The sequence below is a fragment of the Cynocephalus volans genome, chromosome 4, assembly GCF_027409185.1.
Source record: "Cynocephalus volans isolate mCynVol1 chromosome 4, mCynVol1.pri, whole genome shotgun sequence".
Taxonomy (NCBI): Eukaryota; Metazoa; Chordata; class Mammalia; order Dermoptera; family Cynocephalidae; genus Cynocephalus; species Cynocephalus volans.
This window is the reverse complement of record NC_084463.1, coordinates 53,064,825-53,209,003: the sequence shown is the minus strand read 5'-3', so window position 1 is coordinate 53,209,003 and position 144,179 is coordinate 53,064,825. Positions and strand designations below refer to the sequence as shown.

Below are 144,179 nucleotides of genomic sequence, written 5' to 3'. Positions count from 1 at the left end.
TCCCTCTTTCCTCACCTGTAAAATTAAGCCTACCAACTTCACAGGAGGTAGATGATGCCTAATTACAATCCCCTTGAACCTATTTGCAACAGAGGAGCCTGGTAGCCCTCATACCCATGATTTTTACCTCATACCACTTTCTTGTTTAAGTTCTTGGGATGGGGCCAGCTGTGGAGGTGCAGCACCATGGCCAGAGAGCAGAGCCCGGTGGGACCAAGCCCCTCCTGTCACACCGCAGGGTTTCCCCCACCTCTGACTTCTGGAGTCTGCCTGCTGCTGGGCCTGGATGCTATATCAGCATCTCTCAAACTCTCTGAGGTTAAGGACCCCTTTGAAAGCTAGAAAACAAAGTTAAAAAGATGTGTAAATTACATTAGAGTCAGCAGGCATGAACTCTGTGTGATGGCTGTGACAGCTCCATCTCTCTGCTCCTTGTGGGAGCCAACAGCAGGTGCACCGAGGCCAAAGGCAACTCCACGGAGCCTGTGCTGTGGCTTCAGCACTAGCTCCAGGCCCAGCCTGGCTGGCTCTGGTGGCCACCCTGGGGTCTGGCCCCACTTTTCTGGAGCTCAGGGAGACTCCTGGGAACCCAGGGCCCATGTCATGGCAGACCATGCTGTGGTGGTGGCTGTCCTTGCCATTGCAGTCAATCAGTGCAGCTCCCCCATGGGGAGGAGCATCCGTGGGGCATCACAAATCCCCCAACCCTGGCACTGGGACTCTCATCCCTGCAGGAGTTCTCAGCATCTGTGGCTCATGCACCACTGGACTGAGAGAAACAGAGACAGGGGCTATGTGCTGTTCCAGGGGTGGGGAGACCCAAAGCCAGACAGGAACAAATGAGGCAGGGACCCCATGTCTTTGGCTGGTCTAGGAGGCCATGCTAGTCCCAGCTTCCCAGCTCCTCACATCCTTCTAGTCATCGGGCTCCAAACGCTGGAGCCAGATTCCTGGAAAGGGCATGGCTGCCAGGGATCTGGAGACGTGGAGATGGGTCCTGTGGGGCTGGAGCTGCCTGTGGCTGAGAGTGTCTATGGGGCTCCTCGGAGCCAGGGGATGGGCCTTATGAGGTCCTGGAAATAGCAGACCAGGATCCACAGGCCTGGAGGCACTTGTCTGGCCCTCTGGATTGAGACCCATGATAAGGCAAAAAGGCAGAGAGGATTCTATTCTGCCTTCCATTGCTGACAGAGCCTCTAGGTCTCAGCAGGGGTCTGCAGAGGTGGCACTTGGGAAGCCCAAGAGCATCCACTCTTCAGGGCCAGGAGGGAGGCCAGGCTAGGTTTATGGGTCATTGAGGACAGGCAGGGAGGATTCTGGGGTTCAGGGGCAGTGGGGAGCAGCCAAGAAGAGCAGGGTGTCAGTGAGATCCAGGGCCGGAGCCCTATGCTTGACAGAGGGAAGCAACCATGTCCCCTGGACAAGTGGAGCCTGGGTTTCAGAGATTCTAGGGCCACAGTAACAAAGGGCCAGAAAACAGGGGGCTTAAAGCAATAGAAGTTTATTGTCTCACACCTATGGAGACCAGAAGTCCAAACTCAAGTGTCTGCAGGGCCACACTGCCTCTGGAGACTTTCAGGAGGATTTTTCCTGCCTCTCCCTGCTCCTCACAGCCTCAGGTGTCTCTTGGCCATAGCATTTTCACTCCAGTCTCTGCCTCATCTGCACATAGCCACCATCTCTCCATGCATCTCGTCTTCACCAGACGTCCTCTTCTGTGTGCATGTCTGTCCAAATTTCCTTCTTCTCATGAGGACATCAGTAACATTGGATTAGGGGCCCAATCTACTCCAGTCTGACCTCACCTTAACTAGTTACATATCTGCAAAGACCCTATTTCCAAATAGGGTCAGGCTTGAGGTGCCAGGGTTTAGGGCTTCTGAAAGGAATAAAATTCAGTACCAGTTAAAGGATGAGACACAAACGCAAGGCAGCTCACCGGAGAAGGTTTTTTATTCAGCGGGCACATCTGCTTTTATAGGGTTAGAACAGAGCTGATAGGTTTGCCGAGGACACGGGGCGTTCAGGGATTGGATGGATTGCGTTGCTAAGGGGTCAGGAGCAGGGAGCCTGGGCTGATTGGCGTGTGATTTGTGCCGGCGGGAAGGAGAAGGCGGAAGAGAAGAGTAGCCAGCGCCATGATGGGGCATGGCCGAAAGTGTTCTCATATGACCTAATATTCCTCCCTTTTTGTTTTGTTAGAAAAAGGGCGACGTTTCTCTTTCTGGCTACTTCCTGCTGCTAGGGCATGTCATTTGGGAAGGGGTTGGAGTGTCAGGGAGGAATATGGTCAGGAGACCCCATAATATGGTCGAATATAAAAGCACCTCCTGGGGGGTGAAATGGATGAAAGTTCCCTGCAGCCATAAGTCAATAATCTGTTGAGTCCATTCCTGATGTGTAAAAACTGGGTGTAGTAGCCAGGCATGGAGGAAAGTGCATCTAGGAAGGCATCCATCACGTCCTGTATGTTTCATCAGCATGTGGTGAGGAGTTTCCGAGAAGAGGCGGAGGGTTCATCAGTAGCTGGGAGCTGGCAGTTTCTAAGTCAAAGCTGGTTAAAAGTCTCGTTAGAAATTTTGCCCACTTGGGTTTGTAAAAACTTGAGTATACAAGGTAAAAAAAAGGCATACCAGAAGGATCACAGAGAGGGAGCCGAGGATGGGCCAAACCCAGGTTAGGAGAGGGTTGGACATTAGAGAGGAGAATGGGCTGGAGTCGGGTGGGGCACGCAGGCTGGTAGCTAATCCAGTGAGTTTAATGATGTTATTTTCTACCACACCCGATTCGTTAATATAATAACAACATTCTTCTCTTAGGAAGAGGCAGGTGCCACATTTTTCTGCTGTGAGCAGATCAAGGGCTCTCCTGTTCTGGAGGGTCACTTGGGCCAAAGAAGTTATTTGTTTTTGTAGGGAGGTTAGAGATTCTGCCATGGATGTGAGGGCCCTTTCTAACCTGGATTTAATATCTTCGACAGCCCACAGAGAGTGGCATAGGGTTCCCCCCGAGAGGCCGGCACTGGTGACGGAAATGGTTAAAGACATACCAACCAAGATAGGGAGGAAAACCACTCTTTTCTGTCGGTCTGGGGGATTAAGAAGGTGAAACATTTCTGAACTGGTGTATAGGGTGAGCTGGGGAACAACAGTTATGAGAAGGCAAGAAGTTATGTTGGGGAGGAAAGTGGTGATAAGGGTTCCATTGCACCAAAAAAAGGTTCCAGGCGATGCATGAGTGGTATTTGTGAGGTTCAGACTGTATTGGCAAAAGGGGTCATTGAAAGATTTGGAAATAGTGGGGCCACAAAGGCATGTTCTAGGGAGGAGGGTGTGGTTGCCATCCTCAGGCTCCCACAAAGGAACATTGGGTAGGGGTGAAGAGGGCAGTGGGGCCTGGGAAGGGTTTGGACGAAGGAGTGAGTCAGTGTTGTTGACTGGAACAGCGGCAAGCAGGGGGTGAGCCAAGGAGGTGCACAAAAAGCAATTTCTGGGTGAAATGGATGGAACAGTCTGGTATAAAAAGGACAGGGTATCGGAGATGTTCTGTAACCAAGTATACATAGGGGAGCCCAGGGCATGAAGGGAAGGGGCATTTTCTAAAGAGGATATGATGTTCTGTTCATGATGTTTTATGTCTGTAGAGACAAGAGATATAGGGTCGTGAAGAGGAACATACTCATGGGATATTTCAAAAGTTCCGCAGGGGTGTGAAGCACAGCCATTACAGTAAACAGAAGCAAGGACGCTGGTAGCCCATCGGCTCTCCCATGGGTCCTGGATGGTTAAAGAACACTGTCATTTGCTGTCACACTGAAAAAGTCTCCTACCAGTAGGCTGTCCCATATACCCTAACCCCCAGTGGATCTTACATGACCAATACAGACAGCCGCCATAGGTGTCAGGCCACCAGCGGCAGTAATCGCGGGTCTGATCAAAGAGGAAGCAAAGGTGAGGGCGGTTGGCTTGTTTAACTAACTTGGAATTGGAAAGAGTGATAGTGACAGCCTCGGAGCAACCTTTGATGGAGCAGTCCGCAGTAGCGGCCAAATGGGTGACTTTGGTGTTTGCTGTGTGTGTGTGACTCTCTCACCTTAAATCTCCATACGTAAGACGGAGAAGAAGAGGAACTTGAAGAAGTATAAAGAGAAAGAGGAGGAGGATATAGAAAGTGTTAAGAATACTAAGAGGGAGCATCCTTTTGGTTGAGGAGAGGAAGGGCAGGAATGTGGGAAAATCGCAATTTCAGGGGATTAGATGGGTCCGGAGTCCAAGAATAAGAGGGAGAAGGAGTAGATGGAGGGGAGCCTCGGGACTCTTCTGAGATATCCTGGACGCCGGTGGGGATGAGGTTCTGGGTGTCTGGTTTTAATCTAGAAATGTGAATCCAGGGAGCAAAACGGTTACCAGGTAGAGAGTTTGGCAGCTGTAGGGGTGCAAAGAGTCACTGGGTGGGGGCCCTCCCACTTGGGCATGAGAGGTCCTTTTTCTTCCGGGGAGCTGTAATATACTAGTTGTCCAGGGTGGAGAGGCAAGAAGTTTTGAGAGGAAGCAGGGTCAGGAAGAAGCCAATCTTGAAATTTCCAAAGTTCAGAGCGGAGATGGAAAAGGAGAGGTAAACTGAGGTCTGGCGGTATTGGACCCTGGGAGGGAGTGAGCCCTGGAGGTAAGAGGGGACGCCCGTACATTACTTCAAAAGGAGACAACAGAGAGGGATTTTCGGGAAGAGCCCTTATCCTGAGTAAGGCCAATGGGAGTAGCTGAACCCAGTCCAGGTGTAGTTCTAAGGATAATTTTGTTAAAATATTTTTAAGAGTTCTGTTGGATCTCTCTACCTTTCCGGAAGCCTGGGGACGATAGGGACAGTGTAAGTGCCACTGAAAAGAGAGAGCTTGGGAAACTTTCTGGGTAATCTGAGAGATAAACTCAGGACCATTGTCTGACTGTAATGAAGTGGGCATTCCAAACCTAAGGATAATCTGACAGAGAAGGATGGATGCCACTGTAATAGCCCTTTTATTAGATGTGGGGAAGGCCTCTACCCATCCAGAGAAGGTATCTACGAACACTAGGAGATGTCTGGTGCATTGTACAGGCGGCATGTTCGTGACATCCACCTGCCAATCAGCTGCAGGTGTGTGACCTCTGGCCTGGTGGGAAGGGAAAGGTCTAGGTTTTAAAGGAGTGTTGGGGTTAGAGCGCTAGCAGACTTTACAAGCAAAGGAAATTTCCTGTAGGAGGGCTTTATCTAAAGGGATGAGCGTAAAGAGAGTTTGTAAAAAGATGGTCAAAGTTTGGGGGCTAGTGTGGAAGAGAGCACGTAGAAGCTGGAGCAGGGCCGTGTTGTCCGCGGGGGGTAAGTCAGTGAGGGCGGCTGAAAGGTGAGCAGGTTTATGTTCGGGATTCATGGCTGCTGTTTGTGCAGCTGCGTGGGCCCTGGAATTGCCCTGTGTGACAGGGGAGTTGTCTTTCTGATGAGACTTGCAGTGAACTACCCCAAGCCGGACGGGCAGACGAGAGGCCTCTATGAGTTTGGTGATAAGGGATGAATTAGTGATTGAGTTTCCTTTTGTGGTGAGTGGGCCCTGTTCCCTCCACACAGCAGCATGGGACAACAGGATGTGGAAAACATATTTGGAGTCAGTGTAAAGCATGAGGGATTTACCTTGGGCTAAAATACAGGCTCTTGTAGCTGCTATAAGCTCAGCCTGTTGGTTGGTAGTGCCTGAGGGTAGGGGTTTGGCGTCTAGGATTTTGGTGAGAGAGGTGATGGCATATCCTGCATAATGGGCAGAGTCCTGTTGAAAGAACTACCGTCCGTAAACCAAATGTCATCGGGATGAGAGAGAGGTCCTTCTGGAATAGAGGAGTGACAGGGCTGGAAGTTTTATAGGGCCTCCAGGCAATCATGGGAAGGGATGCCTATACCTGAAGGACAAGGTATGGGAAGTAATGTGGCAGAATTTAAGGGTGGGCATGGAAGAATAGTGATGTCAGGGTTTTCGAGGAAGGAGGTGAGAAGGGACAAAACCCTGGACGGAGGGAGGGATTGAAGTCCCTTGTATGTCAGGAGATCCTTTAGGTGGTGGGGGGAAAGGATAGTTAATGGTGCCCCGAAAGTTAATTTGTATGCCTCCTTTTGTAAGAGCTGTCCGGTGGCTAGGGCCCTTATGCAGGGCGCCCATCCATGGACGGTGGGATCTAACTGCTTAGAAAGGGATGCTACGGGAGCAAAGGTGGGTCCATAATTCTGTCCCAACACCCCGAGTGCCTGTCTGCCCTTCTCATGGACGTACAAGAAGAAAGGTTTAGAGAGATCAGGGAGATGAAGTGCCGGCGCCTGTACAAGGGTCTGTCACAATTTTAAAAAGGGATGGCGGGGGGAGGAGAGTAGGGGTTCATCAGGGGGACCCTTAGTTAGGTTATACAGAGGTCTGGCCAGGAGGGAATAATTTGGGACCCAGGCTCTGAAGTATCCAGCTAATCCCCAAAATGACAATATTTCAGCCTTTGTTTGGGGAATGGGAAGGTCCATGAGAAGTTGTTTTCTGTTAAGTGTAATTGACTTTTTCCCTGGGGAAAGGAGAAGGCCGAGGTAGGTTACCATTGACTGGGAAATTTGGGCTTTATGTGGGGAGACCCGATATCCTTTATTAGCTCAGTGATTTAATAGGTGAGCGGCATCTGCTTGAGATTGCTCCCAGGAGGGGCTGCATAAGAGAATGTCATCTACATACTGAAGAAGCATGGAGTTGGGGTGGTTGGCATAAAAATCAGTGAGATCCTGGGCTAAAACCTGGCCAAAGATGTGAGGACTGTCCCAAAATCCCTGTGGGAGAACAGTCCAGGTAAATAGTCAGGAGTGTCGGGTGAGAGGATCAGTCCAAGTGAAAGCAAAAATATCTTGAGAGCTTGGTGCTAGAGGTATAGAGAAGAAATCATCCTTTAAATCCAAAACCGAAAAATGGGTTGTGGTGGCTGGGATGAGAGAAAGGAGGGTATAGACATTGGGCACTAAGGGATGGATAGGGATGACTGAGGAGTTAATGAGGCGCAAATCCTGCACCAAGCGATAGGTCAAGTTAGGGTTTTTTACAGCTAGTATAGGGGTGATGAAAGGCGAGTGAGTGGGCCAGAGATGGCCCCTTTTTTGTAAATCCTGAATGATGGGGCAAAGGCCAAGAAGGGCTGCGGTGGTCAGGGGATACTGGGCCTGGCATATAAATTTAGTGGGGTCCTTAAGCCTAATGTGTATTGGAGGACACTTTGCAGTGGAGGGGCTTGACGTGTCCCAGACAACTGTGTTGACAGGCCCAGTTAATGTTGGAAAAGGAGGCCGTGAGTCCGAGTTGTTGGCCAGGAGTGCTATAAAAAACTGTGTGGTAGGCGAGGCATGGGAGGTGATGCTGATAGTAGCCCTGAGAAGGGAGAGAATATCTCTTCCCAGTAGAGGGATGGGACATTGGGGCATGACAAGGAAGGAGTGTGAGAAGGGTGTGGAAACATCTTGCATGGTGCATGTTAATAGGGGGGTTTTATGAGGGAAAATCTGTTTACCTCCTACCCCAACAATAGGAGAGGTGGAAGGTGTAGTTGGGCCCCAGAACTCCCTCAGTACCGAAAAAGTGGCTCCGGTGTCTAAAAGGAAGGAAATGGGGCGCCCATCCACCACAACCTGCACCCTGGGTTTCTGTGTCGTGATGGTCATGGTCGGGAACAGAGACCCAAGGCCCCATCAATCTTCTCCTGCTAGTCCCAACAGGTTGGGCTTAGATTGTGGGGTGATTGGCCCCTCTCCCCTTCGGGTGGCAGGGCAATCAGATCCCCAATGGCCCCTTTTGTGGCATTTGGGACAGGGAGTGGTTGGAGGCCGAGGAGAAGGGGCAGGCTTTTGCCCAATGTCCCTCTTTTCCACATTTAAAGTAGGTTCCAGGGGGCAGCTTATGGGTTTGTGGGCACCTGGGTTGCGGCTGTCCTTGGGTTATTTGTGCAAGCATCTGAAAATTTGCCTGATCAGCTCTCTGCTTGTGGCGTTCCTTTTCCTCCTCTCTATTATGAAAAACCTTAAAAGCCACTGTAAGAATTTCAGTCTGAGGAGTAATGGGCCAGTGCTCTAGCTTTTTTAATTTAGCCCTAATGTCGGGGTAGCTCTGGGCTAGGAAATAGGTCATTAAAACATGACAACCATCTGGGGTTTCTGGGTCTAGATTGGTATATTGTTGAAGGGCCTTGGTTAACCTGTCTAAAAATTTGGAAGGGGTTTCTTCCTTTTTCTGTATTACTTCCTGCACCTTTTGGAAATTTACAACTTTTCGAGCAGCCCGTTTGAGGCCAGCTACAAGGCAGGAAACAAAAGAATCATGGGAATTTATGACAATAGGGGTGTTATAATCCCATTGGGGATCCTGTTCTGGAACTGCATTGGGACCTGTAGGGTGGTTAGGATTAGTCCTGTGTGTTTCGTCTGCATGGGCTCGGGCCAATTCCCATACATGCCTTTGCTCCTCAGGACGGAGAGTGTTAGCTATCAACATGTATATGTCATGGTGTGTGAGACTGTAAGCCTGCAGGATCCACTGAAACTCCCTAACACAGGTGGTGGGGTCAGTGGTAAAGGAGCCCAGTTTCTTCTCTAATTGTGTGAGATCAGAGATGGAAAAAAGTACATGAACTCTGATTATCCCTTCTGGGCCAGCCACCTCTCGAAGCAGTGCAATAGTGGGAGGGACAGGAGTGAGCCCCTGTGATCTAGTCCATGGAGGACTAAAAGGTTTTGTGGGAGGAGGGAAAACGGGGGGCAGCTGTGGAATTGGAGTGGAAGGGGAAGCTGAAATGGAAGATGGCGGAGAGGAAACTGAGGTGGAGGGGGAAGTGGGAGCGGAGGGAGGTGGGCGGTATGCAGGTGGTTCATAAGCAGGATCGAAAGTAGGAGGGTCAAGAAGGGGGGGGGAGACTTACAGGCCCGGAGGACTTGGGAGGGAGAGCATGAAGAACAAAGATGGGGATTTTGTCTGAGGAGGCGAAAGGCCTCCACATAGGGGATCTCCTTCCACTTTTTGAGGCGCTGGCAATAGTTAAAAAGGTCACAAAGGAGGTCTGGGTCTAGGGATCCCTCAAAAGGCCAATGGTTTTGGTTGTCCAGGGGGTACTGGGGCCAATCTTGAGTCCAAAATCTGATCAAGAGCTTTGACTTAATATCTGGTGTAAGGGAGAGTACAGTAAGGTTTCTGAGTAAGCATTTGAGGGGCGAGGTTTCCGGAAGGGATGAGGAGGATCTCATTGTGTAGTGGACAGAGATAAGGAAATCAAGAGGAAGAGAAAAAGAGAAAAGGAGGAAATGAATTGCCAGGCCAGAAGTGGGTCAGCAAAATTCAGGAGGCGTCCCCCGAGGAGTTTGTGAGCCACGGAGGTTCTATAGGAACCGGATTAGGAGGAGAGTGAGGGTCATCACCCACACTTCAAGCTCCCAAGAGGCACAGTGCTGGAGGCCACGAGGAACCTAGTACTAGGATTTTTGGAACCCGTTTTAGCATCCAGAGAGAGAGAGAGAGAAAGAGAAGCAGAAAGGAGCCTTCACCCTGAATCCTCACGCTCAAAAGCTCCTGGAGAGAAGGGAGTGGATAGCTGGAGGGTCCGTCATGACCATAAAGGTCTTAATGGGGTGTAACTTTACACCTCTTAAGGGCATCGGAGTCTAGTTGGTTGATAACTGCTCCGCTGTAGCCCAGAGGAGGGTGGCAGCCTTATAAGGGAGACTTACCTAAGGGTGGAAGCGCTGGTGAGTGCAAAGAGCCAGTGCCCGAAAAGGTGGACGAGGGCAAGCTGCCTTGGTTGAGATGGAGACAGGGTCCACAGTGGACAATCCCGTCCCGGGTTTCAGCACCAATGAAAGGAATAAAATTCAGCACCAGTTAAAGGATGAGACACAAATGCAAGGCAGCTCACCAGAGAAGGTTTTTTATTCAGCGGGCACATCTGCTTTTAGGGTTAGAAGAGAGCTGATAGGTTTGGTGAGGACATGGGGCATTCGGGGATTGGATGGATTGCATTGCTAAGGGGCCAGGAGCAGGGAGCCTGTGCTGATTGGCGTGTGATTCATGCCTGGGGGACACACTCACCCACACCCGGGAGGATCTCCCCAGATTACCTGAGGGGAGCTGGACATTCAGGGCTTCCGAATGCCTGCTGAGCAGTGCTGGGTGAGTTTCCTCCTGGAGAGGATCTAAAGTGGTCTGGGGCTCCCTGCGGGTGGGCTCCTAGAATAATATATCTGTTTTACTCTTGTTTTAGTGGCAAATGTTTCACCCCTCCAAGAAGGTCCCTTATCTGCCACGATGGAGTGTCTGAAATGCAAAGCCTCTTGGCACCTCTCATTTCTTATCTTGTGCCGACAAGAGTGGGAAGATTTTCAAGGCATGTTGGAAGATTTGTGACATTTGCAGGTCTGGGAGGTGAGAATTAGTTAAGTTCAACTTACAAAACCTAGATTGTCAGCTGGAGCTGTGCAGAACAGTGATTCTTCACCTTTTAGAAGAGAATTTATAAAATTGCCTTAGGACTGCAAAAGTGTGTCCTGGGAAATACTAGAGATGTTTTTAAGGTTTCTTCATGTCACATGTTCACTGTTAATGTTATTCAGAATTGTCTTTTCATGGAAAGAGATTAATGAGATTATGTGTGAGATTTAGCCAAAGAAACTTTGTTGAACATTAGGCAGAGGAAAAAATAAAGCAGGCTTTTAACAAAAGATGAGACAAAAACATCAACTTGGAGTTGAGCAGAGTCAGCCTGGCGGTTTGACCTTGGGGAGCCCAGCATTGATCTTTCTGGACCCCGGTTTGCTAATCTGTCAAATGGACATCATGACAGTGCAGCTTCATAGAGCTCTTGTGGTGGTTTAAGAAGAAATGCAAGAAAGAGGAATAAAAGCATTCAGAACTGTCACCTGAACTGCAGACTTTAGGGACACAGCCAGAGTCATGGCTGCCTGGTGGGGAAAGAGAAAATAGAAGCAGGGAGCCACAGAAATGGGGCTTCCACATTTTCAGTAATTTTTTTTCTTTTATGTGAAAAACACTAGAAGAGATGTTGGAACAAAGATACGAATTTCAGTTAGACAGGAGGAATAGGTTCAGGAGATCTGTTGTACCACAAAGTGACAGTAGTTGGTAACAGTGTATTATATACTTGAAAATTGCTGAGAGTAGAATTTTAAATGTTCTCAGCACAAAAACAATATGTGTGTGAGGTAATGAATATGTTAATTAGCTTGATTTAGCCCTTCCAAATGTATATGTATATCAAAACATCATATACACCATAAATACATACAATTTTCATTTGTCAGTTAAAAATACCAGAAGAGAATGTGACAGACTTTAAAAAATAGCTTTATTGAGATATAATTCACCTGCAAAAAGTTCACCTATTTGAAGTGTACAATTCCATGGTTTTTAGTGTATTCATAGATGTATGCAGATATTGCCACAACTTTAGAACATTTTCCTCATCTCGAAAAGAAACCGTGAACCATTTAGCTGTGCTGTCCATCTCCCTGCCCCCACCTCGTCTACTTTCTGTTTCTCCTGAGTTCCCTGTTCTGGATGTTTCAGATGAATGGACTCAGACAATATGGGATCTCCTGTGGGGTTCGTACATGGTGCAGCACGTATCAGCATTTCTTCTCATGGCTGTGTAATATCCCACTGTGTGACAGCACATTTTGTTTATCAATTTGTCAATTGATGGACAGTCGGGCTGTTTCCACTTTTTGGTTGCAATAATGCTGCTGTATACTGAGTAATGCTGCTACCAACATTCACATACACTTTTTTGTGTGGAAATACGTTTTTGGTTCTCTTGGGTATATTTCTAGAAGTGGAATTGCTGGGTCACATGGTGACTGTTTAACAATTTGATGATCTGTCAGGCTGTTTTCCAAGAGGCTGGACCATTTGCATTCCTACCAACAATTAAAAAGTTTCTAATTTCTCCACACCCTCAGCAGTACTTTCCGTTACCTGCTGTCTTGATTACAGTTCGACTAGGGGTGTGAAGCAGGATCTTGCCGTGGTTACGATTTGCAGTTCCCTGATACCTAAGGATGTTGAACATAAACTCGTAACATTTGAAATCTGAGTGATGGGAATAGGAGTGTTTGAAATACTATCCTTGTCTTAGTCTGTTTTGTGTTGCTCTAACAGAATACACGATACTAGATGATTTATAAAGAAAACAAAATTTATTGCTTAGTTTCTGGGGCTGGGAAGTCCGAAGTCCATCTGATGGTGGCAACGGTGACCAAGGGTCTCACATTGCAAGATGGTAGAAGCAGAGAGAGCAGAGAGAGAGCACAAGACAGACTCTCCCCTTTTTAAAAAGCCCTCAGAACCACACCTTGACCACCATTTTTAATCCATCCACTACTGCAGAGTCCTACACTCCAATCACCTCGTCAAGGCTCCACCTTTCAGTTACCATAATAGGATTTCTCACCCTCTTAATAGTCACAGTGGGGGCTAAGTTTCTAATACATAAAACTTGGGGGACACAATTCAAGCTTCAGGGAGTTTGGGGGGGACATAATTCAATCCACTACATTCCACCTCTGGCCCTCCGCAGCTCGTGTCCTTTTCACATGCAAATACATTCATTTCATCCCCAAAGTCTTAACTTGTTTCAACTCGAGTCCAAAGTTCAAAGTCCGTCTGTGAAATCAATACAACTTATCTACTTCCAAGATACCATAGTGGGACAAGCATAGGGTACATATTCCCATTCCAAAAGGGAGAAACAGGCCAAAAGAAAGGGGTAGCATGTCCCAAACAAGTCCAAAACCCAGCAGGGCAGGCATTGAATCTCAAAGCCTGTGACTCCAGTACCTTGACTCCCTCTTCGACCTCCTCTGCTAGCTGGTGTGGGGGTTGGGTCCCCAAGTCCTCAGGCAGCTCCTCTTCTATAGCTTTTGTGGTTTCAGGTGATGCTTTAGCTCTCCCATGGTGGTGTTGCACATTGGTAGTTCCACAGGTCTGGGGTCTCTGTGGCAGTCCTGCTCCCATGGCTCCACAAGACATGGCACTGATGGGGCTTCTCAGCTGCAACTCTGACCCCGCATTTCCACCTGGCATTGCTCTAGTGGAATGTATTTGTATGTGAAAGGCTGTCTGTGGTGACTCTGTCCCTTTGACAGATCTCTTTCTGGGTCCCCAGACTTTTCCACACATCTTCTGAGATCAGGGTGGAGGCTCCCAAGCCTCCACAGCTCTAGCATAGTACAAGCATGTAGACCGAACACCACATGGATGCTGCCAAGGCTTCCAGCTTGTATTTTCCAAAGCTGCATGTCCAGCCACACCTGTGGTCAATTTAGCCATGGTTGGAGCAGCCAAAGCAGCTGGGGTTCTGGTGCTGGCACAGCTTCCTGAGGAGGTTCTGGGCAGTGAGCCTGTGGAGGGCTCCTCAAACCTGTTCCCCAAGATAACTCAGTCTACCTAGGTCTTTGGGCCAGAAATGGAAGAGTCAGCCCCAGAGGCTTCAGTAATGACTTCAGGGCCCTTTTCTCCTTCTCTTGATAATCCCTTTCCTTTGTACTTATCTCCTTATATAATGGTTACTGGGGTGCACCATTGCATGCTCTGTGTTCTCTACTACATGCCTAGGCTGCAGATTTTCCAAATCTTTATGCACTTCTTCCCTTTTAATTTCTGGCTTTATGTCATGACTTTGCTGCCATGACTCAGTGTAGTCTCTTGCAAGTAGCCATGCAGCTTCCTGAATGTTTTGCTGCTTAGAAATTTCTTCCACCAACTGCTTTTCTTCACAACTGTTAAGTTCCAACCTTCACAAAGTACCAGGGCATGGACACAATGCAGACAAGTTCCTTGCCAGTTCACAGCAAGGGTGATCTTTGCCCCAGTTTCTGATGAACTCCTTATTTCTGAGGCCTCGTTAGAATGGTCTTTACTGTCCATATTTCTATCAGCATTCTGCTCTCCACCATGTAACCAGTCTCTAAGACATCCCCAAAATTCCCTTGTCTCTTTGTCTTCTTTTGAGTACTCCAAACTCCTCCAACCTTTGCTTAACACCGAGTTCCAAAGCTATTCCCTATTTTCAAGTATCTGTTATAAGCAACATCCCACTCCTTCTGTCTTAGCCCTCCCAGGACAGTGTCATTCACTCATGGGCCTTGTCTCAATGACCCAGAAGTCCACTAGAGCCCTCTCAAACATAATAATGATTGGAGAAGATTTTAAAATGCCCTGAGAATGTGTGCCAGACACATCTCTGCCCTTCCCACCCCTGGATCCCCACAGTCTGCCCAATGACAGAATCATAAGGAGAAAGAAGACTCCTTGATGGTCAGCATCAGGAGGGGGCCATGTGATGGTCTTCAGCAAGGCCCACCCTCCTGGGCAACCCCTCCTTGTGCTCCCAACAATGTCAGGCCACCCCTGGCTCCTCAGAGTTCTTGTCTAGCCTGACCCTGTGTCTGGATTTCTCTGGCCTTCCCCTCTTTCCTAATGGAGGCTTGTCTGGAGCTGAGTCTGCTGAGGGACTGTCATGCTTGTGCATTATCATGCACTGTGCCTCTCCTAAGACTGAATGTTTACAGCCCCCAGAACCCACACACTGAAATCCTAACCCCAAAGAGGATGGTATTAGCAGGTTGGCCACTGAGAGGTGACTAGGGAAGAGGGTGTAGCCATCATGAATGAGATCACATGAGGCCAACTCTGGCCAAGTGAGGCCCCCACAGAGTGAAGGTGCTGTCTAGGAACCAGAAATTGGGCCCTCACTAGACACCGAATCAGTCCACACCCAGACCTTGGACTTCCCAGCCTCCAGAACTGTGAGAAGTCAATGTCTGTTGTTTAAGACATGCAGTCTGTGGTATTTTGTTGTAGCAGCTGGGCCAACTGAGACCTTGCATATCACGTGTGCAGCCTGGGCTGGGTCCTCCCATGGATGTTGTGCAACCTCCTAATGACAGCCTAAGGGAGCACAGCTCTCACCACCCCCTTTAACAGATGAGGAAACTGAAGAAGCTTGAGGGAAATCCAAGAGCATCCCTCTATGTTCTTTGAGAAATCGTGGGATGTGCTCAAGACCAGGCTGAAAGGGTCAGAGAAGAGAGCCCACTACTACTGGGGGCTGAGCCACAGTCATACTTGGGGCTGTGTGACCACAAATCCCAGGTCGTTAGACCCCATACGCTGTTTCCTGTACAGCAGTGCTGATGCCTGACAACACACTTTTAAAAACGTTTCTTGTTCCTTTTTATTATCTTTCTCTATTTCAAAGAATATAAGGAACACCCTTGGCTCCCACCCACTTTCACCATGAGACACTTCACCTGAGGTGCCTGGTGGGGGATAGGGGATGCAGGCCAAGAGATGGCAGGTGCACTGGGGGCCCCTAAGACACATGCCTGCAGGGGAGTTCCCCTGCTCCATGTCCCTCTGAGTGGGATTTCCACATTAGCCCATGAGGAGTCATCTGTGGACTTCTGGGGAGCAGAGTGAGAAGATTTACCCAGTGCTTTTTCAATCACGTGCAAGTTGACATTTTAATTTTGTGTTGGATTCCACATTAGTCAGGCCCAATAGAAAGAGTTCTCCATCACTCCTGTCTCTCCCAAGCTACCCCCACAACCGGGCATGTGGGAGCTGCTGACCATGACCCCCTCCTGCAGGGGCAGGCTAGACACTGGGCAGCCATAGCAGCAGTGCAAAATCCTGCCCCCAGACCCTGGCTCTTTATTTACTTTGAACAAAGAGCATCAAAGCATCATTGTGTGGATCAAACTGGGCTAAGTGTGAACATTCCGCAGTATTGTTGGCAACTTCCCACTCAGCAGAGGGTCCTGGGTGAGAAAGCAGGATTGTTCTGGGAGCAGGTGTCCCAGCAATAACAGACGTGTTTACAGATTGGCTTTTTCTGCATCTCTGGTCTGCATGTTCCTTAGATGAATGGCAGGAGCCACAGTGAATGTTCTCATTCATGTCTGTGGTGCTAACAAGTTCTTCCCTGTAGAAAATTCCTCCCTACGCCCTCAACCTTGGCATGTTGATCGCTTAAAAATGTGTGCTGTCTTTTCCTGTCCCGGCCTGCGGGACAGATAAGAACGCGGGCTCGAGGAGGACTACCTGTAGCTGGTGAAAAGAGGGAGGGACAGGAGACACGCAGAATGGAGGCAAGACAAGATTCTGATCAAGCCTCAAAATTTTATTGCTAGGCGATTGCTTATATGCATAGTGAAGAAGGGGTGGGCTGTCACAGAGTGTGGCAGCTTATGATAGGCGGAAAGGCAGGGGGGTGATAGTGGCGTGGTATGAGAAGAGGAGGTGGGGAGGAGTGTTGGCTTGTTATGATAGGCGGAAAGGCAGGGGGGTGATAGTGGCGTGGTATGAGAAGAGGAGGTGGGGAGGAGTGTTGGCTTGGCGAGCGCGGGGCTTTTCTGAGGAGGAGGAGAAAGCCTTACATAAAATGGCTGTTATTTGTTAAAAATGGCGGCTACTGTTAGATATGGCTCCCGACATTTTCCCATGTTTAATTGTCTCCTTTGAAAGTGGCTGCTAGATTTCCTTTCTGCACAGATTGGTTCCCAGGCAGGGACAAGGCCCATGCTTTGCCCAGCTCATGGTGTTGACAGCTCAAACAAGTGGCCTTTGAAATGCTTTGTCTTTCTTCCCCTTGACCTGGGCAGAGATTGCTCCTCCTGAACCTGAACTACATTGTCAGGAGTGACAAACAGTGGCCTGGCATTTTCTAAGTGACTTAGGGGAGGCTGTGCCTCAGGCCTGCAGATCAAAGGCTTGCACGGCTGCTGTCTGTCTGCACAGGCTTTCTTTCTTCCTTCACTGCAAGAATCTGTCCTCGTCAGGAGGATAAACACTCCCAAACGTGATCCATTCATATTCAGCATACCCTACCAGATTGAGCTAATTCTTTTTACTCCCAAAGGCAAGAAAATCCACCAGAATTGCCTTTTCCATCCCTTGTGAAAGACCCAATTTGACCCAATCATAGATGTTTCCATCTGAAGTGAGCCCAGGGATTGCAAAGTGCCTCCCATTAGGTGAAGAAGGAAACTGAGGATCAAAGAGAAAACTTCACAGCTCAAGGTCACAGGCCAGTTAGTGGGAAGTCCTAGTCTGGAACAAGCTTCTTCCTGGTGGCTCATTCACCACTCCCCACTTCAGCCAACAGTCACCTAACAGTTAATGGTTTGAATGATCTCATTTCATCCTGGCAATGCCCCTCATCGGTAAGTGGTGGATTTTGTCCCAATGTTCTGCCAGTTTTGCAGTTGGAATCAAACCCAGCAAGATTTACCTCTCAAATTTTACCCTTTTCTCCATGATTCTGGCCTCTGCTCTAAGACCTGCAGGCTCTCGTGACAAATGGACTAATTTTTCCCATTTTCTGTTCTCTTTTTAAAAATCTTGATTGTTGTTTCTAAATATAAAAGTAATGCATACCAGTTGTAGGAAAGTGGGACATAGTAAGAAATATATTCTTGGTCTCTGCCCTCAGTTCCTGACACAGATCTCCTGAACCCTTACAGTTTCCTGAGTGATGGGGTGACAGGTGCATCTTGTGTTATAGTATTCGGCCTTAGTCCTCAGTTCCTGACACAAGAGCTTCTAAGATCTTTGGAATTTCCAGAGTGATAAAAGTGTCTTTTGCATGCTAATGAGATGACTGGGGACAGAGCCCCAGATGGATTCAGGATGGGTGCTGGTCACCAGAAAGACCAGGGCATGACCAACACCCAGTGGGGGAGAGGGGCTGTATATAGTCTTGATCGCCTGTAGCCATTGATCTAATTAGTTGTACCTATGCAATGAAGCCTCCAAGAAACCAATAAATGAAGGGGTTCAGAGAGCTGCCAGGCTAGCCAGCACATCGAAGGTCTGGGAGGGGTGCACCCGGAAACAGCATGGAAGCTCCGCACTCCCACCCCAATTCCTTGCACTGTGCATCTCTATCTGGCTGTTCCTGAGTTATCTCCTTTATAATAAACTGATATTGGCAAGTAAAAGTGTTTCTTTGAGTTCTGTGAGCCATTAGAGTGTTAAATAAAGGTTGTCATTGTCCATTGTTTTGAACTAAGTGCCTGCACTAGGCTGTAACAGACCAGATTAAAAACCAGAATGGAGCCACCCATTCCAGGTCACTTAGGTTGTGATCTGTCTTTCCAAGAAGTCAGGAGAAAGAGGTAACAACCACTTTCCCCATCAGGCCAGTTTAAATCCTCAATAGGTACAATAATGAAGTTTCCTCTGCTTTTATCCTGACACTGGAGAGATGTCCTGAAGTCACCTCATGCTAACCAGTCAGTTACTTTCCTATTTTTCTGTCTCCCTGTCCCCACCCTGCAAGGAAAGTAACTTTGAAATGACCAATCCATGTTTTCTCCTTTGTTTCTGCTTTCTTCAGTCTTTTCTATACAAAGCTTTTGTTTTTTGTAATAAGCTTCGGAGCATTTCTCTGACTCTGCTGGATGGTGTTTCCCAGGTTGTTCCTCACATTTGGCTTTCAATAAACTTTGAAAAATTATTTCTGTCTCAACAGCTTTAATTTCAGTCAATAATAGCGAATTATCAAACGTGAGGAGGGGGTTGTGGGAGCCTCTGATCTGTCACCATGCAGGACAGAAGAGTGGGGATCCTGGGTGCCCACTCTGCAGCTGGCATCTGAAGTGGGACGGTCTTGTGAGCCTGAGCTCTTTAACGTGTGGGGTCTGTGCCAAATCCAGGAAGATAGTGTCAGAATTGAATGGCATGTGGGACACCAGCTCGTGTCCACACAGAACGGGAGCATCGTTTCGAGTGGAGAACCCATGCATCCTGTGTCAGAAGTGTTGTGTGAGTGCAGAGGATTTTTTTCCATTTAGAAATACAGGAGAGTGCCAAGTAAAACCCACTGCCACATACCACCAGAGACACCCGCATCACAGTGTGACTCCCGCCTGTTCACGCAGCATCCTGTGCATGGGATGTCTTCTCCACAGCACTGGCAGCTGCTTCACCACGTCCCACTGCACATGTGTGAACACGCCCTTTAGACCTACATTCTCCACAACTCGTGCTCCATGGAACAGAGTAAGATGCGCTTCAGGGGCTTTGTTAAGACACAGATTCTCAGATGCACAATGGGGACTGTCCCGGGATCCTATCCTCCCTTTTGTAACATTGTTCTAATAAAGTTTTATGTCCTAGCATAACAGAAACTCATATGGAAACCTATCTGCAAGTTGGAGGCTGTTTTGCTCACTATAGAAGACTGCTTATTTCAGCCATGTGACCATTACTCAAAACAGGTTCAGGAATTAGCCTGGAAGCCCAAAGTGACATCCTCAATGGAGGAAAGTCTTTGCACTCTTGCAGGTAGATTTATTCAGTCTTTGGAATCAGCCAATTCAGAACCAGGACTGGTGAACAAGAACAGTGACCGGGTTGTGGAATGCTGTTTTGGGACAAGACTCAAAAGCAAGGGGCTCCTTGTGTGGCTTGTAAATGGGTCCAAGTAGCAATTCTCAAAAAGGTTCCCAGAGGAGAGGACCACATGTCCTTCCCTCCCTCTGTATACTGTGACCCCCTGATCATTGTTCAAGTCTCCACAAACACATCCCCTCCTCTACGAGGACTTCACTGATATTCTGATGGTTGTTCTCTCCTCTGGACCCCTCCCTGTACTATGTTATTTTTATTCTGTGACTGTCCTCCTCATCCTTTTATTTATGTATTTCTGGCACCCCGCATAGTGCCCAGCAAGGGAAGGAGGCTCATTCTTTGCAGCTGAAGTCCAGCTGCCTGCCCCCTTTCAAAAACAAACATCTCAGAAGTCAAGTGTTGGTGAAAATGGAAGTCAGCTCTTATTCAGAAATACTGGTGACCTGAGCAGAGATGTTGGGCTGACTCATCTCTCCAGGAAAACTGAAGGAGACTGGCCAGGCTAATCCCATCTCCAAGACTCAGATCTACTGAGGGGTTTTTAAAGAGGGGATTGAGAGAATTCAACATGGGAAATGAAAAGCAGGAGGGCCCTGAGGCATGGAGTCAGGGACCAGATCCCCTCCCACAACCAGGCACACCACCAGCACCATAGGGCCTGCCTGGAGCCCTGAGGCATGCATCTAGGGACCAGACCCTCTGCCCACAACCAGGCACACTGACAACACCACCATCAGCTAGGTAAGGAGCATGCCAAAAACCACCTCCATGTGGGTGGACAACCACAGACACTACAATAACCACTGCTACCACAAAAGCAGCTAGACACCACACCACCATGCAGAGGGCCTGCCAGCCACTGAAGTGCATTGACATAAGGAGAGTCACCAGCAGAGACCAAAGAAAAGAAGAGGATGTCTCTCTCCACAAAGCCCATTCCAGAGTGACAGAAGAAGCATCTGCTCTATGATAATATTGGGGGACCTGAACACACCTCTCAGCATTGGACAGATCATCTAGGCAACAAATCAACAGAGTAACCATTATTCTTACAGAAGAAGAGAAGAAATCTAGGGTGATTAGAGGGGGGGGAGGGAATGGGGGAAGGGGAGAGGGTGGACAAGGGGTATAAAGAATAATTATGATTTGTAACAATATATATGCTAGTAATATTGATTTGATCTACATATGTCAATGCTGAACTGAAAAAAACATGTATAATCAATTATGTTTCAATAAAAAATTTTTTCAAAGAAAGAAAGTAAAGCAGGAGGGAGGGGACGTACAAGGGGCAAGGTGCAAAGTCTCGTCAAGTCCCCGTCTGGCTTCTGCTCCCATCCTTGCTGTTATCTCAGGGTCTGGGTAGTATGTGCAAGTCTCCAGCTCTAGGCCGGCTGCAAAACAACTTTACATTTATGTGAATAATGTCATCTTGTCCCATAACCAAGATTCAAAACATCAAATAACCATGGGAATAGATAGAATTCAGAGAAATGGATGCCGAGAAGAAAACTGTCTTTTAAAAATCTTTTAGAACCCATGCAGTTTTAAGTCCCAACATGGCTTCAGTCCCGGTCATTCCAACAGAGGCATGAGGAAGGAAGCTTGGCCAGGTGCCTTCAGGTTCACATTAAACTAGAACCAACAAATCAGATGTGGGGGCATGGCTTTCCATGGGCGAGTGTCTAAACAGTGAGATATAAGGCTGAAAGAAAAACAATCAGCAAGTGAAGGGAGCATTTACCTAGAAAGGAAAACCCAGACAGTAAAAAATACAGAGAGAGGAGATGGTTTGTGTTGGAGACAAGGAATCCAGCTGGCATGTGGGCTCAGGATGCCCTGCTCTCAGCTGTGTGGAGACCTGAACGTTGCTGTGATGAGGGTAAATGGCCTGTATCACGATGAAGACGCAACTGAAACCCAACCTGTTTTTTTAAAAAATGTCTTCTGCATTTAAGTCGTCAAAATCATCCTTCCTTTTCTGTTATCTACTTTTTCTGCATTTAATGATAGAAACAAAAAAAAATGATGGATTATCTCAGCCTGAAACTAAAGCTACAGGACACATATACATTGAAGATCATGCTACAAGATACACTGGAGATCATGCTACAAGCAGCTTTCCTTTAAGACAAAATGAAGAATCTCATGTTACAAGGTCTTTGGGAGGCCTTCCAGTGGGATCTTCTGCTGCAGCAGAATCTGGCTCGTGCACTTGAAACCCCAAAGTGGGAAGTTTTACATATGCTACACAGCTTGCTTCAACACTCCTGAACACACTTCCAGTTGAAGCTTTGAACACAGAAGAAAATATGATTGCAAACCAGGACTGCTGTCATTTTGAATTTTTGTAAAAACGGAATGGAGCCCTCAAAAAATAGGAAGTTGATTCCAGTTCAAGAAAAGATTACAGAACAGTCCATGCCAACAGACCGTTCAGCCACCTCACTCCTTCTAAAAGGCCTGCCACAGGGTGGCTATTTACAAACCAGGTGGGCAGGGCTGTGGGCTGGTAAAGCCACAGAAACTGACCACACTGTGGAAGGGGCCACTGATGGCAGTGTGGCCCCCACAGACCTGTGCAGACCCGCCCCTTTGGAAATGTTGACCTCTCAAACCTCAGGGTTGAGAACCCATGAGATGTTGAGTAGATTTTCTCTAAATCAGCAAGCAACTGTTCACAGGCTTTTAGCTGGGGATATAAAGTCCGAGTCTTCACACTGACTTGGGTTCTTGGTTGGCCTCCATTGATCACCTTGTGGAGAAGGGGCCTTTTTCCAAGTCTAAGAAGCTACTCACCAGGAAGTGAGCAGAAACCAAATAAATAGAAGTTGTCTTACAGATCCAGAACCCTTCCAACCCCTGAGAATTCTACACTGAAAACTGATGGAAAGACCAAACTCAAGTGTGTGACATTTATTTAATATCTTTTGTTTGGATCACTTATTCTAGAATGGCAGTTTTGTGTGGGAGATTTCTATAACAGCAGTTCTCAAAGAGTGGTCCCAGACTCCTTGGGGTTCCTGAGACTGCTTGACAAGGTCTGCAGTGAAGACCTGAAGCTCCCAGGTCCTGGAGCTCTGCATCAGTACCCCACAGACTCTTGGCATGCATATCTAAGTATATTAGTCTGCTAGGACTACCATGGTAACATACCATGGACTGTGGGGTTTGAACTACAGATATTTTCTCACAGTTCTGGGGGTTGGAAGTTCAAGATCAATGTGCCGACAGGGTTGGTTTCTGGTGAGGGTTCTCTCCTTGGCTTGCAGGTGGCTACTTTCTTTCTGTGTCCTCACATGGCCTTTTCTTTGTCGTGAGCCTGCCTAGAGTCTCTTCCTCTTTTATTAGGACACCAGTCCTATTGGACTAGTGCCTCACCCTATGACTTCACTGAACTTTAATTACCTCTTAAAAGCTCTGTCTCCAAATACAGTCACATAACAGGTTAGGACATCAGCACATAAATTTTGGGGGGAGGCGGGGAGGATGGTAGGGACACAAATCAGCTCATAACAGTAAGTGAAAAATGAAGGAGGAGTCTGAAAATTAAAAGTTACTTGTTAAAGTATTCCTCAGTCTGGAACGTGAATTGAGTTTTTCACTTCCTATTGAATATTCCCTATTATTATCTTTATTTCATTCACTGGGTTTTGTTAGGCAGAGCTGAAGAGAATGCTCCAACAATACCCTACATCAAGGTGAGGTCCCTCCATTGCAGGCTCATTATATCAACCTCTCTGGGCCTCTCACTGCTCGGGAGAAATGGGCTTTGAGTAATCCTTTGCATCTCCTCAGCCTGGGAGAGGTGAAAAATGGTACCCTGTGTGAGGCAGTTTGTCCCTCGGGGCCACTACGTAATAAAGGATTTGTACTTTGATAAGGGGATTTGGACCTGCCTAGTCCAGTAAGTTTAACTGGTAAAGAAGTTATTTTCCATACTGGATTCCAATCTTCTTTTGCAATTACAGTAACATCAGCCCCCAAATCTACCAATCCTGTAATTGACTTTTGTTCAACAGATAATGTTAACGGTGGCTGAGCATTATTTACTTTTTGTATCCCAAAAGCATCAGGAGAAGGAGGAGATTGAGGTTCAGATTTTATTTCAGGGAACAAAGAAGATAAGAAAACAAGTTGAGCTATTTGAGTCCCTTTAGGAATTACATGATATCCTAAACTAGTTATCATAACATGTGTTGGTCCCAGACTATTAGGTGGAATTAGCTCTGAAATAATTTGGATACCAATCATAGAGTATTTTGGATTGCCCAGTATAAAACCAAGGGCGTTGAAAGGTAATGGACTGGAGAAATTTGTTGTCCCTAACTTTACCTGTCCTGCTTCATCTAAAATACCATCTTCTGTTAAGGTCAAATTGACAATTGTCTGATCATTTATTCGAAGTCTGGGGGAGGAAAATCGTCCTGGGGAGGAATCCAGGTCTGAGCCTGAGCATTGAGAATTTGACTCCCCTTGTTTATTGGGGCACAGGAGTTGGAGCCCCCTGGCCCATTTCCCCAAATGAGATTGCCTTCTATATCAAATTTAGATCAGCAGTCATTTGACCAATGAAATCTTCTTTTACATTTAGGACATTTTTGTTTTGGTCTAGTTTGTTTTATTTTTTCTTGTCTGCAGTCCTTTTGAAAAAGACCTTCCTTTCCACATTTAAAACATTTTTTGGGTTGGAGAGCTGCAGTGAGAACTTGGGCTTTATGGGTTTCAGTTTCCACATTTTGGGAGGTTCTGACCATATCAGCAAGAGTGGAATTTTTATTTTGTATTGGAAGAAGGACTTTTTGACAGTCTTCATTAGCATTGTCAAAAGCCGATTGTAGTGAAAGTACATGGGCTGCCTGAGCATTGTCAATTTGTCTAGTTATGGTGTCTTGTAGGTGATTAATAAAATGTATATAAGCCTTTATGGCTCCATGAGCTGTTTGGTCAAGCACTTGTTGAGGAAATAAAGCTTGTGCCTGAAGTGTTATAAAATCTCCTTCTCAAAACAACATGTTCATGTCAATTTGAACATTGTTCTGCATATTTTCTAAAACAGTAGCACATAAAGCTTCCTGATATTCTTGTAGCCATACAGTATATTGAGCAAGAGTTAAAACAGTTTTTCCAAGTGCTTTCCAATCCCAAGGGGTCATATTATACCCATTAGCAATTGATTCTAGGTACCCCTTAGTAAAAGTACTATGTAAGCCATTTCCTGTTATGCTCTTTTTAAATCTTTCAAACAAGGAAAATGGGAGGTTTTCATGTCTGGACTGAGTCCCGGTTCTTACAACAGGAAAGACATGACAAGTATCAATTAGCATGTTATGTCCTTTAAGACAGCGCTCCATCAAGGGAGCAAATGAATTGTTTGCCTCTAAAGGTGGGGGTGGGGAGGGGAGGAGGTGAGGATTGTTTTTCCTCCTCTTTAGTGACATAAACATGTTTTTGTTCTTTTTAGGGTCCTGAATAGATCTTAAAGCAAATCAACATAAGTTCCAAACCATTAAGTGAGAAGCCTTAACAGGACCTATTGCATTTTTTAAACAGTGACCAATTCATTCCCAATCCTCAATATCAAGACTTCCTTTCTTGGGATACCAAGGACATTGTTGTCTAATAACTACTAACAGTTTTACAAGTTGCCGGCCAGTTACTTTAAAGCTGGCTGCTATAAGGAGACATTGGAGTTGTAATTTATGTTGGGTCTCCTCTTTAGATAAGGGACTTCCCATATTTTAAAAGTGAAAGAAAGAGAAAAAAAACCTTTGGGCTGAAAAGACCTAACTTGACCTGCTGCAGACATGATTAACAATATGAGTGAGATAACCCCAAATTCACAGAGAAATAATTGTGAAGTGTGTGCAGACTGTCACTCTGTGGCAGTTGGATTTGTAAGATTTCTTGGTGTCTCTTCAGCAAGTGAAATTTCTGGTCCCCACTGCACTACATAACATGCCTAGCGCTCCTGGTTTGAGTTTACAGAAGTTTATACAAGACCTAGCTTCTAGGATCAGTGACTAGGAGGGAGGTTGGGTTACTGGATGAGTGTCTGGTTTTCTTTTGAGTAAAGTAGGTGTTGCAAAGTTTGAAGGAGGGTGTCCATAAATAGGAATCCCAACTGAAAGAACACCCCTTTGAACTGATCCCTCTCAGTTGTGCTTTGCGGCAGAGACAAGAGTCCAAGGATATTAACAGTCCTAGCTTTGCACACCCTCGGCAGTTATTGATCCTAGTACCTAGAGTGCAAAAAGGTTGGTTAATTGAATGAGGTATTCGTTCAATAGCTATCAGAGAATGGGTGGTATTGGAAGGTTTGGATCAATTTTCAGAAAGGTGAGTTAACTGAGAAGAATAGGCAATGGCCTCAGAAAAGTTACTATTTGGAGGGGGCTTGAAGGTGTGGTCTGGGGTGGATGGAGAACCTGTTGTACCTGGAGATCTGTCTGCAGTGCTCTCTGAACACACTCCCATTTCTACAATCTGCCCTTATTGTTTCCAGTGTCTGAGCTCTCTCAAACCTAGCTGATGATGAAATTTGGCATCTAGAGAAATGCTGACACTCCTGCTATCCTGATAGTTTTTCCTGGTAGTTCAGGAAGGGTTTGCCAATGTATTTCTACCTTTCAAGAAAGATGAAAAAAATTGAATTTGAGGGGATGTGATTTGCCCAGGGTTACATGATTTGTAGATGTTAGACATTCAGACTTTTTTGGCGAGTGTTCTCCATTTTGCCACACTTAGGTCAAAACAAATGTTTGTTCACTTTTGAGATTATTTTTGTGATGCTGAAGTCAACTGAGAACTGACACTGCTTTAACATACATTGCTTTAGATATTCCTATCATTTTTATCTCCACCACTTTCTGTGGATTATGTGACCTCCGAGGGTAAATAATGCAGATATTTCCCATGTAACATTAATAACCTGTTCTTGAAAATCATGAATTCTGCAGGAATATAATAGGAGCCTATTTCACATTATTTGAAGTGGGAAAAGTAGACAGCATAACATCTACTTCAAAGTAATTTTTTAAAATGTAACTAAAATACAGTGCAATACTCACTTATAAGTAACAGACACTTTACTTATTCATTCATTCATTCATTCATTTTTGCAGCTTACTGGTACAGGGATTGGAACCTTTGACCTTGGTGTTATAACTTGGTGCTCTAACCAACTGAGCTAACTGGCCAGCTGTTTTATGCATTTTAAACACTTTTATAATGTAAGGAAAACATTACAATATATTTTACTGATGTGCAAACCATTGCTTTTTATGATTCACATGGCCTCTACTAGTGCCAGAAACCTCTCTGATGTTCACTTGGTTGACATTCATTGTGATTTTTAAAACTTCTATTTGTGGTTTTGAAATTGGATTAATTGTATTTGACATGTAATTTCAGACTTTCTCCTCCACAAAATTTTGTTAAAAGCATATTTAGTTCAGGGGGCGTATATGTATCACTTAGCATTCCCACGTAAGAAATCAACCAAAACTCAATGGCTAAAAAAACAAACAAACAAGCATTTTATTTGCTTGGAGTTCTGTGGGTCCACATTTTGGGGTGCATTCAATGGGGGCAGTTCTCATGCTGACATTGCCTAGATTACAAATGAGGCTTTAGTCACCTGGTGCTTTGATGGAGGCTGGTTGGTTCAAGATGGCTTCACGCACATGTCCTGTGGTTTGTGCTGACTCTTGGCTGGATGCTGTGTCTCTAACAGGATAGCCCAAGGCTTCTTCACAGTATGACTGTGTTTAACAAGGCAAGCACTAGTGGCAAGTCCTTTTAATACCTATGTTCATCTCACACTTTCTAATGTGCCATCAGGCAAAGCAAGTTAAATGTCCTGTTCATTGATACAACAGGAGGGCTTGGATGCAGGGAGACCTGCCAGTGGGAAACATTACTGGACTAGTGTATCACAAGAAATATATATTATGTACATTTTTTAACCTATATAATCATGTGACAATGATGTTTGATTGCAGGTTTCATACTTTCCAGATGTTTAGGTACATAAAAGCAAGATGTGTTGTAGTGGAAACACTCATATGGAGACCTGTGTGAACTCTATGTATTAATAGAAAAATAGTTAATACAGCCTAAGTATATTCCTATGACATTAATTTTAGTGAAGATATACTGTTTTCTTATTTGGTTTAAATTATTAAATTACATCTTTAGGTAACTTTAATTCTTGCTTCATCAGTAGGTCATGTATGTTTTCATTAACTCAAAAATTAATTGTATGTCTAATGTATACCAATTAATGTACTTGCCAAGGAGCAGGGTAGGGGGTCAGTGGATGAAAAATTAATACAATGGGTCATCACAGGTGAAAGGATTCTGGTTAAACCAGCCTAACAGGATTCTTGCTAGACAGGCCAGGGTGATCAGACATCACCTGGGAGGTGTGGGGGGGTAGGGGATGAGGAGCCCATCAGATATAGAGGGTGGTCAGATATGGAGGGTGGGGACTTCTTGCTAAACTGACTTTTAAAAGGTTCTTCCAAAATCTGGATTTTACAAGGAAGTGTTTACATGGGCCTAGGAGAAGGTTCAGGAAGCTGACCGAAGTTTGGCAGGCAAAGAATCTCTGTCACTTCACAGGTGCCACATGCTTGAGGATGGGTCTATTGGTCTTAGTCATCCCTACTGGAGACCCACTGCTCACCAAAGCCCTTGGAAAATGCTTTGTCATTTCCTGGAGCACCTTCTGGGAAGGGCAGCCTGGGGGCTTGGGGAACTGAGGAACTGGGATGAGGCAGAACATGGCACAGAACCAGGATCTGGCCTGGATCCAGGGACAAGACCATCCCTTTTGGAGCTGTGAGCTCATCTGTGAGTGGGGCTAGAGAAATTGCCCTGGCTGTGGGGAGGAGGCCCTGCGAGACACCTGGGCACTCCAAGGCCAGTGGAGGAATAGAGGGGAGCATGGAAGGCTTCTGAGGTCCCTCTCATCATCCTTGGAGTCTGCAGGTCTGCCCTTTGCCCCCATTGGCTGAAAGCCCCACTGCATTGAGGACATCCAAAGGTGATAGTTTGGCGGGGGGGGGGGGGGGGGGGGGGGGGGGGGGGTTCTTCACAGGGGCTGCAGAGCTAGCGCTGACCACCAGGGGGCGGCAGTGTACGCTGTGCTTAATGGAGCAATTGGAGCCAAGAAGAGCCGATAGTCATTCTGGTGCCCTGTGTCCAATCCCCCATCTCCTCCTATAATTATCACCCATCCCACAGTGTGAGCTGTTCAGAAGCAGAGACTGGGCTCCAAGATCCTCTCATTGATTCATTCAGCAGCTGTGCCCGAACACTTGCCCTGGGCAGGGTCCATGTGAGGCCTGGGTGTGGCTCTCCTGGGTGTCCCTGCCCCCAAGAGCTCACCGTCCACAGGGGAGATGGACAGAAATTAGAAAATGAATCCACATGGAGGACAGTGGTCACATCACAGTTCCTCATTACAGCCTGACAGCTTCCCCTTAGTACCCAGCATGGATGTCCCCACTTTTGACATCCCACCACCATAATGAGGAAAGCACAGTCCTAGGCCCCACCCCACGTGCCCACCCTGCCCTCATGGGGTCCCAGCAATGGAGCAGCGAGGACCTGGTCTATGTTCCTGTCTCAACTCCTGGGTAGGGGATGTCTGAGTCTCTAGTGGCCACTGCAGGAAGCTGGCAGGGTTAAAGGGTGGCCCTGGGACCCTGGCCCCAGATAAGACAGAGGTGGGAGTGTACTGAAGAGAGGCTGCAGCCCCTCAGTACTGTGAGCTGGGCCAGGGCATTGACAGCCTGGTTCTTCTATGTGCCCGCAGCGGCATGACCATTGATAGGTGCTTTTTCTCTCAGCCTCCACAGAAGTAACAGCCAAATGGCCAAAGAGCATTTTCACAGAGCATTTTCACAGCCCAGGTCGTGGCTGGCCTGGTGGCTGGGCAATCCCTGGGGGGTGCCATTGTTGTGAGGTTGTCACCCAGGAAAGGAATCAAACACTTAATTAAGAATTTTAACAGAGTCTTTATTAGCCAGCCAGCGACTGCCTCCCCTGGGTATTTTGGTGGGAGAGCAGCAGCTAGCCTTGGTCTGGGCAAAAGCCACATTCCATTGGTACACGGGTTTGTCCAGGTGCACAAAGCAAGCTAGGTAGCTAGGTCACAGAAGCCACAGTGCGCAGTTAAAGCAATCAAACATAAACATTTTCATTGTGTATGATTCTGGTTTCTATGTAATGGTTCACTGTGTATGGTTCCTGATTCTATGCAATGGTATTTGTTTCTATGAGGTCAATGGTTTCTCACGCAGAGGGGAGGTAGTCTGACAATGAGACCTAATATGGCATTGGGAATGTTCAGGGTTCTCTGCTACACCATTGGCCCCATCGTACTCACCAGCCCTGTGTCAACCTGTTTCCTCCTGGGCTGTGTTCTGTGCAGACACGTGGTCTGCCTGACGTGGAGCAGAAGGCCACGTGTGGACGTCCCCCTGCAGGGTCCTGACTCCTCCCACCTGGCTGCTGAGCACTCTTTGCAGAGCTCAGTGCAGGAGATGGGTAAGGACATGGTGTTGGGGACATATACTCCCTCTGGCATGCGAGGTGGGGAACAGCAGGCACCATGTTGTGACAGCCCAGGCCCTGAGATGGCAGATAGCCAGGGGCCAGAGGCTGCCCTTCCAGGACCTTCCTGCTGACAGTCCAGCACTCCCACTCCCACAGGAATCCAGGTTGTCCCACCCAGCACCCAGCCCCAGCCTGGCTGGGGTACTGCCACTTTTCCTGTATTTGTGGGACTCTCAGTGTCTTTGCACTCTCACCTGACATTAGGTCATGGACATCCTTGCATTTGCTACCGTTTTTCTTACTCCCACCTGCAGGGGACCCTGGCAGCTGTGGGCCTGACTCTCTTTCCACGTCTCACCACACACAGGGTTTTGGACACAGGAAGGGCAGGGGTTCATCCATGTGTCTTTGTGACTTACTATGTCATGGAATACATCACCTAGACCTTTTCGCATCAGAAACTGGATCCTGACACTACCGCATCCATCGTATTCCAGGAGTGAGACTGGTTACCATGGCGATGGATGGGTGGAATTCCATTCCTGAAAGCCTTACTTGTATCCTAGTATCCTGATCCCCATACCTGGAAGACTCCCCAGATAGGAGGGTGGGGCTGAGGGTATCACATTTAACTTTTTTTTTTTTTTTTGGTGGCTGTCCAGTACAAGGATCCAACCCTCTGACCGTGGTGTTAACAGCACCAGCTCTAACCAAGCTAATCAGCCAACCCATACTTTAACATCTGAAACTGCTGTCTACAGTCTCCACAGGGGCTGCTTCCCTGCATCCCACCTGGCCCTCGGGGATACCCTTCTCTTTATTGTTTGCGATCTGGTGTCAGGCTGGCAAATGAAATCTCACTGTTGCTCTGCTTTGGAGTCACCCCACTGGGCAGCCAGACCCCTTCAGTTGCTAACCAGCAAATGGCTGTGCTCGCCTGACTCTGCTGCTCAGATCCTTGGCCCTGTGGGGTTTTCTCCCACCTGGAACCTCCAGGAATTATCTGCTTCTTCGCTGCACTTGTGACCGCCTTAGCCTGAGGTTGTCAATACAACCTTTAAAGGGAAGATATGCGTCTGACTTTTGAGACCAAAAGGGTTCTCATGGGGTCTGTCTGTAAACTGTGACCAAACTGGGCATGAAAGAAGGTCCCCAGGTCCCTCCCCAAGACAGGAACAGCGGGAAGACCATGCAGGTCTAGTGTTGGAAGCTTTTGGGTCTGGCTTGAGCTGCCCCTTCACATCATGAAGCTGTGTCCCCATCTCTCCCACGGGGAAGTTCTGTGAGGACTCTCTGGGATGACGCTCTTAGACAGGGAGGTGCTATCATCACTCAGCCAACAAATGACTTGAAGGTACAAGTATCTTAAATTATTCTTCCACCTTAAATTCTACTTTCGACATGGAGAGCACTTCTCTGCTGGGGCACTAATGTCTCAAATCTGGCTACAGTTACTGAAGGATTGGTCTGAGCTCCAGCCCCAGCCCCCGGTGGTCCACGATGCTGCCCTGACCATGGGCTGCCCTATCCCACCCTACAGAGAAACCTGCTGCATGGGGATGGTCCAGGCAGACATGCTGGGGAAGCTGCTGGAGCACCAGGTGCCCCTGCCTGGACAGTGACCCCCCACACCCCACCTTCCTGTGCTCCTGCTGAGCCCTCGCCTCCACGCACCCGGGCTGGACCTAAGGCTGGGAGGGTGAGCACCGCCCCTCCACAGCACAAAGGTGACCCAGCACCAACTAGCTTGAGATTGTCACTGCACCTGGATGTTTGCTCTTCTGAAAAACGGGGTGTCAAAGGGGTCAAACCCAGAGAGAAAAGCCATGTAAAGTGCCTGCCCACTACGTGGCTCTGTGGAAAGGGCCACTGGAAGGGCTGTGGTCACTCATGCTGATTATTCCCCTCTCCCCTATGAAGCAGCCCTCACCTCAGTGCTCATTTGCCCCTGGGTTTGGGCAACACTGCTTCTGCGTCTGTAAGAGGTTTGATATTCCATGTAGTGTTCCTTGCGGGCTGGCAAAGGGACTCGGGCCCACTCAGGTATCTGGGGAGGTACTGGTTGGGGTTCATTCATTCAACATACATACATGAAGTGCCTACTGTTCAGTCACTTTTCTAGGCACTTAGCATAATCCATAAAACAGAATAAATTTCTGCCCTCCTGGGCTTTCCCTCTAGTGGAGGGTCAGCCAGTCCCAGTAGGGGTCACAGCAGGTCATGTCCAGAGCACAGATGTGACACCTCCTGCAGATATGGATGCAGCCTCCCCTGCTGTGATGGGGATGGTGGATCCCAGGACCAGCTGGAAATGTGAGCGGACTGTGGTTCAAGGACGAGAGTCCTGACCCCACACACCTTGTCATTCCCACTGGAGGGCTGAAGTCTGGGGCTCTCCCTGCAGGAGGAAAGGAGTCACAGAGCTGAGGATGGGGTTGTGGGTTTCTGGGGAGAGAGCCAGGCCCTGTGAGAATCTATCCCCACCCATTCCTGGATGTGAGGCCCAAGACAGGGTTGTGGTGAGCCACCTGCTCTCACAGCCATGCACCTCAATCTTGTCCTGCTGCACATGGGGTCAGGGTGGCTGTACCCACCAGTCCTGAGAATCACCTCAGTGGGAAGATAAAAATCCACAGAATAGGGAACACATCGGTGCTTCAGCTATAGGTTGAGAAGTCTTGGGGTCCCTGTGAAGGGTGGGGAGGGACAGACTCTGCTTGTTTTTTCCTTCAGGAAGTGACAAAGCACCTACTGTGCGCAGGCCAGCATAAGAAATTGAGCAGGTGCTGCCCCTCCCTGCCCAGGAGACAGGAGTGGCAGGCTTCCCTGAGGATGGAGAGTGGTGGTCACTGATGGAGTGCTCCCTTGATGGAGGCTGTCAGCCCCTGCTCAGTGGCCAGCCCTGCCACTGCCAGGACAGCCCACAGGCTAGGGTGTGGGGCTGGCCTGTGGATGAGTGAGGCAGGCTCAGCCCTTGCAGGGGTGTCATGGGGGGCGGTGGGAAAGGAGAGCCAAGGCCTCCCACTTTGCCTCCCACCCACCTCCCCGAGAACCATCTCCTCTGTCCTGAGTTTCTGGCTGAACAAGGACCTGGAAAATGTCTGTCTGTTCCCAGCTCCTCTGCCTCCAGATACAGGTCATCTACACCCGCTCAACATGCCCAGCAAAGACCTGCAGCACCATGCCCACCTCCTACTTGCCTTGCTGCAGCCCCGGGGCCATGGAGGCAGAGCCAGATGGGCAGGAGGGCTGGGTAAGGTGCCTGTGAGCATGTGATGAGGGGACGGGGCTGGGCCACAGAGAGGAGCCTCCAGAAGCAGGCAGACCATACCCTGTGGGCTCAGATGTCCAGGCTTTCACCTGAGAGGAGTTTAGAAGGGTCTAAGAAACAGGTCTCAACACTACCATCTATCTCCTGGTCCCTGACAGGTGTGCACAGGTCAAATGGACCAAAATGCTCCCATCTGAGCACCCTCTCAGTGGATCCAGAGTCTCCATCCTTGCTGGGCCTCACCCAAGATCAGGGATCCAGAAAATGGCCATGGGTGGCCAGGACCCCGTCAGGTCCTCACAGGAGGCAGTGTCCCTGGGGATATCCAGGCCATGAGGCTGAGCAGAGGCATGTCTCAGGTCACAGGGGTGAGGACCAGCTTCATTTCTGGATGGGTCCTGGAGCAGTGAGGCTGCCTTCTGACTGATCCCGCCAGGGTCCCCCGTCTTTCCATAGTGATAAAGGGATGCCATGAAGGCCTCCTCCTCCTCCTGCCACAGGAGCTCCTTTGACCTCAGCAAGAAAGTGCTGGGGGCTGGCTGGGTAGCACACTTGGTTAGAACGTGGTGGTATAACAAGGTCAAGGGCTCAAAACCAGTACAGGCCAGCCACTAAAAAATAAATAAAAATTAAACAAACAAACAAACAAATAAATAGAAAGAAAGAAAGCGCTGGTGTTCTCTCTCTGGATGTCGGGGTGCTCAATCACAGAAGCTAGCACCTCTGTGAAGGGGCTGACCTCCAAAGCAGCCTGTTGGGAGCCCCCTCCTGTCCTTACCCAGGATGAGGAGCCTCCCATCAGTGATGACCTTGAGGAAATGGTAAAATTCTTCAAATTGATCCCTGAGTACAAACCATGATGACCTGGACCATGAGGAGAGATGCCAATGAGCCACCAGGTGTTCACTGCCTGACAGGTTTCTGATGGCCAGGGACAGAGCCCAGGCTGTAAAGTGCCCCAACCACGGGTTACTCTTTGTGGACGAAGCTTCGAAGAACACTAAGACATAGGCACCAAGAGGTCAAATGATAACCAGTTGGGTCTGAGTCATGTAGCATGGAAGCCTCCCCCAGGACATGGTAACCTGGCACTGGTGACCTGCCTTGGCCCCAAACTGATGCCTTCACACACCCTCTGATGACCACCTGCAGCTCAGGCCTTACAGGCCACACCCTCCCTGAACTGCAGGCTGTCAGCTGGGAATTACCTCTGTCCCTGGTGATTTCCCTGCCCCCAACTCCCTGAGCCCTGGTGAGCCTCTCCCTTGCCCCTGCCTTCATCCCAGGCAGCCAACCCACCTGGCCGTGATGGTGCCAGCTGGGCACGGAGTCCCTCACCTGGTTGACTTCCTGCTGCACGGTGCAGAGCTCTTGCTTCAGGAAGTGCCACGTTGGCCAGGTTACAGCCACTGACTCAGTTATGGTTGACAGAGATGGTGTCATCCGGAAGGGACAGGGTGCAGGCTGTCCCAGGAGCCCACAGTGGGCACTGCCTCCTGCCCAATCTGCAAGCACCAACCAGGGCTTCACGTGCCAAGCCCACTGCCTTGGGTGGGTGATATGGGACACGATGTGGAACCCCTGCCCTCTCCCCCCTCCCGATGGCACCAGCTCAGCAGGGTAGAGGGTGCCAGGCTGGGGTCCTCACAATCCACAGCTGACTCAGAGCTTGTGGGCCTAGGGGAGGAACGCGGCAGGGAGTGACACAGAGGGACTGGGCCTCAGCAATGCTGCAGGAAGTGTCTTCCCATGCCCGCATCTCCCAGAGTGATGGTCGAGAGGGCAACACTGCCCTCCTTCAGCAGAGACAGGGGCTACAGGCCAGCAGGGGCCTGAATGGCCTCAGTTGTGTCACAGGTGGAATGTAGCCACCTCACCAGGTTGTGGACTGAACGGTACCACCTGCTGGGCATGAACACCATTTTGCAGACCTCAGGAGTGACCTTCAGCGGACTGACCTCCAGTGGTAGGCTGCCATGGAGGCATAGTAGGTGCAGGCCGGTGTCAAGGAGAATGGGGGAGGCCATGTCATAGGGCAGGCAACCACGGCAATCTTCCTCTTCCTCCTGTGGATGTTGATGAACCAGCTGAAGAAGTGAAAGATGTCGGTGTGGAATGGCCACTAGTGGAAAGAGCTCCTGGTTCCTGCTTGGCAGGGGCCAGTGTGGGCGCTGCTGCTTCTGAGTGGGCCGATCAAGCTCAGTACCCCACAGTCCTGAGTGAAGGAGGCCCTTACTCACATAGGACAAGCCCCTAGCTCCAGCAGTGCTGCCCAGCAGCCTCTTTATCTGATGACCTGTGCATGACAGCCTGGGGAGCGGCCACACCTCCCACCCCACCCAATTACCAGGCACCTGTGGGCCCCATGCAGACTGAGCAGTAGTCCTCCATTTCCAGGGCGTCCCAGAACACGTCCTCTGCTGAGGAGTCCCTGTGGAGTGACACGAGGCTACGGCAGGAGCGGCGGGAGCCACCTCCCTGCACCCCACCCTCACTGATGCCCCAGGTGAGATATCCAGCTTTGGAATGATGAAAATGTGGCCACTTTAAAACCCCAGTCCTTGCAGAGATACACGATGATGCAGCCCTTCACGGGATGCAAGCTGAGCCCCACCCAAATTGCTGATCACAGAATTGCAAGCAAACAAGATGGCTTTGGGGTAGCTTGTGACAGCATAGATGACACTTATGGGTGGTGGCACCCCTCACACTATCCCAGGGTTTGCTTCTGGCTGAGCTGGGGGCCTTAAAACATTGTCGGCATCATCCTGGCTTCAAACTGTGGGCCTCCTTTCTGGCTGCAGACCCAGCCATGAAGGCCGCCCCTTACCCTCTCACCCCTCGTTCTCCGCAGCTCCATTTCTACAACCCCACTAATGGGCACCCAAACACGGGAGCCTATTAAACCAGCCCCAGGGATGGCACAGCTCTGTCTTCCCTGGAAAAGCTTCTGGATTCAACCGCGTATAACTGCTGGTCAGAGACAACGACAGGGGAGAGCCCCAGGGGCAACAAGCCACTTGTTCCCCCACACACCGCGCCAATCCCTCTGCCTGGCAAGCCTTGTACAACCGGGAAACTTCTATTCGCCCGTCGAAACCCTGCCTTGTGGCTTCCACTGACTGCTCGACACCAGGCTCCTCTGTCCTTATTTTACAGGTTTGCCTGATAAAATACAGGACACCAGTCAAAATTCAAATTTCAAATAAAGGAGGAACAATTTTTTAATATAAGTATGTCCCATGCAATATTTGGAATATACTTACACCAAAAAAGCTGTTGTTACTAAAACCGAAATCCATAATAATAATAATAATAATTAATAAATTTAAAAAAGTAAAACCCAAATCCACAGTGCATGTCAGTGTTTGAGTCTCTGAGCATCTCTGCTAGTGGGACAGGAGGTCCCTGAGGACCAGGACCAGTGTCTGGTCATTCCTGACCCACCATCTACCAGAGCCAGTGATCTGTGCCAAACAAGCGGCAGTGTGAGGAAGATGAGTCGTGGTGCTGGTGCTAGGTGCTTCTCATGCCCCTGGACTGTTCGCGGGAACCTCAGGGGCCTGAATTCCATCTCCTACATTTTAGCTTTACTTTCCACACAGGTGAGAAAGGGACTGCACTGTTCACTCGTCCCCTCAGCACCCGCGCTGTGCCAACTGGTGGGTCTGACCGCGATGTTTCTGCTGTGAAAAGCTCACCCCTGGTGGGGAAACAGACAGAACACCGGAGAATCACCATGGAGAGGGGACACCGGACAGGAGGGGGCGGGTGTGCCTTCCAGGTGGGCATCATTGAGCTGGGTCTCTGGGGCAGGTGAATCTCCCGGGATCATGGGGTAGGTGAGGACAGACCGGGAGGGCTCTGGATGCCACGTTGAACACCTGAGATCTTAAACGTGAGGCGGGACACAGCCGTGCTCGGACGCTCATCTGGACGGCTGTAGAGACCTGGCAGGGGAGCAGGTGCTCCCGACCCCGCAGTCTGCAGCGGTCCCGGCACGGGAGGGTCAGGCGCGGCCTCTGCTGCGTCCTCCCCGCCGAGCTCCAGCAAACCTCCTGCAGACGGTCTCCAGGGGCCACTCCCACCCGACCCGCTCCGCAGCCCCTCTGCAGCCGCCCGGCCGGCGGCCTCACCTGCTTCCCGAGCAGCCCTGGGGGAGGCGCCGGAGCACACGGGGCGCGCGGGAACAGGTGGCCTTGGAAGAAGGCACCGGTGCGAGGCTGCGGCTCCTCCGTGAACGCCGCCCCGCCAACGCCGGGACGACCAGGCCGCGTCCTCTCTTCAAGCCGGAGCGGAAACGGCCGCGCACAGGCCCGGAACCAGGACCCGGAGGGCGCCGCGTTCCCGCCCGACCCGATTGTTAGCGCGCAGGCCCTGCACGCATGCGCGCTCAGTGCGCACCGCCCCTCTTCCTCCCTCCCCTCGGCGCCCGAGCGCTGGACGTGCCTGTGACCCCTCCGGGTGGCGTCTGGCGTCTGCGCTTCTTTCCCCGCGTCCGCGTCTAGCCGTCCCGTAGACTATCCGGCGCCTCGGGTGAGCAGCCGCTGTCGCCTGTGACCAGGTCTGTGTGCCCAGCCCTTCCCGCTGTGCTTTGGCACCGTTCGCCCGCCGAGGCCGAGGCGGGGATAAGCCGTCCCCTCTCCAAACCCCGGGGTCTGGGGACGAGGGTGGGACGAGGGTGGGCTGAGGAAGGGGCAGGAGGACCAGCGTGGGGTCCTTGGGGGACGGTGGGGTCTCTAAGGGCGGCTGGGAGCGGTGGGGTGTGGAGGGTATGGTGGGGGTGCCTAGAACTGTTGGTGGGAGGCATGTGGGGTTGATGAGTCCTAGAGGGGCTGGGGGCAGGCCTAGGGGAATGGCGGGGCTTGTGTGATAGAACAAAGCTTGGGTCCACTCACTCCACGAGCAGCAAAGTCCAAAACACTGACCCTGAGTTACAGCGAGAGAAATTAAGCTTTACTTACAAGACCGAGTAATGGCCGTCGGGTGGGGGATGCTCAGAGAAGCCCTGATCTCACTGAGGGCTGGCATGCAGGGGGTTAAAAGAAAAAGGTCGGGAGTTGGGAAGGGCCTGTGTGGGCAGCTGGTGGACAGTTCTGATGGACTGAGTCTCGAGGACAAAGAAGCAGGGGCCGTGGAACAAAGAAGCAACTTTTGGTTCTTACCCTCACTCTTCCCGCTCTACTTCTTCTGACCGTTTACCTCTGATCAGCACACTCCAAGGGCCGGGAAAGTTCTGGGCTTTATCCTTGTATGGCAGGAGCCCCAAATCCGACAGGGCACTCGCGTAGTGTTTCCATGTTCCAAAGAACTCACCCAGGCCAATAGTAGAGACATCGGTTTAGTAGACTTAGGGGAGGTCGCCGGCCAGCTGGAAATCCGCGCTGCCACTGGGTACATACAACAGTTATATAGTGAACAGATCAAAGAGGTGTAGATCATTTGCAAGTTTACGTGCCCCTCACCCAGCTCACATAACCCAAAGCAGGAGGAGATCTGGCTGAGCAGATTTGTTTACTCCCTACTCTCCTGGTGCCAGAGTACTTCACACCAGCTTGCTAATTTACTTAGCGTTCCTGCTTCCTCCAGGCTTCCATTTGTCTTAAAGAGGACGTTTGTCTTAAAGGAAATGTGCCTTTCCTTGGGTAACTACCTTGGCCAGGGGTAGTTTCCCAGGGGGAGGGCACTCTGGTATTCAGGGAGAGGGAGAATAGGTCTGTGTCTACCATTTACACTACAGTCTTGTAAAGACTTCTCACAGATGCATATTGAGACAGTGTCTCTTATCCTGACAACTTACTGTTTTATGGTTATTTTTACCACTTAGGTAACATCCCCTCCTGCTTGGCTGCCTCCCTTTACTGTCTTCAGTTGCTGATTTAAAATCCTAACACCCTATTGGATGGTCCTCTTCCCAGAGCCTAAATCAGTATCAGCTTGACTGATCAAGGCCGTGGCTCACTTTTAGAAAACTTTAGGGGGAGTTCATTTGAATGGAGTACACACTTGACTTCACTTAGTGGTGATAATGGGATTCCTGGAGGCTGGTGGGGCCTAGAGGAGATGGTAGAGGGATTTGGGGTATGGTAGGCTTTAGACTAGATGGTGTGGGCATACGTGTATGGTGAGGGTCATGGGGGATGGGGGGTACGGTGGTTGGTGGGACTTAGAGGAGACGGTGGGGGGCATAAGGTGATGGTGTCACCAAACCCCTTTGCCTGCTGCTCAAACAGGAAAAAAACAACTCAAAAGTGAAATTGTTGGTGGGATAGGAAGGCCGTTTTATTTAGCCAAAGGAAAATTTAGGGTATCCCATCTCAAAGACTTACTGAAGGGTTTTTAAAGATGGGTTGAGGAAATGGAATGTGGGAAATAAAAAGCAATAGAGAAAGGGACGTGAGCTTTGAGGGCTTTGTGCAAGGAACCAGGTACAAAACCTCACCATGCTTCATCGAGTTTCTGTTCTTATCCTTGCTGTTATCTTAGGGCCCTGCAGGACTTTGATTTGCTACGAAGTAGAATCAGCTTCTTTGCAAAGTTCCCTACAGCTTTGCAGGGCTCTGGCTGACTTGGCTGCTGCCCACGGTCAGCCTCCAGACATTTGGCATTGATTGTTTCTCCAAACTCTGCAAGTCTCAAAGAAGCACTGTTGGTTTTGCAAAGTACTGATTAGCTTTTCAACTGCCTTGTTTTTCTGTTCAACAAGATAAGAAGGTCAGGGGATGGGAAGAAAGAGAGGAGAAAAGAACTCCCTTTTAAAATCGCCCCCACACCCCTGCAGCCCAGGTGGTTTTAGGCCCAACATGGCTTCAGTTCCACTCGTTCCAACAGTGATGGGGGCATAAGGGGATGTTGGGGGGCCAAAGGGATGGTGAGACCTAGAAGGGATTGTGGGAGGTATATGGCGATGGTGGGCAGCCTAGGGGGTGGGTGAGGTCACATGATTTGCAGATGTCAAACATCAGGACTTTTTAACTAGTGTTATCTGCCACAATGAAATCAAAAGTTATGTTTGTTTCTAAGATAAATGTGAGGAACAATTGAAGCCAACCTAGAACAAACATTGTTTTAGAAAACTTGCCCTTGAACTGCCTACTCTTTTCCCCCAACATCATGTGGAGATTCTGTGAGCTCATGGGGTTGATGAAACAAGATTTTTTCCCACCTAATGTCAGTAATATGTTCTTATGAATCATAAATTTTATAGCAAATTAATAGGAGCCTGTTTCTGTTCCTTAAAATGGAAAAATTAGGGCTGGCTGGTTAGCTCACTTGGTTAGAGCATGGTTTTGATAACACCAAGGTCAAGGGTTAGGATCCCCACACCTGCCAGCTACCAAAAGAGAAAGCAAAAATAAATGAAATGAGAAAATTAGACTGAATCACACTTTTACTCATAAATAGTTTCTTAAAATATGAATAAAACATACTACCATGCCTACGTATATGTAGCAGAATCATAATGAAAACATAAAATGTAGTCTTAGGATCTCAAAACAAGTTTCTGTGTATAATTCACATGGACTCTCTCTCTGTCAGTGACCTTGTTGAGGTCCTTGTAATTGACATTTATTGTGCTTCTGGATGTTTCTATGTATGATTTGAAGTTCTATTCATTGTAATTGGCACGTAGTTAATTCTTTTCTTGTAATTGGCACGTAGTTAATTATTTTATAGTATGTTAAAAACATAATGAATTCTGGGAGATTAGAGATATCAACAAAAATTAGAGGAATCAACAAAAACTTCCTTGTTTAAAAAACACCATAATATTTGTTCATGATTCTGAGTCAGTCTTTCGGGCTGACCTATGGTCAAGGGCACAGATTCCCGAACCAGCCAGCAACCAAAAAAGAAAAAAAAAAAAAACAGGAAAATAGTTAACACCACTTAAGCATTTCTCTAAATCTGATTTTAGTGAGGGTATAATCTTTCATTTTTTTAATTGTGATTTACTGAAACAACCATCCTTAAAATTTTAAATTATTTCTTCACAGTGACATTGTTACTGGATCACTAGCAAATAAATGGTGTTATCAACCAAAGGATAAATCATGGGTTTAATCTCTACCAATGAATAGAATTGTGAGTGCTCCTTCAACAACATCTTTCCTGCCCATTCTCTTCTAAGGGACTACTGTCCCACAGGGAGGCTTGTTTTTTGTTGTTGTTTTGTTTTTTCCAGCTATTGTGTAGAGAGCTTTGCCCAGAAGAATCTAGGAGCAAGCCTCACCATCTCTCTCAGGACTGCCTCCATCCACCTTCTCTTCCAGCTGTAATTCCAGAGTCCTGCTTGTGTTTCCAAGAGTAAAGAAAATGAATACCTCTCTGGTAAGTTGTTTATTTATTCCTCAGCTTATTTATTACATTGTATTTTGGAGCTTTATAAGGGTTCATTAATTAAAGTGGAGAAATAAAAATAAACAAAATTCAGCATCAGATAAATATACATAAACAAGATAAAGTTGGCATGTTGATATAAGCACATTACAAGACCTTAGAGCCATCTAAGTTGAGTGCAAGTTGGTCTCTGGTCTTTCCGTCACTACAGCAAAAAGACACACTGTTACATGATTCGAAGTGACCCTAAGAGGAGAATGTGCTGCATTCTCATGGGATATGAAGTCTGAAGCAGTCTTTTCTGGTGACATGCATGGTGTAGTGGACAGCGTTTCACTACCGACCTGGAAATACACTCAGCATTCTGCAGTGGTAATGGTTACCTAGGATTAAATCACACATCAGTTTCTCTGGAGTTACTAAAATAGTGTGGTTCCAGACAGACTGAAAGTCCCCACTTAATGCATGGATACAGCCTGGGATGTGTGGAGGACAGAATCTACTGCAGGTTCTTACGTAACTCTCCACACCTTTCAGCTGGTCTGCATATGTGGGTTGTAGCACAATCTAAAGTTACACTTTCTGATGAACATTTTCATTGCTGATTTGCACTTTACCCCCCTCAATATAGTCTTAATTCAGTTCTTCAGAAGTTCACTAATATCTTAAATTATCTCCCAGTCCAAAGGCTTTTTATTTGCTTTACCTCACTTGAATCTTCTGCCGCATTTGGAACTCCTGTCCATGATCTTCCTCTGGAAATTCTTCTTTGTTAGTTTCTTACGTGACCTTGCTGATGGTTTCTTCTCTTTATCCACTGAATTCCATTTTCTTTTTATCCTTAACACAGCTCATCCACGTGTCCCGTCCTGTTCCCCATTCCTCCCACTCCGCAGCTCAGCTGTCTGTGGTTTGACACTCCTGACTGTATGTCTCTAGCTTGGAGCTCTTTCCCAGCCTTGAGATAATAGTTGAATTATTCTTTGTATCTTCCAAAAGCTACTTCAAGCTCAACAAATCCAAAACGAAAACCACATTCTCTATTCTTCCACTATAATGAGAGTTCTTCAAACATTCAGGGAAAGATTTGTATTGTCTTTTAGTTCTATTTTTCCACAAACTTTTTGAGGTCTGCTCATATATGGTATTACTACTACACAGCGGCCTAGACCAAACGACCCAAAGGGGATCTTTCCTGGACTCCTCCTTCTCTCTCAGTTCTAGTCTCCTCTGGTGTCATGTCCTGGTGATTTTGTTTCTTTGTTTTTAAATTTTTATTCTAATGCCTACATACGTTGCTTATAAAGGGGGAGGAACTGTTGATGCTCACAAACAAATACAGTAACTTTCTTTTTACATTGGAAATGTCACTCAGCAAACACTGAAGAGCATGTCTGCTCAGTGATGAGGTTTGATCCCTCCTGATCTGTGTGTGCTAGCAGCCAGCAGCTGTGGTGACAGTCACAGGAGTCAGTGGGAGAAACGTGCAGGAGTTAGTGGGATACATTTGAACAAGAGTCAAGAGAAAGATACAGAATAAAAACAGGGGGGGCCAGCCCGTGGCTCACTCGGGAGAGTGCGGTGCTGATAACACCAAGGCCATGGGTTTGGATCCCATATAGGGATGGCCGGTTAGCTCGATGGCTGAGCGTGGTGCTGACAACACCAAGTCGAGGGTTAAGATCCCCTTACCGGTCATCTTTTAAAAAAAAAAAAAGAATAAAAACCAGGAGCACAAGTTTTAATCATTTCTACCTTTTACTGATATTTATTACAGTGATTTTATCAATAGTTTATGCTAATAGAAAATGTTTCTAGCTCAGAAATGGCTTGTCATGTTTTCAGACACTTAAAGATTGTATTTAATTCTGTTATATCAGATAATCACTTAAAATTAGAGAAATATATGAGCATTAATCATATTTGTTGTTCTGTATTAAAACAGGTTTGTAGTTAGTTAAAAACAAACCTTTAAAAATATGACAAAGTATACATACAATTTGACACTGTAATCACTTTTAAGGTTATTGTTCAGGGACGTAAAGTATATTCTTATTATTTTGCACCCATCACCACTATCCATCTACAGAATATTTTTATCATCTCCAAATGAAACTCTGTACTCATGAAACACTAGATCTCTGGTCCCCTCTGACCTGGTACCCGGCCAGCATTCTGCTTTCTATCTATAAATTTGTCTACCCTAGGAACCTCATATAAGTGGAATCATACCATAGTTGTCTCCTTGTGATTGGCTTATTTCATGTAGCATAATGTCTCTGGTTCATCTATGTTATAGCATTTCCCAATTAAAAAAAATTTTAAAGCTCAGTGATATTTCATTACATGTGTAGATCACATTTGTTTACCATTCATCCTTCAGTTGATGCTTGAGTTGCTCCCTCCTTTTAGCTATTGTGAATAATGGTCTTGTGAAAATGCAGGTGCTCAGGTCTGTTTTAGTACCTGCTTTCACTTCTTTTGGTTTCATACCTAGAAGTGAAATTGATGGGTCATATAATTCTATGCTTATTAGACTTTTCAAGAATTTCTGTAACATCTTCCAGTTTACATTCCCCCCAGCAATGCATTAGGGTTGCAATTTCTCCATGTCCTTGCCAATGCCTGCTGGTTTGTTTGTTTTTTTAATAAGGGTGTGATGTGATATTTTATTTTGTTTTTGATATGCATTTCTCTAATAACTAGTGAAGTTGAGCATCTTTTCATGTGTTTTTCAGCAATTTGTATTCTTTTGTGCAATTTTTAATCTTGTTTTTGAGTTGTAGGATTTACACACACACACAGAGAGAGAGAAAGAGAGAAAGAGAGAGAGAGAGAGAGAGAGAGAGATTCTGGATGTTAATCTCTCATGAGATATGTGCTTTGCAAATATTTTCCCCAATTCAGTGGGTTATCTTTTCAGCCCGTTGATAGTGTCATTTAAATCAGGAAAGATTTGTGTGTTTTGGGGGTTGGGTGGTTTTGTTTATTTGTTTGTTTTCATACATTTGATAATATTTGTTGAGCATCTATATTGTTCAGGCTGTTGTGGATGCCTGGGATATAGCAGTAGGGAAAAAAAAACAGACAAAAATCCTCTCCCCCATAGAGCTCAGATCCAGGATTGCAACGTTTATCAGATTGCATTGTGTGTCTACACATAAAATAGAGTCACAGGTTCAGACTCGTAATTCAGAAGAGCAAGAATTGAATGACAGGATTGCCACCCTCTGGGTATGTGATGCTGAACAGCTTCATGTGATGTACAATATAGCAGGAGCAGTGGACAATTAGCAACAATTAGCAAAGATAGAAGGCCTGATAACATTGACCAACCTTAAATCAGGAAAGATTTGAATTTTATACAGTTCAGCTTATCTTTGTTGTTGTTTTTCTTGTTTATGCCTTTGGTGTCATATTAAATACTTTTGCCAACCCCAATGTTATATGGTTTCTCATTTATTTTTTCTTAGCTGAACATGTTAAATTCTCACTTATAGTTTTGTATCGTAACATAAAATATGAGATGATTGTTATTTATTTATTTATAAACTAATATTCAGTCTAAATCTCAACATTCCATGTTTCCAATTAATGTTCTGTCTTGGACCCTAATGAGTTTATTAGTGTTCCAAATCTGCCAGATTCTGTTGGTTAAGCAAGTTGCTAAGGCCAGCCTGCATTTGAGGGAATTCGTCTTCACAGGGGAGAGTGGGAAAGAATTTGTGGCTGCCTTTAATGTATCACAAATGTCATTGTTACAATACAATGATCAACATTTATTTTTTTGATCAACATTTTTTTCTATACTCTCAGATTATTTACAGAAGTATTATTAATTTTTTAAAAAACATTTCAGGCTCATAGATTTCTTTTTCTTCATTTCTCATTTAATTTTATTGTGGTCAGAGAACGTACATTACAAGATTTCAGTCTTGAGACTTGTTTTATCACTGAGCATATGTTCTGTTTGGGTGAGTGTCCACACAGTGCTTTATAAATGTCAGTCAGGATAGGAGAGTGTCATTCATGTTTATATTTTTTCTGATGTATCTGCTTGTCCCATCTATTCATTAATTGCCCAACTTTAATTGTGGATTTTTGAGTTTCTTTAGTTGTGTGGGTTTTGTTTTATGCCTTTTGGGGCACATACATATTTATAAATATTATAACACCCTGGTAGATGATTTATTTATTGTTGTGAAAGACGCTTTATCTCTCGTAATACATTCTGTGTTGCATTTTATTTTGTCTGGTGTAAGACCTCCACCTGAGCTTTTAATTACTAGAGTTTATGTACATCTTTTTTTATCATTTTACTTTCAGTCAGGGTCTTTGTATTCATAGTATGTCTCTGGATAGCATAGTGTTGAGTTTGTGTTTCTTTTTTTAAAAAAATGAGTCTGACAGTCTCTGCCTTTACACAAGTATTTATTCAGTTTACAATAAACTATTAATATACCTGAATTTAGAACACAAAGAGAAGCTCATGTTCAAAAACTTGGTGAATTCTACCAAACATTTGGAGATTTAGTATCAATTCTTCCCATACTCTCCAAAAAGTAGAAGCAGAAGGGACACTTCCAAACTCATTTTATGAGGTCAGTATTATCATAACAAAACCATACAAAGTCATCACAAGAAAAGAAACATTCTGACAAATATATCATGAATAAAAATATAACAATCCTCAACAAAATACAAGCAAACAAAATCCAGCAACATATAAAAATAATTATACTGTATGACCAAGTTGGATTCATCCCAGGAATACAAGGTTGGTCAACAGCCAAAAATAATTTAATGTATCATATCAATACAATAATAAAATCGCATGACCATCTCAATATGTACGAAAAAAATTTTTGACAAAATTCAACTTTCATGGTGAAAACATTCAACAAAGTAGGAATAGAAGGTAACAGGTTCAAGTAATAAAGAGCATACAAAAAACTCACAGCTAACATCATCCTTAATGGTGAAAACCTGTGTACTTATTTCCTGAGAATCAGTATCAAGATAAATAGATCCACTCTCACCACATCTGTTCATTATTGTACTAGAGGTGCTAGCCAGGACTACTCAGCCATAGAAATAAATAATAGGCATCTGCATTGAAAAGAAAAAAGTTCAATTATTTTTAGAGGCAAGATGGCTCTGGGAAGATCAAGGCTGAGTTCCCTGAATCTGCAGAATAATCACTGAGGGGCTGTTGTAGGATTAGAGAAGACACAGGAATTTGAACAAGGCAGGGCATACTTTAGGAAAAGAGAAAACCCAGGGATAGGTCTTGGTGAAGGGTCAAGCCTCTCCACCCACCCCCATCCACCCACCCCAAAACATAACATTTTTTTCACACACAAACCACATTCTACATTTGAGTTCAAATCAACCTGAATGACTCAAATGAGGCATTTTCCTTTTGGGGGGAGGAACAGTGGTGATAGTGGCAACTCTTAAAAGCCCCTATGCCTTGGGTTGGATGTGCCCCCAAAACTTAATCTCCATTGTAACTGTTGAGAGTTGGAAATTTTATTATGGTGACTGAAAGGTGGGGCTTTGAAGAAGTGATTAGATTGTAGGACCATGCCACAGTGAATGGATTAATAATGGTGGTCAGGGGCATTGTTCTGAGGGCTTTAAGAGGAGAGCACATGAGAGATTCTCTTTCTCCACCAGTTTCTGCCATGTGAGATCCCTGCATTGATGTAAAGCCATCATCAAAGAAGACCCTCACCAGATGCATTCCCTGGTCTTTGGACTTCCCAGCCTCCGAAACTGTAAGCAATAAATTCCAATTTCTTTTAAGTTTCTCAGTTCCAGGTATATTGTTGGAAGCAACAGAAATGGACTAATACAAAAAACTGCTTAAAACAAATACTTGAAAATGTCTAAACAGCTTTTGAACTGGTTGTTGAGGAGGGGCTGGAAGAATTTGAAGGAACAGGCTAGAAAAAGCCTAACTGCCAGTTGGAGTTTAGAAGACAAAACTGGGGAAGGTTTGAAATGTTTTAGAGACTGGTTAAATGGTGGTGACCTAAATGCTTTTGGAAATATGGACTATAAAGACCATTCTAAGGAGGTCTCAGATAGAAGTAAGAAGGTTTTTGTTGGAAACGGGGGCAAAGATCACCCTTGCTAGGAACTGACAAGGAATTTGGCTGCATTCTATTTATTCCCCAAAGTTTTATGGAATGTGGAACTTCAGTGTGCCGAACTAGGGTATTTGGCAGAAGAAATTTCTAAGCAGAAAAGTCTTAAGGAAGCTGCATGGCTACTTGTAACAGCCTACACTGAGTTATGGTGGCAAAGGCATGACCTAAAGCCAGAATTTAAAAGAGAAGCACAGCATAAAGGCTTGGAAAATTTGCAGCCTAGGCATGTGGTAGAGAAACAAAGAGCATTTTCAAGAAAACAGTGAAATGGTGTAGCCCAGTGACTGCTAAGGAGATGAGTAAAGCAGAAAGAGATTATCAAGAGAAGGAAAAAAAAAATACCTTGAAGACATTTCAGAGATCTCAGAGGCTGCATGTTCCATTATAGGCCCAGAGAACTAGGGAGACAGAATGGTATTGAGGAACAGGCCCAAGGTGCCCTCCATGGGCTCACTGCCCAGGGCCACCTTATTATGCTGCTCCCCACAGCAGCACCCTGGCTGCTTCTGCTGCTCCAGGCATGGCTAAATTGTCCCCAGGTGTGGCTGGACCCACAACTTTGTAAGATACGAGCCAGAAGCCACATGGTGTTAGGTCTTCAGGTTCTTGAAATGCCAGAGCTGTGAGGGCTTCCATCCTGATTTCCAAGGATGTATGGAAAAGCCTGGCGGACCAGGAAGAGATTTGTCACAGGTGCAGGGTCACAGCAAAGAGCCTTTGGTAGAGCTGTGTCAAAGGAAATGTGGGGTCACAGTTGTAACAGAAGAACCCCACAGAGGCTATGCCTACTGGAGCCATGGTCGTGGGACCACCATGGCGACCCCAGACTTGTGAAGCATTCAGTGTGCAACACCAGCCTATGCGAGCTGAAGCATGGCCACAGGCCAGGAATTTAATAGAAGAGGAGCTACCTGAGGACTTGAGGACCGACCCCTCACATCAGCATGCAGAGGACATTGAACATGGAGAAAAGATATGTGATTCATCAGCTTTAAGATTTAATGCCTGCCCTGCTGGGTTTTGGACTTGTTTAGGACCTGTTACACCTTTCTTCTGGCCTATTTCTCTCTTTTTGAATGGGAATGTGTACCCTATGCTTGTCCCACAATTGTATCGTGACATTAGATAACTTGTTTTGATTTCATAGATGGGACCTTGAGACTTTGGACTTCTGGGCTGAACAAGTTAAGACTTTGGGGCTATGGGGATGAAATGAAAATATTTATTTGTGAAAAGGACATGAGTTTTGGGGGCCAGGAGTGGAATGCCTTGGGTTGAGTGTCCCCCAAAACCTTAATCCCCACTGTAACTGTTGAGAGTGGAAAATTTGATTATGGTAATTGGAAGGTGGGGCATTGATGAGGTGGTTAGGTTGCAGGACCATGCTGTAGCGAATGGATTAATAATTGTGGTCAGGGGCATGGTTCTGAGGGCTTTAAAAGGAGAGCACTTTAGAGACTCTCTCTCTCTGCTCCACCATTTTCTGCTATGTGAGACCCCTGCATTGCCATAAAGCCACCACGAAAGATCTTCACAAAGAACAGAAACAAACTAATACACCCTTTGTGAAACTCCTCGCCTGGTTTGTGTCAGAAATTAGGGAAGAAAAGGCAAAGTTAATGTCTGTATTAGTCAGTTTCTGTTGCTTATAACATAATACTTGGAATTAGGTAATTTATAAGAAAATGAAATTTATTGCTTACAGGTTCGGAGGCTGTGAAGTCCAAAGTCCAGGGAACACATCTATTAAAGGTCTTGGTGGTGGCAACAGTGACCCAGGAGTCTCACATGGGAGAAAATGGTGGAGCGGAGAGAGACTAACCTCTCATGTGGTTTTAAAGCCTTCAGAACAATACCCCTGACCACTTATTAATCCATTTGCTGTGGCATGATCCTATAATCTAATCACACCTTCAAGGCCCCACCTTCAATTACCGTAATACAATTTCCCACCCTCAATGGTTACAGTGGAAATTAAGCTTCTAATATATGGACTCTGGGGAACTCAATTCAATCAATCCACAGTATTCCACACCTGGCCCCCAAAGTTCATGTACTTCTCACAGGTAAATACATTCATTCCATCCCCAAAGTTGTAACTTGTTTCAACTCAAAGTCCAAAGATCAAAGTCCCATCTATGAATTCAAAACAAGTTATCTATTTCAAGATACAATAGCGGAACAAACATAGGGTACATATTCCCATTCAAAAAAGGAGAAATAGACCTTTAAAAAAAAGTAATTATTGACCCCAAACAAGTCTGTAATCTTGCAGGGCAGGCATTAAATCTCAAAGCTGGTGAATAACGTACCTTCACTCCATGTTCGACATCCTCTGCATGCTGGTGGGGGGGTTGGGTCCCTAAGTCCTCATGCAGCTCTGTGTCTATGGCTTTCCTAGTCTGAGGCCATGCTTCAGCTTTCACAGGCTGATATTGCACACTGGTAGCTCCACAATTCTGGGGTCTCCATGGTGATCCCACTCATGGCTCCACTAGGCATGGCACTGATGGGGTTTCTCTGTTGCAATCCCATGTTTCCACTTTGCATTGCTCTAGCAAAGGGTCTATGCATTGACTCTGCCCCTGTGACAGATCTCTTCCTGGCTCCTCAGGCTTTTCCATGTATCCTTTGAAATCTGGGTGGAAGCTCCCAAACCTTCACAGGTCTGGCATTCTGCAAGCTTGCAGATTAACACCACATGGATGCCACAAATGCTTCTGGCTTGTGTTTTCCAAAGCTGCAGGTCCAGCAACTCCAGGGGCCAGTTTAGCCACAGCTGGAGCAGCCAAAGCAGCTGGAGTGCTGCTTCAGGGAGCAGCATTCTGAGGTGGCCCTGGGCAGTGAGCTCATTGAGGGCCCTAGGGCTTGTTCCCCAAAACCATTCTGTCTCTCTAGACCTTTAGGCCTGTAATGGAAGGGTTGGCTGCAGAGGCTTCTGCAGTGCCTTCAGGGACTTTTTCTCCTTCTCTTGATAACCCCTTTCTTCTGTACTCATCTCCTTAGCAAAGGACCCCTGGGCTATACACTAGCTTTTGTGCCCAGGCTGAAAGTTTTCCAACTTTTCACCCTCTGCTTTCTTTTGAATTATAAATTCTGGCTTTACCTTATGCCTTTTCTGCCATAACTCAGGGGGTAGGCAGTTACATGTAGCCATGCAGCTTCGTAAATGCTTTGCTGCTTAGAAATTTCTTCTGCCAAATACTCTAGCTCAAAACTCTTCAGTTCCAATTTCCACAAATTCCTAAGGTATAAACACAATCCAGCCAAGTTCCTCACCAGTTTATAGCAAGGGTGATCTTTACCCCAGTTTCCACTAAGTCCCTTCTTATTTACATCTGAGACTTCCTTAGAATGGTCTTTATAGTCCATATTTCCTTAAGCATTTTGGTCAACACCATTTAACCAGTCTCTGAAACATCCCACACTTTCCCTGGTTTTCTTGCCTTCTTCTAACTCCTCTAAACTCCTCCAACCTTTGCCCAATTCCTAGTTCCAAAGCTGCTTTCACATTTTCAAGTATTTGTTATAAGAAACACTCCATTTCTCTGTTACCAATTTTCTGTATCATTCCATTTCTGCTGCTTATAACAAAATACTTGGACTGGGTAATTTATACAAAAAAGAAATATATTGCTTACAGTTTTGTAGGCTTGGAAATTCAAAGTCCAGGAAACACATCTGTTGTGGGTCTTAGTGGTAGCAACAGTGACCAGGGGTTTCACATAGTAGAAAATGGTAAAGAAGAGAGTAACTTCTCATGTGCTCTTTTAAAGCCCTCGCAACAGTGCCCCTGACCACCATTATTAATCCATTCACTGTGTCATGGTCTTACAATCTAATCACCTCTTCAGAGCCCCACATTTCATTTACCATAATAGAATTTCCCACTTTCCACAGGTACTTTGGGAATTAAACTTTGAATATATGAACTCTGGAGGACACAGTTCAATCAGTCTGCAGCAATGTCTTATCTCACAAAAAACAAGTAAGGATTTGATAGGTAGATAGACGGATGAATGAATAGAACTTCGTACTTTGGGTAAATAGTTATTAGACACTGGCATGTAAATTAGAATAAAAATTACTGAGTGCACACACCATGTGCCCCTGCTATCTTATTCCAGTATACACTAGAGCACTTTCCCACTGAGTAATGTAATCCATTGAAGACTCACAAGTTAGTTTACTGGTGCAAACAAACATTTATTTAATAGATTTGAAGAGAGTTACTGTGTTTATTTATTTTTTATTTTGTGGATGGCCTGTATGGGGATCTGAACCCTTGACCTTGGTGTTATAACATAGTGCCCTAACTGAGTGAGCTAATTGGCCAGTCCCCATGTTAATTTCTTGACTGGTAACAAAGTAAAATAGAGACTTGATTGTTCATGCTTTAGAATATATCATAAAAAATGTATGTGAGTTCTATAACTACAATACTGTTAGTAAACTTAAAAAGTTAAAGCTAATTGTTAGTATCATCAACTGCATCGCCCACACTTGAATTTCCCCATTCATTCCAGATGTGTCAGCTCCTCAAACCAGGATTTAATAGAGAAGCAGACTGTCACACACTGTCACATGGGTAGGGGCCAGTACTGGCCATCAGATCATTGTCTACAGGCAGCAGGACTGACTCGCTTGAAACAAAGGAAACTTCCTCAGTTGGTTCCCAGTGGATTATGCAGAGGCTTGTGGGAAATGTAGGCTAGACCTCCAATGACATCATTTAGATCATGAAGAATTTTTCAGGTTCCTTCTGCATATGTGCCACTCCTCAGACTTCCTTCAGGTTCACCCAGAAATCTGGTCACTGCTGGCTCTGCTGATGCTGCTCCACAGATTCTGGGGTTGGATTCTGGGTCCTAATAGTAATGCGGGGGGAAGTGAGGAGACTTGGGGGGCAATGGAGGCAAGACAGGAGTCCCAGGACTTGGCAGGGCCTGATGTGAGACTCGGGCTGTGCTTTACATGGCTGCTCTGTCAGGAGATGGTGAACTTTCATGATGAAGCTCAGTCCCTACTGAGCTGTGCTTCTGGCCGTCATATGTGGGTTGGCCTTAGGAGTCCAGGGAGAAAGTATTTGGGAGTTAGTGGGGCACATTTGAATAAGAGTTAATAGATGCATGCAAAGAATAAAAACAGTAAAGATTTTCATAATTTGTACATTTTGCTTCTTTAAATTATGTCAGTGATTCTATCTCTATTTCTATTAATATGTAGTTGTACACAGTTTCAAAAGCCTGTCTGTCATGTGTTTAACTATTTTTTATTGAAATGTAATTGATTATATGTATTTGTGGGGTACACAGTTGAGTATCAATACTGTGTACAATATTGATTATCAATTCAGGAGAACTAGTATATCATTATTACAAGACATCATCATTCTTCATGACCCTTAACCAATTCTCACTGATCCCCTCCCCCTCTCCCATGCATTATTTCTCTTTCTGTGCCTGGCTTATTTCACTTAACATAGTTTTCTCCAAGCTCATTCATGTTGCTGTGAATGGCAAAATTTTATTCTTTTGTTATGGCTGAGTAGTATTCAATTGTGTATATATACCACATTTTCCTTATTCAGTTGTCCATATCTTGGCTATTGTAAATAGAGCTGTAATAAACATGGCAGTGCAGGAGTCCATTTAGCATGATGATTTTCATTCCTTTGGGTATATACCCAGTAGTGGGATTGCTGGATTGTATGACAGTTCTATCTGTAGTTGTTTGATGAACCTCCATACTTTTTCCATAATGGCCATACTAATTTACAGTCTCACCTATTACATAGAAGAGTTCCCCTTTCTCTGCATCCTTGCCAGCATTTTTATTTTCTTTCTTTCTTTCTTTTTTTTTTTTTTTTTTTTGTCTTTTTGTGACCGGTAAGGGGATCGCAATCCTTGGTGTGGTGTTTCCCGCACCACGCTCAGCCAGTGAGCGCACCGGCCATTCCTATATAGGATCCGAACCCGCGGCGGGAGTGTCGCTGCGCTCCCAAGCACTGCACTCTCCCGAGTGCGCCACGGGGCTGGCCCTATTTTCTTTCTTTTTAATAACAGCCATTCTAACTGGGGTGCTATGATATCTCAGTGTGGTTTTGATGTACATTTCCCTGATGGTTAGTGATGTTGAACATTTTTTCACATACACATTGGCTGTTTGTCTTCCTTTGAGAAATGTCTATTCAGCTCCTTTTTTCAACTGGGTTACCCTTTTTTTTTTGCTGTTAAGTTGTTTGAGTTCCTTGTATATTCTGGATATTAATCCCTGTCAGATGTATAGTTTGAAAATATTTTCTTCCAGTCTGTTGGTTCTCATTTCACTCTGTTGATTGTTTACTTTGCTTCACAGAAGCTTTTTAGTTTGGTCTAATCTCATTTGTTTATTTTTTTTTCTTTTGTTGCCTGTGCATTTGGAGTCATTCATAAAGTCTTTTTCCAGTCCTATGTTCTGAAGTGCTTCCCCTATGTTTTCTTCTAGGAGTGTTATGGTTTTAAGTCTTATACTTAAGACTTTAAAGCATTTTGATTTGATTTAGGTATATGGCAAAATGTACCATTCTACTTTCATTCTACGTGTGGATATCCAGTTTTCCCAGCACTGTTTGTTGAAGAGGCTGCCTTTTTCCAATGTGTGTTCTTGGTGCTCTTATCAAAGATTAGTTGGTTGCAAGTGCATGGATTGATTTCTGCATTCTCTATTCTATTATATTGGTCCATGTATCTGTTTTTATGCCAATACCATGCTGTTTTGGTTACTCTAGCTTTGTTGTATCATTTGGGTTTTTTTGTTTGTTTGTTTGTTTGTTTGGCAGGTGGCTGGTATGGAGATCCAAATTATTCAAATGCAGTATAATTTGAAACCAGGTAGTGTTATGCCTCCAGCTTTATTTTTTTTGCTCATGGTTCTTTTGGCTACTCTGGGTCTTTTGTTGTTCCATATGAATATAAGGGTTGTTTTTTTCTATTTCTGTGAAGAATATTATTGGTATTTTGATGGAGAATGCATTGAATCTGTAGATCACTTTGGGTAGTATGGACATTTTCATGGCATTAATTTTTCCAATCCATGAGCATGGAATGTCTTCCCTTTTTTTTTTTTTTTTTTTTTTTTTTTTTTTAATGTCCTCTTTAATTTCTTTTAGCAGTAATTTGTAGTTACTATTACGGAGGTCTTTCATTTCCTTGATTAAATTTATTCCTAGGTATTTTATTTTTTGGTGACTATCATAAATGGGCTTGCTTTCTTGATTTCTTTTTCTGCTATTTCATTGTTAGAGTATAAAAACACTACTGATTTTTGTATACTAATTTTGTATTCTGCAACTTTACTGAATTCATTTATCAGTTCTAACAGTTTTTTGGTAGATTCATTAGGATTTTATGTATGTAGGATCATGTCATCTGCAAATAAGAACAGCCTGACTTTGTCTTTTCTAATTTGTTTGCACTTTATTTCTTTCTCTTGCCTGATTGCTCTGGCTAATACTTCCAATAATCTTAACAGATTATTTAACAATAAGAGTGGTGAGGGCAGGCATCCATGTCTTGTTCTTGTGATTTGTCTATTTTGTTTATCTTCTCAAAAAAAACAACTTTTTGTTTCATTGATCTTTTTTATTTTTTTTTTAGCCTCTATTTAATTTATTTCTGCTCTTATCTTAATTATTTCTTTCCATCTACTAATTTTGGGATTTCATAGTATTTTTCTATTTCAGGTGCAATATTAGGTTGTTTACTTAAAGTCTTTCTATTCTTTTGATGTAAGCATTTACTGCCATAAACTTTCCTCTTAGTACTGCTTTTGCAGTATCTCACAGGTTTTGGTGTGATGTGTCTTTATTTTCATTAATTTCAAGAAATTTTTTGATTTCCTGTCTAATTTCTTCTTTGACTCCTAGGTGTTTCAGGAGCACGTTGTTTAATTTCCATGTTTTTGTATAGTTTCCACAGTTTTGCTTGTTACTCATTTCTCATTTTAATCCATTATGGTCTGAAAAGATACTAGAAATGATTTCAGTTTTTAAAAATTTGTTGAGACTTGATTTGTGATCTAACTTGTGGTCTGTCCTGGAGAATGTACCATGTGCTGAGAAGAAGAAAGTATATTCTATAGTTGTTGGATGAAATGTTCTGTAGATGTCTGACAAATCCAGTTGGTCTAAAGTGTAGTTTAAATCCTGTGTTTCTCTGTTGATTTGTTGCCTAGATGATCTGTCCAATGCTGAGAGAGGGATGCTGAGAGAGGTCCCCAATTTTTATAGTACTGGAGTCTATCTCTCCCTTTAGGTCTGATAGTGTTTACTTTATATATCTGGATGCTCCAATGTTGGGCACATATATATTTATGATTCTTATATCTTCTTGGTGGATGGGTCTCTTTATCATTATATAGGACTGTTTTCATCTTTTTTATGGTTTTTGGCTTAAATTCTATTTTGTTGGTATAAGAAAAGCTACTCCTGCTCATCTTTTGTTTCCATTTGCATGGTGTATCCTAGTCTATCTCTTCACTATTATTTTCTGTGAGCCTTTACAAGTGAGGTGAATTTCTTGTAGGCAGCATATAATTGGGTCTTGTTTTTTAATCCAGTCAGCCAATCTGTTTTTTGAGTGGGGAATTCAATCTATTTACATGTAGGATTATTACTGAAAGGTATTGTCTTATTTGTGTCATATTACTGATTTTTATTTAGTTGTTTTAAATATATTTTGTTCCTTTCTTTCTCTTTTATTGTTTGTCTTTGGCTGCCTTAAACTCTCTTAAAGATTATTATTTCTGGTATTTCAGGTAATCACTTAAAAATAAGTGCGGAAAAATGGATGTGTGTATCAGTTATAACTGTGCTAGGACAAGACCTGTAGTTAATAGTAGGTTAAGAACAAAAAATGCATCCTAATTAACTGAACACTTTACATTCAAAATTATAGTTTAATATCTAACATAACATGTGAAATGCTTTATTTATTTTAATTCTTTTTGACATCCTTCAAGCATATACGTTCACACAAACATACACATTCCATGTTTCAGATCAAGATACTACCTATGATTTCTAACAAATTTTTTGGTGTTACATTTGTCTGCTGTGTAAAAAAGTACCAAAAAATTTTGTGGCTTGAAACAAGAATATTTTCTTATTAAATGTCACAATCTTGTGGGTCAGTAAACTGAACAGGGCACTGTGGGTTGTCCATGGCATGATGTCTCTGGTCTCAGCTGGAAGGACACTAGTGGCTTGGGACACAGGGCCGGCATCCAGTCCTCTCTTGGTGGCTGGGTTGGACTTTTTCATAGTCTGGCAGTCTCAAGGTAGTGAGGTTTGTATGGTCTCTCCCAGAGACAGTGTACATGAGGCCAAGACAGAAGCTGTGAGGCTTCCTGTTATCTCTGCTGTCTTATTTTCTTAATGGCAAAAACAGGAGACTAGGTAGCACTTTCCACATTCTTCTCAGAAATCTCCTTAGGCAGACCCCTGAGATGGTGAGATACTCTTTCAGTTTTTTATGTTATGGCAGGCAGTTGTATGGCCCTACCAGCTGGCACAGACGGTCTCCTTGAGGCCCAGCTTCTGCTTGGTCTCACAGCCAATGGCACATGCTGTAGCTTTTAATCACCACAGCACCCCATTCCCAGGCACCAAATTCTGTTTCAGTTATCTGTTCTGCTTAAATATCCAACCTCTAAAGTCAGCAACTTAAAACAATTTATTATTCTGGCTCTCTGAGTGTCACTGGCTGGTGTATCTTCCACACAGGTGCAGTGAGGTAGCAGATGGGATGGATCATGTAAAAAGCACAGCTGGGCTGGTGTCCAAGAAGCCTCCCTGTTGGCTGGTAGTGGGTGCTGCTGGAGACTTGTGGGGGCTGTCACTGCACATTCCTGTTCATTGTATTTCCATGTGGTTCTCCACCAGGGTGGTCTCAGGGTGGTTGGATTTCCTTCCTACATGTTGACTAGCTTTCCCCAAAATTAGTTTTATAAGATATACCAGTGAAGCTGCATGATTTCCTCTGCCTTCAAAGTCCAAAATAACAGTTTTGACATGTTTTCATGTTTTCTTGATCAAAACAAGTTGGTAAGGCCAGGCAAAGTTCAAGAGGAATTCGTTTCCTCCACAGAGGAGTGAGTAGGAAAGACGGTGTGGCCACCTTTACTGTACCAGGAATGTCATTGCTACAGTATGTTTCTTTCAAATACATTTCAATTTTCCTTATGAACACTGTTTTGACTTACAGGTTATTTTGAAGTATATCATTCAATTTTCAAGTGCTTGAGGATTTTGTGTGTATCCTTTTGTTGTTTGCTAATTTAATTACATTATAGTCAAAGAACATACTTTATAAGATTTCAGTGTTGAGACTTGTTTTATAACTCAATGTGTGCCCTGTCTTGGCGACCCCTCCACATTGTGCTTTATAAATATCAAGTTTGTCAAGATTTTGTCATTTAGATTAGTATCTCTAGATTTATCTAGTTATTTCATCAGACAGAAGTATTAATTCTCTAACTGAAATTGTGGATTTGTCAATTTCCCATGTTTTGTTGTTTTTTTGTTGTAGGTGCAGTCTTGTGTCACTTAACAATGTTTCAGTCAACAACAGACCACATATATGGCAGTGGTTGGAGCAAAAATCCATGAAATACATCCTATGTGTGTAGTAGTCTATACCATCTTGGTTTTTATAGGTACACTCTATGATGTTTGCACTATAATAAAATTACCTAAGAATGCATTTCTCAGAACATGTTTCAGTTGTTGTACTTTGAGGCTCTCTGTTTAGGCACAGACACTTATAACTGTTATATCATCTTCATATAGCTCCTTTTGTTATTTTGTTATTTTGTTTATTTTTATTTTTATTTTTTTAAATTTTATTTTGTCAATATACAATGTGGTTGATTATTGTAGCCCATTACCGAAACCTCCCTCCTTCCACCCTCTCCCGCCTCTCACGCAACAATGTCCTTTCTGTTCGCTTGTCGTGTCAACTTCAAGGAATTGTAATTGTTATGTCTTCTCCCCCCCCGCCCCCTGGGTTTTGTGTGTGTGTGTGTGTGTGTGTGTGTGTGTGTGTGTGAATTTATTTATTTATTTATTTTTAGCTCCCACCAATAAGTGAGAACATGTGGTATTTCTCTTTCTTTGCCTGGCTTGTTTCACTTAATATAATTCTCTCTAGGTCCATCCATGTCATTGCAAATGGCAGTATTTCATTCTTTTTCATAGCTGAGTAGTATTCCATTGTGTAGGTATACCACATTTTCTGTATCCACTCATCCGATGATGGACATTTGGGCTGGTTCCAACTCTTGGCTATTGTAAAGAGTGCTGCGATGAACGTTGGGGAACAGGTATACCTTTGACATGATGATTTCCATTCCTCTGGATATATTCCCAGCACTGGGCTAGCTGGGTCATATGGTAGATCTATCTGCAATTGTTTGAGGAACCTCCATACCATTTTCCATAGAGGCTGCACCATTTTGCAGTCCCACCAACAATGTATGACAGTTCCTTTTTCTCCGCAACCTCGCCAGCATTTATAGTTCAGAGTCTTTTGGATTTTAGCCATCCTAACTGGGGTGAGATGGTATCTCAGTGTAGTTTTGATTTGCATTTCCCGAATGCTGAGTGATGATGAGCATTTTGTCATATGTCTGTTGGCCATTTGTATATCTTCCTTAGAGAAATGCCTACTTAGCTCTTTTGACCACTTTTTAATTGGGTTGCTTGTTTTTTCTTGTAAAGGTGTTTGAGTTCCTTGTATATTCTGGATAGTAATCCTTTGTTAGATATATATTTTGCAAATATTTTCTTCCACTCTGTTGTTTGTCTTTTAACTCTGTTAATTGTTTCTTTTGCTATGCAGAAGCTTTTTAGTTTGATATAATCCCATTTGTTTATTATTCCTTTGGTTGCCTGTGCTTTTGGGGTCATATTCATGAAGTCTGTGTCCAGCCCTACTTCCTGAAGTGTTTCTCCTATGTTTTCTTGAAGAAGTTTTATTGTTTCAGGGTGTGTATTTAATTCTTTAACCCATTTTGAGTTGACTTTAGTGTATGGTGACAGGTATGGGTCTAGTTTAATTCTCCTGCATATTGATAACCAGTTCTCCCAGCACCATTTGCTAAAGAGTCAGTCTCTTCCCCAGTGTGTAGGCTTGGTGCCTTTGTCAAAGATCAGATGGCTGTAGGTGTGTGGGTTGATTTCTGGATTCTCTATTTTATTCCATTGATCAGTGTGTCTGTTTTTAAGCCAGTACCATACTGTTTTGGTTATTATAGCTTTGTAATGTAGTTTAAAGTCAGGTAGTGTTATGCCTCCAGCTTTATTTTCTTTGCTCAGTGTTGCTTTGGCTATGCGTGGTGTTTTGTTATTCCATATCAATATCTGGATAGTTATTTCCATTTCTGACAAAAATGTCATTGGAATTTTGATGGGGATTGCGTTGAATTTGTATATCACTTTGGGTAGTATGGACATTTTCACTATGTTGATTCATCCAATCCAAGAGCATGGGATATCTTTCCATGTTCTTGTGTCCTCTCTAATTTCTCTCAGCAGTGGTTTGTAGTTCTTGTTATAGAGTTTTTTCACATCCTTGGTTAACTCAATTCCTAAATATTTTATTTTTTTGGTGACTATTGTAAATGGGCAAGCTTTCTTGATTTCCCTCTCTGCATATTCACTATTGGAGAATAGAAATGCTACTGATTTTTGTGTGTTGATTTTGTATCCTGCTACTGTGCTGAAATCATTTGTCAACTTCAAGAGTTTTTTTGTAGAGGCTTTAGGCTGTTCGATATATAGGATCATGTCATCTGCAAACAGGGACAGTTTGACTTCATCTTTTCCAATCTGGATGCCCTTTATTTCCTTCTCTTCTCTGATTGCTCTGGCTAGTACTTCCAACGCTATGTTGAATAGGAGTGGTGAGAGTGGGCATCCTTGTCTAGTTCCTGTTCTTAAAGGAAAAGCTTTCAGCTTCTCCCGATTCAAGATGATATTGGCAGTGGGTTTATCATATATGGCTTTAGTTATGTTGAGATACTTTCCATCTATACTTAACTTATAGAAGATCTTTGTCATGAATGAATGTTGGATTTTATCAAATGCTTTTTCAGCATCTATAGAGATGATCATATGGCCTTTGTGTTTGAGTTTATTAATATGCTGTATCACATTTATTGATTTGCATATGTTGAACAAACTTTGCATCCCTGGGATGAATCCCACTTGATCATGGTGAGTAATTTTACATATGAGTTGTTGTATTCTGTTTGCTAGCATTTTAGTGAGGATTTTTGCATCTATATTCATCAAGGATATCGGCCTGTAGTTTTCTTTTTTGGTTATATCATTACGTGGTTTTGGTATCAGGATGATGTTTGCTTCATAGAATGAGTCTGGGAGATTTGCGTCTGTTTCAGTCTTTTGGAATAGTTTGTAGAGAATCAGTGTAAATTCCTCTTTGAATTTTGGTAAAATTCTGCTGTGAATCCATCTGGTCCTGGGCTTTTCTTTGTTGGGAGCCTTCTGATAACAGCTTCAATCTCCTTTATTGTTATTGGTCTGTTCAGATTTTCTACATCTTCATGGCTCAGTTTCAGGAGCTTGTGTGTGTCCAGAAATTTATTCATTTCCTCCAGATTTTCAAATTTGTTGGTGTATTGTTGTTTATAGTAGTCTCGAATGATTCCTTGTATTTCAGATGAATCAGTTGTAATATCACCTTTTTCATTTCTAATTTTTCTTATTTGAATCTTCTTTTTTTTGTTAGCCATGCTAATGGTTTGTCAATCTTATTTATCTTTTCAAAAAACCAACTTTTTGATTCATTGATCTTTGGTATTGTTTTTTTGGGTTTCAATTTCATTAAGTTCTGCTCTGATCTTAATGCTTTCTTTCCACATGCTAACTTGAGGTTTGGATTGTTCTTGTTTTTCTAGTTCTTTAAGGTGAAGTGTTAGGTAGTTCACTTGCCATCTTTCCATTCTTCTGAGGTTTTCCCCTTAATACTGCTTTTGCATTATCCCACAGGTTTTGGTATGATGTATCATTATTTTCATTAGTTTCAATAAATTTTTTGATTTCCTGCTTGATTTCTTCTTGGACCCATATGTCATTAAGTAGAAGGCTGTTTAATTTCTATGTGTTTGTATAGTTTCTAGAATTTCGTTTCTTATTGATTTCTAATTTTAATCCACTGTGGTCTGAGAAAATACATGTTATAATTCCAATTTTTTTGAATTTTTTGAGACTTGATTTGTGACCTAATATGTGATCTGTCGTGGAGAATGATCCATGTGCTGATGAGAAGAATGAATATTCTGAGGTTGTTGGATGGAATGTTCTGTAGATATCTGCCAAGTCCAGTTGGTCTAGAGTACTGTTTAGATCTTGTGTTTCTCTGCTGATTCTTTGCCTAGATGATCTGTCCAATATTGACAGTGGGATGTTCAGGTCCCCATTATTATGGTATTAGTATCTATTTCCTTCTTCAGGTCTAATAGAGTTTGTTTTATAAATCTGGCTGCTCCAGCATTGGGTGCATATATATTTATATTTGTTATGTGTTCTTGATGGATCGGTTCTTTATCATTATCATCCATCATGCTGGATGTCTCCCTGTTCTGCGTGCACTGGGCCAGGCTTATCTTGGTGCTAGTTTCTGAGGCTTGGAAGTCCAAAGTCCATCTGGTGGTGGCAACAGTGACCCAGGGTTAGTTTCTGAGGCTGGAAAGTCCAAAGTCTATCTGGTGGTGGTGACAGTGACCCAAGGGTCTGTAAAGTGGGAATATGTCCAGCTGGCTGGTTAGCTCAATTGGTTAGAGCATGGTACTTATAACACCAAGGTCCAGAGTTTGATCTAGTTTCACAGGCTGAGAAGTCCAAAGTCCAGGGAACACATCTGGTGAGGGCTTTGTTCTTGTTCGTGACTATTCAGTGACTCATGGTGTCACATGAGAGAAGGTGGAGCAGGAAAGACGGCACTCTCTTCTTTAAGACAAATGGAAGACAGTAGGAAACAGCCCTGAGTAGATGAATTAGCAGTCTCTGTGGCTAGGAAATCCAAAGTCCATCTGGTGGTCTCACATTGCAAGATGGTTTAAGCAGAGAGCAGAGAGAGTGTTATTTTGAAAGTGTTCTCTTTATTTCTGGTAATATATTTCTCTTGAAGTTTCTTTTGGCTAGTATTAATATTTCTACTAAACTTTTCATGATTAGCATTTGTGTAGAATCTTTTCATTTTTTAAAAGTCTGTTCATGTCTTTGTATTCAAAGTGTATCTCAGGCTGGCCACTTAGCTCACTTGGATAGAGCATGATGCTGATAACCCCAAGGTCAAGAGTTCAGATCCCTGTTCCAGCCAGCCCCAAATGAGGCATCCCTGTAGATAGCATATTGTTGGGTCTTATTTTCTATCAAATCTGATAGTCTCTGCCTTAAGTAGAATACTTAGTCTAATTCCATTTAAATGAATTGTTAATAAGATTGGATGTAGGACTGCCATTTTGCTACTTGTTTTCTATTTGTCTCATCTGCCTTTTGGTTTTCCGCATTTCCTTTCCTAATTTATTCTCAGTTAACCACATTTAAAAAAAAATATTTTAGTTTTTTTTCTATTGGCTTTTTAAATCATGTTAAAATGTAACTGATACTGGAAGAGGGCCTGGGGAAGTCTGATAGCCAACCCTAACCCACTCCATCCACTACCAGGTTCTTGAGTGTGCCACAGAAAAGAATTTAAGAGCAGAGTCACAGTAGGAAATGAAACAGATTTTATGTAAGAAATAAGAAATATATACTTCACAGGGAAAGTGTGGCCTACCTCCAGAGACTGAGCATTGGCCACACTGAGTTTAATACAAAAGTAAGAAATACACGCTTTACAAAGTGTTGGCTGGCTGCAGAATCAACAGCAGCCTGCTAAAGGCAAGTTTGACACAAAAATTAAAGTATATGCCCCTCACAGGCAAATTGCAGCCTGGCTCCAGAGAGAGTGACGAGCAGTCCTGCCTTCTTCCTGGATTCTACTTTTATAGGTTGGCTACCTATTTATATTCTGCTATCTAATGAGTATTCAACTAGGGGGATGCTTCCCAGTTATGTAACAGGTTTGTGCTTAGTCAGTCTCCTATAGAGCATACTCATTGGTCAAATTCCAGCATGTGCACCAAATACATTTAGAATATTCTAGGTACTCTCTAGCACCTCCAGTGGGAGGTCATTCAAGGGATAAACTCCTTTTTACTGAGCATGCTTGGTCACTGAGAGTATCTAAGTGTGCCTCCTGAGGTATCAATCTCCGTGTGTTGATACCAAAAGTAGGTGCAACAAGCAACAGTAGCTCAGGTCCCAGAAGAGGGGACTGAGTTCTAGGGGAGTGGTTTGAGATCCAGGGGAGTCGCCTGAAACCTGAACCCAGGGAGGGGGGATTGAGCACTTCCTATCTCATAACTTTTAATTTGGGGAAAAAAAATAACATAAAATTTATTATTTTAACCATTTCTTAACCTTTAAGAAGTGTTAAGTATATTCACACTGTTGTGCAGCAGATATCCAGAACTTTCTTTATCTTGGAAAACTGAAATTCTATACCCATTAAATGACAACTTTCAATTTCTCCCTTCCATCAGCCACTAGCAGCCACCATTCTACTTGGTATTTCCAGAAATCTGACTCATATTGGTGGGACCGTACAGTCTTTTTTATTTTGTGAGTGGCTTATTTCACTTTGTATAATGTTCTAAAGTTACCATGTTATAGCATATGTCAAGATTTCCCTTCTTTTTGAGTCCAAATCATATTCTTTTGATGTATATACCACATTTTGATTATCCATTCATTCATAAATGGATATTTGGGTTGCTTACACCACTTGGATATATGAATAATGCTGCTATGAATACAGGTGTACAATTATCTTTTTCATATCCTGTTATCATTTATTTTGGATATATACATAGAAGTTGGATTGCTGGATCATAAGATAATTCCAGTTTTTTGAGAAGCTGCTGTACTATTTTCCATGGTCTCTGCAGTATTTTACATTCCCCCTAACAGTGTACAATGGTTCCAGTCTCACCAACACTTGTTATTTTCTACTGGTTGTGCAGTGGTATCTCATTTTAGTTTTGTTTTGCATTTCTCTATTGATTAGTGATGTTAAGCATGTTTTCATGTGCCTGTTAGTCATTTGTATATCATCTTTGGAGAAATGTTTATTCAGATCATTTTCCCATTTTTTAGTCAAGTAGCTGGTGTTTTTGCTGAGTTGTAAGAGTTCTTTATGTATTCTGGATGCTAACCTTTTATGACATGATTTGCAATGATTGTATTGTTTGGGTGCCAATGTAAATAGTATTGTGTTTTTCATTTGAAATTCTACTTGGTTCTTGCTGATATACAGGAAAGTGATTGCCTTGTATAATAACCTTGTACTCTGCAGTCGGTATAATTATTAATTCCAGGAGTTTTATTTATTTATTTATTTACTAGGATTTTCTACAAAGATCATCATGTCATCTGCAAATAAAGATAAGTTTATTTTTTTCCCAACCTGTATGCCTTTAATTTCATTTTCTTGTCTTATTTCATTAGCCAGTACTCTTAGTGTGATGTTGAAAGGAGTGGTGAGAGGGTATATCTTTGCACTTTTCCTGATTTTCTGGGAAAGCTTTGAGTTTCTCACCATTAAGTATGATATTAGCTGCAGTTTTTTGTAGATAGCCCTTATCAAGTTGCAGAAATGTCCGTTTATTCCTAGTTTACTGAGAATTTTTATGATGAATGGGTGCTGTATTTTCTCAAATGCTTTTGTGCATCTGTTGATATGATCATGTCATTTTTTTCTTTTTAGCATTTTGATGTGATGGATTACATTAATTGATATTCAAATGTTGACTCACACTTGCCTGCCTGGGATAAATACCACCTGGTTGTGATGCAGAATTCTTCGTGTACATTATTGGATTAGGTTTGCTAATATTCTATTGAGGATTTTTGCATGAGAGATAATGTTTTGTAGTTTTCTGTTCTCGTAGTATGTTTGTCAGTTTTTGGTTTTGAGGTAATGCTGTTCTTGTAGAATGAGTTAGGAAGTGTCTCATCTTCTATTCTCTGAAATAGGTTGTAGGGAATTGGTATAATTTCTTCCTTAAATGTTAGTTGAGTTTCCCAGTAAACACATCTCTGCCAAGTGCTTTCTGTTTTGAAGGTTATTATGTTTTTATTCAATTTTCATAACAGATATAGGCCTATTCTGATTATCTTTTCTTGTGTGTGTTTGGGTAAATTCTGTCTTTCAAGGAATTGGTTCATTTCATCTACATTATCAGATGTGTACACAGAGGGTTGTTCATAGTTTTTAATGTCCACAGGATCTGTAGGGGTGTTCTCTCTTTCATTTCTGATACTAGTAATTTCTTTCCTCATTTTCTTTTAAAGAACCACACATGCTGTGTGTAGTTTCATAAATGTGGTGTGTGTTCTTTGTGCTCTTGCAGCTGGACTTTTGCTGTTGCCTCACCTTCATGAGAATATGTGGTTCATATGAAAGAGCTAAACATCTTTGGTGTTTCAGTGAAGTTCAAACCATGTACAAAATAGAAATATTTTCTCCTTTCTTACACCAGTCTACATTGTACTTTTCTTTAAATTAATTCATCTAACACATTATGTCAGGTATGTATTTACACGTATGTCTTTATACCACACTATAAGCTCCTTGGAGGAACAGACTTTTATTCATACATTTATCACTAGCCATAAGGATGGTTCTCAAACTATAATGTAACCATTTTAATAGCATTTGTAGTAGTTAATAAATTATTACAAGATAGGATATTTCCACTGAGTACAAAGAATCTGCATCTTATATAAGATACATATGACATGTGCTCGTACACACAGAATTGTGCACTCCCAGATTCCTGTTTTGCAACCCAGGGCTGGTGACATCAATTGAGGATAAATATGCCATTACAGGGATTGGTGTCATTTGATGATGTGGCTGTGGACTTCACCTGGGAGGAGTGGCAGGACCTGGATGATGCTCAGAGGGCCTTATACAGGGATGTGATGCTGGAGACCTACAGCAGCCTGGTGTTGTTGGGTGAGTGGAACTCCCCAGTAAGTCCCAGATGTGAGACTTTTTTCTTTTTTAGTATATATGTATATATAGAAACCATTTATAAGGTTTAATGAATTTAGGTAAGATTGCATCTCACTAAGAATGAGTCTTACCTCTTTCTCACAGAAGGTTCGAGTTGGCCCCTTCATTGCAAAGCTCCTGCTGATGAGTTCTTGTCATCCTCCCAGGGATCTGACTTAGCCATTTTAGAAAGTCCTACATTATTTTCCATGAACAGGACACAGCATTACCAAACCTGAGGTGATTTTCAAGTTGGAGCAAGGAGAAGAATCATGGATGGTAGAAGAACCCCCAAGCCAGAGCCTCTCAGGTCAGTCAGCACATACTGGGCAGGGAGGCCGGGAAGAATACATCCCAGAAGGCTGTCAGCAGTGTCCAGCTATTTCTCCCAATGTGTCCCAGGTCCCAGACCAGAGGACAGCCAGTCTGCATGCAGCAAGTTCATGCCTTATCTAATCTCCAAGGAGGGCTCTCACATAAATATCCACACATTTTATTTTTCTGAATTTCTTAAAATTTTACTTGAAATCTAACCCCTACCTTTCTCTTCTTAGACATTTTTCTTTGCTATTCACTTTCTCAGTATTCTCAGTTGTACCCCTTTACTCCATTTTCATGCACATTTTTTTCAGAATGCATCAGTTCATTCTTTGTTGCTTATAACAGAATACCTGAAACTGGGTAAATTATAACAAAACAAAATGTATTTTTCATGGTTCTGGAGATTAAGAACTCCAAGCTCCAGGGGCCATATCTGGTGAGGGCCTTCTTTCTGGTGGAGACTCTCTGCAGAATCCTGAGTCCACATGCCTTCTTCCTCTTATGAAGCCATCTGTCTACTTATGGATAACTCATTGAACCATTAAGCCATTATGCCATTAATGCATTTGTTTGTTCATGAGAGCACAGCCCTCACTATCCATTCACCTCCCCAAAGCCTCACTTTTCAAATACCATACTTGGATTTCCCACCCTCTTAACATAGTTACAATGGAGATCAAGCTTCACTATGAGTTTTGGGGGGACCATCAAAGTATAGCACAGACACTTATTCATGCACTTATTTATTCTTTCAACACATCTTCATCAAGCAGGTATTAAGCACTGGTACTTTTGTAGTTGTAGTTACAATAGCAGTGATCTAAATAATGTTTTGCATTCATTGACTTTACATTCTAATGAGAGAGAAACAAGAAAACAATATACTTCAAGTAGTTGTATAAAAATTACAAGGAATATTTAACCAGAGAGAGAGTGAAAAATGAGATGGAATTTAGAAAGGATGTTCAGAGAAGGCAATTTTAGGATGGTTATTAAGTGTTTACTTTGGCATAGCACCAGTTTAAGTGAACTCTTTCCCATTTTTTAACATATAATATATACATGAATATAAAATATAAATTTGAGAGTGGGCGTCACTATTGGAGATACAGATTTGGAAATCAGTGCCCTAAAGCTGGTATTTAACATCATACTTATAGAGGACATCACCTAGGGAATTGATAGGACAATGAAGAAAGAGGTCCAGGCATGAGACTTTTGGATCACATCAGAAATAATGAAGTTAAGAGGGATCCAGCATAGAAGCATGGAAAGGGCTGGTCCTGGACTTGTGAGGAGAACCAGGAGATTCTGGGTCCCAAGGCCAGTAAATCACGGGTTTCATGTTGGGGGTTCAGACTGCTGTTTGGTAGTGGAGTTCAAAGTTGGAATTTTTCTCTTTTTTCTGTGCAAATCATTCTAAAACAACAGAGAATGAGAAATGAGCAGATGATTCCATTTTCTATGAAACTAGGAGATGGCTGAAACTTCAATGCAAAAAACCAAAGACTTCAGAAGCATTGAATTATGAAGCAGTGGTGTGTGTGCCAGAGACTGGGGGAAGGAAACCTGTCAGTCTTAGAAAGAGCTAGAGAAACATTGCTTGCCTTGGGTTGTAGAACCAAATATTTTAGACCAGCAGGGAGGGGCTGCCCAGGATGGTGTACTGGAGCTTTCTACACTGTAACAGTTTTGAGAAGCAGAAAAAGTCACGTTAAATGAGTAGTTTGGAGGAATTTATCTAGAGTGGGGGAAAGCTTTTTTATTCGAAAAACTTCCAGATACTTATAGCCATTTCCCAGAAAAGAGTTAAAACTATAGAAACATTGTTGCAAAACTCAGAACTTTAGCCATATTCCTGCATATGTGAAAGAAAATTGGCTCACTCTTGCACCTAAAAGTAGCTGATCCAGGGCAACCTTGTCATCTTCAGAGGAGAATAATGAGAAAAAGAACAGCATGAGATACCCACTGATGGTATAAGAATAAATAGAGAAAAAGAACAGGGAAAACAGGTTGCCTGTGATAAACACTTTGTTGTAGACTATGAATAGGCAGTAGGTAAAAAAAATTTACCAAATAACTCTTCATGAATTTTTTTAAAAGTAAATAAAGAAGCAAAGAAAATATGATTTAACATTAGAAAATATATTAATAGAACTTATTACATTAAGTTAGTAGGAAGAAAATCCATATACTTATAAGACTAATACCTATTATTGATTTTTATAAATTCTAATGCCACTAGGATTGGACCAAACCTTTTTACCTTTACATGAGCTTTCATAGATTGGTTATTTTGTTTTCATTTTACGTGTCAACAAAGTTGATGACCTAATTGAAAGGAAGCAAGAAAGTCATGGTATACATTTGTGGCAAGGTGTACACCAACAGTGACACATCAACTGAGGAGAAATTTGAGTTAGGAAAAACATTTTATTTTAGCTCAAACCATATTTCAGATCTGATTATAAATAATGAAAACTATTCAAGAATGAGGTCTGAGGAGTTAAATGTATGTCAGAATGCACTTTATCCTACAGAGCCTGATGAGATGCGTGCTGGAGAGAAACATGATGAACATCATATAACTGGGAAATCATGCAGACATCATGGGCATATTAGTCAACCCAACAAGATTCACACTGGGCAGCAGCCTTTTGAATACAGAGGAGACGAGAAAGCCTTCAACACAGAGACAATATTATTTACACATAAGAAGGTTCATATGGGAGAGACTTTCTGTAAATATGATAAATATGGGAAAACCTGTAATAAGTCAGCTCTCATTGCCCAAGAGATAACTCAGGTAGGGAATAAAACTTTTCAATGTGATGTAAGTGGGGAAATGACCTGTAAAAATTCTAAACTCACTAAACATCAGAAAATAAATACAGAAGAGAAACCCTACAAGTGTACTAAATGTGAGAAGTCTTTCATTGAGGAATCATACCTCACTACACATCAGAGAACACATACAGGGAAGAAGCCCTATCTGTGTAATGACTGTGGAAAAATCTTTCATAAGAAGTCACTCCTTAGCAGACATCAGAGAATTCACACAGGTGAGAAACCACATGAATGTTATATATGTGGAAAAACTTTTCAACAGAAGTCACACCTCACTGTGCATCAGAGAATTCACACAGGTGAGAAACCTTTTGAATGTAGTGAATGTGGAAAAACCTTTCTTCGGAAGGCACACCTCAGCAGGCATCAGAGAATTCACACAGGTGATAAACCATATGAATGTAAAGAATGTGGAAAAACCTTTCACCAGAAATCAGAGCTCAGTGTTCATCAGAGAATTCACACAGGAGGGAGACCCTTTAAATGTAATGAATGTGGAAAACGCTTTTACCAGAAGTCACAGCTCAGTATACATCAGAGAATCCACACAGGTGAGAAGCCCTATGAATGTAATGAATGTAGAAAAACTTTTCACCGTAATTCAGACCTGAGCAGGCATCAGATAATTCACACAGGTGAGAAACCACATGAATGTAAAGAATGTAGAAAAACTTTTCACCGTAATTCAGACCTGAGCAGTCATCAGATAATTCACACAGGTGAGAAACCACATGAATGCAAGGAATGTAGAAAAACTTTCTACAGTAAGTCACAACTCAATGTACATCAGAGAATTCACACATTTGAGAAACTATTTGAATGTATAGAATGTGGAAAATCTTTCTACAGTAAATCAAAACTCAATGTTCATCACAGAACTCACACAGGTGAGAAACCATATGAATGTGAAGAATGTAGGAAAGCTTTCTACAGTAAGTCAAAACTCAATGTACATCAGAGAATTCATACTGGTGAGAAACCCTTTGAATGTAAACAGTGTAGAAAATCTTTTAACCAAAAGTCACACCTGAGAAGCCATCAGAGTACTCACACTGGTGAGAAACCATATGAATGTAAAGATTGTGGAAAAGCTTATACTCAAAAGTCACACCTCAGCAGGCATCAAAGAATTCACAAAAGTGAGAAACCATATAAATGTAAAGACTACAGGAAAATTTTCTGCAGTAAATCAGACCTCACTAAACATCAGAATTCACAGAGATGAGAAAACACATTAATGTAATGACTGTGGGAAAATGTTTACACAGAAGTCAGCCCTCATTGACATGAGAGAATTCATGCATGGGAAGTACCTGTGCAATGAGGATGGAAAAACCTTTTGCCAGAATTCACACCTCAAGAGAAATCACAGAAAACAAAAACCCTATGTATTTCCAACTGTCTCTCAGTATTCAAAGAAGACTAGTTCCTGGATTCCCTGCAGACACCAAAATTTGTGGATGCTCAAGTCCCTTCTGTAAAGTAGTGTAGTATTTGTAGTTACCTATGCAGTTCCTGCCATATGCTTTACATCTTGACTAGATTACTTGTAATACTGAATACTACATAAAAACTATGTAAATAGTTGTTATACTATGGTTTTTTATGTGTATAATTGTATTATTATATTTTACTTTTTATCTTTTTAAATGTTTTTGATTCATGGTTGGTTGAATCAGCAGATGTGGCAGCCACAGGTATGTAAGGCTAACTATGAGTGTGGCCACATCTTTTGTCAGAAGTGACACCACAGGAGGCTTCAGAGAATCTGCACAGGGAGAAATCCTGTATGGTGGACAGAGGCTGTGTATTTTCCCAAATCCTCTCTTTTCTCTTGTACACCCAGATCGCATACTCAGCCTCTTGTTATTGTGTGTGGGACCATGTAGCTGACTCTGTTCAGGGGAATATGACACAAGTAGTGAACATACTTCCAGGCCTGGCAACATAACAGTGTCCATGTGGCTTCCCTGATTTCTTATGCCCTCTGGGACTGAAGTGCCAGTGACCCTCCGGGTGGCCTTGGGAGCCATAGATGAGAGAAGGCCACCATGACAGTGCAGAAGGTATTGATAGAAGAGAGCAGAGATCTTCCTACACTTCTGTCCCAAAACCTCCATTTGTACTTGCATGAATGAGAAATAAATATTTCCTCTGTTGAGCCCTGGTATGTGTGGTCCCGTTTGCATTACAGCACAAGCAGCCCACTGTAGCTAATTCACTTTATAAACCTTCTGAGAGAAGTCACTAGTTCTTGTCCATCAGAAGATTCACACAGGAGAAAGTCCTGTTATCTTGTATCAAGTCAGTTTATGGAAAAATTAAATTATGTAGAGAAACAGCACAACAAATAAGTAATATCTTATCAGGCAGGGACATCTCCCTGTGCTGGCCAGCTGTCAAAAATACAAAATAAGGCAAAACATCAGTTATATATTTTGTTATTGATGGACAAACTACACACAACCTCACATATGTATTTTTTTCCTCAGTGAACTAGTGGGGACAACGGCATGGAAATAACTGGCTTTGAATTCTCTGCTCACTGATTCTATTTTTAATTCTATGAGTCTAATTTTTTTTAATACCAAGAGTCCTGTGGGGATAATTTGAGGGTGGGGTGTGTCCTACAGGTCTGGGAGGGCTCAGGTCTTGTTCAGTAGGTGGCTTTGGGTCTCTCTCTTCACACACTTCTAGGGGGTTGGTACCTGTCTGTGGAAGGCAGGGTCTGAGGCGAGGACCTCTCCCATCTCTGTGCCCACTCCATCCCCTCCTGCTCTGCCATCATCATGCCTCTGTGCCTTTGCCTTCGCTGTGCCACCTGCAATAACACCTTCTCTGAAGACCCTCCTCGCCTTCAGTGTTCCCGCCCCATTCAGGAGCTGGCTCTGCTCCCTGCCACATAATTCCAGGGCTCCTCACCTTTCCTGGGCCAACCTCTTGCTCTTGCATGCTCTGGGCTTAGGCAGGACCCTGCACCCAGTGCCTTTCTAGCTCCTTCAGCTGGATGAGGAGGGACAAGAGAGTGAACAGACATAGAGGCAAGGTGGAGAGAAAAGGAGAAACCCCCATCAGCCACCTTTGTTGGCAGGGGGACAGGGACTCCATACCCACCTCTGTTGCCTCTGCTGTAGCTGATGGTGTTGGGTGGGGCCTCCAGAAACTCCTTGGTCTTCATGTCCTGGAACAGCTGCCTGGGGGCCTTGTGGTTGGGGTAAGCCCTGGCCTCTCCTTCCTCCTGCCCTTCATCTCCACCTCTGCATCTTACCCTGTGGCTGCTGTCTCCTGGATGCAGAGGAAGAGCCCTCAGTGATAGTGGAGCAGCCCTCAGCCTGCACAGGGAGCACAGCTGCGGCTTCACGGCTTCCAGCTCCAGGTGCATCAGCTTCTCTGCAGCAGGAAGGAGAAGATGAGAAGGCAAGGGCAGGTGTGGTAGATGTGAGCCACCCTCTTTCCCTTACCTCACCTCCCTTGCAAATCACTCTTGCCAGCTGCTCTGGCCTCTGAGACGGCTGGAAGGAGGGCCATCCACACCTTCCAGTTGCCCTTTTATGCCTCAAAGAAGGCCACATGAATGTGGTCATTTACTTGATCCCCACACATCACTTCTGACCTCTCTGCTCCTCCAGGCACACCAGCCAGGATCCAGCCTCAGGACCTTTGCAATAGCCATTCCATCCCCCTGGGCTTCTCTCACTCCAGATGCTCACAGTGCTGTACTGGAAAGACTCATGTGATTGTTAATGTTCTGGAACTTTTTCAAGTGTAAAATCGGTCCAGGGTGAGTATTTACAACAGAGAAACCTGCAAATGCTCCAAATCTGGGCTGTTTTCAGGAGAATCGGGTACCAGCACAGTGCAGCTCCTCCCCTCCTCTCCTGTGCTCTGGTGGCCTTCTCATTGCCTTCCTCTCTCTTGACATTTATTCTCTATTGTTTGGTGCCTGGGACCCCTCAGGGGCAACCACTGTCTGCTTTCATCCTGACCTCCTCCCCTAAGCTTGTAATGGTTCCAGACATCTTTGTTGGGAAACTACTTGACCTTGGTTTTACCAGTGTTCCTATAGGCCACTGTATGGACATAGGAGGGCAGCAGGGATGAGGGTCACAGGATTGGTGATGAGAACACTGGGCAGCCAAGAGGGTAGTGACAAGAGACTGGATTCCGGGTGATGTTGACATCAGGATCTCCAGGGCTTGCTCGGCAACTGGGTGTGGCAGGTGAGAGGAAGAGTCTTGGGGGTGACTTTGTGGTCAGGTCCTGGTGCTGCTGGGGAAGATGTGGAAAGTGGGAGGAGTGGCTTTGAGTAACATGAATTTCCCTGAGGTCTTGTGCTGGCCTATCAGGTCCTCCAGCTCTTCCTCAAAATACATTTTGGGGGCTGACCACACAGGCATGAGGGGCCATGGGCTGAGACCCCACACTGTGACCTTGGGGGCTTTGCCCATGCTGTGCTCCACTGGACGCACCTTTCCCACCTTGACCCTCTGGGACTCAGTTCAGCCAGCTTTGCCTCTAACCCCATCCCTGATAGTGCCCCACCTACAACCCAGCCCAGCCCCTCAGGACCTCATATTCTGGGGCCACCTCAGCTGCTTCTGTTCTTTTCTTCCTCAATCTGGGAGTTCAAGGGCAGAAATTCTCTCCTTCCCCTCCTGCCACATGGTGTTCTTCCTGGGAAGAGGCAGCCTCAGCCACATTCTTTGACTCCCCAGGAGAGGCTTGGGTGGGGCTTCTTCCTCCTTCCCCCAAGGGCTCTTCTTTCCCTCTACACTGAGGTCCTTCTCTGGGACATAATAGTAGGCAGGGGTGACATGACCACTTGCCCCCTGGAAACATCTTTGTGCAGTTAAGGGAGATCAGCATGGTCATGGTGAAGTGAATGTGCACACATGTACATATTAATATGTGATTGTCCCAAACAATCCCAATATCAGTGTTTCTGGGCTTCAGTTCTCTATTAGGCCTCATGGCTGACTTAACATCAGCACAGCCAGGTCAAGCAATTTTCCACCCTCTTCCCCCCTTGCCCCTCCCTATCTCATGTTAACCAGCTTTTCACCCCCAAGCCCCTTGCCTTTTGAGAAAAACCAGAATTTGTGTAAAACAGACTTTTATGCAAAAATGACCACCCAGTGCTGTTCCTCTAAATCAAACCTTATAAAACCTTTTTAGTCTATACAGGGGTGGGACTGATCTGATTCAGTCTCCCCTCCATGTTGGTGGAATAAAGCTGCTTGGCTGAAATAGCACCTGGCTTGGATCTCTCTCTCCTGTTTCTCTGTCTTGCCAAATCTAACATCCTCTGGTCACAAAATAGCTAGATAAGCATTCAGGAGGTGGAGAGATGGGTGGCCATGTAGCTGGGTGGATGGAAGTATAATGGATGAATGGAGAGAGAATGTACAGGTGGTCAGCTCAATGCCTAGATGAAGAGGCAGAGAAGTGGATAAATAAATAGTAAGGAGCCAGATGACAAAGAGTAAAAGATATAGAATAAAAATTGGTTGAAGAAATTGAATTGAGGATGTAGCAAATTAATGGTTATGCCAGTGAGGGAGAGAATTGCCCTTTTGTGTGGCTGATGGGGAAGACATGCTTTGGCCTCTCATTGTACAGATGACAGAATGAGAGCTTCAGACCTGAGACTCATCTCTGCTCTACCAGAATAAAGGGGCAGGACAGAGCCAGACTGGGCTGTGAGCTCATACCTCTGTGTGTCACTCTTCCCCTCCTGGCAGTGCAGCTGCCGGGTGTTCATGTTTTCTTCAGGGACAGCACCAGGGACCTGTGAGAGCCTCTGAAGCATAGGGTTGGGCAAAAGAAACAGGGCCTCATCATGTCTGGTCTGTGGACACCTGATTGGCCTTTGGCATTTAATGTGAGTCTGGTGGAAACCATAGGAGAGATCAAGCTGAGGCAGGTTTCAGAGACTTTGGCTGCTGTAAGGAGAGTGAGCCTCCACGGTGGCAAAGTCAATAGCCTGGAGGTTGGGGCTGCAAGTACCTTGCTTTTTACTAAAGACCTCCTCCAGGAGAGCTCTCTCCCATGCACAGGAAAACACCATGACATGTTCAGGCATCAGGGACCACCCACTGTACCCTCAAGGATGGGTCTTGCCCACTGTCACATGGGAGGTTGAGTACAGCCTGGCAGAGGCCCTGAGGTGGGATTGTGCTTGGAGGGTGTTTCTGGATGCTCCCACCAGCAGAAAGAGAAGGGGAGATGGGTAGGGCATGAAGCTAGAGCGAGGCAGGGCTTGGCCATGGTGAGGATGCTGCGCGTCTGGAATATTGGGCCAGGGAGACTGGAGACATGTACATCTGGGTGACCCCAGCTCCCTTAAGTGAGTGCAGTTCCTCCTGCAGGGCCTCCCAGCTGATGTGAGCCTCTCCCAGCTCCTCAGTGGCTTTTGTTTTTACTTCACCATAAAGCAGACACTGTGTCAGTACAACTTCCAGCCACACTATTCCCTTGCAAACAGTGACATTTCATATTTGTCTTCAAGCAACCTAGAGGGTCCCAGATTTTATGAGCAGAAAGTGAGGCTTCCAGAGTCCAAGCCCTCCCTGCCAGCCTCAGTTGGCAGCAGGACCAGGTCCATGGGCACACGATGATGACAGTTACACAAAGAAGGGCCCTGCACCTAATTTAATGCTCTGCTGCTGCTGTGGTGACTGTACCACTTTTTGCACAAGGGGCCATGCATTTTTATTTTGCTTTGGGTCCAGCAAATCATGGACCCAGTCCTGGCTGGGAAGTGTGATCCAGATGTAGTAAGGTGTCTTGAGGACCCCAAATCCAGTGAGGGGCAGGCCCTACAGATTACCAGGTACGGTGGGAGGTCATCAGTTCAAAGCCCTGCCCTTAGGGGAACATGGCTGGAGGAGCCTGGAGAGCATGTGGGGAGTGGCAGGAGGTAGGGTGGAAGGAATGTAAGTGATGATGGAAACTTCTGGATCTAACAGGGTACAGTAGGAGCCAAATGGGTGACCAGCAAGGGGCTTGGAACATTGTTTTTGAAAACGTTTCATCTTCTGTCTTTTTATACATCTTCAATTGTGAATCATGAAGCCCTATTTCTAGTTGAAGGTATTAAATTTTATTTTTTATTTTATTTTGTCTTTTTTTTTTTTGTGACCGGTAAGGGGATCGCAACCCTTGGCTTGGTGTCGTCCGCACCGCACTCAGCCAGTGAGCACACTGGCCATCCCTACATGGGATCCGAACCCGCGGTGGGAGCACCGCTGCTCTCCCAGCGCCGCACTCTCATGAGTGCGCCACGGGGTTGGCCCAAAGGTATTAAATTTTAAAACAAAGATAAATCAAATGGGATGATTTTCCAGTGTCATGAATTGTGGGTCATCTTCCTGACCATGAACCTCACATGGGGTCTCAGACACAGAGAGACACAGAGATGTTTCTGCAGATTTTTAGCCATTTTCAACAAGTCTCTTATTTTTGTGAGTACATGTTCTGCCCTGTAAGGACAACACCAAACATTTCAGAATCCAGTAGGGTGAGAGGCCAGAGGAAGGATTCCACAGCCCTAGGCTGAGACTGAGGTGGAAAACACCTAGAGACTGAAAGGACATTAGGAGATACATTGACCATCTCAATAAATGGGTTGTAATTGAATCTTGATTTAAATAAATGCACTAATAAAAAGAGGGATATTAGGAAAATTTAAAAACTGACTAGCCATTTGATGAAGTAAAGGAATTATTACTGCTATTATTTAGATGTGAGAAAGGTGTTTCTTTTCTAAAGAGTACTTATCTGTTACAGATATAGAAGGAACTGTTTATGGATCACATTCTGTGAAGCTTGGGATGCTGTCAAGTGAAACAGTGCACTGGGTGGTGGGCAGTGGGAGAGGAGAAAGAGGAAACAAGATTGGCCAAGACTTGGTCATTGTTAATGCTGGAAGATGGGTTCACAGATAATTATACTTTGTCTCTATTTTTCCTTGTGCTTAATTTTTTCCACAAGAAAGAGTGTTTAAAAACTAGTAAACAAATTAATCAATATGGAAAATGTAAGCAGTCTGTATACAGAAGAGTAGAGAATGGGAGAGAACAGGTAACAAAAAATTACCCAAATGGCCAATAGTGTATTTGAAAATATCTGCTACCTTAGCTATAATTAAATAAATGTAAATTAACACATTGCACCTAGCAGGTTGGTAAAGATTAGTAAGTCTGATAAAGCCCAGTGTTTGTGATGATGGGTGGAGACAGGTTCTCATCTCCACTGACAGAGACTGTGGGCACTGATGGCAGCATTTTGGAGGGCATTTTGGCTACATCCACATTTTAAAAACATAATTCCACTTCTAGAGATTTATCCATTAGATATCCTCAGTGGAGTATGCAAAAGGCATGTTCAGTGATGTCAAAGGAATATTTGTCATAGCAACAGCAGGAAACAATGCTTATTGGCAGAGGACTTATAATTCTTTCTCAGTACAGAATACTGTGTAATCGTTGAAAACAAGGTACATTCATATGTGTTAATATGGAAAAAGATTCTGAATATATTATATAAAAAAAAAGTGCAAAACAGTGTATTATAGGATGCTATATGGCTACAAAAGAGGTGAAAGATATTCCCATCAGTCAACAAATGTATAGATACCACATCTAGATAATTTTTGGCCAGAATGACAAACAGCAAACCCAAAAGATACATATTGGTTCTGTGGGGAGGGTAAGACTGGCTGGATAGGAACAGAAAAAAGGACATTTACTCGTCACCACACAAACTTGTCCACATTGTTTTAATTAACCAGGTAATATTAGAAACAATCTATACCATGTCAAAGCTCCTGTAAGTCAATGAGAAAATGCCAAATCTAAGTGCTCTTTCATTACAAAGAAAAATGAGTGAAGCACACCTGCAGGATGAAGGGTACTGTGTACCTACGTGCTGTGCAGTGAGGGGCCTCCCTCTTAGCCAGCTCCCCAATTCCTCTCCTCTGAGGAAACCACTGTGACCAGCTGTTTGTTTGTCCTGCTTAAAATAGTTTATAGACAAGCTTTTTCTGTTCTCCTCACCACCATCCCCCGCGGCCCTGATCTTTTTTTGAAAGGAATTGTGGCATAATAGAGATGATGTCTCAACACCTTGATTTTTTTATGTAACAACATACACTTGGAGTCTTTTCTTGTTAGTATATATGAAAATTCTTTACAATTGTAAAAGGCTGCACATGGTATGAATAATCTATACTTCAACTACACAACCCTGTTTGTAAGTGCGTATGTTGCTTCATATGTTTTGCTGCTACAACGATGCTGTGAAGAACATTCGTCTACATTCATCTTCATGCACACATGGGAAAATCTCAGACTGAATTCTGAGAAATCTATCTGCTGTGTTAAAGTGCAAGCATATTTATAGTTGTCTCACAGAAAAATTATTTTGACTCCTGTTGGGAAAATAGAATGGTTTGGTCAGGGCCCTCACCTCTGGTTCAGTTGGATGTGGTTTTAGCACATCTTTTGTAAGCAAATTGTGTGTGTGTGTGTGTGTGTGTGTGTGTGTGTGTGTGTGTGTGTGTGTCTGTGTGTGTGTGTGGAGTTAGCATGCATGCATGCCAATGTATCTGTTTAGTTTTCTTGCTATTTGCTATTCTTGAGTTCTTCAGAGAGAGAGTGGTTTTAGTGAAGCAGGTGGGTGGGCGTCTGCCTCAGGGGTCTGCCCTGTGTGGCCATGCTTTCCAACCTATGGCTCCAAGGACTTTTTGGTGAGTTACCTTGCTCATAGACCTGCATGTGAGGGGTCTGGTGACCCAGCCTGGTATGTGAGGAGTCTGGGGACCCAGCCTGGAGTGTGAAGGGTTTGTGACCCAGTCTGTGAACAGGCTTGAGGGGTCTGTGAGCTCCAGACCCAACCCTAGCTCAGCAATTGGCCCAGTCAGTATAGGATTACCAGCAGGTTAAAGAGCCCGACAACTGGTGTGGTCACCTAGCTTTACAATTGATGTCACAAACAGGATTAAGAGTTCTACAACTCCTGTTTTTAAAAAAATGTATGAAACTTTAAGACGTTTGCAACAGGAGCCAACTCTATTGCAACAGTAAAGAGGGATTGAGCTCAACTCAATCTTCTCAGGAGGAAGTGAGAATTTATAGCCAATAGCAACTGGAAAAGGTACGTAGCTGGGAAATTACTAAGAGAGGATATGAAGAGTGGGGGACTCTTGTCAAACTGACTTAGCAGAATTTTTGCTAAAGGTAAGACAAGTTCAGGTCTAGTGAAGAAGACGGCTCAGAGGAGCCTGACTAAAGTTTGCTCAAAAAGGGTGTCTTGGTCACACTTTTGATGGGCATTACCAAACTGCCTCTGTGGAGCTTTCCCTTCCCCTGCTGGATGTCTCCCTGCTCCATGCGTGTTGGGCTGGGCTTGGGATGGAGCTAGGTGGCAGCAGTGAAGCCTACCTGCTGCTGGATCATGTGGCAGTGGCCCCCCCACAGGGTGTGTGGTCCCTACGGAGCTTCTGCCTCCCCTGCTGGACGTCTCTCTCCTCCGTATGCACTGGGCCGGGCTGCTGGATCACGCGGGCGTGGCAGTGGTGTGGTCTCTGCGGAGCTTCTGCTTCCCCCGCTGGACGTCTCCCCGCTCTGCACGCACTTGGCCGGGTTGCTGGATCAGGCAGCATTGGTGTGGTCCCAGTGGTGTTCCCACCTCCCCTGTCAGATGTCACACTGCTCCGTGCACACTAGGCTGGTCTGGGAATGGAGCCGGGTGCCTGCAGTGAAGCCTACCTGCTGGATCATGCAGTGGTGGCCCCACAGGGTGTGCGGTTTCTGCGGAGGCTCCGCCTCCCCTGCCTGACGTCTCCCCACTCTGTGTGCACTAGGCCAGGCTGGGAATGGAGCCAGGTGGTGGCAGTGAAGCCTATCTGCTGGATCCGCGACAGCGGCCCGGCAGGGCATGTGGTCTCTGCGGAGCTTCTTCCTCCCTCGCTGGACGTCTCTCTGTTCCATATGCACTTGATGTTATGTTTTTATAGTTTTAAATTGGTTGATTTGTGGGAGAGAGTGACGCTAGGGACCGTCTATTCCACCATCTTGACCAGAAGTCCAAGGGTCATCCCAATAGCAGATTTCTCTTGAACAGTTGTCCTTCTTTCTGAATCTCCGCACTGTAAATCAGGGCCTCTTCGTCATCTGTCTTTCAGGATTGTGCGGCGTTTTTGGCTGTCCCTGCACCCAAATGAGTTTTTAATAAAACTTGACAAGGAGATTCTTCAATTTATATAGAAGAAAAAAGGCACATAATTTTACAGAAAGCAATCACAGTGATAATAAGTAAATCTCTTGGTCACATGTCATGATTGACTGGACAAGAACAGTTATTAAAGTAGCAGTGCTTCACACATGGAACAGAACAGCAAGACTACAAGTAGGCTCAGAGATGTAAATATGATGGAAAAACCTTAAATGTAGTAAGAAAAAGGACTTCAGTAAATAATTCTTTAAACCATGTAAAATAAATACCTCTCTCACATTATTAAAAATACATAGATTTCTTTAGTATTTACATGTAAAAAGCAAACTTTAATTTTTAATTTTTTTATTGATTATATATATTTGTGCAGTACAGAATCAAATATCAATACATGTGTGCAATGTGTGGTGATTGTCAGGATAATTAGTATACTCCTGTTTACCAAACATAATCTTTGTGACCCTTAACTCGTTTCTCACCAACGCCATTCCCCTCCCCCTTTCCCACCTCTAATAACCACAGTTCTGTTCTCTCATTTTCTTTTGAAAGTTTAATATATTATTATGAATGTTTCTTTGTTTTTTTTTCTCTCTCTCTCTCTCTCTGCTCCAACATATGAGTGAGGACATGTGGTATTTCTCTTTCTGTACTTGCTTTATTTCATTTAACACAATTTTCTCTAAATTCATCCAAGTTGCTGCAAATGGCAAAATTTCATTCTTTTTTATGGCAGAGGAGTATTTCTCTGAGTATTTATGCCACATTTTCTTATCTAGTCATCTGTCAGTGGACATTTAGATTGATTCCAACTCTTGGCTATTGTAAACAGAGCTGCAATGAACATGGGAGTGCAGGTGTCCCTTCAACACAATGATTTCCATTCCTTTGGGTACATACCCAGCAATGGGATTGCTGGGTCATATGGCAGTTCTAGCTGTAGTTTTTTAGGACCCTCCATACTGTTTTCCATAATGGCTGCACTAATTTAAAGTCCCACCGACAGGGTAGGAGGGATCTCCTTTCTCCACATCCTCCCCAGCATTTGTTATTCTCCGTCTTTTGATAATAGCCAGTCTAACTAGGGTGATGTGACATCTAAGTGAGGTTTTGATTTGCCTTTCCCTAATGTTGAATGATGTTGAACATTTTTTCGTGTGTCTTTTGATCATTTGTGTATCTTCGTATGAGAAATTTCTATCAGCTCCTTTGCCCATTTTTAATTGAGTTAACGTGTATTCTTTCTGTTGAATGTTTGAATTCTTTGTGTATCCTGGATATTAATCCCTTGTCGAATTCAGAGTTTGTAAATATTTTCTCTCATTCTGTGAGTTGTCTTTTCTCTGTGTTGTTTCTTTTGCTATGCAGAAGCTTTGTAGTTTGATATAATCTCATTTGTTTATTTTTCCTTTTGTTGCCTGTGCTTTGGGGATCTTGTTCATAAAGTCTTTGCTCAGTCCTATGTTGTGATGTGTTTCACCAGTTTTCTTTTAGGAGTTTTATAGTTTTGGGTGTTATGTTTAAGCCTTTAATTCATTTTGAGTTGATTTTGGTATATGGTGAGAGGTACAGGTCTAGTTACACTTTTCTACATGTGGATTTCCAGTTTTCCCAGCACTATTTATTGAAGAGGCAATCATTTTCCCAGTGTCTGTTCTTGGTGCCTTTGTCAAAGATCAGTTGGCTGTAAGCGTGTGGGTTGATTTCTGTGTTCTCTATTCTGTTTCATAGTTCTGAGTGTCTGTTTTTATGCCAGTACAGTGCTGCTGTGGTTACTGTAGCTTTGTAGTATAGTTTGAAGTCAGGTAGTGTTATGCCTCTGGATATTTGGGCTGTTTTTTGCTCAGGATTTCTTCAACTATTTCAGGTTTTTTGGTGTTCCATATGAGTGTTAGTATTGGTTTTTCTGTTTATGTGAAGAATGTGATTGGTGTTTTGATGGGGATTGCATTGAATCTGTAGATCACTTTGGTACTATGGACATTTTCACAATGTTAATTCTTCCAAACAAAAAGCATGGAATGTCTTTCCTTCATCTTTTTGTGGCCGCCTTAATTTCTTTCAGCAGTGATTAATAGTTCTAATTATAGAGATCTTTCATCTCCTTGGTGAAGTTGATTCCTAGTTATTTCATTTTTTTGGAGTGTATTTTACATGGGCTTGCTTTCCTGATTTCTTTTTCTGCTAGTTGATTGTTGGAATATAAAAATGCAACTGATTTTTGCATATTGATTTTATATCCTGCAAGTTTATAAATCATTTCTCAGCTCTAAGAGTTTATTGGTAGAATCTTTAGGGTTTTGTATATATAGGATCATGTCATCTGCAAAAAGAGACAGTTTGACATCATCTTTTCTTTTTTTTTTTTTTTAAAGATGACCAGTAAGGGGATCTTAACCCTTGACTTGGTGTTGTCAGCACCATGCTCAGCCAGTGAGCTAACCAGCCATCCCTATATGGGATCCGAACCCGGGGCCTTGGTGTTATCAGCACCACACTCTCCCGAGTGAGCCACGGGCCGGCCCGACATCATCTTTTCTAATCCAGATGTCCTTTATTACTTTCTCTGCCAGACTGCTCTGGCTAGTACTTCCAATACTATGTTAAATAGGAGTGGTGAGAGTGGGCATCTTTGTCTTGTTCCTGTCCTTAAAGTATAAGCTTTCATCCTATAAGATTTTCCCCATTCAGGGTGATATTGGCACTGGGTTGGTCGTAGTGGCTTTTATTGTGTTCAAATACTTTCCCTTTTTACCTGATTTGCTAAGAGTCTTTATCATGAAGGGAGGTTGAGTTGTGTCAAATGCTTTTTCTGTGTCTATTGAGTTTTGGTCCTTGATTTGGTTGATGTGATGTATTACATTTATTTTGTTGTTGTATCTTTTTATTGCTTGTGTATCAGGGTGATACTGGCTTCATAGTTTGGGAGAATGACTTTTGTTTCAATATTTTGGAATCGTTTGAAGAGAATGATATTAATTCCCTTCTAAACTTTTGGTAGAATTCAGCTGTAAAGGCATCCAGTTCTGGGCTTTTCCTTGTTGGCAGACTGCTGGTTACTGCTTCAATCTCATTGCTTGTTATTGGTTTGTTCAGGTTTTCTATGTCATGGTTCAGTCCTGGTAATTTGTATGTGTTGAGAAATGTATCCATTTCCTTCAGGTTTTCAAATTTTGGGGCATATAGTTGTTTGTAATTGTCTACAGCCTCTAATAATTCTTTTCACTTCTGTGGTGTCAGTTGTAATGTCTCCTTTCATTTCTGATTTTTGTTATTTGGTCTTTTCTCTTCTTTTTTTATTTAGCCTTGTGAATGGTTTGTCTATTTGGTTTATCTTCTGAAAATAACAACTTTTCCTTTCATTGATCTTTTGCATCATTTTGGGGGTCTCTATTTCATTCAGTTCTGATATGATCTTAATTATTTCTGTCCATCTACTACTTTGGGGATTAGATTGTTCTTGTTTTTCTAGTTTGTTGAAGTTTAGGGTTAGGTTGTTTATGTGAAAACTTTCTGTTCTTTTGACGTAAGCGTTTATTGCAATAAACTTCCCCCCTTAGTATTGCTTTTTCTGTGCTTCTCAAGTTTTGCTTTGATGTGTCTTTATTTTCATTAGTGTCGAGAAATTTTTTGACTTCTTGTTTAATAGCTTCTTGGACCCATGGGTCATTCAGGTGCATGATATTTAATTTCCATGTTTTTCTATAGTTTCAAAACTTTCATTAGTTATTCATTTCTAGTTTTAATCCATTGTGGTCTGAAAAGATACTTGGAATGATTTCAATTTTGAGACTTGATTTGTGACCTCACATGTGGTCTATCCTGGAGAATGTCGCATGTGCTGGTGAGAATAATGTATATTCTGTAATCGTTGGATGAAATATTTTGTAGGTACCTGCCAAGTTCAGTTGGTCTAAAGTGTAGTTTAATTCTTGTGTCTCTTTGTTGATTTGTTGCCTCAATGACCTGTCTAATGCTGAGAGAGGTGTGTTCAGATCCCTAATGATTATTGAATTGGGGTCTATCTCTTTCTTAACTCTAATAGTGTTTGCTTTATATATCTGGTTGCTCCAGTGTTGGGTGCATATATATATATACATATATGATTGTTATGTCTTCTTGCTGACTAGATCCCTTTATCATTGTGTAATGACTTTCTTTGTCTCTTTTTATGGTTTTTGGTGTAAGGTCTATTTTATCTGATATAAAAATAGCTACTCCTGCTCATTTTTGGCTTCCATTTGCATGGTATACGTACCTTTTTTTCATCCCTTCACTATCAGTCTATGTGCATCTTCACTGGTGAGATAAGTCTCCTGAAGACAGCATATAGCTGAATCTAGCTCTTTAGTCTAATCAATCAGTCTGTGTCTTTTGAGTGGGGAATTTAATTCCTTTACATTAAGGGTTGTTATTGAGATGAACTGTCTTACTCCTGTCACTTAATTTGTTACTATAGTTGACTTAAATATCTTTTGTTCTTTTCTTACCATTTTATTGCTTCTTTTCAGTTTTCATTGGTTTTTTGAGGTGGTATGGTATAGTTTCTTTTTCTTTCTCATTTGTATATCTGCTCTGCCAGTGGGATTTGTTCTTCCCTGTTGGTGGTGATTATCATTTTTGGTGTTCCAGGTGCAGGACTTCCTTAAGGATTTCTTGTAGAGCTTTTCCTGTGATGGTAAACTCCCACAGAATTTATTTGTCTGGAAAATACACTATTTCCCTTTCATTTCTGAAGAATAGCCTTGCTGGGTAAAATATTCTTGATTGGCAGTGTTTTGTTTGTTTGTTTTTAGTACATTGAGTATATCATCCCAGTCTCTTCTGGCCTGTAGAGTTTCTGTTGTGAAGTCTGCTGTTTGTTATTCTGATGGGGATTCCCTTATAGGTTACTTAACACATTTCTCTTTCTGTTTAGGACTTTCTATTTCTTTGACTTTTGACAGTTTGACTACTATGTGTGTTTGGGTTGAATTTGGGGACCTTTGAGGCTCTTGGATCTGGAAGTCCATATCTCTGCCAATACCTGGGGAATTTTCTGCTATTATTTCATTGAATATGTTTTCAATGACTTTTGCTTTCTCCTCACCCTCCAGAACACCCATGATATGAATGTTCATACACTTAAGGTGGTCTGCTAGCTCTCATAGATTATCTTCATTTTCTTAAATGCTTTTTTTGGCCTCCTTTGATTATTTCAAAAGGCTGTCCTCAAGATCAGAAATCCTTTTCTCTGCTTCCTCTAGAATGCTACTTACATTCTCAATTGTAGTTTTTATTTCATTAAATGAGCCTTTCAGTTCCATGAGATCTGCTACATTCTTTGTAATGGAATTTATCTCTTTGTAAATTTCATTTTTCAAGTCCTGGATTGTTTTTCCTTGTTTCACTGAATTGTCTAACCGAGGCTTTCTGTAACTCACTGAGTTTGCTTAAGGTTGTTACTTGAAATTCCTTTTCAGACATTTCAAGGTTTTTCTGCTCTGTGTGGTCTGGTACTTGAGAATTATTGTGTTCCTTTAGTGGTGTCATATTTCCTTTTTTTTCATATTTCTAGTCTCCAGTTGAGCAGTTGCTCTTTCTATTACTCTGAAGTGGTCTTTGAGGAGAGAGATTCCCTCCTGTGTATGTGTTTTATATTGATTGTTGAGTAGGGTGTATTAGTGTTGCTTCTGGGTTGATGTAGTAGTGTATACTTCTGCTGTACTCAGTGTTGTAGTTGTGTGTGAATGCCTCTGTGGTGTAATCACTGAGGCACTTAGTGATTTCTTGTTGAGTTTAGTTGGGATGTCAACGATGTGAGCTAGCTCTTGAGATCTTGGGTGAAGTGTCTGTATTTCTTGTCACTATTTGGCTGGGTTGAGTGATCCTGGGTGGACTTGTTGGCTCCCTGCTAGTTTCCTGTGACCCTGATGGGTGTCCTGGGGTATACTGGATCTCCTCAGCTTAAAAGAGTGACCTTGGGCAATGTTTCTCTTTCCTTATTCCCATAGGCCAAGGCTCCTCCTGGGTACGTGCTTCCCTTGGTTGGGAGCTGGGTTGCTGGTAGCTGGGTATTTTCTTCTGTATACTATTTGGCTGTCCTGGGTTTGTGTATTTTCCAGGTTTTTGTATGTGTGTCTCTCTCTGAGAGAGGCAGTCATGCTCACTGAACATGGGTTTAAATTCCCTCTGTGAATTGTGTCACTGGGTTGTGAGTCTGTGCTAGCTTGCCTCTTTCTAGTGTCCCCATTGGTGACTCTTCTTGTGTGGATGTTTGGTGACAGTGGTGCATTCTGCCCTTGGCCATTCTGAGTGGTGCAGCTGTGGTGGTAGTGTTGTGTGTGACTGTCGGCAGTGACAGTGGCAGAAGGAGTGGTGCAGGTGATAGCAGCTGGGGTCTTGTACTCTGATAGGCTGACTACTTCCTCAGCATTGGCAGGGAGTCATGCCCGCTGCCAGTCTGGCTGATGTAGTGACCTGGATGGGGGCTCTGTGCCCAGTTGATCTTGCCGGTGCAATGACTATCATAGCAGCAGCCACAGAGCATGCGACTGTGGTGGGGATCCCAAGTACAGCAGGGTCAGCTGCTGAGTCAGCTTGGGTAATGGTCCTGTATGCGGTTGGTCTGGCTGTTAAGGTGGCATCAATGCCCCTGCCAATAGCTGCCACACTGGAGTCTGGTGTGGCAGGGGTCCTGGATACGGCTGGTCTGGCTGCTGCAGCAGTACAGAGGGTTCCTGACAATGGCCAATGTACTGTAGGCAGTGGCAGAGGGTCCAACCCCACACGTGGTGGATACTGCTTCAGCATTAGCAGAGCGTCCCACACCCACCCCTCCTGCTGGTGCATTGGTAATGGCGATGCAGCCTCACTGTGTGCAACCATTGCAAGGGGACCTGTAATAAGCTGAGCTGGCTGTTGAGGCTGCTTGGGCATGTGGTTGCTCTGGCTGGTGCAAAGACAGCATAGACAGCCACTAGCAAAAGCTGCAGCTCTGTAGGCGGCTGCAGCAGGGGTTTTGCACACAGCTGTGCTGGATGGTGCAGAAGTGTGGGCAGGGATCCTGTGCACAGCAGGCCTGGTCAGAGCTGTAGAGCCAGTTTGGATTGCTTCCAGCAACAGCAGTGGCTGGAGCCATGCTGCAGGTGACAGCAACATGGCATGGGGCGAAACTGACAGTGGGAAGGCAGGTGACAGTCCCAGGTCCTGAAAATGTCACCGGCGAGTGCAGCACTAGTACAGGTGGGCCTGTGCTGTTCTTCTTTGGGAGAAATGCATCCTAGGTTTCTCTAGTCCACCATCTTCCACCAAATTTTAATTATTTACAATAATGTATAGGATAATATTTTAATAATGTCATCATGGGAAAAAATCTTAAACAAGATTTAAAAAAGCATAAATAATTTTTTAAGAACCATCAATGAATGTTATTACAATGAGGAAAATTTTATGTATAACAATAGTTAACACACGTCGATCCGAGTTCAATGGTGTTTACAACTAATTCATCACAAACACTTACAAATTTCTTTGTTTTTTTCTCCACTCACTGCTTCCACTGACTAGCTTTGATGGAAAATAACACAAAGGGAAAAGCTAAGCCACAGACTGTGGAAATATACTGTACTGCTTACAACTGACAAATATTTAATAACTCAATTATATAACAGCTGCAACATTACTGAGAAAATTTTTTAAAAAGAATACAAAGGAGCAAAAGATTAAATCAAGGTATTACAGAATAGAACAAGTGTACATCTTAATAATTGTAGAAAAGCAATTTAATAAAATTTAACACCCATTAAAAAAAAAGAATAGGACAGGTGTATGGTCAATAGGTGTATAAAAAGTTACTCAGCCTAACTAAAAAAATGCAAATCAAAACAATATTGACAGATCATAATGCACCCATCAAATTCAAATATTTTTTATGTCTAATAAAAGCAAGCATATGTGGAAATACGGGTGGCTGACTCATCCATAGTTGGGCCTGGAGAGACCCTACCACTTAGAAGCCAGAGATTCAACAACCCCGTGGACACAGTGTAAAATTTAGTTTATTCTGCTGGAGGGGCCAAAACTAGACTCCAGTGTAAATACAGTGTATTTTACAACAACCAGAACGTCTCTCAACAAGCAGACTGAGTAATCACTGCCAAAGATTCAAGTTGAGAAAATAGCCCAATCCATGCCATACCTAGCTTTGGATGCAAGAATTTCACTGCTATCGGGGTGCAGTACTCCAAAGTCAAAGCAAGAATGCACAAATGCAAAACTTTATACAAGTGTTCATAGCAGCATTATTCATGAGACTAAAAATCCAGACAACCCAAATGTCCTCAGCTCATAAATGGATACAGTTAGGCAGAATATCTATTCAGTAGCATACTATTAATTTGTACAAACAAATGAAGTACTGATTCATGTTATCACAAGCATAAACCTTGAAAATATTATACTAAGTAAATAAAACCAGGCAAAATGCCACAAACTGTAGAAATATATTTAAATGATATACTCAGAATAGTTAAATCCACAGAGATAAAAAGTAAATTAGTGCTTCACAAAATTGGGGTCAGTAGGAATTAGAAGTAACTGCTAATGAGTACGGGGTTTCGATTTCGAGGTGATAAAATATTTTGGAACTATATAGAGATGATGGTTTTGCAATCTTGTACACTTATTAAATGGCATTGAATAGTATGCTTAAAAGGTTACTTTTATAATATCTGAATTAAATCTTAGCAAAGCATATATATATATATATATATATATATACACAAACACAGATATGTATAAATAGTCATTTATAATTTTGAAAAATATGCAGATTAAACAGAATAATCAATTCAGTAGACACAGTTGAGGAAAACAACTGTGTACTGAAAGATAGATCTGAAGAAAATTATCCAAAATACACAATAGAGAAATAAAAAGAATAAAAATGTGAGAGAAAGTTTATGAGAAAAGGAGACTAGAAAGACAAGTTTCAGCATAATGGTAAGAATTACAAAACAATAACAAAAAGAGTGTAGAATAGACAATATTTTTAAAGATTGCACTTTTGTAATTTAAATTCATTTCAAAAGACAAAACTAAGCCTAATTTTCACTTGTATAATCCATCAATTATTTTTATCACTTTGTACTTCAGGTATAGGCTGCTTCTGATCTAATGTCATATATTTACATATACAGTATGTAGCATCATTTTTATATTTACTTACACCCTGAGTGTCATCATATATGTATATCTTCATTCAGTAAAATAGAAGTACTTTCTGCTCGACATTAATTATATTTAAGGACAAATATCTGTCTTCTCTTTCAGTTTCTTAGTAATTGTTTTGGTTCTATTTGTAACCCTTAATAAGGCATCACTTTGCTTGTCATCCAAAAGGATGGGACGTACAATATTTTGTAATTAGCTCTTGTGTATGTGGGTCTCACAAAATTTTATTTTCTCAGCAATCGTTGTGGTTTATCTTTTATCACCTTCTCCAGGTTTGTCATGGCTCTGGGTCCAGGCTCCTGTGAGGGTGTGAAGGGAGTTCCAAGGGTGAGTCTGAGTGTCCCTGATTACATAGTGTGAAAGCCAGTGAACCCTGAGCATCTATTTCAGATTTATCCCCTGGACCAGAATTGTACACATTTGCTCAGAAACTTCACATCAGCTGTCTCCTTATTGCCAAAGTGTTTTATTCCTTTCAGGACTAAAAAACATTTAGCTGACTCCCCTCTGGTACTTGGAGATAATCACCTGGTTTCCTTTCTGTCCTGCTGGACCACATGACAACAACCACAGCATTCTCACATCAAGTCACCAAGCAGAGCCATCCCTGGTGACCAAAGAACAGAACTCTGTACATGATGAAAACATTTATTTCTTTATCAACTTCAATAAAAATCATTTACTACTATGTTATTCTTTCTAGAAAAAACAGGAATGTCTTCACAAAAGACTTGTTTGAATGAATATATTTTTATTCCTGAATAACATCATGCACAATTTTACCTTAAAGTCTATCACAGATCTGAGGGAACTGAATGCCAATACAATAGTAAATGGATTTTGAACATTCCTGAGCATTTCAACCTCTGCTTCATACCCAGATTAAAATAAAAACAAACAAGAAACAAGCAAAACACTCCATCAAAAACATTCTATCTCTCTTACATTAAGGAGCCAGCCTAAGTGGTTTTTAAAAATCAATATATATTTGATTACTACATATTACCTCAATTTAGTCAGAGATAGCACACAGTAGAAGTTCATTAAATATTAAGAAATTGATGTTGTAAGCAACTTCAATTTTATTTATGTCAAAACAAGACATGGTATAAACCACATTCACAAGAATGTTCATAACATGAAAGATATTTTCAGACATGGGAAAATTTTACCATGGGAAAATAGGACATTGTGAATTCCACTCCCACCTTTGATATAGAAAACAAAAAGAGTGTTATTCTAACAACAATAAAAACAACAAAACCACAGAAAACCACAAGTCAAATGGTTTTGGACACATCAGAATACGGAGGACATCAGGAAACCCAGAAGCCTGAAATCCCAGGAGGAGCAAACTTTTCTAAAGAGAAACTAGATAGAAAGACAAACTTACACGTGGCAGAGAATGTGTAGATGTGGAGATAGTCAAAGAAACAGGAAAAAGAAATCAGTCAAACATTCATGAATTTTTGGAGGATGATTGTCTTGAAGTGTCAGTTATGATATCTGGGGACCCTGGACATGATGGAGAGGAAGTTTGCATTCATTTGCCAGATGCTTGAAAGAAAGCTGAGGGATGAAGAGAAAAGGCAGAGACAGTCAGCAAATACAGGCAAGCAGGGGGATTGAGATATGTGGGTCAAGCATGACTCACATCCCCCAGACTAGACCCATCTCTCTCACAATACAGAAGTCTTAAACCCAGGAGCAAAGAGCAGGCAAAGACCTGCTGCAGCTGGAAAAGGGTAGCTGGAAAAGAAACAAAGCCCTGTAGCACTGAAGGGAGGACAAGAAACAATCCTGAGACCAGGATCCATTACTAAAAGCTGCCCCTGGGGTGTAGAGGATAGGACAGGAATCTTCAGAATAGGGAGAGTTTGGGCACAAAGAGCATTTACAAGAACAAAACTTGACCAGGACAACTGAGAATTCCCCTGCCCCTCACCTGGAGCCTAGAATCAAGTCACCAGCAACAACACCTACCCCTGGGGAGAGGCAGGAGCATTGGGAAGACCCCATCTGAGGCCCAAATATCCAGCAAGAGCTGAAAGCTGGGCATGGAGCCCTACAGCTGAGGAAGACTTTCCCACAGCCCCACTTCTCTCCTGTGCTTGAGGCAATGGCAGCCTCATGTAGAGGAACTGAAAGCCTGTGTTCAATGAAAGTCATGATAACAGCAGCAATAATGGTCTCACAGTATAAGAGGAATGGATAATTTCTATTTACCTCAGTTTATTTGTACTCCACATGATATCCAGCATTAAATAAAATATTTATCCACACAAGAAAAGCAAACAACAAAACAAAAAAACAAAACAATCAAAAAATTTTAAAAAATCAATAGAATCAGACAGAGATGACCCAGATCTTGAAAAACTAAGATAAGGACATTAAAATCATTTTGAGTAATATGGTGAAAAATCTAGAGAAAAAAGCAGCCAGCATCCTCGAGCTCATGCACATTTTCAGCAGAGCGATGAAAGGCAGCCTCTGTGTCAGGTTGTCACCAGGCCCTGGTGCAGAACCGCTCATTTTCTCACATGTAAAGCCCGATGCTTCTGGCCATAGCTCCTACAGAAACCAGAAATATCCCTGAAGATGGGAATGGGCACAGATATGATTCCAGGCCTCTTACTGTCTTCATTTTCCTGCACAATTCCAGTGTTTCTGACATACAAACAATTCTTGCTTTTTTGTTCATGATCTAAAGGGGGATGAGATCTCATTTAGGAACTGAGTAGAAGCAGTGTCAGCTAAACAATCATGTCACTTTCTCAAAGATGGGAGGCAACCTAGGACCACCAAGGGTGAAATGATCCCAATGAAAGTAGCAGATGCTGCAGCGAAGTCAAGTCAGTGAGGACAAGAGCATTCTGCTTTGTCAGTGTATAAACATTGTGTATCCTGCAGTGTAGGGAGGGCTTTTTGGCTGATGTCTGATTCTTCACTGCATTCAGCTTCCTTGTCTGTAAGTCACCCTGATTAATAAATATGTCTGGTTACCAAATGGACCTGCCTGCTCTCTTCTTCAGTCTCAAAGTACATTCGCAACTTGGAGGGCACCATATGTTAACCCTCTTCCCAAACACTCACCAAAAGGAGATATTCTTCTGAAATCCTTTTTATTTTATTTGTTCAGTTCTAATCTCATCTAGTGTCAAGTCCTGTACTTTTGTCTGTTCTTTTCATTTTATTCTAATGTCTTTATTCTACTGTCTAATATACAGTGCCAATATTAACAGAGGAGATTTGGTGGTCGCAAACAAATACCATAACTATGTCTGTAATCTTCCTTAACCAAAAGCTCTTCCATTGGTATTGCTTAATTTATTTTTCTCCCTCTTTGGGACAAATCAATTTTCTCCTTTTGAGATAATCAGTGGAAGCCTCCTGCACTTAGAACAAGCAGGAAGGGGCTCTGGTAAGTTAAAAGGGGACTTTTCTACATTACTGCGAAAGCCTAATAAATTTTATTTAAAAAAATTAAGTTAGTCAGGAAGTCCTTTCACAGTGCATTCTCAGGAGACGAAGATCAGAAACATCATGACCTACAACCTGGAGATTTCATTTATTGAAAATCACATCAAATCAATTATTCCCTACATCTGCATTGGAAAGGATTTTGTCAGTAATTGATAACTACTTTGGGGACAGCTAAACTTAAAGGCATTGATGCATGGACTCATATTTCTTATTTTAAAAAGGCAAATTCAGCTGAGTGAACTCTTTCCATCACTGTAGATCTTCTGATAAAGATAACTCAGAAAAAAAAACCTCTGTTTTAACCAGAGCAAGCAGACAAAATCTGGGTATACTGCTTATCCCCAAATCTCCAACCATGTCTCTTTAAGAACTTAGTTTTAATAACTAATTACACTTATTTTACAATTGCTATTTTTTACTTTTAGAAATTTTATGTCTTCTAGACATATTGTTCCATGTAAATGTCAGCCCTTGTGTTTTTTAGAATGTTGGTGTTAACTTGGGAATATTTGTACTCTTAGTTCTTTGCCAGACTGTAGGACTCATCACCTTGACAAAACCCTGAAAAGACCCTCACTTACTTTTCTATCCTCAGGTTTTTTCCCCCCAAACTTTGGCATAGGTCAGACTAACTCAGTGTGCAGCTGAGGGAGGAAATTTGACTGGCTGATGGATATGTCACATTGTTCCTGGGTCTTTTTATGACTAATATATGCTACTAGTGGTACCTGCCACTAATTTTACAGATGTTCTTGATGTTGCCACTTATCTGGAACAATCCTAACCAGAACTGACCTTTGGGTCCAAATATTTAATCACCTCAATACTTCTACTTAAGACTCCAATTTATTTCAAACCATAAACATTGTTCTTTTAGGCCTGACTTTTAAACCGATCCTCTCACTTGGGGCTCCGCAGTCTTATCCTCATTAAAAATATGTATTAAGAAAGTGAACAACAAATACTTATTATCCCAACTACTTCATTCAGCCAGTTACTATGTAAATGGATTTGGAAAGCACATAAAGGATAAGATACATGGATTAATTTAATATTATCAAACCTTCCCCAAACCAATCCTTTAATGAAAACACCCTCTGAGGAACTACATGTGCCCCATCAGGACACATTTTTGTATGTTGCATTGGTAAAAATTTCCTAATTTGAGGTTGAGCTTATCAATGTCTTAATGAATTGCAAAAGGAAGGGTGTGCTTATTAGGACATGTCATATCCTTTTAATTCTTACATAAAATTACTACAGGTCTACCTTTTTCTCATCTGCTAAAGACAAAAAGGGCTATGTTAGCAAGATAGAATAATCACATTGTTCAAAGTGTATTGGGACTCTTAATACCTAGTGCAGAAGTGTATATCAACAGATCAACAGAGATATAATTTTTGAAACCCATATGCTGTCATTGGCCAAACAGCTGAAGATACTGTCAGAAGCATTGCTGCTCGACAAAAATCTCTTAATTGTCACAGATTGCACCAGATTAATAAAAGTACATTTGATTATTTGTTAGCTAAATAAGTCCTGGTTCCTTTATACATTTTCTAAATTGTCTTTTCAAATCAAACATTTTTCTACAGTTCATCTCTCTCCTCTCAAACTATCTCAAAGGCAGAGAAAGACCAGAGAGCACTTCATGTATTCTTCCCAGAAATCTCTTTAGACACTCCCCTGAGATAGTGAGAGGATCTTTCAAGTTTTCATGTTATTGAAGGCAGTAGTGTTGCTAGTTATCCTCCAGCACATGACCCATGTTAACACTAAGAAGAGAAAATCAACAGATTAGCAGGAAAAGAAAGAATCTGATCAGGAACAGGGATTTTAACCCAGGTAACACTGAGGCAAGGCAGCATTCAAGAGGTGCAAGTGAGCTTACATTTATGGAATTTATTAAGATTACAGAAGTTGTTTGTCAGATTATTCCATTGGTTAATTAAAGAAAGAAGTCTTTAATTATTAATAAAATGGGGCGATAGCATTCATGTGTAAAGAAAAGCTATACACAGAATATCCTTAAAGACTAGGTCATTTTCCTTGTACATTGTGGGGGCTACAGATGTTAGTGCAGCAACTTGATTTCTCTTTATTTTTGTGGGTTTCAGTGTTCATAAATAATTATGCTGAAGTCAGCATGTCCAAATGGAGTTCCTGATGCCAGGACTGGAATATTGCTAAGTTGTCAACTTTATACCTTTTTCTTCAGTTTCCAATGAGATTTTTCTCACTGCCTTTCAGTCCCTATCCAGGTGTCCTGATGCACTTCCAATTTGCAATAAAGGTCTCCTTTGAAGCCCAGCTTCCGGTCAGTCTCATACCCAATACCTCTTGTTGTAGCTATTATTACTGCAGCATCCCATTTCAGGATACCAAATTTTGTTTCAGTTTCCTATTCTTCTGAAAAACCCACCAGCAAGACATGGCAGTTTATATGAAATTATTACCATTTTTCATTCTCTGATTTAGAAAATCTTGTAGGCTGGCTTATCTCCCACTTATACTACGTAGGGTAACAGCTGAGAAACATCATGTCACAGCACAACTGGGCTTGTGTCCAAGAAGGCTCACTGGCGGGTGGCAGCAGGTGCTGCTGGAGACTCATGTCAGTTGTCAATGATCATACCTGCTCACAGTATTTCTATGTGGTTCTCTACTGTGGTGGTCACAGGGTTCTTTTGGTGTGAGCAGGGATGAAGCAATGTTGGAAGCAAAAACCGCATCGGCTTTAGGCATACTTAAAAAACAGTTTTGTTTTGTTTTGTTTTATCTTAGCATGCATTTTTCTGAGTTTCTTCTTTTCCCACAGATAATTGCTATTTTGAACCCTGGTTAAGGGGAAAGATCACATTATTTCCATAAATGTAAAATTGGTTTCCAGTTAGCCTGGAGCTGCACACTTTCCACAAGCACACTTGCCACAAGACATGTACTATCCAGACCCTGAGAAACCAAGGAAGACATTAGTAAAGCTGTATTGTTTCTACCCCAATCCAAATCAAGATCCTGCAGGACCCTAGGACAGTGTCAAGAAAGAGAACAGAGGATGGATAGAGACTTGGCAAAACCATGCACCTGGTTTCTTGTGTGGGTCAGCACAGCTCACATCTCTCTTACTCCTGACTCCTGCTTTTCATTTCTCACATTCCATTTCTTCAAACCTCTTTTTAAATATCCCTCATTAAATCAGAATCTTTGAGATGGTTTTTGTCTGGTGATTCACCTTCAGTTTTACCAGACAGATGTTTTAGCATCCTCCTCAGGTCACTGCTATTCCTGAATAAAAGTTGACTTCCATTTTCACCACCATTTGGCTTTTGGGTTCTTTGTTTTTGTGTGGGGGCAGGCAGCGGACTTGGGTTTGATAAAAGACATTTGGGCAGCATTCATCCAGTAGCTGAGTACCTCCCCGTAATAGATTTTGGTAAATGAAGCCAGAAGAAGTGTGTCCTGGGTGGTTTAGCTCCCCAAATTGTGTGGGAGAGAGTCTGTGTTCACCTGTGGGTATCAGCTCCCTGTGGTAGATGAGCCCTGAGGCTGGGATTTTGGAAACCTTCCTTGATCTTCTAGCAGCAGAGTTATCCACTGATTTCCCACACTTTGGTTGGTGAGGGAAAGCAGCATTTAAGGGACTGTCATGTTCTCAGCTGGCAAGTCCTACCGGTACTTCTCTTTCAACACTGTTTGATAGTGAAAGGTAATGCTGGGATGTGAGAAATGACTATTATGCACTTTTTAAAAATTATTATTAAATGTACCATTTGGGTGTGAGAAATTTCTCAGGGACTAATAACCAGCTTTCTCCTTTAAACAGTTTGTGAGCTTTGTTTGTTTGGGTTGAAGTAAGTTGTGCCTTTGGGTCAGCAAAGGCTTGATGACCAAAAAGAAATTTTTTTTCTGAGTTCCTCTTATGTAGAGAAATAGAAACCATTATAATTGGCTAAGTCTCTGGGCAAAATTTGCCTACCCGTGTACAGAGTTCTGCAAGTGTTAAACAGAAGCTCACTGTTAATGAAAATCCAACCAAGATAAGAAAAAAGAGAAACCCCACATTAGAAAGAATTAAGGTTACCTGTAGATTTTATATTTCTTATACAATTCAGCCAGTCCTAACTAAGTGTGATATTTGATAATTTAACCCAAAACTCACTTGAAACTGAAAGATAAAAAATGAGCAAAGAGATCTGATTCAGACTGCTATGGAAATTGCTATACCTAAGGTCTGTTCCACAGCCTTTATCGGATTACCTGTGGGAACAAATAAAGTTTATCAATGTGAAAAGTTCCCATTTTGCCTGCAGTATGACTTGGGTTCAACTCTGTTATGAACTAGTGAGTTTGTATTACTATCTCATGACTGAAATAAAAGGTGTTTTGTGTATGGATATGTGTTTAGGCACGTCTACACATGTTTACATGCATTCTGCTCTATGCTGTGTGTTGGAATTTGAAGGAAGTTGCTCTGGTGCTCCCACTGGAAACTCCCTTTTCTCCTCATTTGAGGTTTAATCCATTTGTTGGTAGCTCCTGGTGAGTAAAATAGTTGGACTTGCTACTTTGGAGCTTCTTTTCCTCATCTTTTGGGCTTTTAGCCTCTTGTTGGTACCATCGGATGACTAAAATAATTCTACCTAGTATTTTTGTTCTTTTTTCTGTGAGTGTGTCATTTTGGTGTTTTTGGTTTGTTTTGTTTGTTTGTTTTGTTTTATTGTCATTGTTTAAGTCATATGTCAAAGTTTAAAAATGTGATAAACTTTCATAAATAAAATACTGATATATGGCAGACAGTTCAAAATTTCTTGCTTACTAGGTTTTCACTTAAAATTGTGGTTATTAAAAGTAAAAAGTCTAATTAGAATTTATAGTCCTGTAGAAATGTCTATAAACAATAAGATTTGTTTTGGTTGAGAAAGGAATCAGTATGTAGGAGAAGACAGAGATGTGAAGAAAGCTATGGATATGAATATGTAGTTCTGTTTAGGAAGGTTAAAAAGGAAAGAGAATACTTTTGTCTGAGAATACATCTTTTGTAATGAGGTTTTATCCTTAAAATGACTGGTTGTTTAGGAAAGAGGAAATACAGTACAAAACAGAATGTCCAAAGCACATTATGAAAGTGACAGAGTATTTTACAATAATGGTTTCTGAAGGGTGAATTTATGAATAAATTTTGGGTGTGATAAACTTGAATACAATTAGCAGGGAATTATTTCTACATCTCTCTAAATATGAAACTTTGACACTACAAAGTCTCCCATGTAGAACTAAAATTTCCCCCATATTAGAACACAGTTTTTCTTGATGTAATCATCTGCTGTTGTTGTGGAATGGACTGGACAGAGAAGCAATCAACACTCAGAGGATTAGAGAGTCCCCTATTTTTATTACACCGGCAGGCCCAGACAAGCTAGTGCTCAAAAATCTGGACCCTGAGCTCAGATCTTACAAAGCTTTTATAGGCGGACTCTTCCAGGGTTTGTATGTTTTGTTCTTTCAGCATTCACAAGGCTAGCATAGCAGTAAGTTTCATTTCTTGGAATTTATGTGGTCTAGGCAGATAAGCAAGCTCAGTTACAGAAGCCAAAAATGTAAGCAGTGATTAGTAGCCAGACTAGTGCAATAAGCAAATATTGTTTCAAGGACAAAATATTACTTCAAGAACAAAACAGGCTTATGAGAAAATTATTTTTGTATTTTTTGCAACACTCTTAGTAAGACTTCAAGGAGTTCTGATTTTTCTCTAAATACATCTACAGTCACATTCATCTAAAACACTGTGACAGTACTTTTAAACACAAACCTCAAATAACTTCAAGATCAGTGGACAAAATGAAAGTTTTCCCAAACTCTAATAACAAATCTAATGAGTTAAAAAAAACTGCTAATTAAGATCAATCAAAGGAAAAACTAATTCCATGAAGTTAAAAAATAAAGACAATGTTTTGTACCTTTCATAGTTGGTTCTTTACTCAAATGTTTTATTTTTCAGATTTAAGTAAATTTTCTCTCAAGTTATCCATAACTTACAGCAATTTGGTAAAATATCTTTATGGACAAAGATGGAAACATTTACTTTTTTAAAAAAAATATTTGATTCCTGCAAAATCCAAAACTGTTTGTGAGTATGACTTTTAGGCCAATATGCTTATTTACACAAATAAGTTTAATAAGTATTTCTGCTCTATAAGAAGATACAATTGGGAATACTGGGTATAAAATAGCATGGTTCTTCCAAGTTCTTGACCCCACTTCATGTTGCCCTAATTTGGCCTAACTGCTGTTTCTTTTTTTTTTTTTTTTTAATTTTATTTTCTCGATATACATTGTGGCTGATTATTGCTCCCCATCACCAAAACCTCCCTCCCTTCTCCCTCCCCCCTCCCCCCCAACAATGTCCTTTCTGTTTGCTTGTCGTATCAACTTCAAATAATTGTGGTTGTTATATCTTCTCCCCCCCCCCCGGTTTGTGTGTGTGTGTGTGTGTGTGTGTGTGTGTGTGTGTGTGTGTGTGTGTGAATTTATATATTAATTTTTAGCTCCCACCAATAAGTGAGAACATGTGGTATTTCTCTTTCTGTGCCTGACTTGTTTCACTTAATATAATTCTCTCAAGGTCCATCCATGTTGTTGCAAATGGCAGTATTTCATTCGTTTTTATAGCTGAGTAGTATTCCATTGTGTAGATGTACCACATTTTCCGTATTCACTCATCCGATGATGGGCATTTGGGCTGGTTCCAACCCTTGGCTATTGTAAAGAGTGCTGCGATAAACATTGGGAAACAGGTATACCTTCGACTTGATGATTTCCATTCCTCTGGGTATATACCCAACAGTGGGAAAGCTGGGTCGTATGGTAGATCTATCTGCAATTGTTTGAGGAACCTCCATACCATTTTCCATAGAGGCTGCACCATTTTGCAGTCCCACCAACAATGTATGAGAGTTCCTTTTTCTCCGCAGCCTCGCCAGGATTTATCGTTCATAGTCTTTTGGATTTTAGCCATCCTAACTGGGGTTAGATGGTATCTCAGTGTGGTTTTGATTTGCATTTCCCGGATGCTGAGTGATGTTGAGCATTTTTTCATATGTCTGTTGGCCATTTGTATATCTTCCTTAGAGAAATGCCTACTTAGCTCTTTTGCCCATTTTTTAATCGGGTTGTTTGTTTTCTTCTTGTACAGTTGTTTGAGTTCCTTATATATTCTGGATATTAATCCTTTGTCAGATATATATTTTGCAAATATTTTCTCCCACTCTGTTGGTTGTCTTTTAACTCTTTTAATTGTTTCTTTTGCTGTGCAGAAGCTTTTTAGTTTGATATAATCCCATTTGTTTATTTTTCCTTTGGTTGCCCGTCCTTTGGGGGTCGTATTCATGAAGTCTGTGCCCAGTCCTATTTCCTGAAGTGTTTCTCCTATGTTTTCTTTAAGAAGTTTTACTGTTTCAGGGTGTATATTTAAATCCTTAATCCATTTTGAGTTGATTTTAGTATACGGCGAGAGGTATGGATCTAGTTTCATTCTCCTGCATATGGACATCCAGTTATCCCAGCACCATTTGCTGAAGAGGCAGTCCCTTCGCCACTGAATAGGCTTGGTGCCTTTGTCAAAGATCAGCTGACAGTAAGTGTGTGGGTTGATTTCTGGAATCTCTATTCTATTCCATTGGTCAGTGTGTCTGTTTTTATGCCAGTACCATACTGTTTTGGTTATTATAGCTTTGTAGTATAGCTTAAAGTCAGGTCGTGTTATGCCTCCAGCTTTATTTTTTTTGCTCAGCATTGCTTTGGCTATGCGTGGTCTTTTATTGTTCCAAATAAATGTCTGGATAGTTTTTTCCATTTCTGAGAAAAATGTCTTTGGAATTTTGATGGGGATTGCATTGAATTTGTTTTTTTTTTGTTTGTTTGTTTTGTTTTTCTTTGTTTTTTTTTTTTTAATTTTATTTTGTCGATATACATTGTAGCTGATTAATGCTCCCCATCACCAAAACCTCCCTCCCTTCTCCCTCCCCCCCTCCCCCCCAACCATGTCCTTTCTGTTTGTTTGTTGTATCAACTTCAAATAATTGTGGTTGTTATATCTTCTTCCCCCCCCCCCCGGTTTGTGTGTGTATGTGTGTATGTGTGTGTGTGAATTTATATATTAATTTTTAGCTCCCACCAATAAGTGAGAACATGTGGTATTTCTCTTTCTGTGCCTGACTTGTTTCACTTAATATAATTCTCTCGAGGTCCATCCATGTTGTTGCAAATGGCAGTATTTCATTCGTTTTTATAGCTGAGTAGTATTCCATTGTGTAGATGTACCACATTTTCCGTATCCACTCATCTGATGATGGGCATTTGGGCTGGTTCCAACTCTTGGCTATTGTAAAGAGTGCTGCGATGAACATTGGGGAACAGGTATACCTTCGACTTGATGATTTCCATTCCTCTGGGTATATTCCCAACAGTGGGATGGCTGGGTCGTATGGTAGATCTATTTGCAATTGTTTAAGGAACCTCCATACCATTTTCCATAGAGGCTGCACCATTTTGCAGTCCCACCAACAATGTATGAGAGTTCCTTTTTCTCCGCAGCCTCGCCAGCATTTATCGTTCATAGTCTTTTGGATTTTAGCCATCCTAACTGGGGTTAGATGGTATCTCAATGTGGTTTTGATTTGCATTTCCCGGATGCTGAGTGATGTTGAGCATTTTTTCATATGTCTGTTGGCCATTTGGATATCTTCCTTAGAGAAATGCCTACTTAGCTCTTTTGCCCATTTTTTAATTGGGTTGCTTGTTTTCTTCTTGTAAAGTTGTTTGAGTTCCTTATATATTCTGGATATTAATCCTTTGTCAGATGTATATTTTGCAAATATTTTCTCCCACTCTGTTGGTTGTCTTTTAACTCTTTTAATTGTTTCTTTTGCTGTGCAGAAGCTTTTTAGTTTGATATAATCCCATTTGTTTATTTTTCCTTTGGTTGCCCGTGCTTTTGGGGTCGTATTCATGAAGTCTGTGCCCAGTCCTATTTCCTGAAGTGTTTCCCCTATGTTTTCTTTAAGAAGTTTTATTGTCTCAGGGTGTATATTTAAATCCTTAATCCATTTTGAGTTGATTTTAGTATATGGTGAGAGGTATGGATCTAGTTTCATTCTCCTGCATAACGATATCCAGTTATCCCAGCACCACTTGCTGAAGAGGCAGTCCCTTTCCCAGTGAATAGGCTTGGTGCCTTTGTCAAAGATCAGATGGCAGTAAGTGTGAGGGTTGATTTCTGGATTCTCTATTCTATTCCATTGGTCAGTGTGTCTGTTTTTATGCCAGTACCATACTGTTTTGGTTATTATAGCTTTGTAGTATAGCTTAAAGTCAGGTCGTGTTATGCCTCCAGCTTTATTTTTTTTGCTGAGCATTGCTTTGGCTATTCGTGGTCTTTTATTGTTCCATATAAATGTCTGAATAGTTTTTTCCATTTCTGAGAAAAATGTCTTTGGAATTTTGATGGGGATTGCATTGAATTTGTATATCACTTTGGGTAGTATGGACATTTTCACTATGTTGATTCTTCCAATCCAAGAGCATGGGATATCTTTCCATCTTCTTGTATCCTCTCTAATTTCTCTCAGCAGTGGTTTGTAGTTCTCATTATAGAGATTTTTCACCTCCTTGGTTAACTCAATTCCTAAGTATTTTATTTTTTTGGTGGCTATTGTAAATGGGCAGGCTTTCTTGATTTCTCCTTCTGCATGTTCACTATTGGAGAAAAGAAATGCTACTGATTTTTGTGTGTTGATTTTGTATCCTGCTACTGTGCTGAAATCATTTATCAATTCCAACAGTTTTTTTGTAGAGGTTTTAGGCTGTTCGATATATAGGATCATGTCATCTGCAAACAGGGACAGTTTGACTTCATCTTTTCCAATCTGGATGCCCTTTATTTCCTTCTCTTCTCTGATTGCTCTGGCTAGTACTTCCAACACTATGTTGAATAGGAGTGGTGAGAGTGGGCATCCTTGTCTAGTGCCTGTTCTTAAAGGAAAAGCTTTCAGCTTTTCCCCATTCAGGATGATATTGGCAGTGGGTTTGGCATATATGGCTTTAATTATGTTGAGATACTTTCCCTCTATACCTAACTTATAGAGGGTCTTTGTCATGAATGAGTGCTGAACTTTATCAAATGCTTTTTCAGCATCTATAGAGATGATCATATGGTCCTTGTGTTTGAGTTTATTAATATGGTGTATCACATTTATTGATTTGCGTATGTTGAACCAACCTTGCATCCCTGGGATGAATCCCACTTGATCGTGATGAATAATTTTTCGTATGTGTTGCTGTATTCTGTTTGCTAGTATTTTAGTGAGGATTTTTGCATCTATATTCATCAAGGATATCGGCCTGTAGTTTTCTTTTTTGGTTATATCTTTACCTGGTTTTGGTATCAGGATGATGTTTGCTTCATAGAATGAGTTTGGGAGATTTGCGTCCGTTTCAATCTTTTGGAATAGTTTGTAAAGAATCGGTGTCAATTCCTCTTTGAATGTTTGGTAAAATTCTGCTGTGAATCCATCTGGTCCTGGGCTTTTCTTTGTTGGGAGCCTTCTGATAACAGCTTCAATCTCCTTTATTGTTATTGGTCTGTTCAAATTTTCTACGTCTTCACGGTTCAGTTTTGGGAGCTTGTGTGTGTCCAGAAATTTATCCATTTCCTCCAGATTTTCAAATTTGTTGGCGTATAGTTGTTTATAGTAGTCTCGAATGATTCCTTGTATTTCAGATGAATCAGTTGTAATATCGCCTTTTTCATTTCTAATTTTTGTTATTTGAGTCTTCTCTCTTCTTTTTTTTGTTAGCCATGTTAATGGTTTGTCAATTTTATTTATCTTTTCAAAAAACCAACTTTTTGATTCGTTGATCTTTTGAATTGTTTTTTGGTTTTCAATTTCATTCAGTTCTGCTCTGATCTTAATGATTTCTTTCCGTCTGCTAACTTTAGGATTGGATTGTTCTTGTTTTTCTAGTTCTTTAAGGTGAAGTGTTAGGTTGTTCACTTGCCATCTTTCCATTCTTCTGAAGTGAGCATTTAATGCAATAAATTTTCCCCTCAATACTGCTTTTGCAGTATCCCACAGGTTTTGGTATGATGTATCATTGTTTTCATTAGTTTCAATAAACTTTTTGATTTCCTGCTTGATTTCTTCTTGGACCCATATGTCATTAAGTAGAATGCTGTTTAATTTCCATGTGTTTGTATAGTTTCCAGAGTTTTGTTTGTTATTAATTTCTAGTTTTAATCCATTGTGGTCTGAGAAGATACATGGGATAATTCCAATTTTTTTGAATTTATTGAGACTTGATTTGTGACCTAATATGTGATCTATCTTGGAGAATGATCCATGTGCTGATGAGAAGAATGAATATTCTGAGGTTGTTGGGTGGAATGTTCTGTAGATATCTTCCAATTCCAATTGGTCTAGAGTCTTGTTTAGATCTTGTGTTTCTCTACTGATTCTTTGCCTAGATGATCTGTCTAATATTGACAGTGGAGTGTTCAGGTCCCCTGCTATTATGGTATTAGTGTCTATTTCTTTCTTTAGGTCTAATAGAGTTTGTTTTATAAATCTGGCTGCTCCAACATTGGGTGCGTACATATTTATGATTGTTATGTCTTCTTGGTGGATCAGTCCTTTTATCATTAAGTAGTGTCCCTCATTGTCTCTTTTTATGGTTTTTAGTTTAAAGTCTATTTTGTCAAATATAAGAATAGCCACTCCAGCTCGTTTTTCTTTTCTGTTTGCATGGTAAATCTTTTTCCATCCTTTTACTCTTAGTCTGTGTGAATCTTTATGGGTGAGGTGGGTCTCTTGTAGGCAGCATATAGTTGGGTCCTGCTTTTTGATCCAATCAGCCAGTCTGTGTCTTTTAATTGGGGAATTTAAGCCTTTAACATTAAGAGTTGTTATTGAAAGGTGTTGATTTATTCTTAGCATTTTATTGGTTGTTTGGTTGTCTTAGGTGTCTTTTGTTCCTTGCTTTCTGATTTACTGTTTGGTTTCTGTGTTTGTTGGTTCCTTAGGTTGTAGATAGTGTTTTTGTTAGCTTGTTTTCTCTTCATGAATGCCATTTTTATTGTACTAGCGGGTTTAGATTTTTCTTAGGTTTTTATGGCAGTGGTAGTTATTTTTCAGGAACCAAACCCAGTACTCCCTTGAGGATTTCTTGTAAGGGTGGTCTTGTGGTAGTGAACTCCCGCAGTTTTTGTTTGTCTGAGAAATATACTATTTGCCCCTCATTTCGGAAGGATAGCCTTGCAGGGTAGAGTATTCTTGGCTGGCAATCTTTGTCTTTTAGTATTTTGAAAATATCATCCCATTCCTTTCTAGCTTTTAGGGTTTGTGATGAAAAGTCTGATGTTAACCTGATTGGGGCTCCCTTATAGGTGATTTGACGCTTCTCTCTTGCAGCTTTTAAGATTCTCTCTTTGTCTCTGAGTTTTGCCAATTTGACTATGACATGTCTTGGAGAAGGCCTTTTTGGGTTGAATACGTTTGGAGATCGTTGAGCTTCCTGGATCTGAAGATCTGTGATTTTTCCTATACCTGGGAAGTTTTCTGCCACTATTTTGTTGAATATGTTTTCAATGGAATCTCCATTTTCCTCCCCTTCTGGAATACCCATGACTCGGATATTTGAGCGCTTGAGGTTGTCTGATATCTCTCTCAGATTTTCTTCCATGTCCTTGATTCTTTTTTCTTTCTTTTTGTCTGCTTGTGTTATTTCAAACAGCCCATCTTCAAGTTCAGAGGTTCTCTCTTCAACTTCGACAAGCCTGCTGGTTAAACTCTCCGTTGTGTTTTTTATTTCGCTGAATAACTTCTTCAGTTCAGCAAGTTCTGCTACATTTTTTTTCAGGACATTGATTTCCTCGTATATTTCCTCTTTCAGATCCTGTATACTTTTCCTCATTTCATCATGATGTCTAGCTGAGTTTTCTTGTATCTCATTCAGTTTCCTTAGAATTATCACTCGAAATTCCTTATCATTTATTTCAAGGGCTTCTTGTTCTATAGGATCTAGAGTATGAGATTTATTAACTTTTGGTGGTGTACTTTCTTGATTTTTTGTATTTCTGGTGTCTTTTTTTTGGTGTTCATTCATTGTGGCAGGGGGTTTCACAGTCTACCGGTTTAAGACTAATGACTAACTAGGATGTTGCTGTGGTTGCCAATTTGGTATGGCTCCCGCCGTGACTGCTCAGTTGGCCTCTAGTGTCTTGTGTGTGTGGTTGCCTCGGGTCTTGGGCTTCTCCGGGGATCCACCTTTCTGGTCAGCTTGTACTCTGCTGGGCTGGTGGATCACGTACCACAGGGTGTGTGATCTCTGTTGAGCTTTCACTTTCTGTACAGGACTTCTCCCCGTTCAGTGTGCTCTGGCCCAGGCTGTTAGATCGTGCAGTGGCGACCCCACCGGGTGTGTGGTTTCTGTCGAGTCTCCGCCTCCCTGGCCGCACGTCTCCCCCCTCTGTGCACACTGTGCTGGGTTGGGGCGTGTCTTCTGCACCCCTCGTCTATCAGCTGGGCCTTCAAGACCCTGCTCAGCACCGCCTCGCCCAGGAAGTCTACCAGGTTTCTGCTAGGCACAGACGACCAGTCTCTCTGGGTGCCTTTGTAGCACTGTGTAGATCTTTCTCGGGTCTTGTTCACCTTTGTATCCCCCCGGTATAAACCGAGTCTAGTGCCCGCCTGCAGCCTGCTCTCCGGCAGGTTCAAGCAGACCTGGGAACTCTCCTACCACACTATTCCCAACCAGAAATTCGTTAGGCTTTTTTCCAAACTGGTGGTCGCAGAGATGGTATCTGCCTCCCAGTAACAGGAAGTTTACCGGGGCCGGAGTCCAGGGTGTGGTGGAGTGACAGTCAGCCCGCCCGTACTTCCTAGCCCTCCCAAAACTGGTCGGGACGCCCCACACCCCCAGCCCTGCCAGAGAACCGTGGAGGGAGTGGGAGAGGAGGTCGGCCCGCAGGGTCCGGAAAGCCCCGCGCCAGGCCAAGCAAATGGGCTTAGTGATGGCCGAGCAGGGCGGAGCTGCCCGCACCTGGGAAAATGGAGGCAGCACCGGGGCAGTGAGTGGCCTGGTGGTGCAGGCGGGGAGCCTCGTGGGCATCCACCCCCCGAAGAGAGCTTTGCCAGGGATCACTCACAGTGCTGTGCCAGGTCGGGCGCTCGCTGTCTCTGGTTTGTTGCCTTCCGGCATTGAATTTGTATATCACTTTGGGTAGTATGGACATTTTCACTATGTTGATTCTTCCAATCCAAGAGCATGGGATATCTTTCCATCTTCTTGTATCCTCTCTAATTTCTCTCAGCAGTGGTTTGTAGTTCTCATTATAGAGATTTTTCACCTCCTTGGTTAACTCAATTCCTAAGTATTTTATTTTTTTGGTGGCTATTGTAAATGGGCAGGCTTTCTTGATTTCTCCTTCTGCATGTTCACTATTGGAGAAAAGAAATGCTACTGATTTTTGTGTGTTGATTTTGTATCCTGCTACTGTGCTGAAATCATTTATCAATTCCAACAGTTTTTTTGTAGAGGTTTTAGGCTGTTCGATATATAGGATCATGTCATCTGCAAACAGGGACAGTTTGACTTCATCTTTTCCAATCTGGATGCCCTTTATTTCCTTCTCTTCTCTGATTGCTCTGGCTAGTACTTCCAACACTATGTTGAATAAGAGTGGTAAGAGTGGGCATCCTTGTCTAGTTCCTGTTCTTAAAGGAAAAGCTTTCAGCTTTTCCCCATTCAGGATGATATTGGCTGTGGGTTTGGCATATATGGCTTTAATTATGTTGAGATACTTTCCCTCTATACCTAACTTATAGAGGGTCTTTGTCATGAATGAGTGCTGAACTTTATCAAATGCTTTTTCAGCATCTATAGAGATGATCATATGGTCCTTGTGTTTGAGTTTATTAATATGGTGTATCACATTTATTGATTTGCGTATGTTGAACCAACCTTGCATCCCTGGGATGAATCCCACTTGATCGTGATGAATAATTTTACGTATGTGTTGCTGTATTCTGTTTGCTAGTAATTTAGTGAGGATTTTTGCATCTATATTCATCAAGGATATCGGCCTGTAGTTTTCTTTTTTGGTTATATCTTTACCTGGTTTTGGTATCAGGATGATGTTTGCTTCATAGAATGAGTTTGGGAGATTTGCGTCCATTTCAATCTTTTGGAATAGTTTGTAAAGAATCGGTGTCAATTCCTGTTTGAATGTTTGGTAAAATTCTGCTGTGAATCCATCTGGTCCTGGGCTTTTTTTTCTTGGGAGCCTACTGATAACAGCTTCAATCTCCTTTATTGTTATTGGTCTGTTCAAATTTTCTATATCTTCACGGTTCAGTTTTGGGAGCTTGTGTGTGTCCAGAAATTTATCCATTTCCTCCAGATTTTCAAATTTGTTGGCGTATAGTTGTTTATAGTAGTCTCGAATGATTCCTTGTATTTCAGATGAATCAGTTGTAATATCGCCTTTTTCATTTCTAATTTTTGTTATTTGAGTCTTCTCTCTTCTTTTTTTTGTTAGCCATGCTAATGGTTTGTCAATTTTATTTATCTTTTCAAAAAACCAACGTTTTGATTCGTTGATCTTTTGAATTGTTTTTTGGTTTTCAATTTCATTCAGTTCTGCTCTGATCTTAATGATTTCTTTCCGTCTGCTAACTTTAGGTTTGTATTGTTCTTGTTTTTCTAGTTCTTTAAGGTGAAGTGTTAGGTTGTTCACTTGCCATCTTTCTATTCTTCTGAAGTGAGCGTTTAATGCGATAAATTTTCCCCTCAATACTGCTTTTGCAGTATCCCACAGGTTTTGGTATGATGTATCAGTGTTTTCATTAGTTTCAATAAATTTTTTGATTTCCTGCTTGATTTCTTCTTGGACCCATATGTCATTAAGTAGAATGCTGTTTAATTTCCATGTGTTTGTATATTTTCCAGAGTTTCGTTTGTTATTAATTTCTAGTTTTAATCCATTGTGGTCTGAGAAGATACATGGTATAATTGCAATTTTTTTGAATTTATTGAGACTTGATTTGTGACCTAATATGTGATCTATCCTGGAGAATGATCCATGTGCTGCTGAGAAGAATGAATATTCTGAGGTTGTTGGGTGGAATGTTCTGTAGATATCTGCCAATTCCAATTGGTCTAGAGTCTTGTTTAGATTTTGTGTTTCTCTACTGATTCTTTGCCTAGATGATCTGTCTAATATTGATAGTGGGGTGTTCAGGTCCCCTGCTATTATGGTATTAGTGTCTATTTCCTTCTTTAGGTCTAATAGAGTTTGTTTTATAAATCTGGCTGCTCCAACATTGGGTGCATACATATTTATGATTGTTATGTCTTCTTGATGGATCAGTCCTTTTATCATTAAGTATTGTCTCTCATTGTCTCTTTTTATGGTTTTTAGTTTAAAGTCTATTTTGTCAGATATAAGAATAGCTACTCCAGCTCGTTCTTCTTTTCTGTTTGCATGGTAAATCTTTTTCCATCCTTTCACTCTTAGTCTGTGTGAATCTTTATGGGTGAGGTGGGTCTCTTGTAGGCAGCATATAGTTGGGTCCTGCTTTTTGATCCAGTCAGCCAGTCTGTGTCTTTTAATTGGGGAATTTAAGCCTTTTACATTAAGAGTTGTTATTGAAAGGTGTTGATTTATTCCTAGCATTTTATTGGTTGTTTGGTTGTCTTAGGTGTCTTTTGTTCCTTGCTTTCTGATTTACTGTTTGTTTTCTGTGTTTGTTGGTTCCTTAGGTTGTAGATAGTGTTTTTGTTAGCTTGTTTTGTCTTCATGAATGCCATTTTTATTATACTAGCGGGTTTAGATTTTTCTTCGGTTTTTATGGCAGTGGTAGTTATTTTTCAGGAACCAAACCCAATACTCCCTTGAGGATTTCTTGTAAGGGTGGTCTTGTGGTAGTGAACTCCCGCAGTTTTTGTTTGTCTGAGAAATATACTATTTGCCCCTCATTTCGGAAGGATAGCCTTGCAGGGTAGAGTATTCTTGGCTGGCAATCTTTGTCTTTTAGTATTTTGAAAATATCATCCCATTCCTTTCTAGCTTTTAGGGTTTGTGATGAAAAGTCTGATGTTAACCTGATTGGGGCTCCCTTATAGGTGATTTGACGCTTCTCTCTTGCAGCTTTTAAGATTCTCTCTTTGTCTGAGTTTTGCCAATTTGACTATGACATGTCTTGGAGAAGGTCTTTTTGGGTTGAATACATTTGGAGATCGTTGAACTTCCTGGATCTGAAGATCTGTGATTTTTCCTATACCTGGGAAGTTTTCCGCCACTATTTTGTTGAATATGTTTTCAATGGAATCTGCATTTTCCTCCCCTTCTGGAATACCCATGACTTGGATATTTGATCGCTTATGGTTGTCTGATATCTCTCTCAGATTTTCTTCAATGTCCTTGATTCTTTTTTCTTTCTTTTTGTCTGCTTGTGTTATTTCAAACAGCCCATCTTCAAGTTCAGAGGTTCTCTCTTCAACTTCGACAAGCCTGCTGGTTAAACTCTCCGTTGTGTTTTTTATTTCGTTGAATAACTTCTTCAGTTCAGCAAGTTCTGTTACATTTTTTTTCAGGACATTGATTTCCTTGTACATTTCCTCTTTCAGATCCTGTATACTTTTCCTCATTTCATCATGATGTCTAGCTGAGTTTTCTTGTATCTCATTCAGTTTCCTTAGAATTATCACTCAAAATTCCTTGTCAGTCATTTCAAGGGCTTCTTGTTCTATAGGATCTAGAGTTTGAGATTTAGTAACTTTTGGTGGTGTACTTTCTTGATTTTTTGTATTTCTGGTATCTTTTTTTTTGGTGTTTATTCATTGTGGCTGGGGGTTTCACAGTTCACCGGTTTAAGACTAATGACTAACTAGGATGTTGCTGTGGTTGCCAATTTCGTATGGCTCCCTCCGTGACTGCTCAGTTGTCCTCTAGTGCCTTGTGTGTGTGGTTGCCTCGGGTCTTGGGCTTCTCCGGGGAGCCACCTTTCTGGTCAGCTTGGACTCTGCTGGGCTGGTGGATCACGTACCACAGGGTGTGTGATCTCTGTTGAGCTTTCACTTCCCGTGCAGGACTTCTCCCTGTTCCGTGTGCTCTGGCCCAGGCTGTTAGATCTTGCTGTGGCGACCCCACCGGGTGTGTGGTTTCTGTCGAGTCTCCGCCTCCCTGGCCGCACGTCTCCCCACTCTGTGCGCACTGTGCTGGGCTGGGGCGTGTCTTCTGCACCCCTGTCTATCAGCTGGGCCTTCAAGACACTGCTCGGCGCCTAGCCCAGGAAGTCTACCAGGTTTCTGCTGGGCACAGACGACCGGTCTCTCTGTGTGCCTTTGTAGCAGTATGTAGATCTTTCTCGGGTCTTGTTCACCTTTGTATCCCCCCAGTATAAACCGAGTCTAGCGCCCACCTGCAGCCTGGTCTCCGGCCGGTTCAAGCGGACCTGGGAACTCTCCTACCACACTATTCCCAACCAGAAATTCGTTAGGCTTTTTTCCAAACTGGTGGCCGCAGAGATGGTGTCTGCTTCCCAGTAAAAGGGAGTTTACCTCGGGCCGGAGTCCAGGGTATGGTGGAGTGATGGGTACTACCTTGCCCTCCCGACTCTGGCCCGGGACACCCCTGCCACCAGCCCCGCCAGAGAACCGCGGACGGAGTTGGAGCCGAGGCCGGTCCGCTGGCTCTGGAAAGCCCGGCGCCAGGCCAAGCAAGTGGGAGGGCTCAGTTATGGCTGAGCAGGGCGGAGCTGCCCGCACCTGGGAAAATGGAGGCAGCACCGGGCGGTGAGTGGCCTGGTGGTGCAGGCGGGAGCCGCGTGGGCATCCACCCCCCGAACAGAGCTGTGCCAGGGATCACTCACAGTGCTGTGCCAGGTCGGGTGCTCGCTCTCTGTCTCTGGTTTGCCGCCTTTCCCAGTTCTTGGCCGCTGCCGCCTCGGGCTATTCAGTTGCGGCACGGCTCGGGCGCTCCCAGGAATCTTCTTTAATGCCGGCCTGAAACCTCGAATCCTGAATAGGGCAGCTGGCCGCCTTCAGCGCGGCCCCGGCCTCCGGGATCCTGGCTGCATCCACAGCAGCCCTGGCGCCATGTTCCCTGTTTTGAGACTCGCTTTTGCAGCTAAGAAACAGTTCTTTTCCTGCTCCACACTTCAAAGCTGTTGCCTGTAAATGAGGCAGCCTCTCCTGCCGGGGGGCAAAGTGGCGGTCACCCCCCACAACCGGTCAGCAGCAGCAGTCCTCCCTTAAGAGATGGCAAGAGGAAGGTCCACAGGTTTCCCGGCTGCCTGAGGCCCAGTGGCCACCTTTTTCACCTCAGGTACTCCGCGCCACCTAACTGCTGTTTCATTCCACCGCCACCACCCCTCACACACCCCAACATAAAGATGACAACCTGGGAATGAGCTTTTCCAGCACCGAGGGATCAATACAATGAAAAGTAAGACCTTTTTCAATCATAAATTGATCATCAATACTTAATGAGGAATTCTTTTTAAAAACGGGGGGGGAGAATAATATCTTATCTACACACAAGCAGTTCTCAAAAAATACTCACAGCCTTGTAGTGGGGTGCATGACTTGGATGAGACATCCTGTTCCTAAACAAATGATTCATGTTCTTACATTGTGGATGTACCAATTAATGGATACCTTGCTAACTCTGAGTAAGCAGCCTGTTGTCAATCAACTGTTAAGACAATAAGTAAATAATTCTTAAAGATATTTTCTGAGCATTGTTATCAGTGTAATGTTGCCTGGTAGAATGAGTTTGGGAGTGTTCCTTTCTATATAATTTTTTTTGAATACTTTGAAGAGTATTGGTGTTAATTCTTCTTGAAATGTTGAGAATTCTCCAGTGACGTCATCTAAGCTAGGATTTTGTTTTTGTGGGGAGGGTTTTGATTACCAGTTCAATCTCCTTCCTCATTACAGTTCCATTATATTTCATATTTATTTAAGTTTCAGAATGATAGCTTATTCATTTTTAAGAATTTATCAGTTTTATCTAGGTTATTCAATTTTGGGTGAAGAACTTCTCATATTTTTTTATAATCATTTTTATTTCTGTGGCACGAGATGGAATGTCACCTATTTCATTTGTTATTTTACTAGTTCAGTCTCTTTTTCTTTCTTTCTTTTCTATGCTTATGTAGCTAAGAATTTGTCAATTTTATTGATTTTTCCTAAAACCAGTTCAACATTATTGGTTTGTTTTTCCTTCCCCCCTTCCCCCCCGTTGTCCTTATTTTGTTTACCTGTGTCGTAATCATTTTTCTGCTTGGTTTTTCACAAGTTTCTTTCTGTTTTTCTAGTTTTTTGAAGTCTAATATTAGGTTATGGATTTCAGATCTTTCTTCTTTTAATGTAAGTTTGGCTCTTAGCACTGCTTTGACTGCATCCTTTGAGTTTCGTCATGTTGTATTTTTATTTACATCTGTTTTAAAATTTTTTTGTCCTCAAAAGTATAATTTTACTGTTTTCAGTTTAGTGGGATTATGTAGTATGTCCTCTACTTCTCGCTTATTCCAATAAGCATAATGTCCATTAGTTACATCCATGTTGTCACAAATATAATGATTTTTCTTTACTTTTAAGACTGAAATATATTCCTTTTCCTGTATATACCACATGTTATCTACTCATCTGTGGATGGATATTCAGTTTGTTTCCATGTACTGGACTTTGCAAATAATGCTGACAGCTCCTTGAGATCCTAATGTTGATTCCTTTGGAGATATATCTAGAAGAAAAATTGCTAGATTATATGGTACTTCTATTTCTAATTTTTAAGGAAACTCCATGCTGTTATTTATAGTGTCTTTACCAATAAACATTCTCACTATCAGTGTACAGGGTTCTCTTTTCTCCTCAGCATCACCAACACTTGTTATCTACTGTCTACTTGATAATTGTCACCATAATAGATTTCAGATAAAATCTCATTTTGTTTTTGATTTGCATTTTCCTGGCAAGTGTTCATAGAACATTCTTCAAGATAAACCACATGTTAGGACAGAAAGCAATCCTTAAATTTAAAAAAATCAAAATCACTGAAAAACGTTTCCAATCACAATCAATTAAAAATAAAAATCAATAGTAGAAGAAAATCTTGAAAATCCACAAATATGTAAAAATGTAAAAACACACTCAAACTGTTAGAAAAAAGATGATATCAAAACAGAGATCAGAAAATATCTTGATAGTAATACAAACACTCAGCATTGTGAAAAGGCAATAATATGGAATGTGCAGAAAATATTTGAGAACATTTTGAGATACCTGTTGGCCCTTTGTATGTATTGTGGTTGATTTTTTTTTTTTTTTTTTTTTTGAGAAATGTCTATTCTCAAAAATTTAGCCAAATTGGCTAATTTTTTTTTTGCCTTTAGGGTTTTGTTTTGTTTTGCTTTTGCTGTTGACCTATAAAAGATTTTGTTGTTGTTCTTTTTATATTTTTGACATTATTATTTTATAATATACAAAATTTACAAATATTTTCTGCACATTCCATATTATTGCCCTTTCACAATGCTGAGTGTTTGTATTACTGTCAAGATATTTTCTGATCTCTTTTTTGATATCTTTTTTTCTAACAGTTTGAGTGAGTTTTTACATTTTTACATATTTGTGGATTTTTGAGATTTTCTTCTACTATTGATTTTTATTTTTAATGGATTATGATTGGAAACATTTTCTATGATTTTGATATTTTTAAATTTAAGGATTGTTTTCTGTCCTAATATGTGGTTTATCTTGAAGAATGTTCTATGAACACTTGTGAAAATTGTGTTGTACTGTTGTTGTATGATTTGTTCTGTATGTGTCTGTTAGGTCAAAATTGTTCGATATTGTTGTTCCAACCCTTTATATACTTATTGGCGATTAGTCTGATTGTTCTATTGATTATTCTGTATGGGTTATTGAAATCTCCTACCATTTCAATTGCTACTTTTTTTATTTCTAAAGAATCTTTCTTGTTTGGTGCATATGTATTTCTGGTGAGTTGAGCCTTTTATCTTTATATAATCTCATATTTTTTAGGGGGTCTCCAGAAAATCCACACTTCCATTGACTTTGCTGTAAACCAGGCTCTGAGCCTCTATGCTCTCACAAGTTGTGTCACCCTCCCAGCATTTTGATGTGTTCACCAGCCCTGAAGTTTGCTGAACCCAGTCCTTAGGGATACTCAGGGAGGGTTCATTACATAGGCATGATTCATTACATCATTGTCCATTGGAGATAGAACTCAACCTTCATCATTATAGGGGGTGGCTACTCAGGTTTCAGTCTTGTTGTATCTCATCATATTCCAAAAGCTGGAGTGTTCTCAACAATATATGGTTTCAGCCTCTCAGTCATTTTGTATAATTGAGCTGAAAGATGATATCATCTTTTGGTCTGAGTCACTTTCAGGATGTTGAGGTAATACTAATCTTCTCCCATTACATATTTTATTTAACACTTCTTTTAGTTTCAGCTGCTATTTCTCTTTTTCTTCATTTATACTCAAACTCATTTAACACTGGATGGAGCATTAGGTTTGTCCACTGTGCTGCTCCACATTCCAGGCAGTGGTTTTAGCCCAACAAATACCCACGTTCTCGACCAGTCCATTCCCATTCAAACACATAGGTGCAGACTCAGCAAGTTGTTTTATAACCTGGAAATATAGCTGCATTTTCTGTTGACCTCAATTTTATCAGTAGCCTTCAGAATACAACCTGCTTTATCATGCCCTTAGGAATTATGACAAAAAGATAAAATAAGTTTCTTGCTTTGAAATAATTTCTGATTCCAGCATTTGTTGTCATAACCCTGGTTCTGTGAACACTGTATCAGGCAGGAATAAGAATGTTGAGGTAATGTGGGAAATAAAAAACTATATCAGCACCCTTTCTCACCCCCTCATCACCATATCCACTTGAAGAACCAGAGAGATCTATCTAGTGGGACTCCCTTCATTTTCCACATTGTTCAGTTTGGACACAGTATGAGGGTGTGTAAGCCAGCACTTTCATACCTATATTCCTCCAACATTTTTTTCACTTTGTAGAAGATTTTGGGTTCTGATTGAGAATTAGACTCAAAAAACTATGGATCTTTTGTGAACTTGTTTGGGGGGAGGTAATCTTCGTAAGAAAACAGGGTATCCCTATTGATGGGCCAGTCTTTGATACTGTGGTATCAAGACTTTTTATTAACCACACCAATGTCCATTTTATAGACCTTATTTCTTAATTATCATCTAAAGATTTCCACCCTCCTGGGATGAGTTCTGTGACTCCCCCCTTTGTTTTTCATGTTAGTTAGTTTCACATCTCTCAGTGTCTTCTTTTTTTTAGTTTTATTTTATTTTGTCAATATACAATGTGGTTGATTATTGTAGCCCATTACTGAAAACTCCCTCCCCCCTCCCTCTCCCCCTCCATCCCATCAAACTCTTTTCTGTTTGCTTGTTATATCAACTTCAAGGAATTATAATTGTTGTGTCTTCCTCCCTCACCCCCCAGGTTGTTTGTGTATTTATTTATTTATTTTTAGCTCCCACAAATAAGTGAGAACATGTGATATTTCTCTTTCTGTGCCTGACTAGTTTCACTTAATATAATTTTCACTAGGTACATCCATGTTGTTGCAAATGGCAGTATTTCATTCTTTTTCATACCAGAGTAGTATTCCATTCTATAGATATATCATTTTTCCATATCCACTCATCTGATGACGGACATTTGGGCTGGTTCCAACTCTTAGCTATTGTAAAGAGTGCTGCAATGAACATTGGAGAACAGGTATACCTTCGACTTAATGATTTCCATTCCTCTGGGTATATTCCCAGTAGTGGGACAGCTGGGTCATATGGTAGATCTATCTGCAATTGTTGCAGGAACCTCCATAACATTTTCCATAGAGGCTGCACCATTTTGCAGTCCTGCCAACAATGTATGAGAGTTCCTTTGCCTCCACAACCTTGCCAGCATCTATTGTTCAGAGATTTTGGTTTTTAGCCATCTTAACTGGGGTGAGATGGTATCTCAGTGTGGTTTTGATTTGCATTTCCCGAATGCTGAGTGACGTTGAGCATTTTTTCATATGTCTGTTGGCCATTTGTATATCTTCCTTAGAGAAATGCCTACTTAGCTCTTTTGCCCATTTTAAAATTGGGTTACTTGTTTTTTTGTTGTAAAGTTATTTCAGTTCCTTGTATATTCTGGATATGAATCCTTTGTCAGATGTGTATTTTGCAAATATTTTCTCCCACTCTGTTGGTTGTCTTTTAACTCTGTTAATTGTTTCCTTTGCTGTGCAGAAGCTCTTTAGTTTGATATAATCCCATTTGTTTATTTTCCTTTCGTTGCCTGTGCTTTTGAGGTCATATTCATGAAGTCTGTGCCCAGTCCTACTTCCTGAGTGTTTCTCCTCTTTTCTTTGAGTAATTTTATTCTTTCAGGGTCTTTATTTAATTCTTTAATCTATTTTGAATTGATTTTGGTATATGGTGAGAGGTATGGGTCTAGTTTCATTCTCCTGCATATGGATATCCAGTTCTCCCAGCACCATTTGCTGAAGAGGCAGTCTCTTCCCCAATGTATAGGCTTGGTGCCTTTGTCAAAGATCAGATGGCTGTAGGTATGTGGGGTGATTTCTGGACTCTCTATTCTATTCCATTGATCAGTGTGTCTGTTTTTATGCCAGTACCATGCTGTTTTGGTTATTATAGCTTTGTAGTATAGTTTAAAGTCAGGTAATGTTATGCCCCAAGCTTCCTTTTTTCTTTTTTCTTTTTCTTTTCTTTCTTTCTTTCTTCTTCTTTTTTTTTTTTTTTTTTTTTTTTTTGCTCCGAATTGCTTTGGCTATGCATGGTTTTTTGTTATTCTATATAAATGTCTGGATAGTTTTCTCCATTCTGAGAAACATGTCATTGGAATTTTGATGGGGATTGCACTGAATTTGTATATCACTTTGGGTAGTATGGGCATTTTCACAATGTTGATTCTTCCAATCCAAGAGCATGGGATATCTTTCCATCTTCTTGTTTCCTGTTTAATTTCTATCAGCAATGGTTTGTAGTTCTCATTATAGAGATTTTTCACATCCTTGGTTAACTCAATTCCTAAGTATTTTATTTTTTTGGTGGCTATTGTAATTGGGCAGGCTTTCTTGATTTCCCTTTCTGCATATTCACTATTGGAGAATAGAAATGCTACTGATTTTGGGGTGTTGATTTTGTATCCTCCTACTTTGCTGAAATCCTTTATCAACTCCAAGAGTTATTTTGTAGAGGCCTTAGGCTCTTTGATGTATAGAATCATGTCATCTGCAAAGAGGAACAGTTTGATTTCATCTTTTCCAATCTGGATGCCCTTTATTTCCTTCTCTTCTCTGATTGCTCTGGCTAGTACTTCCAACACTATGTTGAATAGGAGTGGTGAGAGTGGGCATCCTTGTCTAGTTCCTGTTCTTAAAGGAAAAGCCTTCAGCTTTTCCCCATTCAAGATGATATTGGTGGTGGGTTTATTAAATATGGCTTTAATTATGTTGAGATACTTTCCATCTGTATCTAACTTATAGGGAGTCTTTGTCATGAATGAGTGTTGAATTTTATCAAATGCTTTTTCAGCATCTATAGAGATGATCATGTGGTCCCTGTGTTTGATTTTTTTGATAGGGTGTATCACAGTTATTGATTTGCATATGTTGAACCAACCTTGCATCCCTGGATTGAATCCCACTTGATCATGGTGTATAATTTTGCATAGGTGTTGCTGTATTCTGTTAGCTAGTATTTTTTTGAGGATTTTTGCATCTATATTCATCAAGGATATTGGCCTGTAGTTTTATTTTTAAATTGTATCTTTACCTGGTTTTGGTATCAGGATGATGTTTCCTTCATAGAATGGGTTTGGGAGAATTGCCTCTGTTTCAATCTTTTGGAATAGTTTGTAGAGAATTGGTGTCAATTCCTCTTTGAATGTTTGGTAAAATTCTGCTGTGAATTCATCTGCTCCTGGGCTTTTCTTTGTTGGGAGCCTTTTGATTACAGCTTCAATCTCTTTTATTGTGATCAGTCTGTTCAGATTTTCTACATCTTCTTGACTCAGTTTTGGTAGCTTGTGTGTGTCCAGACATTTATTCATTTCCTCCAGATTTTCAAATTTGTTGGCATATACTTGTTCATAGTAGTCTCGAATGATTCTTTTTATTTCAGTTGTATCAGTTATAATATCGCCTTTTTTACTACTAATTTTTGTTATTTGGATCTTCTCTCTTCTTTTTTTAGTTAGCCATGCTAATGGTTTGTCAATTTTATTTATCTTTTCAAAAAAACAACTTTTTGATTCATTGATCTTTTGTATTGTTTTGGAGGTTTCAACTTCATTAAGTACTGCTCTGATCTTCATGATTTCTTTCCATCTGCAAACTTTGGGTTTCAATTGTTCTTGTTTTTCTAGTTCTTTAAGGTCAAGTTTTAGGTTGTTCACTTGCCATTTTTCCATTCTTCTGAAGTAAACATTTAATGTGATAAATTTTCCCCTTAGTACTGCTTTTGCAGTATCCCACAGGTTTTGGTATGATGTATCATTGTTTTCATTACTTTCAATAAATTTTTTGATTTCCTGTTAGATTTCTTCTTGGACTCATATGTCATTAAATAGAATGCTGTTTAATTTCCATGTATTTGTATAGTTTCCAGAATTTCATTTATTATTGATTTCTAATTTTAACCCATTGTGATCTGAAAAAATACATGGAATAATTCCAATTTTTTTGAATTTGTTGGGACTTGATTTGCGACCTAACATGTGATCTATCCTGGAGAATGATCCATGTGCTGGTGAAAAGAATGAGTATTCTGAGGTTGTTGGGTGGAATTTTCTGTAGATATCTGCCAAGTCCAATGGATCGAGAGTATTGTTTAGATCTTATGTTTCTCTGCTGATTCTTTGCCTAGATGGTCTGTCCAACCAAGGACAGACCAAAGTCTATTTCCTTCTTTAGGTCTAGTAGACTTTGTTTTGTAAATTTGGCTGCTCCAACATTGGGTGCATATATATTTATGATTGTCATGTCTTTTTGATGGATCATTTCTTTTATCATCATGTAGTGGCCCTCATTATCTCTTTTTATGGTTTTTAGTTTAAAGTCTATTTTATCAGATATAAGAATACCTACTCCAGCTCGTTTGTCATTGCTGTTTGCATGGTAAATCTTTTTCCATTCTTTCACTCTTAGTCTATGTGAGTCATTATGGGTGAGGTGGGTCTCTTGAAGGCAGCATATAGTTGGGTCCTCCTTTTTAATCCAGCCAGTCTGTGTCTTCTGATTGGGGAATTTAATGCTTTTATATTAAGAGTTGTTATTGAAAAATGTTGATTTACTCCCAGCATTTTATTGATTTTTGTTTGGATGTCTTAAGTGTCTTTTGTTCCTTTCTTTCTGATTTACTGTTTGTTTTCTGTATTTGTTGGTTTCTTGGGTTGTAGATAAACTTTTTTTCTCTTCATTGCTGCCATTTTTATTTACTAGTGGGTTTTGATTTTGTTTTGAATTTTTGTGGCAGTGGTAGTTATTTTTCAGGTACCAAAAACCAAACCCCGTACTCCCTTGAGAATTTCCTGTAAGGGGGGTCGTGTGGTAGTGAACTCCCACAGAGTTTTGCCAGTTTGACTATCACATCTCTTGGAGAGGACATTTTTGGTTGAATATGTTTGGTGATCTTTGGCTTCCTCGATCTGGGGATCTATGACTTTCCCTGTACCTGGGAAGTTTTCTGGTATTATTTCATTGAATATGTTTTCAATGCCATTTCCTTTTTCCTCCCCTTCTGGAATATGCATGATTCAGATATTTGAGCACTTAAGGTTTTCAGTTGTTTCTCAAATTCTCTTCAATTTTTTTGATTCTTTTTTCTTTTTTTCTGGTCTGCCTGTGGTAATTCAAAGAGCCTGTCTTTGAGGTCAGAAATCTCTCTTGTGCTGGTTAAACTCTCTGTTGTGTTTTTTATTTCATTGAATGAATCCTTCAGCTCCACCAGCTCAGTTACATTCTTTTTCAAGGCAGTGATTTCTTTGTACATTTCTTCTTTCAGATCCTGTATTTTTTTTGTCATTTCATTGTGTTGTTTCACTGAGTTTTCTTGTATCTCATTTAGTTTCCTTAGAATAGCTACTCTAAATTCCTTGTCTGTCATTTCCAAGACTTCCTGTTCTATAGGATCTAACATTTGAAAGTTATTAATTTCCTTTCGTGGTGATGTACTTTGTTGATTTTTCATATTTCTGCTTTCTTTCCTTTGGCGTTTTGTCATTGTGGCTGGGGGTATCACAGTTCACTCATTTCGCCCTGATGTCAGGCTTGGATCCTGAAGGGACTGCTGCTTCTGGACAGCAGAAACTAGCCTGGACTGGAAGTCCCACCACACCTGACTTCACTAGCTGGTTGGGGGGCATGGGAGTACAAGCCTCTCAAGTCTCTCACAGAGACAGATGGCCTGGGCCACAAGTCCCACCCTGCCTGCCTTCAGCAGCTCATTTGGCTTTGGGCTTGGGCACTTGGAGCCTCTTGGGTCACTCATGGATATGGGATGACCTGGGCTGAAAGTCCTGCCCTGCCTGCCTTTACCAGCTCATCTGGCTCAGGACTTGGGAGCCCAGAGCCTCTCAGGTCACTCACAGAGATGTACAACTTGTGCCAGATGTCCCACTCCACCTGCCTTCACCAGCTTCTCTGGCTTGGGGCTTGGGAGCCCAGAGCTTCTCAGGTCACTCACAGAGATGGGATGGCTTGGGCCAAAAGTCCCAACCCACCTACCTTACCTGACTTGTCTGGCTTGGCGCTTGGGAGACTGGAGACTCTCAGGTCACTCACAGAGAATGGACGGCCTGTGTTGGATGTGCCGCCCTGGCCCCACCTGCCAGCCAGCATGCTCAGGGCTTGTGGGCCCAGAAACTTTACAGTCTCCCTACAAAATGGGGGGCAACCTGAGCTGGGGTCCCATGGTGGGTGGCTCCTGTCTATTCCAGTAGATTTTGGGTCATCTGTCACTGCTCCTCAAAAGCTGTAAATTGGTCGCTCTGTGGGACAGAGTGAAACCAGGAACTGACTACACCACCACCTTTACTGGAACCTCCTGATGTCTTCCAAACTGTGACTTTGCAAAAAAATACCTTTTTTCACTTTATTACATTCACAGGGCTTCTCACCTGTGTTAGTTCTCTGATGCATGCTGAGGATCGACTTTTGGTTAAAAGCTTTTCCACATTCTTTACATTCATAAGGTGTTTTCTTTGTGCGAGTACTCTGATGCATCAGTACTCTGATGCATCCTGAAGGATGACTTGTTGTTAAATGTTTTTCCACATCCATTACATTTGTAGGGCTTCTCACCTGGGTGAGTTCTTTGATGCATGCTGAGGATCAACTTTTTGTTAAAATCTTCTGAACATTCCTTACATTCACATGGTGTCTCACACTTGTGAATTCTGTGATGTCTTTTGAGAGCTGACTTTCAGTTAAAAGCTTTCCAACATTCTTTACATACATATGATTTCTCCCCTGCAAGAATTATCTGATGCCACTGAGGTGTGACTTTTGGTGAAAAGCTTTTCCAAATTCTTTTCATCCCTATGGCTTCTCACCTGTGTGAATTCTCTGATGCCTACTGAGGTTTGACTTTCAGTTAAAAGTTTTTCCACATTCTTTACATTCATATGGTTTCTCACCTGTGTGTTCTCTGATGCCTGCTGAGGTGTGACTTTTTGTTAAAAACTTTTTCACACTCTGCACATTCATAAGGTTTTTTCCCAGTGTGAGTAATCTGATGCATCCTGAAGGATGACATGTCATTAAATGTTTTTCCACATCCGTTACATTTGTAGGGCTTCTCATGTGTGTGAGTTCTCTGATACAGGGTGAAGGCTGACATTGGTTAAAAGCTTTTCTAGACTCCTTACATTCAAATACTGTCTCACTTTTGTGAATTCTCTGATGCTTGTTGAGGGCTGACCTTTGGTTAAAACCTTTCCCACATTCTTTACATTCATATGCATACGCACCTGTGTGAATTCTCTGATGTCTCTTTAGGTTTGAATTTTGGGTAAAATCTTTTCCACATTCCTTATAAATTCTCTTATGCTTGCTTAAGTTTGAATTTTGGCGATTTCAACATGTGCTTTCCCCATGTGTTACAGTCAAAGGGATTCTCACCAATGTGAATTCTCTCATGTTTCTTGAGTTTTGACTTACTGGAGAAAATTTAACTTTCTTCAAATTCATATAAAGTCTCATGTGAATTGTCTGATATAGAGTAAGGGCAGAATTATGGTAGAAGTATTTTCTATATTTATTACATTCACATAATTTTTCACTTGTGTGAATTGCCTGATGTCAGCAGAGAAGTAAATTCTCATTTTTTGCCACACTTAGTAAATACACAGGACATTTCTCCTGTGTGAATTCTGTGATGCACAGTAATGTCTGACTTCCAATAGAAAAATTTCTTCTGTTTATTACATGGATAAAGCTTCTTCCCTGTAGATGTTCCTTGATATGAGATAATGTATGATTTCTTTCTAAAAGATTTACTTTTTTATTTTTATTTTTTAAAATATTTATTGAATCAAAATTGATTATACATATTTTTGGGTTTCAACATTGAGATATGTTGATCAAATCAATATTACTAGCATATATATTGTTAGAAATTATAATTATTCTTTATGCCCCATGTCCATAATCCCTCATCCCCTTCCTCTCCCCCACTGCCTCTAATCACCCTACATTTCTTCTCTCCCTCTGGATGAATAATGGTTAATCTGTTGATTTCCCACCCAGATCATCTGTCCAATGCTGAGAGGTGTGATCAGGTCCCCCAATACTATCATAGAGCAGATGTCTCTTCTGTCACTTTGAAATGGGCTCTGTGGAGAAAGACATCCTCCTCCTTTCTTTATCTCTGCTGGTGTCTCTCCTTGTGTTGACTCACTGCCGTGGCTGGCAGACCATCTGTGTGGTGGTTGTGGCATCTAGCTGCCTTTGTGGCAGCCATGGTTATCGTGGTGGCTGTGGTGGGCCACCCACACTGGGGAGATGTTTTTGGCTTGCTCTGTGGTGCTGGCAGTGTACCTGGTTATGGAGAGTGTCCAATCCCTGGTTCCCTGCCCCAGGTCCCTGAGTGGGTCCTGAGGCACTGGCACGGTATGCCTGGTTGTGTGAGCAGGGTCCAATCCCCTTCTCCATGTCCTGGATCCCCAGGCAGCCCCCAAGGTGCTGGTGAGTGAGCCTGGTTGTGGGAGGGGGGTTCTGATCCCATTCTCCATGCCTTGGGTCCATGGGCAGGCCACAAGGTACTGGTGCAGTGTGCCTGGTGGTAGGAGGGGGTTCCATCCCCTTCTCCATGACTTCAGTCCCCAAGCAGGCCCTGAGGTGTGGGCACAGTGTTCCTGGTTGTGGGAGAGTGGTCCAGTCCCCTTCTCTGGGGTGGGCCCAGAGGTGCTGGCATGGTGTGCCTGGCTGTGGGAGGGAGTTTCGTTCCCCTTCTCCATACCTCAGGCCCTTGAGTGGGCCTTGAGGCACTGGTGCACTATGCCTGGTTGTGGGAGGGGCATCCAGCCCCTTCTCCATCCCCTGGGTCCCAGGGAAGGCTCCAAGGTGCTGCCACAGAGTGCCTGGTTGTGGGAGGGGGGTCTGGTCCCATTCTCCATGTCACAGGTCTCCAGGTGGGCCCAGAGGTGCTAGTGAGGTGTGCCTGGATGTGGAAGGGAGTTCTGATCCCCTTCTCTATGGCTTGGGCCCCTGGGCAGGGCCCTGATGCACTGTCACAGTGTGCCTGGTTGTGGGAGGTTGGGTTCAGTCCCAGATCCTTACCCTGGGTCCCTGGGTGGGCCCTGAGGTGCTGGTGTTGTGAGCCTGGTTGTGCGAGGGGAGTCCAGTCCCCTTCTCCATGCCTCAGGTCCTCTGGCAGACCCTGAAATCCTGGTGTGGTGTGCCTGGTTGTGGGAGGGAGGTCTTGCCGACTTCTTTATGCCTTGGGGCCCCAGGCAGGGCCCTGAGGCACTCTCACAGCATGCCTGGTTATGGGAAGTGGGTCTGGTCCCTGGCTGCTAGCCCTAGGTCCCCAGGCAGGCCCCTAGGCTTTGTTGGCATGCCTCTTAGTGGGAGTGGGGTCCAGTCCCCAGCTCCAATCCTTGGCTTCCTGGGTGGGGGCCCTGAGGTGCTGGCAGTGTGAGTGATTGTGGGTGGAAGCACTGCCCCTGGCTCCAGGCCTCATGTTCCCTGGTGGGCCCCAAGGCATTCATGTTGTGCCAGGGCCAGAAGTAAGTGTTTGTTATTTGCTTGCTTCTAACATGGGGGAACTTCCTGTGGGAACCAGTACTTTAGCTGTGTGGTTGAGGTAAATTGCACTCGTAAGCCCCAAGGCATTCATGGTGTGCCCGGTCCAGAACTAAGTTTTTGTCATTGCTTGCTTCTAACCTGGGGAAATTCCTGTGGAAACCAGTACTTGAGCTCTGTGGTTGAGATAAATTGCTGCTTTGCTGCTGTTTCCCTAAGGAAGACTTTTTGTGCAGCTCAGTATTTAATGGTTTACCTTATAGGTACTTCCAGCTCTCCAGATACTCAGTGCACCTGGGTTGTGTAGAAACTATGATCTGGGCCTGAATTTTTTCATCAAACTGCACCTCATGCAATTCCACATTCCCAACCAGTCTCCTCTGAGTGGTCCTGTGCTGATTGGGGGGCAGATCGGCTGTCCTTGCTGTGTCCCAGTGTTCTCCCAGCGAGCCCATTTCCTCCACTGCCCATGCTCCAAACACTTCCCATGGGATGGGCCCTGTGCTGATCCCTTGCAATGACTCACAGGCCTCTGAATGGCTCCTCTTTTTCAGCTGTTCTCGCTCCTCATTCCTGCGTGGGTCCTCATGAATCCTATTAGTGGTCTTGCTGTCCTGGGGCCCACCAAGTCCCTCTTTTCCCCCCTTTCACCTCCAAGAAACTCCATTTAAATGGCACAGCTGTGGCTTCTGCCAGCACCTGTTCCATGTGCTCCAGCATTAAAGCAGCCATGGCTTGAAATGCTGAGAGCAGTTTTTTTTTTCTCTCATTGTGGTTTGTACACCTTCATGAGTTCAATAGGTGTCTACTCCTCTTCACCTGAGCTCCAGCAGCCACAGCTTGGCTGTCACATTTTTATAGTTGTAAATTCATTGATTTGTGGGAGAGAGTGATGCTGGGGACCATATATTCTGCAATCTTGACCAAAAGTCAATCCTATAAAAGATTTCTGACATTCAGTATTTATCATGATTCTCTCCTGTGTGTATAACCTGATGTCGAGTAAGTTAGCCTTTTTATAGAACATTTTTTCAGATACATCACATTGAAAAGTTTTCTTCCCTACCTGAGTTATCTCTTGGGCAATGACAGCTCAGTTATTACAGGCCTTCCCACATTCACTGTATTTACAGGTGGTCACACAAATATGAACTTTCTTTTATGTAAATATTATTGGCATTGTGATGGAGAATTTTCCTTTTCTACTGTATTCAAAAGGTTGCCCAGATGGAAACTTGTGATGCTGACTATGATGCTCCTGATGTCTCTGTGATTTCTCACATATATTGTGCTCATCAGGTCTCTCTCCAGCATGCATGGCATCAGTCTCTGGAAGAAGTGCATTCTCACATATGTTAAACTCCTCATGCCCCACTCCTGAATAGTTTGCCTTATTTATAACCAGATTTAAAATATGCTTTGAACTGAAATTAGGTCATTTTCCTAATTCCATTTTCTCCTCAGTTGACTGGATGCCATTGATGATTACACCCTGCCACAAGTATCTACCATGAATTTCTTGGCTCCCCTCAATTAGGTCATTGATGATCTGGACATCTGAAATGACAAAAACCCCATGCCCATGAACCACACATAAGCATAATTTTTCATACTCATGTAAAGGTACAGAAGTTTCTCCTAACAGTAATAAAAGATTTTATAAAAATCAATAATGGGCACTGGTTTCAGGACTATAAGTGCTTTATTTGTACTGACATAATATTATGTTGTATTAATATATTTGCTAACATTATATCATATTGTTCTTTGCTTATTTATTTACCTTTTAAAAATCGTGATCAAATATTTGATAAGTTTTATCTTCTTCCTCATTGTAGATTTCAAATGATTGCTCATCACCTACCATTTTTTTACACTTTCTACTGTTTTGTTTTTATAACAATAGTGGCTACTTCCTGCTGATCTTTTTCTCATTGTTCTGCTTTGAATATGGCTAGGTTTCCCTTCATTGGTTACTTTCAGGTGCAGAATGATCCAATTTTTCATCACATATGGAGGAAAATAACTTAGGTTAAGAATTTTGCATTAATGTTTCTATACTTTTTAGTCTACCCTAGGAAATGGCTATAGGCATGTGGAAGTTTTTGAATAATAAAAATCTCCTTTTTCTCACCCAAAACAGAGCCTCCCACAAATTACTCATATAACCTGACTTCCTGTGCTTCTCAAAACCATTTCTATACAGGAAACTTCAGTCCACCCCTCCAGACACCCCTTTCCTGCTGGTCTAAAATATTTGGTTCTGCAAATAAGGCTGTGCCCACCATCTTTGAAAAAGTTGTTTTTTACTCCTTTATAAAGTCAACCTGTATTACCTTCCCAAACTCTGGAACACACACTCCCACTTGATAATTCATTGCTCATGAAAGCCTCATTATCATGCACTGGAGTTTTGGATGGATAATACTCTCATAAAAAATAGAGTCTCCTGTACATTTCTAAGTTTCTTTGTTGTTTTGGAATGATTTCTACAAAGAGAAGAGGAAAATACTAACTTCGAATTCCACTTCCAAACAGCAATCTCAATCCCTCAACTTGAAACCCTTGGTTCACTTGACCTTGGTAACATGTCTCCTGGTTCTTCTATAAAATCTAGAACCTTCCTTTTCCATGCCCTATGCTAAGTCTACCTCAGCTCCATAATTTCTGATTTGGAAATTATGTGATGTGGTTCAGAAGGTTCATACCTGGACCTCTTTTCTTATTTTATTATCAACTTCCTATGTGATATCCTGCACTACTTTGTGATTCTGCCAAGAATCCCCATGAGAAACAAGTCCCTTACCACATGCAGCCCATAGACCTCAGAATGGTCAGCCTCCAGAACAGAACAGTAAGAGACACAGTTTGTTTTTTCATAAACTACCCAGTTTCAGATATTCTGTTTTAATTAAGACAAAAGGACAGAGTCTGAGAAACCATGTCCATGAGAGTGCAGGACATGAGGGCAACTGAGAATATTGAAACAGTGAATAGCAAAAATAAATGTCAAAGAAGAGAAATGAAGGGATTATATTTTAGGCAAATACATTTTTTAAAAACAGCAAAATAAAATATGGAGATATATATGTGTGAGTCCCCCTAAGAGATTATATAATACATGTGTTTGATGCAAGGAGATGACCCAGCCTCAGCTCAGGCACCTGTGGAAAAATTGCCAGAAACAGCTGAACACAGCAAAGATCTGCTGGGTTTTACTCTTCCTGGCCACTTCCCAGGATGTGTTTACTAACCTGGGAGGCTCTGGTTTGGGTGTTCTTCTATCATCCATGGCTCTGCTCCTTTCTCCAACTTGAGGATCACCTCAGGTTTACTAATGCAGCGCCCTGTAAATGGGAAGTAACATAGGACTTTATAAAACTGCAAGGCCAGATCCTTGGAAGAATGACAAGAGCTCAGCTCCAGAAATTATACAATAAATGGGCCAATTTCAATCTTTTGTTAGATAGGGATGTCATGTTTTTCATAAAATGTAATCTTACCATACAGCACAAAACCCTATAAACTATTCCTATTTTTATAAAAAAATAACAAAATATTTCTCCTGAATGTTACCTGGGACTTTTACTCACCCAATAACAACAGGCCGCTGTAGGTCTCCAGCATCACATCCCTGTCTTCTGAGCATCGTTCAAGTCCCTCCACTCCTCTCAGGCGACGTCCACAGCCACATCCTCAAATGACATCAACTTCTGTAATGGCGCATTGTTCTCATCTCAAGCCACCAGCTCCAGGTCACAAAACAGGAATCTCAAGTTTACACTTCTGTGAGAATGAGTGTTAAATAAATATGTGTTAAATAAGGTGCTACTGTTCTGTTCTCCATATCGTGGAGGGGAAAAAAACAGCAGAAATATGCTGTAATAATATACAGTATAATATAATATACTGTAATAATATATTAATTACTAAAACTATGATTACAAAGCTTACCTTGTAGCTAAGAACCGTCTTTGTTGCTAGTGATAAAAGTATGAACAAAATGCTGCTTTTCCAAGAAGTTTATAGTCAGGTTTGAAGACATAAGTGTAAATACATACCTGAAGCAGTGTGTCAGATTAACAAATTAAGACACAAGTTAAATGGGGTAAGAAAAACAAAATATATTTCTATGTTGCATTCTGTTTCCACTTCATTGAAATGCCAAAGAGATTAAGTTATTCCATATGAACCACTTGTTCTCATGAATATGAGGCAACAGCAAAACCACAGTCACAAGAGCAAAAAAAGACACCCCACATTAATGGAAGTACACATGGCACCATGTCTAAACGAATGCTCATGGGTGATAACAGTTACACACACTATTAAAGAAACACATTATGGAATGTTTCTATGTTTAAATATTTGTCTATTTCAAACAGGAAGACATTATATGTAATTGCTGTTTTTTAATTATTTATAAACTGAAAGCATATGCAAAAGCATTCCAAAATTTCCTTTCCACATGCCAAAGGATTGCTTGTGTCTGCATGAGTAAACACTGCCACTTTCTAAACACAGGGCATAAAAAGTGTTGTTTGGTAAATACAAATCAGTTACATACTAGATTTACAACTTAATAGTCATCCACTACAAAAAAAATGGAAAAAGCTTTAGAGAGAGTCAGAGCAGAAGAAAACAGGGCAGTGGAAGACCAGCTGCATTAGAACACAGACCAAGACTGGTTAGCTAGTTCTCTTGGGAGAGTGTGCTTCTGGTAACACTAAGATTACAGGTTCAGATCCCCATATGGACCATCCAATAGAGAAATAAATAAATAAATATCAGAGCAGTAAGCATACAGAAGAGGAAAGTAGTATGGAAACAAAAAGCAGGAAGACACTGTGGTATTAAATTCCTGTGCAGAAAACAAAATAGTGTTTTACTCTCAGGCTCTCTACATAATTATAGCTAGTTAGGTACTGGCATAGTAAAGTGTAGTTTGAAGAATGACAGGGAAATGTAATGGACAGAACAAAGCAAATGAATACATTATACTTGAAATATCTGTGAGAATGTCCTTATGGCAATTGATGATTCATGATTCCAGAGTTCAAGAGAGAGAGATCTAAGCTGAAGATAAATGTTTGGAAATGTATTAGTCCATTTCTGTTGCTTATAACAAAATATCTGGAACTGGGTGATTTTTTTAAAATGAAATTTACTGCTCACAGATTCAAAACTGGGGAGTCAAAAGTCCAGAGAACATGGCTGGTGACAACCTCGGTGGAGATGACAGTGATCCAGGGGTCTAACCTGGCAGAAAATGGCAGAACAGAGAGGTCAATCTCTCATGTGTTCTTCTTTTAAAGCACTCAGAACCACATCCCTGCCCACCATTATTAACCCATTCATGATGAAACGGTCCTACAATCTAATCACATTGTTAAGACCCCATCTTTCAATTACCATAATAGGATTTGCCACCATCTTAACACTGTCACAGTGGGGGTCGAGTTTTAGGGAGACATTCAGTCCAAGGAAGGGAAATATCAAAATGTCAATGTTACCTGAAGCCATCAGAATGAGTGAGCAAACCTAACAGATTCCAAGTAAAAACAAAAGAAAACAAGGATAAAGTCTGCAGAAGCACTTTATCCTTAAACATAAGATAGAGAAAAAGAGATAGAATGTAAAGAAGAAAAAGAAATTTTCTTTTTTTTTTTTGTCTTTTCCATGACCGGCATTCAGCCAGTGAGTGCACTGGCCATTCCCACATAGGATCCGAACCCGCGGCGAGAGCATCGCTGCGCTCCCAGCGCCGCACTCTCCCGAGTGCGCCACGGGCTCGACCCAAAAAAGAAATTTTCTAAATTTGTTCCACAGTTAAAGGAAAGCGCAGTAGTAAGAAGTCTACCAATATAACTCAACATACACACACACACACACACACACACACACACACACACACACACATACACACACATATATATCATATATATTTTAGCATTTTGTCTGTTTGGAAATCCAACATATTCATGGTTCTATGAATGAAAATCATTTAAATAATTATGTAGATGTTAGAAAGATTCACATGGTGTAGGCAATTGTCCAGTATAGGTATTAAACTGTGGTTCCTGAGAGAACTGGCAACACACTCTCACCAACTTGGTAGACTGAACACAGCTCTGGGCTTGAGGAGAGATCAAAGAAATTAAGAACTAAAAAGCATGCATACACAAGAAAAACACAAAAAGAACAGAATATCTGGAATGTTGGACAATGTCAAAAGTTTTAACATAGAGTAATGAGAAAACCAGCAGAAGAAGAGAGATGGAGAAAACAAATAGAAGAAACACTTAAAAGAATAATGTCTGAGAACTTCCACAATTTAATATGATGCACCAAACCAAAGATCAAAGCAGTTAAGATAACATGAACCAGATAAATGCCAAAAATCTACAGCTAGGCATGTAGTTCTCAAACTTCAGATATTCAAAAATAATGAAAAATCTGACAGAAGCCAGAGGGAGGAAGGACTATCTCATTTAAAAAGAATCAAGATAAGAATTACACCCAGCATCTCCTGAGAATCCATGTAAGTAAAGAGAGAGTACAGTGAAATATTCAAATGGTTGATTAAAGAAACCTACAACCTAGAGTCCTGTGCACTATGAAATCCACCTGTAAAAGGAAGGAAAAATAAAGACTTTCACAGGGAAACAAAAATTGAGAGAATTGTTGCCAGTACACTGGTATTGGAATCAATGTGAAGAAAAAAAACTTACAGAGAAGAAAAAAGACAAAGGTTAGAATCTGAATATACATAAAGAGAACTAAAGAAATAAGCGAAGGTTCAATAAAAAGCTTTTCTTTAGTTATTTTCATTTCAACATAGTTGATTGTACATATCTTTGAGGTAAAGCATTGAGTATCAATATGTGTGCAATATGTGATGTTCAAATCAGGATAATTAGCATATTCTTCATTATACAGTGTTATAAAATTTGGGGCCCTTTACAAATACCTCCCTTCCACCATCCTCTTGAGCATTTCCACCCTCTGGTAACTTCAGCTCTGTTTTCTACTCTTGAAGTTCAATGCAATATTGTGATTGCTGTATATTTCTTTTATTTATTTTTAAAATTCGTTATTTATTTTCTTACCAGCCACATGTAAGTGAGGATATGTGATGGAGTTTGGATCTGTTGTCCCTGCAAAACTCACGTGGAAATTTGATCCTCAATGAGGCAGTGTTGGAAACTGGTCAAGTCATGGGGACAAATCTCTCATGAATGGATTAATGCTCTCCCTGGGGGAGGGGAGATTATTGAGTGAGCTCTTGCTTCCTCAGTTAGTCCCTGCAAGTGCTGGTTGTTTAAAAGATTCTGGCACCTCCTCTCTCTCTCTCTTTCTTCCTCTTGCCATGTGATCTGCTAGTACCCACCAGCTTTCTGCTACTTTCCACCATGAGTAGAAGGAGCCTGAGGCCCACACCAGATGGAGCTGTCCCAGAATTGTAAGCCAAATAAACCTCTTTTCTTTATAAATTACCCACTTCCAGGTATTCTGCTATAGCAACACAAAATGGACTAATACAACATGCAAATTTTTCTTTCTGTGACTGGCTTGACATAATTTTTTTTAAGTTCACCCATATTGCTGTGAATGGCAATATTTCATTTTTTTTAAAGGCAGAAAAGTATTCCATGGTATAAATATACCAGTTTCCTTATCCAGTCATCTGATAATGGACATTTAGGTGGGTTCCAACTTTTGCCTACTGTAAATAGAGGGGCAAAAAACATGTGAGTACAGGTGTCCCTTTGATTTACACTTCCTGGATGCTGAGTGCTGCTGAGCATTTTCTCCTGTATTAGTTTATGATTTGTATATCTTCCTTTTGGAAATGCCTATTCAGCTCCCTTGTCCATTTTTAAAATCAAACTACTTGTTATTCCACTTTTAGGTCGTTTGTGTTACTTGTATATTCTGGATATTAATCCTTCATCAGATACATAGTTTACAAATAATTTCTCCCACTATGTAGGTTGCTCTTTTCCTCTGTTGTTTCTTGTGCTGTGCAGAGGCTTTTTAATTTGATATAATCCCATTTGTTTTTTCTTTTGTTGCCTATGCTGTGGGGGTCATATTCATAAAGTCTTTACTCAGTCCTATTCCTGAAGTGTTTCCCCTATATTTTCTTTTAGGAGTTTTGTGGTTTCAGGTCTTGTTTGTTTATAATCCATTTCTTCCAATCCAAGAGCATGAAATAGCTTTCCACGTTTTTGTGTTCTTTAATTTCTTTCAAAAGTGATTTCTAGATCACACTGTAGAGATATTTTACATCAGACACCCTGCCCACAATCAGGAACACTGCCAGCATCTCAGGGCCCCACACAGGGGCCCAGAGCATGGAGTTGGGGGCTGGACCACACTTCCACAAGGCACACTATGCCAGGACCTTGGGGCCCACCCAGGGTCCCAAATAATGGAGGCAGGGAACAGACAATCCCCTCAATCAGGCACACTGCCAGCACTAATGGGCATGCCAAAAACATCACTTCCATGTGGATGGCCCACCACAGCCACTACAATAACCATGGCTGCCATGAAAGCAGCTACATGCAACCACCATGCAGATGGTCCACCAGCCACTGGAGTGCTTTGACAAAAGGAGTCAAGAGCAGAGATGGAAAAAAGAAGAGGATATCTCTCTGCAAAGCCCATTTCAGACTGACAGAAGAAGCATCTGCTCTATGATAATGTTGGAGGACCTGGCCACACCTCTCAGCATTGGACAGATCATGTAGGCAACAAATCAACAGAGTGACCATTACTCTTTCAGAAGGAGAGAAGAAATCTAGGGAAATTAGAGGGGGTGAGAGGGGGATGGGGAGATATTGGACAAGGGGCATAAATAATAATTACAATTTGTAACAATATATATGCAAGTAATATTTATTTGATCAACATTCCTCATATGTTCATATGTTGAACCCCCAAATATGTATAATCAATTTTGATTCAATAAAAATAAAAATAAAAAATAAAGTGCATCTGCAAGTACATTAATTGGTACACATTAGACAGAATTTATTTTTGGGTTAATGAAAACATACATTACCTACTGATTTAGCAAGAATCAGCATTACCTAAACATACAAATTAATCATTTAAACCAAAGAAAAACACATTGTGTCATTACTAAAACTAGTCCTATAGAAATGTAGTTAAGCTCTATTAACTATTTTCATATTAACATAATGACTCAACATACGTCTCCAGATAAGTGTTTCCATGACAACACATCTTATTTATATGTACCTAAATATCTGGATAGTACACATCTTGCAACCCAGCATGTTTTGCCTAAGATTAAATAGATAAAAAATGTACATTATGTATATTTCTTTTGCTACACTATTCTATTGTTACCCAGTGATGGATGTACCTGCACCTAAAACCTCATGTAGTATGCTCTGACAATGAACTGGGCTTTGCTATGTGACTTGCTTTGGCCAACAGCACATTAGCAAATGTCCTGCAGACAGAAGTTTGACAATCATTGGGCACTGGTGCTTGCCTTCTTAAACACAATCATAGAGTGAAGAAACCTGGGGCTACACTTTTGGAGACACAGGCCCCAGCCAGGACTCAGCACAAACCACAGGACATGCAACTGAAGCCATCTTGAACCAACCAGCCTCAGTCAAGGTAGCAGGTAACTAAAGCTAAACTGCCCACCTAAACACACCCAAAATGTGGATTCCTAGAAGTTCAAAAAAAAAATGGCTGAGTTTTTTAAGCCATTTGGGTTTTCAATTTTTTCTTACATGGCAAATGCTAAATGATACACCTAAGCCCCCAGAACTCAATATGTTTTGAACAAAATTATATGGGGGAGAAATCCTTAAATTACATGTCAAATACAACCAATATATCTTTACAACTATAGGGAGAAATTTTGAAAATTACAATGAATGTCAACTAAGAGGACTTCATTGAGTTTCCTGGTGCTAATGCAGGCCATGCAAAACATAAAAAGCAATTGTTTGTACATCAGTAAACAATGATGTAAGATTTTCCGTGTTTTTTTTTTAATATCATGTAGAAGTTGCTTACTTTTAAAACATAAAAAGGGTCTGTTTCTTATAAGTTAGTAGTGAACTGCACCAGGGTAATTTCAAAAGTTCATGGAAAAATATAATTAAAAGAAAATAGGGATTTCTCCATGAAGTTTTTAAAGCACACTAATTTCTAATTTTCCCATTTAAGTAATGTAAAATTGGCTCCTATATATATATCAGCAAAATTTGTGATTTTCCAGAACAGAATACTGACATTAAGGGAAGTACTTATCTTATTTACTCTTTGTGAAGACATGATCCACAGAAAGCACTAGAGATAAAAAAGGAAAGGGTGTTTAAAACAATGTATGTTAAAACATACATTGTTCTAAGTTGAATTCAGCATTACAAAAATAATTGCAACAGTGAACAAACAGATGTTTGGATGGAAGTGTGGCAAAATGGAGAATACACAAAAAGTCAGCATGTCTAACATCAACAAATCATGTGGCCCTGGGAAACTCACATTTCAGCATATCCAATTATTTTCACTTTTCTTACAAGATAGAAATACCTGGCAAAATATTCCTGAACTACCAGAAAGAAACTATGAAGATATAACACCATTGGCATATCTCTAGGGGCCAAATTGGTGATAGGATGGACTGAGGGAGCTCAGACACTGGGAACAACGAGGGAAAACTGAAGGAATTGGGGTTTGTTCAGAGGCAACTGCAGACAGATCCTCTCAGCTATGACAGGTTATTCCTGCAACCCACAGAACACCTTCAAAACCCTTTCAGTGATTAACATTTCCTACATCCTTGCCTATTCTTCTCAAACTCACTCTCCCTTTTGAAAGTTGTCCCAAGCTTTCCAACATCACCCAGTCTCAGGTAGCTACTGAATGCAGTATTATCCATCAACTTTTGTGCACTGAAAGCACTAGACTGAATAACTGCTAGGGCTGTGAAACTTTCTATGACTCTTTTCCCTCTGCTCTGAAGCAGTACTAAGAGGGTTCAGGCCACCATGACATTCTCCCAGGTGGAATTCTTATTCATATTCATAGGGCACCTGCCTTCAAACTCTGTCATAGCTCCTGTACCCCAAAGAAAATGAGAATGTCATCCCATGCCCCAAGGTCCCTCCTAGAAGTCACCATCCCTGAAAACTTGGTCTTAAATCAATGTCTGTAAACTCAGACCAGGAGTGCTAGGCAGGCTACCCAGTGCAGGAAGGACCAGAAACTTGACCTCTTGAAGAGACACTGAGAAACCCTACAACACAACTGCCGCACATTAACAGTCTGCACACACCTCTAACCTATTTTTCTGAGAATTTGTGGGTATTACACTAATATCAACATGCTTATGTTGCAGATGGGTAAAGTGAATATCCCATAGGTTGGTACCAGGTTCATGGATGGTGGAGCTGGAATGTGACCTCCTGCATACCTCCTAGGCTTGCTGTTTTCAGACACCCCTACCCACATTCTCCTGGCCACCTTGGACCTGAGATCCCATTCTGGGACATCTGGAACTGGTTTCTGCACACCCGCTGTTCACACCCACCTTCCATCAGCAATGCCCTCTGACTAAGCCATGGTGGAAAGCACAGCCCAGGCACACCTTCCCTGGCCCAGGCCAGGTCTGTGCTCATGCCACATGTCAGGCCCTGCCCGCCTGAGGCCCACAGCACTTCTGCCTCACCAAGTGCTGGGACAACTGTCCCACTCCCCAGGGCACCGGATGCCCACAGGCTCCTCTTTCACCCTTATACCCACCTTCAGGGACACACAATTCAACCCGAGGATCTGAGGTGCAGCCTGTGGACAGTGGCAGCATTCAGAATCTCCACTCAAAATATGGCGGAGTGCGTGAAGCACATGCACACTAGAAACTGGGAAAATCCTTTCCCACAGTAGTCCTGTGAGGGTGACATCATTGAAAGGCAAAACTACATTTCCCAGATAGCAAGGTGAATGAGGAGGCACATGCACAGAAGAAACACATACAAAAAACTTTATTCTATACTCCTGTGCCTGTGACTTTAATAGTCAGTGAGACTACATTTCCCAGAATAATGTGGACCCCTAAATTAGGAAAAAAATGAGAAGATTTTTAAAATTTTCCCTGCACAGAGTACTATTCCCAGGAGATCAGACTTTGTTGGATTGAGACTGGTCTCTACCCACGCAATACTCTAGTCTCTATTCCACAGATAAGGAATTCTGATTTTTTATTAGATGTTGGTTTGAGAACCTGAGACATTGTGGCAGTAATGGTGAAATTCAAATGGGGGCCAGGTATAGCTGTCATGGAACCCATGTCTATTTTTAAACATGCATTTTAAGTATGCAAAAAATTATACCTCTATTTTATTTTATATCTGTTAACAAAAAATTGATGTGGTAATATTTTCTATCCATAGATTTGCTGGCTTCTATCAAGATAAATTTTTAACAAACAATACGTATATGCATAAATGCAGCACACTTGGATCTGTTTTGTGCATTGTACGCCATGTAGCAGCATCACTGGCTTCTTCTCACTTGACCTTGTAACATCCACTTATGACAACAAAAATGTCTTCAGAAAAGAGACAAATGCCTGCTGGCAGGCAATATCACCACTCACACTTAACTGTTGTTAGGTATTAAAATCTTTTAAAATAGTTTTGACCCTCATTTATTAATTCTATTTGAAAATTTGCATTCACATTACATAAATTGATAGTTTTCTCTTCATTTCAAATAATCTGATATATAAAAATGAGAGTTATGTTCAAAGTTTTGACACATTGAACATATCAATGAAGATAAAGTTATTGTCACTGTTTAGTGAGAAGTCCCTGCATGGTAAGGTGTTCCATATTTATTGCATTCTTTCTCCCCATAATTTAATTTTCCCAAAAGCACACTTGGGTGTAAAAGGAGACAATACAGGTTTCTCTTCTGTGCTAATATTCTTATATTCAGGAACTGGAAAGTTCTCTCAGAAAGTTCATAAAGTCAGCACAGAGGGCTACTTGTGTAGAAACACGAAGAGATCACACATGAAATGGCAAACCATAGTAAGCATTTCTTACATAAAGCATGATTAGAAGATTTGGGGACATAGTTGGAAAGAACTGGTTTCTTCAATTCGCTCTGTCTTAAATTATGGTGGATTTCTCCCACCTATGGCTCACAGCTTCAACCTAGGATCCATCTGCCCTTCACTCCCAGAGAAGATGAGAAATCAGAGACAAATGCATGAATAATTTTTTTATTGCCAGGCCTGGAAGTAATGTTTATCACTTGTCTGCATACTCTCCTGAGCAAAGCTAAATTATATGGCTCAACACACAATGATTAATGGCTGAGATTGCAGGCATCTGTACAAGAGAAAAAAAGGTGTTTTTTTTTTTTAACAGAATCCAGTCTAATCCACACAGAATTTCCCTCTGTGTAAATTATCTCATGACTGCTGCAGGGTAAGTTCTTTTTACTTTACTTTTCTTTCTTCTCCTTCTTCTTCTATTTTTGTTTTGTTTTCTTTTGTTTGTTATTCTGTGCCTGGCCAGTACAGGGACCCATGGTGTTATCAGCACAATGCTCAAACCAACAATATGTTAACTATAGCTAGCACAGTAACTGCTGAAAAACGATGTTTTCACAATTATTAACCTCTTTCTATATCTCAGGGTCACACTTCAATCAAACACTTATAAAAACTCTTAAAAATAAAAAAAATAAAAATAGAACTATAATACATGTAAAAAAACAACACAGTATAAAAACTATTTACAAGGGTTTCCTACTGTATTCAGTAATATGATCTACTCAACATGAAAAGGACACAAAAAAAGTGCATAGGTAATATTGAAACAGTACACCATTTATAGAAGGTGCTTGATCATTTTTAAGTGTTTACATCAACAGGGGCTCCTGGAGCGAACCTCCAATACCAAGGTGTAAGTTCTGTGATGAAACCTGAAGTGTGATTTATGGAAAAACCTTTTCCCAGTCATCAAAATAATTGGGATTTTCCCATGCATGAATTTGTACAGGTCTATTGTGGTGAGATACAGTAAACTGTTTTCTCATGTTCCTTACATTCACATGGTTTTGCACCTTTGCAAATTCTCTGATGGCTGCTGAGGTTTGACTTTTGGGTAAAAGCTTTTCCACATTCTTTGCATTCATATGGTTTCTCATCTTTGTGAATTCTCTGATGAATGCTGAGGTATGATTTTTGGGTAAAAGCTTTTCTGCACTCCTTACATTCATATGGTTTCTCACCAGTGTGAGTTCTCTGATGAATTCTGAGGTTTGACTTTTGGGTAAAAGCTTTCCCACAGTCTTTACATTCATATGGTTTCTCACCTGTGTGAATTCTCTCATGCCTGCTGATGTCTGACTTTTGGGTAAAAGCTTTTCCACAGTCTTTACATTCGTATGATTTGTCACCTGTGTGAATTCTCTGATGAATGCTGAGGAATGACTTTCGGTTAAAAGTTTTTCCACATTCTTTACATTCATATGGTTTCTCACCTGTGTGAATTCTCTGATGGCTGTTGAGGAGTGACTTCCAGGGAAAAGATTTTCCACATTCTTTACATTCATACAGTTTCTCACCTGTATGAATTCTCTGATGGCTGCTGAGGAGTGACTTCCATGGAAAAGCTTTTCCACATATTTTACATTCATATGGTTTCTCACCTGTGTGAGTTCTCTCATGTCTGCTGAACTTTGACTTTTGGATAAAAGATTTTCCACAGTCTTTACATTCATATGGTTTCTCACCTGTGTGAATTCTCTGATGAATGCTGAGGTATGACTTTTCACTAAAAGCTTTTCCACATACTTTACATTTGTACAGTTTCTCACCTGTGTGAGTTCTCTCATGCCTGATGAGATCTGCCTTTCGGATAAAAGCTTTTCCACATTCTTTGCATTCATATGGTTTCTCTCCTGTGTGAATTCTCTGATGCATGCTGAGGCATGACTTTTGGTTAAAAGCTTTTCCACATTCTTTACATTCATATGGTTTCTCACCTGTGTGTATTCTCTGATGCATGCTGAGAATTGACTTTTGTTTAAAACCTTTTCCACATTCTTCACATTCGTATGGTTTCTCACCTGTGTGAGTTATCTGATGGCTGCTGAGGAGTGACTTCCAGTGAAAAGTTTTTCCACAGTCTTTACATTCATACAGTTTCTCACCTGTGTGAATTCTCTGATGGTGGCTGAGATGAGACTTTTGGTTATAATCTCTTCCAAATTCTTTACATTCATGTAGATTCTCACCTGTTTGAGATCTCTGATGTAAAATATGGACAGACTTATAGAGGAAAGCTTTCCTACATTCTTTACATTCACATGGTTTCTCACCAGTGTGAATTCTCTGATGGCTGTTGTGGTGTGACTTTTGATGAAAGGTTTTACCACATTTATTACTGTACAAAGTTTTTTTATATTCTTTACAAGCTTTCTCACTTGTGTGAATTCTTTGATATACAGTGGTGGCAGACTCATGGTCGAAAAATTTTCTACATTTGTTTTGTCCATCCAGTATTTCACCTGTGTGATTTCTCTCAGGATGCCTGAGAAGTGAATTCTCATGGAAGCTTTTTCCACAGTTAATACTTCCATAGTAGATTTCTCCTGTGTAAATGCTCTGATGCATTGTAAGGTCTGACTTTTGACAAAAAATTTTCTCATCTTCACTACAACCATTAAGCTTCTCCTGCGTAGGTGTTTTCTGATGAGAGGTAAGGTGTAATTTCTTAATAAAAGATTGTTCACATTCAGTATATTTATAGTGCTTCTCTCCTGAGTGCATAATCTGATGTTTAGTGAGTTCAGATTTTTTATATAACATTTTCCCACATATACCACATTGAAAACTTTTCCTTTCTACCTGATTTCTTACTTGGGCAATGACAGCTGAGTTACCACACACTTTTTCATATTTGTTATACTTATTGGTGGTCTCATCCATATGAATCTTTTTATATGTAAATATTATAGGCTCTGTGTTGGAGGATTTCCCTTTTCCACTGTATTCTAAAGGCTGCTTCCCAGTTTGAATATTGGGATGCTGACTAAGATGCTCATGATATCTGGGCAAATTTCCAGTTACATCATGGAGATCAAGTTTCTCTCCAGCAGGCATCTCATCAGGCTCTTGAAGAAGAAGTGAATTCTGACATACGCAAAACTCCTCAGGTCCCTTTCCTGAATAGTTTCCACTATTTATAATCAGTTTTAAAATATGATGTGAATTCAAATAAAATGATTTTCCTAACACAACTCTCTCCTCAGCTGATGTGTTACTGTTTGTGATTACAATTTTCTGCAAACATCTTTGATGACTTTCTTGGTTCCTCTCCACTAGGTCATTATCTATCTGGAAGTCTGAAAAGAGAAAAAATAAAAAATTAATAATGGATATTGGTTTCAGGAGTTTATGGAATTTTTTCTTACTGACAACAGAATATTGAACTAATATATTTTCTATAGTTATATCATGTTTTTCTTTCCTTGTTTATATATGAATTTTAATTTATGAGTAAATGTTTGTTAAGAATTCTTACCTTCTGCCTACTTGTAGTTTTCAACTAAGCACCTTTCATTTCTTTGCACCATTTTCTCTGTTTTATTTTTATAACTATGGGTGTCTGCTGCTGCCATTTTCTCATTATTTCATTATGAAGATGGCTAGGTATTCCTTCAGCTACTTTCAAGTAAAGAAGTGAGCCAATTTTTTATCACATATGCAGGAACATGGCTGAGGATATGGATTTTGTATTTATATTTATATGCTTTACACTACTCACTTAGAAAATGGCTTAAAGAAAGTGGAAGTTTTTCAAATAATAATATATCCTTTTCTCCACCCTAGTTTCTCATTTAACCTGACTTCCTCTGCTTCTCATAAACAATTACAATAAAGGAAACTTGTTCTCCACCCTAGACACCCACTTCTGTTCTAAAATATTTGGTTCTGCATCCAAGGTTATTCTCACTATCTTTGAAAAATATCCCCTTTTGATGCTTTTTCAAATCAACTTGTATTCTATTCCCAATTTCCGGTATATGGAACACCACTTGATAATTCATTTCTTTTGAAAGCTTTTGTTTTGTGCATTGACATTTTGGTGGTCTTCTAATCTCACAAAAATAGTCTCCTGTACATTTCTCATTGTGTTTTTTTCTTCTGAATGATTTCCAAAAAGAAAACAGAAAAATGCTAACTTTGAACTCAACTCTCAAACAATCTTACCCCTTCAACATGGAACCCTTAGTTCACTTGGCCTTGGCACCCAGGATCTCCTGGCTTTCCTTCAAAGACAAGAACCACTCCTTTCCATTCTTCCATGCAGGGAGATTTCTCCTCAGTTTCATGATTTCTGATGTGGTGGTAGAAGGCTCACAGATGTACCTCCTTTCCTATTTGCTATGTGACAGCCTGCACTATTGTGAGACTCTGTGAAGAGTCCCCACCAAAACAAAGGCCCTCACCAGATGCAACCCCTTGAACTTGGAATACTGAGCCTTCAGAACAGACTTGTAAGAAAAAGATTTTTCTCTTTATAAATTACCCAGTTGTAGGCACTCTGTCAGGAACAACAGAAAACAGATACAGTATGGAAAAAATGTACATAAGAAATGAAGACACAAGCACAACTGAGAATGTTAAGAAAGCAAATAGGAAAAATAAATGTCAAAGA

General features: G+C 42.0%; 2 protein-coding genes across 7 annotated transcripts in view; one reads left to right on the top strand and one right to left on the bottom strand.

The window, feature by feature from the left end:
* Positions 1-37,725: 37,725 nt before the first annotated feature.
* Positions 37,726-130,210, top strand: LOC134375542 (zinc finger protein OZF-like). Of its 6 annotated transcripts, none has more exons than XM_063094079.1 (6): positions 37,726-37,860; positions 41,482-41,627; positions 47,316-47,416; positions 66,792-66,918; positions 67,175-67,267; positions 69,822-71,641. In XM_063094079.1, exons 4-6 carry the CDS (start codon positions 66,885-66,887, stop codon positions 71,351-71,353), a joined length of 1,659 nt encoding a protein of 552 aa, XP_062950149.1. In that variant the 5' UTR covers positions 37,726-37,860; positions 41,482-41,627; positions 47,316-47,416; positions 66,792-66,884; the 3' UTR covers positions 71,354-71,641. The 6 variants fall into 6 exon arrangements, with proteins under 6 accessions (XP_062950149.1, XP_062950145.1, XP_062950150.1 ...); XM_063094075.1 differs by lacking the exon at positions 47,316-47,416 and adding an exon at positions 41,294-41,381; XM_063094080.1 differs by lacking the exons at positions 47,316-47,416; positions 69,822-71,641 and adding an exon at positions 130,054-130,210.
* Positions 130,211-140,291: 10,081 nt separating this feature from the next.
* LOC134376135 (zinc finger protein 717-like) overlaps positions 140,292-144,179 on the bottom strand; it is a 24,848-nt gene continuing 20,960 nt past the window's right edge. The window contains exons 4-6 of the mRNA XM_063094798.1: positions 142,379-142,863; positions 141,166-141,766; positions 140,292-140,997 (exon numbers count right to left, since the gene is read on the bottom strand). Of these exons, the coding sequence (XP_062950868.1) occupies positions 140,516-140,997; positions 141,166-141,766; positions 142,379-142,863 (1,568 nt within the window). The 3' untranslated portion in view covers positions 140,292-140,515. The remainder of the gene's footprint in view (positions 140,998-141,165; positions 141,767-142,378; positions 142,864-144,179) is intronic.

Excerpts from the sequence above, each read along its gene's own strand:
- LOC134375542 (XM_063094076.1), top strand. Across the intron at positions 66,919-67,174 it reads CAGCAGCCTGGTGTTGTTGG|GACACAGCATTACCAAACCT; the intron begins GTGAGTGGAACT and ends TTCCATGAACAG. Across the intron at positions 67,268-69,821 it reads CCCAAGCCAGAGCCTCTCAG|AGCCTGATGAGATGCGTGCT; the intron begins GTCAGTCAGCAC and ends TTTATCCTACAG.